The 133699-nt window shown below is 43.3% G+C and overlaps 36 protein-coding genes across 36 annotated transcripts; 18 read left to right on the top strand and 18 right to left on the bottom strand.

Moving 5' to 3' along the window:
- Positions 1-10490: 10490 nt before the first annotated feature.
- BDB00DRAFT_875894 (uncharacterized protein) lies at positions 10491-10967 on the top strand (the record flags this gene model as incomplete). Its single annotated transcript, XM_053127417.1, has 1 exon — positions 10491-10967. The coding sequence occupies one exon, from the start codon at positions 10491-10493 to the stop codon at positions 10965-10967; it is 477 nt and encodes a 158-aa protein (XP_052976190.1).
- A 1138-nt stretch (positions 10968-12105) lies between these two features.
- On the top strand, positions 12106-12830 carry BDB00DRAFT_931643 (uncharacterized protein). The gene has a single exon (XM_053129045.1). The coding sequence runs from the start codon at positions 12186-12188 to the stop codon at positions 12813-12815; it is 630 nt and encodes a 209-aa protein (XP_052976189.1). The 5' UTR covers positions 12106-12185; the 3' UTR covers positions 12816-12830.
- Positions 12831-29870: 17040 nt separating this feature from the next.
- BDB00DRAFT_875888 (uncharacterized protein) lies at positions 29871-31336 on the top strand (the record flags this gene model as incomplete). Its single annotated transcript, XM_053127416.1, has 3 exons — positions 29871-29980; positions 30106-30221; positions 30330-31336. 3 exons carry the CDS (start codon positions 29871-29873, stop codon positions 31334-31336), a joined length of 1233 nt encoding a protein of 410 aa, XP_052976188.1.
- Positions 31337-31967: 631 nt separating this feature from the next.
- Positions 31968-32348, top strand: BDB00DRAFT_769753 (AAA domain-containing protein; the record flags this gene model as incomplete). Its single annotated transcript, XM_053119834.1, has 2 exons — positions 31968-32090; positions 32220-32348. The coding sequence occupies 2 exons, from the start codon at positions 31968-31970 to the stop codon at positions 32346-32348; spliced, it is 252 nt and encodes an 83-aa protein (XP_052976187.1).
- A 4578-nt stretch (positions 32349-36926) lies between these two features.
- Positions 36927-38193, top strand: BDB00DRAFT_579892 (P-loop containing nucleoside triphosphate hydrolase protein). The gene is made up of 6 exons (XM_053117928.1): positions 36927-37031; positions 37122-37207; positions 37331-37398; positions 37469-37665; positions 37807-37938; positions 38061-38193. Exons 1-6 carry the CDS (start codon positions 36964-36966, stop codon positions 38101-38103), a joined length of 594 nt encoding a protein of 197 aa, XP_052976186.1. The 5' UTR covers positions 36927-36963; the 3' UTR covers positions 38104-38193.
- A 25-nt stretch (positions 38194-38218) lies between these two features.
- On the top strand, positions 38219-40628 carry BDB00DRAFT_840656 (uncharacterized protein). Its single transcript, XM_053124782.1, has 3 exons — positions 38219-38376; positions 38447-39003; positions 39094-40628. Exons 2-3 carry the CDS (start codon positions 38484-38486, stop codon positions 40230-40232), a joined length of 1659 nt encoding a protein of 552 aa, XP_052976185.1. The 5' UTR covers positions 38219-38376; positions 38447-38483; the 3' UTR covers positions 40233-40628.
- Positions 40301-40857, bottom strand: BDB00DRAFT_580069 (uncharacterized protein). The gene is made up of 2 exons (XM_053117930.1): positions 40485-40857; positions 40301-40424 (listed from the first exon to the last, which is right to left on the bottom strand). Exons 1-2 carry the CDS (start codon positions 40752-40754, stop codon positions 40407-40409), a joined length of 288 nt encoding a protein of 95 aa, XP_052976184.1. The 5' UTR covers positions 40755-40857; the 3' UTR covers positions 40301-40406.
- A 104-nt stretch (positions 40858-40961) lies between these two features.
- BDB00DRAFT_875886 (uncharacterized protein) lies at positions 40962-47039 on the bottom strand (the record flags this gene model as incomplete). The annotated part of the gene is made up of 8 exons (XM_053127415.1): positions 40962-42158; positions 42248-42978; positions 43097-43315; positions 43459-43730; positions 43812-44365; positions 44462-45325; positions 45450-45645; positions 45718-47039. 8 exons carry the CDS (start codon positions 47037-47039, stop codon positions 40962-40964), a joined length of 5355 nt encoding a protein of 1784 aa, XP_052976183.1.
- A 69-nt stretch (positions 47040-47108) lies between these two features.
- On the bottom strand, positions 47109-49724 carry BDB00DRAFT_580019 (uncharacterized protein). Its single transcript, XM_053117929.1, has 8 exons — positions 49533-49724; positions 49029-49441; positions 48817-48888; positions 48516-48737; positions 48364-48459; positions 48199-48296; positions 47724-48059; positions 47109-47614 (listed from the first exon to the last, which is right to left on the bottom strand). The coding sequence occupies exons 1-8, from the start codon at positions 49619-49621 to the stop codon at positions 47492-47494; spliced, it is 1449 nt and encodes a 482-aa protein (XP_052976182.1). The 5' UTR covers positions 49622-49724; the 3' UTR covers positions 47109-47491.
- A 1385-nt stretch (positions 49725-51109) lies between these two features.
- Positions 51110-54143, bottom strand: BDB00DRAFT_840643 (MBOAT, membrane-bound O-acyltransferase family-domain-containing protein). The gene is made up of 10 exons (XM_053124781.1): positions 53900-54143; positions 53747-53821; positions 53611-53678; positions 53129-53512; positions 52900-53019; positions 52664-52822; positions 52231-52580; positions 51910-52084; positions 51695-51842; positions 51110-51622 (listed from the first exon to the last, which is right to left on the bottom strand). The coding sequence occupies exons 1-10, from the start codon at positions 54030-54032 to the stop codon at positions 51513-51515; spliced, it is 1722 nt and encodes a 573-aa protein (XP_052976181.1). The 5' UTR covers positions 54033-54143; the 3' UTR covers positions 51110-51512.
- A 1213-nt stretch (positions 54144-55356) lies between these two features.
- BDB00DRAFT_840636 (DUF1479 domain protein) lies at positions 55357-57618 on the bottom strand. The gene is made up of 5 exons (XM_053124780.1): positions 56535-57618; positions 56163-56436; positions 55964-56080; positions 55723-55863; positions 55357-55636 (listed from the first exon to the last, which is right to left on the bottom strand). The coding sequence occupies exons 1-5, from the start codon at positions 57160-57162 to the stop codon at positions 55456-55458; spliced, it is 1341 nt and encodes a 446-aa protein (XP_052976180.1). The 5' UTR covers positions 57163-57618; the 3' UTR covers positions 55357-55455.
- Positions 57619-57625: 7 nt separating this feature from the next.
- BDB00DRAFT_840634 (developmentally-regulated GTP-binding protein 1) lies at positions 57626-59742 on the bottom strand. Its single transcript, XM_053124779.1, has 11 exons — positions 59647-59742; positions 59558-59566; positions 59341-59467; positions 59177-59224; positions 58961-59091; positions 58826-58895; positions 58442-58742; positions 58226-58373; positions 58001-58143; positions 57839-57934; positions 57626-57763 (listed from the first exon to the last, which is right to left on the bottom strand). Exons 1-11 carry the CDS (start codon positions 59668-59670, stop codon positions 57757-57759), a joined length of 1104 nt encoding a protein of 367 aa, XP_052976179.1. The 5' UTR covers positions 59671-59742; the 3' UTR covers positions 57626-57756.
- A 1575-nt stretch (positions 59743-61317) lies between these two features.
- On the top strand, positions 61318-63420 carry BDB00DRAFT_579555 (heterokaryon incompatibility protein-domain-containing protein). Its single transcript, XM_053117927.1, has 2 exons — positions 61318-61467; positions 61563-63420. Exon 2 carries the CDS (start codon positions 61606-61608, stop codon positions 63244-63246), a length of 1641 nt encoding a protein of 546 aa, XP_052976178.1. The 5' UTR covers positions 61318-61467; positions 61563-61605; the 3' UTR covers positions 63247-63420.
- An 806-nt stretch (positions 63421-64226) lies between these two features.
- On the bottom strand, positions 64227-64987 carry BDB00DRAFT_579378 (uncharacterized protein). Its single transcript, XM_053117926.1, has 4 exons — positions 64776-64987; positions 64657-64707; positions 64520-64589; positions 64227-64427 (listed from the first exon to the last, which is right to left on the bottom strand). Exons 1-4 carry the CDS (start codon positions 64808-64810, stop codon positions 64263-64265), a joined length of 321 nt encoding a protein of 106 aa, XP_052976177.1. The 5' UTR covers positions 64811-64987; the 3' UTR covers positions 64227-64262.
- Positions 64976-65801, top strand: BDB00DRAFT_840629 (ribosomal protein S25). Its single transcript, XM_053124778.1, has 4 exons — positions 64976-65114; positions 65193-65246; positions 65357-65585; positions 65673-65801. Exons 3-4 carry the CDS (start codon positions 65396-65398, stop codon positions 65729-65731), a joined length of 249 nt encoding a protein of 82 aa, XP_052976176.1. The 5' UTR covers positions 64976-65114; positions 65193-65246; positions 65357-65395; the 3' UTR covers positions 65732-65801.
- Positions 65802-67030: 1229 nt separating this feature from the next.
- On the top strand, positions 67031-72948 carry BDB00DRAFT_875878 (uncharacterized protein; the record flags this gene model as incomplete). The annotated part of the gene is made up of 23 exons (XM_053127414.1): positions 67031-67308; positions 67485-67700; positions 67781-67898; positions 68013-68134; positions 68248-68297; positions 68422-68541; positions 68608-68688; positions 68789-68927; positions 69008-69048; positions 69154-69270; positions 69365-69468; positions 69572-69697; positions 69826-69849; positions 69934-69970; positions 70139-70426; positions 70583-70662; positions 70762-70935; positions 71028-71599; positions 71688-71802; positions 71880-71950; positions 72020-72070; positions 72158-72228; positions 72347-72948. 23 exons carry the CDS (start codon positions 67031-67033, stop codon positions 72946-72948), a joined length of 3597 nt encoding a protein of 1198 aa, XP_052976175.1.
- A 252-nt stretch (positions 72949-73200) lies between these two features.
- BDB00DRAFT_769735 (nucleoside phosphatase GDA1/CD39) lies at positions 73201-74503 on the bottom strand (the record flags this gene model as incomplete). The annotated part of the gene is made up of 2 exons (XM_053119833.1): positions 73201-74039; positions 74131-74503. The coding sequence occupies 2 exons, from the start codon at positions 74501-74503 to the stop codon at positions 73201-73203; spliced, it is 1212 nt and encodes a 403-aa protein (XP_052976174.1).
- Positions 74504-75429: 926 nt separating this feature from the next.
- Positions 75430-76328, top strand: BDB00DRAFT_840595 (uncharacterized protein). The gene has a single exon (XM_053124777.1). The coding sequence runs from the start codon at positions 75466-75468 to the stop codon at positions 76279-76281; it is 816 nt and encodes a 271-aa protein (XP_052976173.1). The 5' UTR covers positions 75430-75465; the 3' UTR covers positions 76282-76328.
- A 333-nt stretch (positions 76329-76661) lies between these two features.
- BDB00DRAFT_578984 (uncharacterized protein) lies at positions 76662-77119 on the top strand. Its single transcript, XM_053117924.1, has one exon. The coding sequence runs from the start codon at positions 76709-76711 to the stop codon at positions 76949-76951; it is 243 nt and encodes an 80-aa protein (XP_052976172.1). The 5' UTR covers positions 76662-76708; the 3' UTR covers positions 76952-77119.
- On the bottom strand, positions 76998-77656 carry BDB00DRAFT_578987 (uncharacterized protein). Its single transcript, XM_053117925.1, has 2 exons — positions 77214-77656; positions 76998-77130 (listed from the first exon to the last, which is right to left on the bottom strand). The coding sequence occupies exons 1-2, from the start codon at positions 77550-77552 to the stop codon at positions 77044-77046; spliced, it is 426 nt and encodes a 141-aa protein (XP_052976171.1). The 5' UTR covers positions 77553-77656; the 3' UTR covers positions 76998-77043.
- A 2643-nt stretch (positions 77657-80299) lies between these two features.
- BDB00DRAFT_840590 (uncharacterized protein) lies at positions 80300-81248 on the bottom strand. The gene has a single exon (XM_053124776.1). The coding sequence runs from the start codon at positions 81221-81223 to the stop codon at positions 80762-80764; it is 462 nt and encodes a 153-aa protein (XP_052976170.1). The 5' UTR covers positions 81224-81248; the 3' UTR covers positions 80300-80761.
- A 1085-nt stretch (positions 81249-82333) lies between these two features.
- Positions 82334-85078, top strand: BDB00DRAFT_875873 (Piwi domain-containing protein; the record flags this gene model as incomplete). The annotated part of the gene is made up of 4 exons (XM_053127413.1): positions 82334-82639; positions 82698-82857; positions 82932-84683; positions 84756-85078. The coding sequence occupies 4 exons, from the start codon at positions 82334-82336 to the stop codon at positions 85076-85078; spliced, it is 2541 nt and encodes an 846-aa protein (XP_052976169.1).
- Positions 85079-89701: 4623 nt separating this feature from the next.
- Positions 89702-92510, top strand: BDB00DRAFT_744765 (chromatin remodelling complex Rsc7/Swp82 subunit-domain-containing protein; the record flags this gene model as incomplete). Its single annotated transcript, XM_053118518.1, has 8 exons — positions 89702-90498; positions 90590-90899; positions 91004-91142; positions 91194-91222; positions 91331-91623; positions 91723-91754; positions 91870-92321; positions 92424-92510. Coding segments are annotated over 8 exons (2139 nt in total), but the record flags the coding sequence as incomplete, so codon positions are not given.
- Positions 92511-92606: 96 nt separating this feature from the next.
- Positions 92607-93864, top strand: BDB00DRAFT_578864 (uncharacterized protein). The gene has a single exon (XM_053117923.1). The coding sequence runs from the start codon at positions 92859-92861 to the stop codon at positions 93564-93566; it is 708 nt and encodes a 235-aa protein (XP_052976167.1). The 5' UTR covers positions 92607-92858; the 3' UTR covers positions 93567-93864.
- Positions 93865-94132: 268 nt separating this feature from the next.
- BDB00DRAFT_875869 (uncharacterized protein) lies at positions 94133-101983 on the bottom strand (the record flags this gene model as incomplete). Its single annotated transcript, XM_053127412.1, has 2 exons — positions 94133-99315; positions 99388-101983. 2 exons carry the CDS (start codon positions 101981-101983, stop codon positions 94133-94135), a joined length of 7779 nt encoding a protein of 2592 aa, XP_052976166.1.
- Positions 101984-104286: 2303 nt separating this feature from the next.
- Positions 104287-106863, top strand: BDB00DRAFT_941323 (Bromodomain associated-domain-containing protein). The gene is made up of 2 exons (XM_053129366.1): positions 104287-104694; positions 104817-106863. Exons 1-2 carry the CDS (start codon positions 104376-104378, stop codon positions 106640-106642), a joined length of 2145 nt encoding a protein of 714 aa, XP_052976165.1. The 5' UTR covers positions 104287-104375; the 3' UTR covers positions 106643-106863.
- A 1048-nt stretch (positions 106864-107911) lies between these two features.
- BDB00DRAFT_980427 (uncharacterized protein) lies at positions 107912-110719 on the top strand. Its single transcript, XM_053129973.1, has 7 exons — positions 107912-108407; positions 108493-108911; positions 109004-109214; positions 109311-109607; positions 109774-110389; positions 110477-110550; positions 110642-110719. Exons 1-7 carry the CDS (start codon positions 108028-108030, stop codon positions 110661-110663), a joined length of 2019 nt encoding a protein of 672 aa, XP_052976164.1. The 5' UTR covers positions 107912-108027; the 3' UTR covers positions 110664-110719.
- A 607-nt stretch (positions 110720-111326) lies between these two features.
- BDB00DRAFT_578538 (FUN14 family-domain-containing protein) lies at positions 111327-112542 on the bottom strand. The gene is made up of 5 exons (XM_053117922.1): positions 112483-112542; positions 112221-112375; positions 111929-112122; positions 111634-111789; positions 111327-111519 (listed from the first exon to the last, which is right to left on the bottom strand). Exons 2-5 carry the CDS (start codon positions 112324-112326, stop codon positions 111469-111471), a joined length of 507 nt encoding a protein of 168 aa, XP_052976163.1. The 5' UTR covers positions 112327-112375; positions 112483-112542; the 3' UTR covers positions 111327-111468.
- A 439-nt stretch (positions 112543-112981) lies between these two features.
- Positions 112982-114761, top strand: BDB00DRAFT_840550 (uncharacterized protein). Its single transcript, XM_053124775.1, has 5 exons — positions 112982-113244; positions 113357-113464; positions 113537-113648; positions 113730-113827; positions 113892-114761. The coding sequence occupies exons 1-5, from the start codon at positions 113129-113131 to the stop codon at positions 114664-114666; spliced, it is 1209 nt and encodes a 402-aa protein (XP_052976162.1). The 5' UTR covers positions 112982-113128; the 3' UTR covers positions 114667-114761.
- Positions 114762-115096: 335 nt separating this feature from the next.
- Positions 115097-116460, bottom strand: BDB00DRAFT_875864 (uncharacterized protein; the record flags this gene model as incomplete). Its single annotated transcript, XM_053127411.1, has 5 exons — positions 115097-115174; positions 115288-115588; positions 115686-115815; positions 115892-116162; positions 116353-116460. The coding sequence occupies 5 exons, from the start codon at positions 116458-116460 to the stop codon at positions 115097-115099; spliced, it is 888 nt and encodes a 295-aa protein (XP_052976161.1).
- Positions 116461-117743: 1283 nt separating this feature from the next.
- Positions 117744-118972, bottom strand: BDB00DRAFT_840515 (uncharacterized protein). The gene is made up of 5 exons (XM_053124774.1): positions 118648-118972; positions 118312-118546; positions 118086-118223; positions 117923-118006; positions 117744-117838 (listed from the first exon to the last, which is right to left on the bottom strand). The coding sequence occupies exons 2-5, from the start codon at positions 118496-118498 to the stop codon at positions 117765-117767; spliced, it is 483 nt and encodes a 160-aa protein (XP_052976160.1). The 5' UTR covers positions 118499-118546; positions 118648-118972; the 3' UTR covers positions 117744-117764.
- Positions 118973-119066: 94 nt separating this feature from the next.
- On the bottom strand, positions 119067-121188 carry BDB00DRAFT_947171 (mitochondrial carrier domain-containing protein). Its single transcript, XM_053129530.1, has 6 exons — positions 120867-121188; positions 120607-120774; positions 120441-120523; positions 120195-120297; positions 119824-120103; positions 119067-119644 (listed from the first exon to the last, which is right to left on the bottom strand). The coding sequence occupies exons 1-6, from the start codon at positions 120952-120954 to the stop codon at positions 119455-119457; spliced, it is 912 nt and encodes a 303-aa protein (XP_052976159.1). The 5' UTR covers positions 120955-121188; the 3' UTR covers positions 119067-119454.
- A 333-nt stretch (positions 121189-121521) lies between these two features.
- Positions 121522-122160, bottom strand: BDB00DRAFT_875860 (uncharacterized protein; the record flags this gene model as incomplete). The annotated part of the gene is made up of 3 exons (XM_053127410.1): positions 121522-121629; positions 121753-121949; positions 122073-122160. 3 exons carry the CDS (start codon positions 122158-122160, stop codon positions 121522-121524), a joined length of 393 nt encoding a protein of 130 aa, XP_052976158.1.
- A 1252-nt stretch (positions 122161-123412) lies between these two features.
- Positions 123413-126350, bottom strand: BDB00DRAFT_769758 (Piwi domain-containing protein; the record flags this gene model as incomplete). Its single annotated transcript, XM_053119835.1, has 4 exons — positions 123413-123798; positions 123880-125640; positions 125759-125862; positions 126016-126350. The coding sequence occupies 4 exons, from the start codon at positions 126348-126350 to the stop codon at positions 123413-123415; spliced, it is 2586 nt and encodes an 861-aa protein (XP_052976157.1).
- Positions 126351-128669: 2319 nt separating this feature from the next.
- BDB00DRAFT_840509 (uncharacterized protein) lies at positions 128670-128913 on the bottom strand. The gene has a single exon (XM_053124773.1). It carries the CDS (start codon positions 128893-128895, stop codon positions 128677-128679), a length of 219 nt encoding a protein of 72 aa, XP_052976156.1. The 5' UTR covers positions 128896-128913; the 3' UTR covers positions 128670-128676.
- A 45-nt stretch (positions 128914-128958) lies between these two features.
- BDB00DRAFT_840508 (uncharacterized protein) lies at positions 128959-129753 on the top strand (the record flags this gene model as incomplete). The annotated part of the gene is given in 2 exon segments (XM_053124772.1): positions 128959-129246; positions 129264-129753. Coding segments are annotated over 2 exon segments (321 nt in total), but the record flags the coding sequence as incomplete, so codon positions are not given.
- Between the last annotated feature and the right edge of the window lie 3946 nt (positions 129754-133699).

Below are 133699 nucleotides of genomic sequence, written 5' to 3'. Positions count from 1 at the left end.
TGCGGCTATTGTAACTGAGTACCAGCGAGGGCAGGTACGCGCTCCAGTCTGCTTTTTCTTCGTTAGATAATCGCTTCAATCCTTGTGCTAGGCTGCGGTTCCATCGTTCAATTTTTCCGTTTACGCTAGGTGAGAAAGCGCTCGCCATGCAGTGTTCGATATTGAAGTTGTTACAGATTTCGTCGATGATTTTGTTGTTGACTGGCAATCCTCTGTCGGTGAGTAGTACTTTGATGTGTGAGTGCGTGCAGATGATGTTTTGATATATGAATAGAGCGACCTCTGTGGCATTTGCGAGGCGGACCGGCTTTGCGTTGACGTAGTTCGTCAGATAGTCGATACTTGCAATGACGTATGAGTGACCAGCACGAGATGGTCTGAGGTGTTTGATATCTAGTGCGACCATCGTGAATGGTTCTGGTTCAACGGGTATCGGGTGTAGTAGTTCGATTTTCTCGGGTTTTCCATGTCGTTGACATCGGGAGCATTGTGCTATTGTGAGCTGTATGTCGCGTCGCATTCCTTCCCAGTAATAGCGTTGTGCTATGCGTTGGTATGTTGTGTGTAGCGCATAATGAGCACCGCCGGTAGGATAGAAGTGGTATGTCCAGATAGCATTGTCGGCTTCTTGCTTGTTGAGTACAAGGCGGATACCGGCACCTTGTCGTCGGTAAACGCGGTCGTTGTATACGAGATAATTTTTGCTTTGTGATGCTAGGTATCGTTCCTGTTGCTTTGTGATACCCGGAGGGTATTCTAGCGTGTTGAGATAATGATGTAATAAAGCTAATTTCTTTGTGTCCATTGTGTGTATTGTCAGAGTTGTCAGCATTTGTGAAGTTGTCAGTTGTCAGATGATGGTGTGGTTTGTGTTATAATTAAAAAGGGTAAGTTGTGTTTGGGTAAATGAGAATGTTGTGTTGATCAGCGCGGCAGTTGAATGCGCGAAAATGCATGTAGATAAGAGTAAGAAAATGTGAATAGCGAAAATAAAAGATTATAAGCGAAAGTGTGGATATGTAGAAAGGAGTTGTTTTTTTTTGTGGGGTTATATTGTTTTCTTGTGTTTTGTGTGGGTTTATTGTGTTTTGTTTGTTTAAGTGTAGCAAAAAGTTGTAAATAGGGGGTGCCGGGTTGCGCCGGTAAAAAGAAAAGCGTGTCCTCATGCTTTTAACGACTTCCCGGGTACTGGTCGAAAATAGTAATGACGTTAATATCCTAAGCGACTGAGAAAGTCGGCATTCTTGTTCTCTTTGCCAGGTCGATATTTGACTTCAAAGGAGTACTCGGAGAGTGTGAGCACCCATCGGGCTAAAATGCCGGTTAGGTTTGTTGCGTTTAGTAGTCCCTTTAGACTGGCGTGATCGGTCAGGATGAGAAATTTCTCTTTGGAGCCAAGAAGGTAAGGTCTTAGACGTGTTACGGCGAAAATGACACTGCCGCATTCGAGTTTGCTGGCGGACCATGAGCGTTCATTTGGCTGCAGGCCTTTGCGGAGGTACAGAATGACATGTTCCTTGCCGTCGTCGCCGTATTGGCTAAGGACACAACCATATCCGTGGGAGCTTCCGTCACAGCATAGGACGAATCGTTTGTTATAGTCCGGATAGGCAAGTATGGGGCTTGTACAGAGTGCTTCCTTCAGCGCTTCGAACGCGGTAACCGCGTCCGGGGTCCACTGGAGCTTGATGGTGCCATCTTTTGTCATCTCGTGTAATGGTCGTGCAATTTTGGCAAAGCCTTTTACGAATGACCGGTAATAGGAGGCGCAACCGATGAAACTTTTAAGCATTTTGACGGTTTGAGGCCGTTCGAAGTTAGCGATTTTTTCGACTTTGGCAGGGTCAGTTTGGATTCCTTCTGCTGATACAATGTAGCCGAGGAATTTGAGTTCTTTCTGGAAAAAACTGCACTTTTGAGGGTTGAGGATCAAGCCAGCGCGGCGTAAACAGGAGAATACGTGATGCAGGTTACGGATATGTGATCGCTGATCTTTTTCGTAGCAAATCAAGTCATCGCAGTAAATAAGACAAGTGCGGTTAAGTAGGGCGCGTAAGCAACTACTCATTACGCGACCGAGCGTCTGTACCGAGTTAGCAAGGCCCATAGGCATGCGTAAGTACTCATACAGGCCAAAGCGGGTGGTGAACGCAGTCTTAGGGATAGCGTCTTCGCTGAGTGGCACGTTATAGAATCCCTTAGAAAGGTCAAGGCTGCTAAAGGCGGTGGATGAGGTAACGGTGAGGTTGTGCAGGAGCTCGTCAATTCGTGGCACGCCTGCATAGGCATCAAAGCGTGTTACTGCGTTCAATTTCCTATAGTCAACAACGAGACGATACCGTGGCTCGGTGTCGCCTGGTAGACTTTTCTTGCGAATCATGATAATGGGTGCGGCCCAAGGGCTGTTGGATGGCCGGATGATACCCATTTTACAATACTTGTCGAGCTCAATTTTGAGATGTTTGAGTTCCAAAGGGCTCATGCGGTATGGTCGGTGACGGATGGGAGCCGTGTCTTTTTCAGTGATGATGTCGTGTTTGATAAAATCTGTTCTCCCAATAGTCTCTCCGTCCCAGTCAAATATGTCTTGGAATTGAGTAATCAAATGGTAGAATTCTGCTCGTAGCTCTGGATCTAGTTCTCCTAGATTGAAGAGTTCTCGTTGTGCCGTAGTAAGTGGTTTAAGTTCGGTAGGCATGGAGATTATTTGTCGCGGCGTCTTAGGCTCAATGACCAGCTCGTAGCCTTGGTCATGGGTGGTGACAGCGTATAATTCCCCAAGTATTTCATCAGCTCCGAAGGTAAAGCTCTGCGTGTCTGACATGTTGATGATTGAAATTCTGAAAGTTTTATCGGTTGGGTAGAGGATTCCGCAGTGGATTCCAATGTGATCAGGTAAAGCTTGCGTGGTATCGAAGATATAGGTGTTGGAAGATTTCAATATTGTTGGGATATCTATCTCATATGTCTGGTAGGATGCAGCTTCGATGTCGATAGAATCGTTGGTTATCAGATGCAGCGTGTCGTGTTCTTTTATCAATTCTAGTGGCTGAGCGGTTTCGACAATGGCGAACAACTCATCCTCAAGCCAATATTCGTTGGTCAGCATCTCATCAGCTAGGGACGAGGACTCTTGGTCTGACGATTCGTTTCCAGTAGTCGATGCGGTCGAATCTTCTGTCGTGGCGGATGCCGCTTCGTCGTCATCTGTAGTGGGTTCTTCTTCCCATGGTTGTTCTAGACTCAACTTTGGTCGTTCATAAGTGACGGGAATTGACCGAGTTTCGCCGTGATGTATCCATAAGAGCTTGGTCTTATAGTCGATCGTAGCTTGGGCTTGCTTGAGCCAGTTATTTCCGATAATAAGGTCGTTAGGACAGGAGGGTAGTACTTCTACTGCAGCAGGGACAGAATCCGTCCCGTGTGGTTGCAACTCTACGTTGTTTATGATGCCCAACGAAGCGTGGCGGGCTCCATTGCCTAGTTTGAAGACAGCTGTCGATGGTTCATCGATCTCAAGACCGAGTTTTTGTGCTAGACGTTGGGACATACAGGTGCGGCTGGCGCCTGAATCTACCAAGGTCTTTACGGGCGTGTCGTACAATAAGAAGGTCGTGTAAAGCGCTGTTGTCGCGGGCGACGGTACAGACTCTTCATCTAATACGGCCAAGGTACGTGTGTCTCGACACGCTTTAGTAACTTGTCGTCGTAGAGATGGAGCGACGCCTAGTAGTTGACCGAAACTGATATCGGCTGTTCTGCTTAGCAAGTCTGCAGAGACATCGTATGGGGTACGTTTGATGTTGGTCTGGGTTGTGTTTACGGGTTTTCTGTTTCTATTTTGGGTTGGCGATTTTTGGGTTCTCTTGGGTGTATTTTTATTTTTCTGAGGGGTCGATTTTTCTTGCGCGGCTCTTCCCGCTACACTTCTGTTTTTTGCTGGGGTAGGTGGTGTAGGTGCGAATGGCGAGGTATTTTGTTTCGTTTTGACCTCAGCTCCCTCCGATGGTGAGTCAATGTCCATGTTATCTGTAGGGGTTCTGAGCTGAGTCCATTGTTTCGCGGCCGGCATCGTGTTGTTCTTGGACAGGGCCGTCTGTCCGAAGGCTGATTGTAGACCTGTGGTAGGTGCGGCAAGGGTTGGCTGTGTTGGTCTGGTTTGTGTGTTGACTTGGTTGCTAATGGGCGTTGTCATGGGGACCTGTCTCGTTAGGGGCTCATCACGAGGTACCGTGGGACCGGTCGTGGCTTGTTTCTTTCGTCGTCGAACAGGAGGGTCTCGAAATTCTACTCTCTTTTGCGAATTGTTCTTTTGTACCTTACCTGCTTCGTTGCGAGGGCGTAATTGTCGTGTGGTCGATCTTACTGCTGGTTGTTGGGCCGCGTACAGCTCGTCATCTTGAACATGCAGTTCTTCGTCGTCCTCATAGTCCGTTTCGTACTCTGACCCACAATCTTCGAAATACCCGTCGTCTTCATACAGGTCTCTTTCCACCGGTGTATAGTCATATTCCTCCATAAAGGCGAACGTTCCTGAAGGCGAGTTAGGTCGAGCGGGTGGCTCCCTATTGCTATCGTTGCGTTGGTGGTTACGGTCCCTATTTCCGTCTTCTCGTGGGGAGTAACGCGTTTCGTTTTCCCGTCTGTTCGAGTTGTAGGGCCGTTGGTAGCTATCACGACGGTTATAGTCATTGGAGCGGTACGAGTTGTTCCTCCCGTTACCGTTATGCTGGTAATTATCACTGCGGTTTTGGTTTCGGTTATATCGCGAGCGATAATCGTTGTTTCTAAAGGTACTTTCAGCTACTCTCTTCGTTTCTTCCTGGATTAGGCGGCGCAGCATGCCTTCCAAGCTTTGCGGAGCGGTGTTATCGACATCGGCCGACTCATGTTGGAATAATTCCAGGTTTTGCATTTGTTTGGTGAGTGCGTCGATCGCAGGAGTCGTGCTACCGCTGGCGTTATTCAGATTAGGTGGGCGGAAGGCTTTGGTACGGGCCTTCTTTATGGTTTCTTTAGGGGTTTGATTTCTGCTTATCCATGAGGTAGGGATTCTGTCCTCCTCTGCTTGTGGCAGGAAAGGGTTATCCTGAGGATACAGGGTGGTTCCATGTCGACCTCGCCAATAACCGTATGCGAATTTCTTATATTGTTCGAAGGTGTTTGCTCCCATCATGTAGCAATGCTGCTTAACACGAGGCAACAATCCTGACTTAAATTTTGCCGCTATCAATGCATCAGCTTCACCAGAAGACAAGGCAGCCAGATCCGCAGCTTGCTGAATGCGACCCAGGAACATTCGTGGGGGTTCATCCTCTCCTTGCGTGATTTGGTCAAATGCGTCCTTGTAATATTCGATAACGTCTGGCGTTACATATTCTCGTTCCAACTGCTTGATCAATTCGTGATAGTCGCTTCCAAGTTTATTGTCAGCACGGATCAATCCTTGCAGGAAAATGCGTGCATATTTTTTGACTTGTGCATTCAAGATGCTGGCTTGTCGTTTGGTATCGGTAATGTTTGCAATCGCAAAGTACGACTCAAGGGTCTCCCTGAAATAGCGGAAATCTTCGCCCTCATAGCCGCAAAAGTCGACGAGTCTCGGCTTGTAGCTCAATGTATCGGTGCCATGTGCCAACAGAGGTATGTCGGATGAGGATCCAACATAGTCGTCGGTTTCGCGAGAGGTTCGAGGTGCGTACTTGGATTGACTGCTCATTTTGCTGTTTGCTTGGTTTCTTATTGTTGGTTGGATTTAAGGTAATGTTTATGGGTTGTATATGTGTGGTTTTCTTATTATTGTTATTTTGTGGAGAGTATGTTTGAAGGGTTAATAAATGTTTGTTTTGTGATTTATTGAGTTGTTATATGGGCCGTTTCTTGTTAAACGATCCCTCTAGTGAGCACCAAATGTAGTATCGCAGAGCGTCGGCTATACTCTGGATACAATGGAAATGAAGTGAGAATAAAGGAAAAAGGCAATTTATGGGCCTTAAATGAGCTATCAAAGCTGATCTGATGAGAAGTAGAAAGAAGAAGTGGGAGTTCAAGATTCGGGGATGTTTACGTCCGAAAGCCACTTAAGAGATTCTTTATTAAGAAGAAGAGTTAAGAAAAAGAGATAAGAGATGAACTGAACTGAAATCGAATGGAAAGAAAGGGGCCATTTATACTAATTGATGTGTCGGTTTCTAGCTATGTGATTCGTGGTTTGCTAATGCTAATGCGACAAAAGCTAATGCTAATGTGATAAAAGCTAATGCTAATGTGATAAGAGCTAATGCTAATGTGATAAAAGCAAATACCAAGTTGACATTAGCAAGGAACCAATAAGAGTGCGCGAATTTATGTGGACGAAATCGAGTATGGTGGCAAGAAAGAAATCTTTATTGTAAGCGGGGAATTGTCACTACAATATAAAATAACACCTCAAAATACCAAGCGAAATTTATCTGCTATATTTACAACACTTTCACAACAATCAACACAACATGGATCAGATTAACTTACTAACATTTCTTGCTATAATGACTGAATTTATTCCTATTTTAGGAATAACCTTGATGCTCCTGATTAAAAGAGCTAAACATCTTACTGAACATCACCAATATATTAATGATGTTAACATTATCATTGACCAACTAAAGGATGAACTAGAAAAAGACTTAAAAAATACAAAAATTGACAAAAAAACAAAGGACCAAAGCCGATCAAAGATCATTGGTAGAATTAGGGCATATGTGAGATTCCTCAAATCCTCAAATCCTCAATTTTCCGATGCAATGTTAAATGATAACACTTCCAGTGCGGCTACCTCACAGGGTGAGAAAGAATTCTGCTTTCAAAACACTAAGGGCTTATTCACATATATTTGTAAAAATTTCCATTTAACAAAGGAACAGATATTAGAATGGTTTACTAAACATGACCGTATTGGTTATAAAATTGAAAAGGCAATTGCATGTGATGAAATTGCACCTGAAACAGGCAAAAAACATGTGCATATATGGATACAATTAGATGAACGATTTGATACTAAAACCGCACGTACGTTTTTCACTATTGATGGTATCACTCCAAATATTAAACCAGGCGGTAATCCACAAAAATCTATCAGTTACTGCATTAAAGGAAATAATTATATTGCTTATAATATGGACCCAAACTACGAAATCAAAACTAAAAAAATGCATCAACAATTACTTAGCTATCAATTAATTAACAAGCAGCTTACTATGAGAAAGGCAACAGAAATATATCCAGAATTACTATGGAAATATGATACAGTAAAGTCTAATCTTAATAGCTATTTTCATGATGCTGACATGGAAAATACTCCTAGAAATGATTTGTATATGTGGTCTATGTTTGGTATTGAAACTATGTTTAGCGGTAAAAACAAAATACCACAATACTGGATTATTGGTCCATCAAATGTTGGAAAAACATATAACATTGATATGTTAGAACAAGGTGGACACAGGGCATATCTAATGAGTAAAGACAATGATTGGTCAGATTATAAAGATGATGATTATGACTTTATGTATAATGAGGAAACTGGTTCTGATTTCAAACTAACATTTTTAAACCAAATGTTAGAAGGAACACGACTAAAACTTAATGGCAAATTTACCAAATCAATCATAAAAAAAAAGAATATACCAATACTATTAAATAGTAATTATATGCCCCATATGCTTTATAAAAATAAATCAGTATATGAGTTAAAGCCAACACTTAGCCGTTTATATATAATCTATGTTGATAAGAATCGCAAAGGTCATATCATATGGAATCCATATACAATGAATGTTAAAGATTATGAAGATAAGTTCATGTATTATGAAAATATGGATATATATGAGGACTTATATAAAAATGAGTATAGAAATGAATACCAAGACCAGCATACATTTATCCGATATGCAATTAATAGTGGCCAAGATGGTGTTAAAAAGTATAAACCTATGGATAAAACAGTAGAAGATTTATAAGAATTGGCTGATTCAGATAAATATATGAAAACACAAGAGGAAAAATATAATAATAATAATATACAAAATAACAATCAATATGAACCACCTCAACAAACAAACAGAGGATGGTCAACTGTAAAGGTACTACCATCAGCAGATTGTAGGCATTGGGAAGATGTGTTTAATGATATAAAATGTGATGATGTTATAAATGATACTACTGATTGGGAAAACCCACCAGAAGATATAGAGAAACATAAATACATAGATGTAAGTACATCTGAATCAGAGAAAAGCAGTGACTGCAACATACCAAATAATATACCAAAACGTAAAAAGAAAAAAAGACACAATAAAAATAAACGGAGAAACAAGCAAATAGTAGAAGAAATACAGCCAAAAGAATATTTTAAAAAGCATAAGGATATAAAACAGGCTATAATAGATGATATAAATATAACAAAAGAAACTGACGTCAAAAATAAATCAACAGATACTAATATAAGTACAAGTATAACTAATGAATGCATAAAACATAAATATAATTGGGCAAGTAAACGAAAGGTTGATACAGCCAGTTTCAATATGAGATTTTTTAATAAGCAAATAAGTAAGAAATTAATTTAGAGCTGAATACCATGTGTGGCCATATATTCATGTAGCATTTCCCGGGAATTAAACTTATCAACTGTTAACCAACTATTATCCTTTACACTATATCCAACCCACTTAACCTCAAATATGTACTTATTATTAGTATACACATGTCCTACAATCTTCTCAATTTCATATGAATTACTATGTTCTATATTTCTCTGTTCTCTTTGATTTTTTCTCTTACGTTTAGATGTATTATTTTCAGTTTCGTCCTCACTATCTATAGCCATATCTATTGATTGATTAATGTCAAGCTGTAGAAATTTCTGCTGCATGTCAACCATTTCGTTATATTCAGTATTTACTTTTTGCTCATTTGAAAATACTAAGTCAAGTTTGTTTTTCTTACTTGGGAATTCAAAATCTTTCCCATACCATAATTTATGATGTGGTTGTACCTCTATATTATACTTATTTACAAATCGCCATATATTAGTAAGAATACAAGCAACACGAAACTGAATATTATAATATCTTATATCGGTTATTTGCAATGCTGCACGATTATTATTAAATCGTTCAAATTTAGAGCCTAACATAGAGAACTGTGCTTCTATTGCTGAACGAAATGATCCAAACTTGTTATTAAAGTATGTCTCATTGATTGTTAACTTTTGTCCTGGTTCTTTTCTTATAGGTTGTAAAAAATTACGATCATAAAACCTATATCCAGCATCTGTCGCATTATCTTTAAACTTTTGATAAATAAGTTATATCCACCATCCATTCCTAAACAATCTGCCTCACTTATTTTTTTATATAGTTTCATATTAATAAACATAGTACCATCATTTCCGATAGCACATTTTTCAGATACTGAAACATGTGTAATTATTTCATTCATATCCTGTATAACTTATGTACGTACAGCTGGCCCTTTTAATTTATATGAATATAACTGTGAATGTGACTCATTTGGTTTATAATACTTTATTTTACTATCATGTCCATCAATAAATAGTGTAACATTCTTAAAACCATCTGGATTGTTTATTATTGCTGATAGAATGCGAATACGTGGTGATGAGAACATACCATCTAGATCTTGTTTTACCTTTTTATTCAATTCATTATAGTTAGTAATCCAGAACCGCTTATATAAATCATAAATGTTGCATATGGCATAACAGTATGCATATCCTTTCCTGATACACCTGATACCATATGATATAATAATGCAAGTCCTTTTTCAATCTCGCGGTATGGCCCTGGATATTCAATATTTCCATATAAAATGTAAGAAAATAAAATACAGGTATAAATCCAAATCTATTAAGTAATACATCTTTATATCATTTATTGTATTATTCTTCATATCTTTAATAGCTGTTCTATGATTAAATCTATGTTGCATTTCAGGCCAAGATTTATCAAGAAAAGTCCATTTATAATCAATTAAATTTTTAATTTCAATATCGAGTTGTTCAGTGTGTTGTGTTGTGTTCATTTTTATTTATTGTTATGTACTTTAAACAATCGCTTTTTTTTTCTCGTGGGAGGCTACCAATATAAATAAAAAAATTCAATTTTTATTATTTTTATTGTAAATCAATAATTATTTCGGCCACTGATGGTTATACCGACTATAGCAATTTTATTATCTATATTACAGCTAGTAGGTTATAATTGGTTAGACAACTAATAGCAGGACGCCACCCCTTCAACGCCCTTATCACCGCAAGCAAGCGAATTGACAGCGTTACGCATCATCTGGAGTGCGGGCTAAACACAGTAAACTTTGTGGTACCTCCACGGTCAACATATAAATTATACCTGGACTCGCAATCATGGTCCGATTCTTTGGCACTTGACAATAATGACAATTCAAATTCCATTTATACCCACTCCCGGCACATGCAGCTGCGACAGCTCAAAACAAAATTTCATGATATACAAACGTACTATTTATCACGATCTTTACTATTCCATGGACACCTTCAGCAGCCGATCACGGTGTTCACATACGGCAAAACGACCACATCGCTCAATTCCGGAGTCTTGGCATCGAAGTTATTGGCTGCCTTGTCAACCGCGGTCATGAGGGAAGGTGAAAATGCCCATTTGAGCAAGAACGACGTGGAAAAGCTTACAGCCCTATTCACCAAGGATACCAAGACCAAGGACGTTTTTCTACGTATACTCAGCTTGTTCGAAACTGATGCCTCCATTCCTATCATCGGAAACTCAGTGCTGAATTCTTTTGCCGAGGAGTTGGCCAACTCGTTGTCGCCGTATATCTCTACTGCAAACAAAAAATATGTCATCCCTTCCCTAACCGACCATCTAAAATCCTACCAATCGTCACACTTCAAATCTCTAAGCACAGTATAAAACCAAAACAACTATATCCATTATTTTTTTCCATGTATATCAATTCCATCCCCTTCTTTTTCCACCTCCATTTTCTATCCATTATAAATACACATTATATACTTTCTGGTGACAAACAACTCGTATAAGCTTACAAAATGAGAAAGAACTTAGTATATAACCACATCTGTGAACTGTATATTAGTGGACTATCTGATTGGAATACACATGCTTTTATGGCCTATAGGTTACCTGTATTTGTCTGACAAAGTGTTCAAAAGAAGTGACTAAATGCCGGTTTTGATACGATACAAAGGGGATAAATGGAGAAGAAATACAACAAGCAAAAATAGCTACAATAAAGCTTCGGCAGCGATGGCTATAGGTATAAAGGGGCTATGAATCGATATGAAGGCCCAGTGGGCAGACCATATTGCTTGTAGGATGGCAATGTAGAGAAGAGTTGATTGAGTTTGTGCGGTGACCCTGCCAGTAATTGAAACTGTGTAGAGACGCTGGTAGAGAATAAAGCCCGTTGTGGATTAAGCACTGTGCCGTTGCACGGAGTAAAGCCCGTTATGAACTAAGCACTGTGCCGTTGTGAAAAACTCAAGTCCCATTGTGGATTAAGCACTGTGCCGTTGTAAAGAAATTAAGCCCCGTTGTGAATTATGGCCTCATCCCAGTTTTTTAACGCTTCTCGAGCTGCTCAAAAAACTCATCCTGTTTGACTGAACGTTTTGACATATCAAAGAGTATAATGTTTTCTTCCGTGCCTCGTCGAAGTAAGCGGGATGATATCGGTTGACCGTCAGCTGCCATGCTGCCAAGTGTCATTCTTGAATCTTCAGAGACGTGTTTGCTAAGTTGGGTAATCAGTCGGCCTCGTTTAATTTCCGGACATGGTTGGGTTACTGCTTGAGCATATATCTGGTTTTGAATGGCTTGGGTGGATTTTCTATGGATTTGTTAAAGTCACCACTAGAAGTGGCCCCACGCGTTTTTTGAGAGAGCCATGGAATATGAGAAGCCTTTCATGCAAACGAATCCATATTTGAACATCCGCCGAGATGGTCTCGGCCAATGAACAGGTGCCATACGTTTTACAAACGGCATATTTGCAACGTGCCTTACTGCTTTCTTTCTTGTGGGTGAGTTTCCACTTTTTTATTTCATGTCTGCTTTCCTATCAACCATGGCGAAACAACTGCGAGTGATCGCTCCAAAAAACGCGCGTCGATGTTTGCAGACTTCTATGACGTTGTACCTGTTGCTTTAACCGATGAGGATGGTAGCGAAGTGGATTTGATCTTGTCACCAAGCCACATCGAACAACTACAAACTATGCTTGCAAGACCACAACAGATAACCTTGACGCGTCCAACTCAAGAGCTGTCCCCGGTCAATATGTTTCCTACACGTGATACTGTTCACAGCCTTGGTGAAAAGGGTGCAATCTCGAATTACCTGTCAAAGCGTCACTATATCGAATTGAATAAAGAAATTACTGAAACACTGAATCAAGACTGGGAAATCAAGCCCAACCAGTGTTACATGGTTGCAAGAGCACTCAGTAGATCAGTCATGCTGGACTCTGAAAACCATCGTGGTCTCCTCATTCTGTCATTGGAGGTGTATGGCCGCGATCCTGAAATTGAAAGCCACGCTGAGCAACGAAGCACTGTCGACTCCACCCACTTATCAACATTAGTCCCGTCGATAGACTGCAACGATTTCGCGATAGGCACGCTGCACCAAACGGAAGGAAAGAATGTCTCTGTCAAGCTTATACTTGGTGCCTACCAGGGACCAGCTATGGTTATGATGATTTTAATGCAATCTAGTAGCCCTAGCTGGCTTATTAGCTAAGATATATCAGGATAGCCAAATTAATTTTTATTGAAATAATTCATGCACGAATGTCTTAGCATGCATACATTTAAATTTTTGAAAAAAATAAAAATTGAATTTTTTTTTATTATATAAAATAACACCTCAAAATACTAAGCGAAATTTATCTGCTATATTTACAACACTTTCACAACAATCAACACAACATAGATCAGATTAACTTACTAACATTTCTTGCTATAATGACTGAATTCATTCCTATTTTAGGAATAACCTTGATGCTCCTGATTAAAAGAGCTAAACATCTTACTGAACATCACCAACATATTAATAATGTTAAACATTATCATTGACCAACTAAAGGATGAACTAGAAAAAGACTTAAAAAATACAAAAATTGATAAAAAACAAAGGACCAAAGCCGATCAAAGATCATTGGTAGAATTAGGGCATATGTGAGATTCCTCAAATCCTCAAATCCTCAATTTTCCGATGCAATGTTAAATGATAACACTTCCAGTGCAGCTACCTCACAGGGTGAGAAAGAATTCTGCTTTCAAAACACTAAGGGCTTATTCACATATATTTGTAAAAATTTCCATTTAACAAAGGAACAGATATTAGAATGGTTTACTAAACATAACTGTATTGGTTATAAAATTTAAAAGGCAATTGCATGTGATAAAATTGCACCTGAAACAGGCAAAAAACATGTGCATATATAGATATAATTAGATGAACGATTTGATACTAAAACTGCACGTAAGTTTTTCACTATTGATGGTATCACTCCAAATATTAAACCAGGCGGTAATCCACAAAAATCTATCAGTTACTGCATTAAAGGAAATAATTATATTGCTTATAATATGGACCCAAACTACGAAATCAAAACTAAAAAAATGCATCAACAATTACTTAGCTATCAATTAATTAACAAGCAGCTTACTATAAGAAAGGCAACAGAAATATATCCAGAATTACTATGGAAATATGATACAGTAAAGTCTAATCTTAATAGCTATTTTCATGATGCTGACATGGAAAATACTCCTAGAAATGATTTGTATATGTGGTCTATGTTTGGTATTGAAACTATGTTTAGCGGTAAAAACAAAATACCACAATACTGGATTATTGGTCCATCAAATGTTGGAAAAACATATAACATTGATATGTTAGAACAAGGTGGACACAGGGCATATCTAATGAGTAAAGACAATGATTGGTCAGATTATAAAGATGATGATTATGACTTTATGTATAATGAGGAAACTGGTTCTGATTTCAAACTAACATTTTTAAACCAAATGTTAGAAGGAACACGACTAAAACTTAATGGCAAATTTACCAAATCAATCATAAAAAAAAAGAATATACCAATACTATTAAATAGTAATTATATGCCCCATATGCTTTATAAAAATAAATCAGTATATGAGTTAAAGCCAACACTTAGCCGTTTATATATAATCTATGTTGATAAGAATCGCAAAGGTCATATCATATGGAATCCATATACAATGAATGTTAAAGATTATGAAGATAAGTTCATGTATTATGAAAATATGGATATATATGAGGACTTATATAAAAATGAGTATAGAAATGAATACCAAGACCAGCATACATTTATCCGATATGCAATTAATAGTGGCCAAGATGGTGTTAAAAAGTATAAACCTATGGATAAAACAGTAGAAGATTTATAAGAATTGGCTGATTCAGATAAATATATGAAAACACAAGAGGAAAAATATAATAATAATAATATACAAAATAACAATCAAGATGAACCACCTCAACAAACAAACAGAGGATGGTCAACTGTAAAGGTACTACCATCAGCAGATTGTAGGCATTGGGAAGATGTGTTTAATGATATAAAATGTGATGATGTTATAAATGATACTACTGATTGGGAAAACCTACCAGAAGATATATAGTGTATTTCATCTATAACCGCCAATGTTTTAATTTTGAGATTTCAAATGCCGCTTCTTTATTTGGTAATATTCAAATAATAGTAGGGAAATCGTCACGACGGTGTGAGCTGTAAGTTTGGGAAGTATATCTTTCCACAAGAGTGATAGCTTCAGGAGTTGGTAGTTCTTGGGAATAAGCGTCTATAAAACGCCACACCCTTCCATAAAATCGTCTAATTAGTGTAGGTACTTCGTCTGGGGGCGAAACAGTATCTAGGAACTTTGGTAAGTTTTCTTTCAAAGCTTTAAAACTGTAATCACAATTGATTCGTGCATGGTACTTTGCTTGGCCCCAATATCGTTCGATCCAATTGCACTCGTAATGGAATTTTGGATATAGCTCAAAAATGTGACCCGCGTTCTCCACAGCTTCACAAAGGGCTGTCTTTTGATCTCGAAAGTCGGGCTGAGCACCAAGAAAATGTCTAGCACAACACTTGCTATCGTCCGCTTCTTCTTTTTTGCAATCCATTCGCCAAACTTTTCCAGGTCTATACAGGTCTTCCTCAAACCAAAGTCCACGCTCATTCAAAATGATTTTTATCCCCTTGAAATGGCATACTTGCTGTTTGTCGGCCGTGACTATCGTGACACCTCGCTTGCGTTTCTTAATGTTTTCTTCGATATTCATGTACATCCTTTGTGTTTTCTTTTCTTTGGTTGCTTCATCGATAAAGTAGCTGTCCCGATACACGTGCATGCTGCAGTCATGCTCTGCGTTATCCACTCCACACCGCTTTGGATCCTTGCACATAGTTCTCGCCAGTAATGCATCACTTGGGTAAGCGTTATGATTACTACTTTGATCGAATATAAATAATGCTTGACAACCAGGGTGCAAAAGGTCAAATAGTGGGATCGCATCTTCTTCTAACTGCTTAACCATGTCTTTGCTGGTCCAATACTGTTCTCGGTTAGCCCCTGCATAGAAGTATGTACGCGAGGTCCATATTCCAGATCGCATTGTGCCATGACACGCGCATTGGAACTCGGATATCATAATGGATTGTCCAGGGCTTTTGTTGCGTAGGATACTCTCGCCGTCTGCCAGCCATAGCTTTTGTTTACCGTCGTTTGCATAGAAGGTTGACTCATCATGGGTAACCATAACAATTTTCTTTTGATCAGGCGCTAAAGATGGCTCAATGATGATTTCTGCACGTTGTCCTTCGTACGAGTCCATCCGCTTCTTGTACTCCACCATTCGTTTAGCCCATTTTAATCGGTATGCTACCACGTCATCTCGTTCGTGCCCGTCGTAATATATATCCTTGCTGTTTTTGCGGTATCGATAACCCCACTCAGACATATATCGCCATAATGTCGTCTGTGATACTGAGCCTGGAACACCAAGTATCTCAGGGATGATACTTTCATTGATAACTTTAACAAAAGCAGGGAGGTTACGCAGTTCGATTTTTTGACCGCCTATCAATAGACGGATTCGTTCTTCCACGGACTCGTCACTGAGGAGTGATTCTCTTTTTACATGCTTCCCTTGTTGATGTGTTGAGATGGAACCAGAATCACGGAATTCGCGCGCCCAGTAGCGGATGGCCTTTGCCCTGTACTCTTTTGATGGGGTGGCCAGATATCGACAGCAGCTCTTTGAGAACTATCAATCCCTGTGACCGATAGTGATAGTACCGGTATACAGCTTGTGTTTTTGCCATTTGAAAAGCACCCATAGTATTGAGCGTGCTTCCTTTGTTCGCTACCGGCTTTATAAGTGCTTTTAAAGATGCTAAAAGCTGTGAGAGTTGCTCTCACCATCAATATTGGCGACGCTGTGGTTTTTGTGGAGAGCTTTAGAAGAGTTCTCTGAATGTATACACGGCGTTTGCGTCACCTTCGTGAAATAACTATCGACCTTTTTGCAACCTTCTGCAGCAGCTCTTGCTTCTGTTCGTCTTCGCCAGTTGGTCGTACGGGAGTCTTTGTTATATACTACACGCATGGATTTATCTGCATCGTCTTTCCAAGCCAGCGATAGTTTTGCAGCCTGTTGTAATATATTGTGCGTCAGGTCAAGGAGTTCCCAATCGTTGATATTATCGTCGTCGTTGTTGTCACTTAGTTCAGATCCTGCATCGACATGTGTAATAGTCGCTGGACTTTCCGAAGCTATGAATCTTCCATATTCATCGTGTTGTTTTCTCTTTGCGTTCTCTCTAGCGCTCTTCTGGCGCTTCCTAAGTGGTGGCATCTGGTAGAAGGAACAGGGTGTGGCCACATCTCAGCTCTTGCGAATAACAGTGTAAGGCATTAGATACTAACCAAATTAGGAACTTTCACGTGAGTATTATTTACCCAATATGCATGAGTGCGTTTCAATTTTCCCCTTCGCCTGCAAAATTTTCCTAAACCGGCAGACTTTGACGACTATCCTCTCCTTCCCAAAACATTTTTTAAGAAGTTAGCCAAATAGAAATAGACTAAAGATGCTTAAGAAACAATTTATTTGGTTGCTTTTGTGGTAAACTTGTTTTTGGGGGTGCTGATAGCTTTCAATTTTGGGGAAAATTTTGGCGGTTATAGATGAAATACACCATACGGTATGCCATTGTTGTCAAATTTCTTCCATTGTTGTAGTAGCAACTCATCAAGAAATATAAATATCAATTTGTTTATTTTTTTGACATCATTGTTTGAGATCAGCTTGTCAGAAAAAACTATGCCGATAGAGCCAAAATTAGGTAAGTATTTTTCATCAGTTTAGGTTTAAAGTTTTATGTCTCAATATAGAGGATAATTGGACCGATGCCTATGAGCATGCGGTCACTTGTTCGAGATACAGTTGTGTTAAAGAGATATTTGTATATGAGATTGGAATGCAACAGCTAAAAGAACCCGTGTAGCGGAATATTACATGCTAGCGTAGAATATCATAGTGCTCTAAGTGTGGATGGCGTAGACTACTTTAACGGAGTGCATATGCAAGGTACAGTAATATAGATGGAAGGAAAAAAATAATGTCAATAATGCTGTAGTGTTTTCATTAGATTAAACAGCAGTTAGATGAATGGGTTGCTCTACAACGGCGACTGCATACTGTACATGCGCGAAAAATGGCATAGAATTTCGGTCACTGTTATTAAACCTCTGTCTCTCTCTTCCTTTCTCTGTTTGTGTGTGTGTGGATATCCTTGCAGAGGGCGCTGTTTGTATGGAATGTTTGGGTTGACAGATCCAATTGCTTGCTAAAATGGCGACATAACACCTCAGTGACTGATTCTTACTTTCGCATCCACTTCTAGTAGGTAACGTACATGGCCACGCCAGTGTTTTCAAGCTGGTTTCCTCCGTTGACTTTGCTTTGCGCTGAGCTTCTTAGCTGCACTTCTCGAGGATCTACTGTACGCATGTTCCCAGGGATCGTAATACATATTATTAAGTAGGAGGAGTAGAGTATATTATATTATATGTTACAATTACAGAGATAACGACTGATTATGTGAGCAGCGTCATCATAAAAGCGGATCCACCGCAAGGATTGGGGGAAGGTTTTTGTTTACTTGAGAAGGATCCCATTTCTCTTCATCGACCATGCTCGCCAGATTACGATTATCGCCAATCAGCTGACCACCGAGTTCGTTGCGAGGCTAAAATAGACTAGTAGTCAACCTCCCAGGATATGGAAAACTCTATCAAGCGTATTCAGCAGCGTCGTGTACCAGTGATGTCCCCAAGCTCGGGATCCCCTCCGATGTCCTCCCTCCACCCACTCCCTACACCCCCAATTTATTTTTCACGGCCAGCACGAACGGTCTGTGCATATGGAGGCCGAGTATGATAGCAAAGTACAATGGAGACCCTGCACGAAAAGCATCGTAACTTAGCCACAGAGCCGCAGAAAGACAAGGGCCTGGTATGTACGTGTTGCCAGGAGTCTTTACATTGTGCTGGTTGCAATTGTGTGAAAAAGCTTTGCGAATCTCTTCGCGAGAACAGCCGCCATTCCGCTCGGAATTGGCCAAAACGGGTGACGCGACGAACACAATAAAATTAATTTTTGACATGCTTGACATGGCAACAAGCAGCTTTCAGGAACAAGAAATGTCACAACCCCTGAATGCCATGGCAACAAAAAGGTCTTTTCCTGCAGTATAGCTCATCGAAAACAAGCTTCCAGTTGTCTGCTTCAAAGGTCTCATAAGTCATAAAGAAGGATCTTTAATGTGAGTGGTAAGAGATCATGGGGGCAAGGCAACCCAAAAAAGGAAATTCTTTGTGCATATCAAATTAAATCATATCAGAGCAAGTATAGATAAGGAAGCAGGATACAAAAAAACGCGTTTTCCTTTTTTTTTCTTCTTTACCAGTTTTTCTATTCTTCCGTACTTTTACGATGAGCACTCACGCTGAAAACACCTACGACCCAGCCACAGGCTACTACAACTTCGACCACGACGATGCGTCCACCATCCCCTACGACCCTGACGCGGCATCACAACTTTCATACCATTCCCGTTCCACCATCTCCTCCGCGCCACCCCAATTCTCGCCCGTCCTTACACCCACCTTCAGCTTCGATAACGCCAGCACGGCCTCACACCACTCCTTCGTCACCGTCTTCTCTTCCGACTCCTCCCTCATCATTGACCTCGGCAACAATGATGATGCGTCCAGTGCTCTGTCGCGTGCGGGTTCGTCCCCACCGCCATCACCGCAGTTCAGTCCTTTGCGTTCTCCCGTCTTGCCGCCGTCCCCTCTTCCTCACCATTCTGCTCCCGCTTCCCCTGTCCTCTTCCCCGCTCTCGCTCCTCCGATGGTTGAGGTTGCCGATGACGAAGAGGCTGAGGAGGCGCCTGCTCCCGCTTTCCCTGTCCTCTTCCCCGCTCTCGCTCCTCCGATGGTTGAGGTTGCCGATGACGAAGAGGCTGAGGAGGCGCCTGTGCCAGAAGAGGACGAAGAGATCCCATATGCTGGTGATCTCATGGACATTGACAGCGATGACATGGATATTGACGACGATCAGAGCAATCTGATGCACGTTGACTGGGTACCGCCCTCGTACCCCTGGTGGTACTGAAAAAACCTATAAAGTAAGCTACTCCACATTGACCTTTTTATTGAGCACGTTCACTGACTTGGACACGTCTATTCTTTCTGTTATGATAGATCCCAACAAAAAAAGCAAAAAACACCACAAAAGGTAAGTAATGTTTCTGCTGGTCTTGTGCTTCTGCTTCTTTGCTATCATAGACGCGATCTTTGATACCGCCTTCTTCTTTTTCGTACAAATTTTTATAGCACTTAAAAAAAATTCAAAAGTCAAAACCCTCAAAAAAACATTCAGTATTCCGCATTCAGTATTCAGTATTCCGTATAACTATTGGTAACAAGTTAATCCTCGTTTTACTAAGCCTGCTTCAAACACATTGCTGCCTGATAAAAATGAGAACTAACATTGCTGGCTGGTCGATTTAATAGGCCCTCCTTTTCCTGCTTCCGTTCTTCTTTACCTGCTCCTGCTTTATCCTCTTCTTCCCGCTTGTTGGCGTTGGTTTGTGTTGGCGCGTCGGCGTCGGCGTCGTGGTGATGTGTCGGTTCCTCGGTGGTGCCTTCTCGGCATGGCTTCTTGGGGTGGTTCGTTTGGGCCCTCTTTGGTCGGCTTATTTGCGTGGGCTGTTTTGGTATGTAGTTTAAAGAAGGCTGTCTCATATTCAAGGAATATATTTACTGATTGGATCCATGTTCTTTAGGTCTTTGCGTGGTCGGTTCGGCTGCGATGCTTCTGGTGTTTTGTCTGGCGGCTTCCGCCTTCGTCAGGCGATGGGGTGCAGTGGAGGGTACCCGGAGTAAGGTAAGGGCTGAGATGGAAGGCTGTGGCAAGGCACTGTGCTATCGCCTGTATAGGGAGATATAGGGGGCCTCTGCGCATGTTTCACGATGACTTTGGACTAGATGGCTGTGGCACCACCGGTGTGCTGTATGGTGGTGCTAGGAACATTGCATTGTCGTTTGTCGGTTTTGGAGGACGTGGGTGACACCTTGCATAGCAGGAATGTACAATGGAGCGGCCCGGTAGACCATGGCTCTGTTTGCAGGCACGTATTGATCATCTTTACTTTTACGTAATAAAGAAAAACAAAGTGAGTATGATTTACTAACTAATTTAAAGTATTTTTGCTAGTCGTCCATCCCCCTTTCTTGTAGCAGTCAATCGTTTTGACGATTGCTAATACAAGGGAGGGGAGCAGCTCTATGTAGGACCTGGAGACCGTCTTTGCATTGTAGCATTTTCTTAGTCGTGGTTGCTCCATTGGTTCACACTGGCTCAAAAGACACCCCGTGGTACTCCTGCGTCGACAATACCACAAAGCATTGTTCCACAAGCATTACCACCTCACCGACCCCACAGCACGGTTCTCGGTCGTCCTCTGGAATGTGTTTACGCCTAAACCGCGTCTGATCCCTCAGGGGGCCTGGGTAGCAGTTAGCTGTCCCTCTGCTATGGAAGTGAGTATCCTTCTGTCTCATAACCCTTGCCCTCTGCTTCGGGTGCCTGAAGCTGGGGTTGTCCTGGCGAGAGCGGTGCGGTGGTAGTACGCTGCCATGTTGGGAGAGCGCCAGCTTTCCAGGCTAGCCGAGTAAAAAAAAACTTGGCGCTGATCGTGGATTAGCAGAATCCCGTCTTTGGCTTGATTACATCGTCGTTGCGTGTGGTTAGTATGCATGTGCCTGACATGCCGTCATGGTGGGGTGGCGCCAAATTTCAGGCTAGCCGAGTACAAAAGCACCCTTGTGTCGAATCGAGGATTCGGAGAATCCCGTCTTTGGCTTGATTTTCTCTTGTCAAAATGCATGCCCATCACGAAAAAGCGTGCAACGGTGAATCACATGTTTCAGCGCAGCAATTTTATCATCACATCAAGAAGTAGCGCAACTCAGTGATACGGATAACAAGCAAGAAGTTGTAGCAACGAAGAGGCATCAGCATGGCTGACGGTTCAACTCGAGTATCTCAACAAGTTACATTAAGGCGCCAAGGACATATAAGGAGCAACACATAAAAGAGAGCGGTATTAGCACGTTGTAGACATAAAACCGAAAAGCACAAGAGCGGAACGAATTGACAACATTGCAAATGACAATTGCTAAAGGTCGGATCGAGATGATGAGTCACCTCTGCTTATGACAACAAACAGCAAGATTTATTCATGCGACAACATCGACGCAACAAAATAGTCGTCATCGGCGTTGATGACATCCAACTTGGTGGCAACAACTCAGGCAAACAGCATTTCCGGTAACAATTGACAACAGCGGGAACAGAACAAGCTTTCGAGCGGATCTTCATCATGGCACAACAGCAGATCAAGAGCTCCGGACGACAACATCAACCAAGGCAGGAAGGTGGCAACTAAACCCTGGAATCTGGCACTTATCGAACAATCAAGCGGCAACATTTCAATTACATGACAAGTTTCGTCCGTTTCTGATTGTTTATCGTTGAAGAGAACAAGAAGCCATGGGAACGCTTTTTTGTCAAACCTACATAATCTGGCGATACTATAGTATGCAGCGTAATGACAACCACACATCAGAGGCAACAAGAGCGACAAGAAACGACGTAGGCAGCACAATTAGTCATTTTACTTGCTACTTTATGAATTGAAAGTAAGTGCGCATGATTATCTGATGACACCGATATCAAGTCAAAAACAATGGTATGCTCATATCTATTATCTCTTCTTAGGAATCGTAAAGGCGATTCAAAATCTTGGCGATGACCTCCATACAACTAAGCATCACGGGTTTGGACGACAGGAAAGGTCAAGGACACCAATGCGAACAAGTAAGTGAACAAACTAGCATCACATCATATGTGGCGGTTTCATTCTTGCTATGGTTGTGAGGCAGTTAACGCGTGGTGAATGAAAACGCAGCTGTAGTAACCGCAAATCAAACACAGGACACAGCTATTTCAAACAATACAAGGTCTCGCTCATAAGGCGCATCAAACACGACATTGGCTTTGAAGGCGTCATCATCAAGTGGCCCATCATATTCAGATCCACACGACGGCACTGTATACCAACAAAGCGGAAATCAAGAAGAGCCTACCATCAGTATACAGTCTACGATACATTGGTGATAGAGACGATCCTACAAACCTGATCGGTGGCAAGCGGAAGCAGTCAATACATCTTTCAAAGTCAAGATGGAAGATACATATGCACATACACACTCAAGGCACATCAATGAAACGCACGTGATTGTCGACCAGCATCCATATTGCTCGCTCAATTATCATGCGACGACAATAAGATCATTTGTGGATAAAACGAAAAAGGGTAAATGTGCAGTGCTCTAAAAGGATTACAACAAACGTCATTGGGACATACCACATATATTCATCAAAACTTCAAACCATCCTTTAGCAAAAGTGGCGGCCGAACGATATTGCTATTTAATGCATCCTCAAGAGATGCAGACACATGCTTCAAGAAAATCAGCTACAGACAGCAAGATATACCAGGGGCAATAGGCATTTAGAAAAGCATCACGGTAAGAATTAGTGGCAAAAAGCAATTGATCCACCTTTTAATGTTACGCAATTGTGCTCACATTGCTTTGTCGTAGAGCCCTGCATGTTCCTATATACCAGTCAACGAGATCTCTCACGAATATATTCCCACTACAGATGTTTGGTAAGTTAATTTCCAGGTAATGATAGACCCCGTAAATAAGGAAAAGAAAAAAGAAAAGAAAAAGAAACACAAAAAAATCAGAAAAGAAACAGAAAGGGAAAAAGAAAAAAAAGTTATATACTGTACAAGACATAAGATACAAGGCAAATGGTGCAAGAAAAGACAACTCGAGGCACGACAAAAAGCAGCACTTAGAGCAAGCTTATGGAGAATTATGATACAAGGTCAATACGTTTCGTAAGATACGAACGCACTTGTATCAATTCCGGGCTGAAGACAAACAATTGAATTCAAAAAAATAAGGATCAGCATCACATATACGAGTGGATTAAGCTTGAAAAGGAAAATTAATAGTAAGTACAAACAATAATCAAAACACATGCTAATATTTCGCCATCAATTTCATCGGTAGCTAACGTCACAAAATCCACGTTATGTTTTCAATATTTCAAACAACAGTAACGAAATCAAGATTCTCGAGTTTTGTAATCGCAAACAACTTATCCATACCTCTAATCAAAAATGACGTCCGTGATCCACAAGAAGAGATAACGAGATCATCATACAACGGATGTAGCTGATGAGTGATACAACAACAATACCGTTATACAAAAGCAAAAAAATTACGAAGGATAATCATAAAGTACAACGAGTCAGTGCAACAGCAACTGCAGCACAGCCTTGGCATTAAAGCAGAAACTTAGACTAGAAGCAAAAGAATAAGGGGCTATCATTACCACGGACGTAAACTTATTAACATTTGGTAGAATAAACATATCTTTCTTATCAGTTCAGAATAACGCTTACTTTTGCTAGAGGAAATTGGTCGAGACAAGGGATTGTTGCATATAGCCATTCTCGTAGAATATATAATAACTTCTTTTTATACATAGCATTTCATGGTATCAACCCCTCGGGAATATCACGCCTTTTATCAAGCCACCTGTACGCTCAAATTTAGACAACCTAAATTTGAATATGGTCTCGCGATAACGTCATTGACTTAAGACACAATTGAAAGCACCCGGCATAGCCCAAAACCAATGCCTCCGTATAAGTTTATGCCACATAAGGAGGGATACTGTCGGAGGTTTGAGTATCATACTGGAATGAAGATCTGCGAGATTAACGAGTGACGATTGTGGATGCGTGTAGCTCTCAGGGTAGCAATTTGGGTGCTAGTGTCTACAGACGGTGCTTTTGGTAATATGTTTAAAAAGTATGGAGTTGAACCTTTAATGTTAGATGATATATACAGAACGACCGCTTTGGCGTGTGTATCCTGGCAGTTTGTGCGTACATCTCTAACCTTACGACGACAAAAACAATCGTGGTGCATGATATAATGCATAATCTGAACCACCTAAATTAACATTTTGATTTAATACTGTTCTTGGGCTTTGTGGTCTGCATGTTTGAAATACCTACATAGTTGCCATGTCATTATATAGTATCCAACAGAAAGGCACAAGTTAAGTTAACATCCGATTAAATAACGGGGAGGCTTGCAGGTACACTATGCACCCAACAAGCCTTTTAAGGCCTTGCTGAAGGGCTTTCATGAACATGTTATCACCAAAATGGTTGTCCAGCTTCATCGGAAAGCTCTTGAGCAAGAGAGCGTGTATAATAAAATACACGGTAGAGCTTCATGATTTATTTGGTAAAGATCTACTCGAATTCATTTACTTTGTAATGAGGAGCACTTGTAAAGCACCATGTGCAAAGTCAGGAAACCGTAGATATAGATACTTTCGCAGAATGTAACAATCTCATTAACTGCAGAAGCAGCGTTTATCTAAGATCTATGCTTGCAAATACATCTCGTGCGTACTATGTACACGCTTTTGCAAGAACAATCAATGTTCGTAATTGTGTAACTCGATTGAAATGCCTATTGAAACAACTGCAGTGTCATTGTAGTCAACGCTGCTAAAATGACAAGCGAGTGTATGTTTCAGTGCGAAACGATCTGTGCTTCACGGAGGACTCCCTTTTTTTTATATACAGTGGAGCTGACATTCAGGAAGACAAAGTCCAACGACAAGGGTAACGGCTTTGATAGTCAGACGGCAGCCTTGAAGGTGCTGCCATTACTGTAGCCTACGAATCTCTCTTTCAAAATTATACGTAGTCATGGAACCATAACCAAACATATCTTTGCAACTTCAACAACACTTTTTGTGTTTATTTATTTTTATCATTTTCTTATTTATTTTTGTAGTGGTGCACCTTATTATCAAGGAGACACGCACAATCAGATAGTTTAGACTTCAACAACACTTTTTGTGTTATTGATTTTGTCTTTTGGTGGTGCACACCAATGTGCTTTTTGTCATTTTCCTATGGGGCCCCGTAGGGAAAAGTATACACCGATGCCCCCAAACATCTGTTGGTGCTACTGCATAAAGAAATCCTTGCTCTGAAAAATAGACCTGTATTTATACTTTTTCAAAAACCAAAAAAAGTCACACGCTAGTGGATCAGCAGGTCAAGACTGGTTTTCAAGCGCAGTCGCCCCATCACGTGATTGGCTTTGCAAAGCCCTTCTGCTTCTCCTTTGTTTTTGCTGTGCCAAAGCAAAAGTAAAAGAAGTATCGTTGGATTGACACTATGGAAACACACACGGTCGCTGTCATGCCGCTGTAGTATATAGTGTCGATCCGTGTTTCACCTTGTGCACCATCTCCGCTTCTTATATGGGAACCCCGAGTCCGGATCTCAGGTACCAATCCTGTACTTGATTGAAAAGGCATGGTAACTGCTATACACTCAAGCAGTGTAGCGATGGTAATAAGCAGACACCAAAATACAGAGACTCACCGTTGTCGACTCGTAATCAAACGACAACAAGTTGCAAAAAATAAACAATCCAACGTCCATTTCATCATTGGGAAAGATTCGGCGGTTGCAGTAAAAGCAGGGCACGAAAACCAGTGTCTTTTTATTGCGTTCCTCGCTACTCTACGCACTCAACTAGAACAAACTGATTGTAAGGTACCAAACTCACCGATTAGCTTTTAACGTGTTCTCCAACATGAAGGACGGATTTACGAGATGGATCGACGGCGACAAAAAGCACACGATTGCCCTGCTTTCCAAAGCAGACGGAACATGAGAACGGCCCACCGACATTGGCTGGCAACTTTACCAACAGAATCAGAAGAAAGTTGACGGTGGAGTCAGCATTATGATACCAAGATCTCCCTTGGTGCTATACATTGCGTAAAGGATTGTTGTAAGCAAAAGACCATCAGGTCAAACCTGCTAGCACTAAGTTACTCCTTTAAAAGCAAAAGTGTGTTAAATGCAAAGGAAATATGCAACACATTGCCTGCGACGTCCAGGACAACTTCAAGTTCATCCGTTGGGTGGGCACTGCCCGGCATTATGACACGCAATCACATGGTCAATCTGAAGCAGCTCATATAAGCAAGCAATCAGTCGCCAAACTTACCGAAAGGGTGGCCCTTGTTGTCGGTAGCAGCTCTCAGAGAGCAATGAACCCACCACAACAACCTGTGCGCGAGATCGACGTCGATTTACAGCACGCTCGTAAAATGGCGTATCGCCGTCGTAACATACTTGCTTTGAACGGGTCCAACGCTAAGGCGCACCCAACATTGAAACGGCAGCTGCTCCAATTCGACAGCTTAATATCGATTTTCCCGGTTTTGTACGGTCACCGCTGGATATCCATTCCGATACGTTCTGCATTCCTTTTGCTTCTCCTTTCATCCAACAGCATATCAAATGCACCCTAAGAACCAACTTTTACAGGTGTCACATACTCTTGTTTTGGTGACGGTTACTACCTGTGCAATTCTGTCATTTCCCACGAAAAATTGCAAAGATATGCCCCAGTTTTCCTAGCAATTTTTGGTGCTTTGAGTGCAGAACATTGTGTTTGTACTTTAATACAATGCTCAAGGTGCTGGATACTAAGAAGATTGACGCTGGTGAATCATCCATGTGTAGAATAATGATGGACTTTCCGCAGACCCAGAGAGCTGGATTTTTTCTATCGCTTCTAACAACACTTTCTCCTGGTGTCAAAAGTGGCGAGGCATATACATATATATATATAGGGTTGCTACTTTCATCATTGGAAACAATTGATTGAACGTCTCCAGGGTGAAGCTATTTCGATGGAACGTTGAGATGTACTCTTGGCATATACCAGAGTCATGTACGAAACCACTACGGAACGAATTGGATAAATGGTGGCTACGTCCCAGCGTTGGGAGTCCGATTTTCCGATCCAAGACGACGAAACATGAAGAATTTGTATGAAATGCTACAAGAACGACAAAGGGCGTAGAATACTTCTATCGCAGCACTTTTCGCTTTGTCCAGCAATCCGAACCAGTTTTTTCCACGTTACCACAACCGTTAACTACTCGCGCAACGAAGCGCTGGCAAGAACCTACGTTATAAGATCTCCCTGTCGTCGTAAGTTTCATTTTAGGAAAGGGTGCGTTGAACTGACCTTTGGTGATCGTCCGGCTTAAATCACATTTTGAATCTACCTGCAGTTCATCACGCAAAACAGCAAAAATGAAGCTTAAATGATGGTTGTCCTCTAGAGAAACCCAAGCATTTGCCTAGTAAAAAGTTCATTTCTAAAACCAACAAGCGCAGTTCAGAGAATCCTTCGACCGAAAAAAAAATCAAACAAAAGAGCAATAAAAGGAACTATCAATACTTGACTAGGCAAAAAAGAGCTACATACTTATTCGGATGATCGCTTCAATAAGAGCGGATGAATTATTACTGTAGCAGTGCATAATAGCATGCTACGATTGATCTACGTACGTACTGAATATGCATGTCTTATAGATATGCGACGACGAATCGTATGATATCAATTATGTTTTGCTCCTCTTTCTGCAGATCTTATTGATAATACTACATGTATATAACAAGGTTTTTCAAACATTCGTGTCTACTGAATTCCTTGCATGTAGGTAGTTGCTGCTTGTTTGATTGAAAGTCACCCATCGTAGGATCGTGGAGGACCAAATAACCACCTTGAATCAATACATTTAAAATAAAATCCCTGACACCTTTTTGTTACACGTCTATTGGTAGTAACCGAGCAAATTAAAAAAAATAACGGAAAGAGAATTATAGGAAGGACGGGGATCTGCTATGTAGCTTATTAAAGTTACCATAAGATGTTGAGGCTGCAGAACATAAAACCATAGCATTCGATTGCTTAGCAACGCAGTATATTTTCGCCATAAGATAAAACAATACTGACCTTTAGCTTTTGTATTGAAAACAAAGCACTGTTTATGATGCGCTGAGCCGTGTTACCAATGATTGGTGCTTTGATGTTTTCAGGTAAATCTGGCACAAAGAAAACCCCCATTTTGTTAGCTGCTTACGGGGTGTTTTTATAAAGGCTGAGTATTGTACATACTCGTCAAAAGATCGCTGGATCGATGTATAAATCTAAGCGCGCACGCGTAGCAACAAAGTATTTATTGGAAGACTAGGTGACATGCGCCATTGGGACAATAGTCACTTCTTTTGCTGCACGCTATTATGATAAAGAAGGTAAAAACAGATAATGTGATGTCGCTCAAATAGGATAAAAGTTTAGAGGGAAGGAATAGCAAGGGGCGCGGGTTCTTATATATTTAGTCTAAAGTATCCTCTGCCGCTGGCTCTTATCAAGTACATAAGAAAAGATACGACTGGACAGACTATAGTCTTCTATAGGCATACTTGATATTGATAGTGAACAAGACATATCATATAAATAGTGATTAGAAGATTTAAAATTTATAGCGAATAATAAACCAACGAAGATTCACCACTGAGCTGTGGATGGTGGTGATGCTTTCCTGCTCGTTCTGCGTCTCACAGCTACAACGACGGTAGCTACAGTAGTAAATCATCTGTTGCCGTATGTACAGCACATGAGTACACACATACACAGAGTCTCTCTCCTTTCTCCAGTTATTCAACGTACTCTCTACTCTGTTAGAAACTCAAAGATCGTCCAACTGTAGTTGTACTTATATGTGAGTAAAAAGTCTTAGACAAAGGAGCGGATTGCTATGATAATCGGTAAGTTTGTGAATTTTTAAATCCTTCTCGTCGACATTATCGTCTGCAGGCGTATCAAATAAAGATTCTTGTAAATAAGAAGGCAGCTGATAGATATGTACCGAAAAAAGTATAGAGTTTATGAACGGAAAGAATAGGCGATACGACGCGTCGGATTATTGTCTGGTAACTTAATGATACTTGAAGTGTGGAATAAGCGTAGAACGTGCTTGCCAATAGAAATAAGTGCTGCAAATTATTCCACCTGCCGCAGCCCATAAACTCTTCGACACCTTCCCTTCTCCAACGAAATTTCGTTGGCATCAGCCCAAACCGAAATTGCACAAATCACTGTGAATTCTAGCATTACCGAAATGGAACGACTCAACGACGATCGATCTGTAAACTTCGTCAACGAATTACCATACGACGTCTTGATTACGATTTTGAGCAGCCTGACCACGGAGGACCTGGTGGACTTTACGTATGCAAATCATGGCGTAGACGTGTCGTAGATTGTTCTGAGGTGTGGAAATATGTAGTGCTCTCGTTGGACCATGTCAATGCAAACTTGAAATCGCCAAAATTGCTTTTTGATCGGCCTATCAGTCCACACGTGCAGCAGCTAAGACTACAGCTACCTTCATTATCCAACTGGTATAACACGCCACTCACACGAATAGCTCAAGGATTATTTCCTCGCCTGGAAGTCCTTCAATTAAATGGTAAGCAAGAAACCGCAGTTGCACAGCTATACTGGATGCTTGTATGATGCAAAGGAATTGATACATTTCCATTTTATGCATAATCTATACTCCTTTTCTCTACCACAGCCTTACATTTACAAAACACGGATACATTAATGCTAGCCTTGGGTGAAGTGGCCAATACTCTAAAAGAGCTACTCCTGACTACAGAACACAACCCCAATGCTGTGTTCATACCATTATGTACCGTGCTTTCAATATGCCACAAACTCAAGCATTTCATCTATACACATGATGCCGAAACCGAAACATCTCTCGCATTCGGACAGATGCCTACACATACACTGCAATTGACCGACTTCAACTTTAGCATATACTATCCAGAAGAACATATAGATTCAACCATGGCTACGCTTCTACAACACTGCACTCATCTTCAACGACTGACGCTCACCTGTAACGATGGAGACGAAGTGCTGCCAGCCATCCAACAACATTGCAAACAGCTAGAATACCTCAGGTTACATGATATCTTAAATTATCAAGCTCGACCCAGTACTATTACTAGCGGTGATTGTGCCCAAAGCGACCCAGATCCGCCGTCGTCTCTTAATCTCCATAGTGTGACCATCCTGAGAACTCGAGGATGTGCAGATATCATGATCCCTTATCTGGCGCGAAGCACCGAGACTCTTACTGAACTCTACATCAACCTACGGCCCATAGCTGTTCCTACGTGGGATCCACTACTGACATGGGGTCTACCGAACTTACGATGCTTAACTTTGAGTTATGGAGAAGTTGACAATAATGGATTTGTTGCGGATTTGATCACTCACTTGCCCTTATTGGAAGAAGTGCATCTGGAAGAATGCGAATATATTGGATTGCACGTATTCAACGCATTGGCACAACTCGACAACCTAAAATCGCTGAGCATTGACGGCGTGATTGGAGCCGAAGAAGACAGTCTAGCGGATATGTTTCTTACTTTCTCACAACGAGGCGTCGATGGCCCATTGAAATCAGTGACATTTGACATGTGCCATGACTTCATTGATACCTACGATGTTTTGCAGTCGTTGGCCGATGTGGAGAGCGTGCAAGAGATCGGATACGCAATTGTGCCTTAATTACGGAAGCAAACATGGCCCACTTTTGCGACAAGTTACAGCACCATCCATCCATTTCAACCATTGAACTCAAGCGACTTGAGTCGGTAACAGATCAAGTGCTATCCTCCCTTATTGCGATCGAGCACTTGTCCAAACTAGAATTGTTTCATTTGGATCACATAACGGATGAAGGTATCTCGGATCTCAAAGTTGCGAAACCAAAGGTGAAATTGGATATACAAGATTGTGGCCTGTTATCATATTCATCATGGTATATAACAACAGTATAACTGTGCTGCTTCTATATCACTTTTTTCTTTCTTCATGATGATTACCCCACAGCATTATCCTTAGGCATCCACTTGTATCACATACCTGCTGTTAAATATACTCTGTAGTATCTTTTCCTGCTTGTAACATATCTCATAGCTCATGCACCACACATCATTGAAGTTGGATTTGTCCAACAATACTTATACGCAATTTATGTATCTGTCATATGTGTGTCCGCTTTAATTCATGAGGCAGTTTGCCAGATATGCAGCACACTGCATTTGAAACAATGAAAGGCAAGGCGAGTTTTCGCTGACCAGATTTACCGCCGCAGCTTTACTTTAACCCAACTCGCGCTTTGAACCACGACAACACAATGTCCTGGATCGATAAATTAGGCATTCTCGGCATTCGATCGTTCAGCCCCGATGATCCTGTCTACATTCAGTTCAGTTCACCGTGTACAGTGATTTATGGACCTAATGGCACGGGTAAAACAGTACGTCGTCCTCTTTGTTTTATTGAAACTCTCTTTGAGGTTGCATAACTTTTATTGAGCGTGATGTCAAAAACGAAGACTGCGTACGGTGGAAATGATCGCGATCCACGTTCTAATGTAATACTCTAGACCATTATTGAGGCTCTCAAATATGCATGCACTGGCGACCTACCTCCAAACAGTAAACAAGGTGCCTTTATTCACGATGTCAAGGTACGAAATCTACTGCTACTTTGTCATTCGCATATTATCGTATAAATAAACCTTTTTTATATGTAAAATTATGATAAACAACCATAGGTTGCAGGCGTGTCAGAAGTCAGGGCACAAATCCGTCTGCAGTTCTACAGTTGCAACAAAATGAAAGTGATATGTACGCGAACCTTATCACTGACACAGAAAAAGACTACTGTCAGTCAAAAAACGCTCGATACGTCGCTTAAGCTGATTGATTCCGATACTGGCGAGGTAACCTCTTTCTTCTTCCCTCTTTTTACTATTATAACTTGAGGTTAACACTTGAATTACTGGGTATTATGTAGGTTACCAGTGTTAGCACTCGGTGCTCTGACATGGATGCACAATTGCCACAACATCTGGGCGTGTCAAAGGCTATACTCGACAATGTTGTGTTCTGCCATCAAGAAGAAAGTAACTGGTACGTGGATGATCTGTTAGCTTAGATTGGGAATGCGTAATGACAAATGTGGGTCTGATTGACTCATCACTATGGATATTAATGCTTAATAGGCCTCTGAGTGAGCCAGCTACTCTGAAGAAAAAGCTGGATGAAATCTTTGCTTCTACAAGGTAAGAACTTCAAATCGATACAACAGTTAAAGTTTATGTATCTGGAATATTTATAATCTTTTTTGTAGATATACCAAAGCACTTGCCACGATTAAAGATAATCGCAAGGAATTGATTCAGGAAAACAAGGTCGAAACAGTAGCACTATCAGCACTCAAAAGCGACACGGAAAAAGCACGCAAAATTGCACGCTCATTATCTGACCTAAAGACACGCGTTATTGCGAAACGACAAGAAGCAAATCGCATTGATCAAGAATTAGACGACACCACGCACCAAATCAACACGCTCCTTGAAAAATATCGTGAAGCCGAAGCCATCGAGAACCAGATCCGACAACTAGCACACGAAGAAAAAGTGACCCGTGAAAACATTGCCGAAGTCAGCAAAGAACTGGCAGAGCGAACCGAGTCGGATGAAGAGTTGCGTGAAATGCTGGCTACCATCAGTGTACAAGCGCGTTCGGATGAAGAAGCGAAGCAGGACTTGGAGTTTGAAGCTAAGCGAATGGACCGAATTTTGAACACGGCGCGTGAGGGAATTGCGTCCAAATTGACAACGATGGGACGATTAGAAGCGGCAGCAGAAGCGAACGAAAAGTTGGAACGAGAACGAGTCACGCTTTTGCAACAGGCGAATCAGGAATTGGGCATCTCATCTGCTTCTGCCAATGAAGATGATCCTAGTCGCGCTATCCAAGCTATCAAAGACTTGGTCCGTGCACGTGAAGCCAACTTGCAAAAAATTAAGGTAACGTAGTACAAGAAAAAGCGGAAAAGCGATTATGTTCTTTCGTTCTGGTTCCAGTAACATCATAGCAAGATCGTTGTCATTAACGCACAACTGGACACTGACCTCTTTTATCTTCTTCGCTAATGATTATAGGACGATGCCCGTACAAGCCAATCCAATCTTTCCTCTAGCCTTCAAACTTTGAGATCTGAACGTGCTGGACTTGAGGAATTGAAAAAGAACCTCAAGCGCCAAGTAGTATGTATAGCGTCCCTTTGTTTACATTTGCCTGTGAGCCATCTCTGACAATTGTTTCCCATAAATCAGCTACAAGCAAGAAGTAGTGGACGAGAATTAAACGATCAATTATCAGATGTTCGCACGACCCAAGCTGATTTGGAGCTGGCAAACGAAAAACTGGCACGAGAGGTAGTAAACATGGTCTGAAGGATAAAGAAAGTGTACTCTTACGCACAATGTGCTATTCTGTATATTTAATTGTAGGAAAAAGCTTTGGAACATGTACAAAAGATGCTGGATAGTGGTAGCGTGGCTACTCAATTAGCAGACAAGGAAAAGGAATTACGCGACGTGGACGATCAAATTGCAATCGTAAACGAAGAAATGTCTCGACTAAGTCGACAGGGAGATAGCAGAACAAAGCTGTCATTGAAACGCACAGATCTAGAAGCGAAACTTGGTGCTGCTCGATCCCTGTATGTGTCTTCGATCGCTTATTATTGCTGATCCTCAATTTTTAAATGTTTTTACTAACACATCATGCCTTGTGTATTGTTTATAGTTTCAATGAAAACAGCACTGAACTTCGTACTCGGCTCGGACGCGATCCAGTAATCGATTCGTTGGAAAAGGATCTTGTAGAACTGCTAAGGTGAAAGAAAATTATAGATATGGTGAAGATAGCGAGATGGTGATAGAGAAAGCTAACGCTTGGCTGTTGCCTTATTTATTTTTTTAGCGAGAAAGCATCACAACTTCAAAAATTGCGAGAATCGAAGGAGCATGCCAACCGTGAACTGTCTGCTGTCGATGCTAAGCTATCCATTGCAAAAGAATCCCTCTCAAAGAAAAAACAGCTGGCTTCTGGTATAAATCGTCTAACCTGTAAAATTGCTCTATTTTGCCTTTTAGTAATCTATAACTTGGCTGCTTATATCTACTATAGAGTACGAGCAACAGATACGAGAAGAGTGTGGTGACAAGAACTTGCCGGATGAAATTGAAGCAATCGACAAATCCCTTCGGCAGACTCGAGAGTACGCTTTAATTCCGATCACCTACTATCTCACAGTAAATTCTTACTAACCTACTGGGGAATTTCTATGCTATGTACAGGCAATTAGGATCTCTTGACGGCGCAAAGGCGATGTATTCTCGTTTCCGGAAGCGGTCGGTAGAGTTTCACTGCTGTGCATTATGCAAAAGAAGCTATGGCTCCGACGAAGAAGAAGATTTCAAAAAGTTTGTCAACTTGGTAGGATCTCACATAATTATGCAAACCTTATTTAGTGTTTTTCTGTGCTGACACGTTCTGTTCTTAGATTGAGGAAGCTGTGAAAACCATTCCGAAGAAAGAGGAGAGCTTTAGACGTAACATTCATGCAAATGAGAGTCGGCGGCAAAAGCTCAAGAGTCTAGAAAAAACCTGGAACCAGCTTCAGACACTGCGTGAAAAGGAAATTGCAGAATTGGAAAAGACGGTTGGCGAATATACGTCTCAACGGGACGAGTTTGTGTCGCAGGTCGATACGGTAAATATTCACTCTTCTTTATTTAGTCAAAGGTCCGGGATTCGCTCACTGACTTGCAAAACTATGAATGTAGGAAAACATGTACATTATGGATATGGAAGAAGAAAAGCAACGACTGGAGTGGCTATGCAAGCGAGGTGAAGAAATCTCACGTCACAGTACCGAAGCCAAGCAATTAGAGCAAGAAGTTGCTCGTTTGGAAAGCGAGCTTGGGCGCACGGGATCTACTCGTACCGTGACCGATTGCCAACGCGAACTCGAAGATTTATCGGACAAAAGGTAAAAATCCATCTAATTATGTGCTGGAAAGAGAGAGAGCTGGTTTTTCTAAATATGATACATGCCTAACCAATGTTTGTTCAGTAAATCTGTTCGCCGTGACATCAAGCGTCTCCATGATGATCGTGCGGTTGCTATGCGTGAAGTCCAAGTCGCTGATAGTGCTGTACGAGATGCTCGTGAAGTTGTTCGTGACATCACGCATAAACTTGAAACCCGCGACCGTATCGAACGTCAAATTGATCAAGTCCAAGTAGAGCTTAAAGACTATACAAAGCAGTTTCAGGTAGGAACAAAAAACGTTCCTTTCTAGGTCCTGATCACCCGCAGCAAATGATCCGTTTTGTTGCACAAGAAAGTGGAAAATCTCTAACGATGCATGTTGGTAGGACGCTGAAAACCGGGTAGCACCGCTTGAGGCAGACATTGAGCGCGCATCTTCTCAACTTTTGAGGGCACAAAGCTCATGGTCTTCTAAACAGGATGAGGCACAAGCTTCGGCTAATCAGGCGCGACATAGTTTAGAGCGATTGGAGTCTTTAAACCGACAGATCGAAGAGTGAGTCTTTCTCTAACTATTGATTAAAACAGAAAAACTCACCAAAGATGTATTATGTGTGTGTAATTTGTTTTAGGTATACGAAGGGTGCAGGATCACAAAATCTCGATCGTCTGTTTGAGGAAAAGCGACAGCTTGAACTCAAGGTCGAAGACTTGCAACGGAAACGAAGCAACACTGATAAAAAGATGCGCATCATTGAAAAGCAGATATTGGATCGAAAAGGCACTGAAAGAGAGCTTAGCGATCATATCCGCCACCGAACGTTAAAAAAGCAGCTAGCAGAATGCACGCAAAAGCTGAATGATTTAAGAGGACAACGATCACGGTTTGAACAATCCTCATATGAGCGACAGATGGAAACTCACAAGGCCAGACAAGAGGAATTGATCGACGAGGTACAAGCCAAGTATTTCTGTGCCACCATTATAGTTTGCTGACAACACCGTTAAAAATATCATTATCTTTGTTCTTATCCTACAGCGGGGTGGTATCCACGGTGAAATACGACAGATGGAGGTTCAAGTCGAGCGGTATCAAAGCGACTTGAACGTCGACTATGAGGATGTTGAAACACGGTACCACGATCAATTTGTGCAGCTCAAGGTTTGACAGATCTCCCTATATTGGGACCGAGAAAAAGTGATTGGAAGTGATAAAAGAAAGCTTTGAATAAGTAACTAACGGGATAGAATGACGTGGATACCTTGTCCACGCGGAAATGTTTAATTTAAAGATGAACGAGTTTGCTCTGACCGATCTTGAAAAGTACACAAAAGCGCTTGAACAGTAAGTGCTGCCTAGTGATGCTATTCCGGCAAGGATTGCGTAACTCTTGTATTTCGTCAAAATACTAAAAATGGACTGTGTGTACGACAGGGCAATCATGCGGTATCATACAATAAAAATGGAAGACCTGAACAAGCTGATTCGGGAAATGTGGATAAGCACCTACCGAGGCGGAGGTAATGGAAGGCATTTTTTCATATGGGGTGAATGCTTGCGATTGATAGGCAGCTTCAAGTAACACCTAAATTGACTTATCTATCGCCCGGGTTGTTGTGTGTCATAATCAACAACAACAATAGACATCGACTACATTGAGATTCGCTCGGATAATGAAGGTTCAGCTGCCAACCGATCCTATAACTACCGGGTATGCTTCCCTGTTGTAAGGAGAGAATGTCCTCAATCGTTATATGTGCTAACGAGAAACGGGTTATTAGGTCGTCATGATCAAAAACGAAAAAGAAGTCAATATGCGTGGCCGGTGCAGTGCAGGACAAAAGGTGCTCACATCGATCATTGTACGACTGGCATTGGCGGAAGCATTCTGTGTCAACTGCGGAATATTGACTCTGGATGAACCAACGACGAACTTGGACCGGGAAAACATCGAAAGCTTGGCAAGCAACTTATCAAGGTAGTGTCACAGAGTGATGTGTGCCTCAAGTAGATACAAGGAATATTGGGGTGGACAAAAAAAAAGGGTAGTGTCCCACGTAAACCATCGACCCTAATTTGTCCACCAAAAAAAATCTCATTCTGCTGTCGTTGCGGATAGACTGGTCGAGACTCGGCGAGCAAGCCATACACACTTCCAGCTCATCATCATCACCCACGATACTGAGTTTGTCGAGCAGCTGCGTCGTTCCAATGTTGCCGAGTACTTTAACCATGTTCACAAAGATGACAAGTGAGTTACTTCTTATCAGGTGGAACCAAGTGGTTCCAAGTGGTGGATTCGGGAAAGAAGGATGCGCTTTTATAGTGGGTCTCTATTTGTTTTTACTCACCGAGCTGTTATGTAATCGCAAGCCAATACTCCAAGGTCGATCGGGTGAGGAATGCAGCTTCCTAATTCGTAACGTAGCAATACGCAAGCCGTTACCATATTTGGAATATTCGCCAGCCTCTTACCGACTAGCATTAAAGTAGACGGAGCAAATGCATACCCGAAACTCCTCCTCTTCCCTTCCTCCCCTTCATACTCCTCCTTCTTTTTCCTCTTAACGACTATCTCTTTTCATTCATACACACGTCAAAAGCACATACCAAGATTAAATGGATTTTTCAAACATTTTTCAGGCTTCTATTCAAGCCAATCTCGATGAGAATGCAATGTTGAATGGTGGTAATGACAATAACAGTATGGGAGCAACCAACAACGACCCTAATATCATGTTGCCAACCACTGCTGCCAGCAACAGCCATTCTGATGACGATATTGCCAGGTTTCTGATGGAGGCCGAAGCGTTCCTGTTGAACGAGAATGCACCAGGCACAAGAGCAGGCGGAACAGTACAGAATACCGCTACCACGCAGACCATGTCAACACCACCAATGTCCGCGTTTGAAATACGGCACTTTAGTGCAGCTCCACCTGTGCCGATTCCAATAGAGAGCAACAACAAGGATCAGCAAACCATGCCAATAAACTCGACGATATCCGTTTTCCAAGCCAACGAAAACCATATTTCAATGGTACCAACAGCATTATCGACGCCAAGCTCCGCTTCCAGCGGCAGCAGTGGATCCAGAACCACAGCCGCACAACGAAGGCAGGCCAACCGCATGCGAGAGCCAATCTTTGTTACGGAAGCACCACAGAACGCATACAAGAAAAAGAAATCTCGGTCAGCGTCGTCTGACGATGACGACTCGGATGAAGACGCAGCACAGCTCAAGAAACTCACATCCAAGCAGCGTCGACAGATGCGTAACAAGATCTCTGCACGCAACTTCCGTGTTCGCCGAAAAGGTTTGCAGTTGTTTCATATGCGAGCGAATGAAAACTGTCAGCAAAGCGGAGACTGACTTAATGTCTCGCATCTTCTTTCGGTATAACTAGAATACATTGAGCAACTGGAGGCGCAGGTTGAGCGTCAAGACAAGGAACTTTTAGAGCTACGAACCACCAATAGCAAACTGGAGAAAGCCAATCAAGAACTGTTCCAAGAATTGCAATACTGGCGCACGATGATCCCCACACCTCCGGGCACCACTTCATCATCGAACAACAGCACCTCAGACAATGCGACCTCGTCGCCCGAAGTGTTTCCCATCCTGGACCTGGAACAGTTTAGCTTGTTCGATTTCAGTGGCAATACCCATCTGGCTCACGCTGCCATTCCAGACTTTGACTTTACACAGATCTTGCAAGACAAGAAGTTGATTGAAGATGGCAGTGGCGATGTGCCAGAAGACCACGAGCGGGACGGTGAAGGCAACATTGTTCTGAAACCTTCGGAGTTGATTAAGGTTTATCCGTTGTTTGTGCCTGCGCTGATGTCCATGATTGTTCGCCACACATTCACGCTTCACTATGCCGCATACTTCAACAGCATCTTGGACTTGCCGGTTCCTGTTGGTGGTGGTGCCAACAAGATGCTCGATCTGCTCGGTCAGCAGGAATGGATGCAGGCGTTCACGGCAGCTTCAGCATCGGCTGTGATCACTGCCTCGGGCAACCGTCGCCGTGGTAGCGACAGTGAAGGTGAAAGCGACAAGATTTCGCTCAAGACCATCAAGATTGATGGCGGACAAGAAGAAGGGGCAGAGTTGACTGAAGAAGAGGAGCGCGGTAAGGTCGAGGCATTTATGCGACAACACTACATCCATTATACGTTCTGGCGCATGTGCGGCTTATCACACGAACAAGTGTATCAACGGTTCTTGGGTTGCTACCGTTCTCATCATTCTTGTGCTCAAAAGTTCGAAAAGAAGACCAGCAAGAACAGCTTGCAGCGTCAAGCCTCAACACTGTCCGCTTTTCTGTCCGTTAGCAACACGGTCTTGCACCATCCTGAACGATTGCCCTTGATTGCCTCTGTTTTGAAGCACAACAGCCTCACAAAGATTAACATGACACAGCAGAGGGCTGTCTTGGGTCTTCCGTCACCATCCTCATCTCCAACTGGCTCCTCTTCTCGCAAGAGGACTGGTTTCCCCATGCTTAGAACTATTAAGCTCGGTGGCCGCAAAGACTAAGCGTTTCCTCTTCCTTTACTCGCACATGTACAACCCTTCAATGCTAAAACTCATATCCTCATTACTACATCTTCAAGCCCGCTATCCAAAAGGCGCCATGCATCCCTCATACGTACACAACAGCCACCTCCTCTTTTTTCTTATCGATATTCTTGTTTGATTCATCTTTTTCCTTTATGTAAATACGTTTGTCTTGTTCTTTGTCAGAGTCTTTTTCGTTGAAATCTTTTTATTCAAAATAAACATTTTTACCTGCAGTCCTTCTAAAGATAGAAGAGCTCTGGATATACGGACTTGGTGATTACAATTTATGACTTGGCTTAATGATAAGGACTGTTGTCGTCTGAAGGTCGACTCTTCCTGCCCTGAATTATGCTTGGCAGGATCGATTTGACACTTGCATACAACAAACAAGCATACGAAGTCTGCGTGAGAAAGGGAAATTGTATATTCATATAGGCAAATAATAGATAACGTTATATACAAACAAAAGAAAGTGGAGAGAGGTAGAAAGCAAAACATGAAAGGAAAAAGTGTGGTTTTTTACATAAAAAATACGAGAGAGAGAGAGAGGGGGGGGGAATCGGTGGTGTGGGGCGAGAATATATGGATGGAAAGATATTCATAGGTTGTGGAAGAAAATATATAAAAAGAAAATTGGATAAGCATATAGGAAAGAAAAGATGTGGGGGCATATATATATAGAGTATAGAGTATATATAAATGAGATCATAATGTTCGTTCTGAAGCGAGTTGTAAAAGTTGATCCGCTCTCTCGGTGTTTTTCACTGTTTTCCATCCATGTCGATGAAATTCTGCAAGTCGAAGCAAGGCATGCGTGACATCTTGATCTAGCTCTTCGTCCGTATCCTCGTGGTTGCTTGCAAATGCTTCGAGCTGGCTGTACCAGCGGAATGCCTCGGACAGATCGCGCTGGACGCCCAGTCCAGTTTCGTAGCAACGCGCGATTTGGTAGTACACACGAGCATGGCCCGCGCGCGCATAGGCTAACAGAGTAGCCACAGCCGGTTCTTCTTGAACAATCGCATTACCCCACCCGTGAAGGTGATACAATGCAATCATGATATCCGGCGTCATACGCTGCTCGGGAGTAAACGCATGGACAGCTGCGGCACGGAACAAAAGATAGGCTTCGCCTTGGTCCTCTGCACGGTGTAGCAATAGTGCCAATGCCAGTTCCGCAGCCCAGCCGTGACCCGCTTGGATCGCCAGCTCGTACCAATACCGTGCTTGATCCAGATCCGCAGCCATCGTAATACCGTGCTCGTAAAACTTGCCTACTAGCATGGCAGCGTCGGCATCGTCTAACTGTGCTGCGCGCAAAAACAGATCGAATGCGCGTTCAAAGTCTTGGTCTACGATCCGGCCGGCATAGTATAATTTGCCCAATTCCCGCAAAGCGTCCGGTGACCCTAATTGGGCAGCGCGGTCCATCCATTGGACTGCATCAGAAGCGTCAAGATCCAGGAACAGGTTCGCGAGTTGGAACATGGCGTCCCGGTCTTGTTGCAGTGCAGCTTGTTCAAAATGTTGTAATGCAGCATATCGGCTAGGAGCGAGTAAGTATTCTTCGTTGTCGTTGCTGGATTCGTTGCGGATGCCTTGTAGATAATACATGCCAAGCTGATAATGTGCTTTTGAGTGGTTGTCGTATACACAGGCAAGCTTGAACCATTGCATGGCTTCCATGTCGGCGTGTTGTTGTGAGTGTTGAATTGATCGGTTGGCGAACAATCGTCCGATACATACTAGAGCTTCTGCATCACCAGTGGCTTCTGCGGATCGGACATACCATTCAAATGCCTCTTGATAATCCTGTTGGATACCTAGACCGAGTTCGTAACATTGACCGATTGAATGGTAAGCATCGACGCCATTGTCCATTTGTGCACACTCCATCAGTTCCTTTTTCCATAAAAGAATGACAACGATAAGTACACTTTTATAATCAACGATTGAACAGTTGGCAAATTCTTTTATCAGCGAGTAACTACCTGATAACCAGCTTTGGGATCAGCTTCTACACCTCCTAAACCGCCCGCGAGCCTATAACGTGCGCGCATAACGCGTGACAACAAATGGCCTTGGTTTGCAGCGCGGTCATAATATTCGTGCGCAGCTGCGTACTGCTTCTGCTCATGCCATATCTGGCCAGCAAGAAACATAGCCTCCACATGGCCTGTCATTGCAGCCTGCTCAAAGCACTGAGTTGCAGATTCAAGTGCTTCCTGCTGTTGCTGTAGCAACATGGCTGATGTGTCGTCGTTGCTATCGTCGCTGTTGTCATTGCCATTGCTGCTACTGCTCATATTACTATTATCGGCATCTTTTTGTGCTGTTGAAGCGGGAGGTGAGGTAGCGATCAAGGAAGCAAACTGTTGTCCGGCAACCGTTGCTTTGGTATGGTGCACACGGCCAAGAGCAACCAGGGAATCCAAGTCGCCCAACATGACAGCTTGGGTAAGAAGTTCAGTTGCCTGTTCGGCCGATGGCTGTTCGTTATTCAATAAGAGCTGTGCCAAAGAACGGATACAGAGCGGATGTTCTAGTCGCCGTCCGTGTTCCCAATGTTCGCGTGCCAAGTGATGGTCGCCAATTTCAAACGCCATTTGGCCCATGGCCCAGTGACTTTCGCCAAATCCTTGAGCAGCTGAAAGAGTAAACCAGCGTGTTGCCTCAATTTGGTTGACAATCATGCCGTGCAATCCACGCCAATGCGCAAGTCCTGTAGAGTGTTGTTTTTGTTTGGGTTGATGATTTATCATGTTGTTAGTACATAAATAAATAGTCGATAAACAAATAGTCTTTACTCATAAGGATTTATAAATAAATGCAGCTCTTACCGAGATGGTACTGGCCTTCTGCATGGTTGTGTTCCGCAGCTTGTCTATATAGATCAAATGCTCGGCGTTTATTGATCGCTACGCCCGTACCTTGGTCGTACATGCCTGCAAGTTGCACAATTGCATCCACGTCTTGAGCTTCATCCACAGAGCGCTGGAACCACATTAAGGCTTGTGTTAGGTCCATAGGTGTACCGCGACCATGCTGGAAGCAGTCCCCTGTTGTTGTTGTTATTATTATTATGTACATGACCAACAGTGTTGACATTCACATCAAAATGTATGATTAGTATTTCATTATCACTACCATGAAGGACAACATCACCACGAAATGCTGAGAAAATATATAATCAGTCTCTTACCCAACCAGTAGAATGCAGGGACAAACTCTTCGACGGTGGCAAGGCGCTCGAGCATGGTAAAGGCTTGTTCTTTGGTCACGTTTCCAAGCATGCCGTCATTCTCCATATTGACAGGAATATAGCTGAGAATGTATCTAGCGAGCATTAATGTAGCAGACTTTCCAACCATTTCTCCGTTCAAGCGAGTATCTTGTGCGGCAATACGATACTGAGCATAGGCCTCTTGATGCCGGTTCAGCAAATGATACAGCTGACCTGCTGCAAATGGTGCTCTATTAAAAAATAACAACTTAAGAACAACGATGTTCCAGTATATTCCTCTCTTTCTTTCTCATTTCTCTTTGCAAACTTACACTGGCGAACCTAATCGACCTGCTTTCAAGTATAAGCGAAGCGCGTGCTCTGCATCCTTCTCTACCGCCCGGCCTTGTTCGTAATAGCTTCCTAGCAATAATGTTGCTTCGGGATCGTTCTGGGCAGCTGCCTGACCAAACAATCCAAATGCGCGTTCGTAATTGCGTGCGATTCCTTGGCCTGTGCCATGCAGCTTTCCGAGCTCGCGTTGTGCTGTGCGGTTGCCGAGTTCCGCGGCCTTCTTGAACCACTGAATGGCCTGCTTACGACGCTGCTGCTGCAGCCGGATGCGATGGCGATCCAATGACGAGACAGGGGCAGATGACTCTTTGAGGTAAATCGACGCTAAACCTTCCATGGCGGCTGCATTGCCCAGATATGCTGCTTTTTCGAAATATTCTGCAGCTTTAGGCATGTCCTTGATGCTGAGATGCCATAGTCCGAGATTGTATAATGCGGGATGGTAATCTTTGTCGCCGGCCTTCCTGTACCATTCAAAAGCTTCGGAACGGTCACATGATACGCCTGTACCGTTCGATAGCATTAGACCGACCTAAAAATTAATAAATAAAATGTCAGCCATATTCTTTGGTTAGCAGCTTTTTTTTTGCTAACAGCACTATTTGATGAAAACAAGTTCTAGTCGTACCTGGAACTCTGCCTCGACGTAACCCATTTCAGCAGCCATCCGGTAGTGCTTGTACGCAGTGGCATGATCAACCTCACACACATTGGGGATACCCTCCAAGTAACACGTGGCCAACCAGTAATGCGCATAATAATCGCGATCGTTGGCATCAGCGAGCTCGTGAAGCATCAAGTACGCTCGTTGTTGGTCGCGTTGTACATTGCCCCATCCATGTAAATAGTAACGCGCCACCATCAGCTTGGCACGACACTTGGTACATGAACGCAGGACCTCAGTGTCTTGTTGCTGTTGCTCTTGGATACACTCGGCGCTTTTTGACGCACGGACGAACCATCCAAACGCATCAGCTGTTTGTCTGTGTTTGAGCATCAATTCTGCCGTCGCTAACTGTGCTTTTCCTTGATGTATACTGGAGATGGATGCTGCTTTGGTGTAGTACTCTAGAGCAGTAGCATGGTTTGCTTCGACACCGCGTCCATGTTCAAAACATTCGCCAACTAAAACATATGCCATCACATCGCCTTGTGCCGCTGCTCGGAAAAACCATTCAACTGCCAACTTGTTGTTCTTGTTGTGTCTATGCTGGTTGTGCGGACCTCGTTCCAAGTACATTAATCCAAGATGTCGCTGTGCTCTGGAATAACCTGCCTTTGCGCTCATGCGGAGATACCGATCGGCTTCTTGTGCATTCGGTCGCAGTCCAAGGCCGCCGAAATGGTATTTGATTGCCAACTGGAACTGGGCGGCTGCATTGTCACGGTTGGCAGCTGCTTTGAAATAAAAGGCGGCTGTCTCGTTGCTTTGTTCCACGCCAATGCCTTCTTCGTACATGAGACCCAGTCGAAACAGCGCGCGAGGATTATCCTATATATTTAGCAGTAATGCCGGGTAGTACGTAGCATAGATTTTTTTAATAACATAGGCCTTTTCCTTTCCTTGTGCTCGATTGCACTCCAATTGTAAAAAAAGAAAGTTCGTGTAAGCATACAGTTGATGCAGCACGCTCTAGCCAAAGAATGCCTTCTTCGTATTCATGTGCATTCACCAAAAGGATACCGAGCGCAGCCTGTGCATGGGCGAAATCTTGCATGGCGCTTTCAAGCATGTATTCCTTGGCCTTGCTGAGATCTTTGTTCACTTGGATGCCAAACTCATAATGCACGCCTACTATATACTGTGCATGCCTAGCATTACACAGAGCAAGGTTGTTACACTGCTGTTTATCTCCCTGAAAAACGTTATTGTTGCACACTCACATATTACCACGCGTGGCGCTTTTTAAAAACCATTGGAAAGCAGCCTTTGGATCTTCATCAACCAACAATGAGCCCACACGGAACTGGGCAAGAGCAATGATCGGCAATGCTGAGGACGAAGGATCCTTGTTCTTGAGATCCAGCTGGGCTACGGTTGAGAACCATTGGTAGGCGATTTCCTTGTCGACAGGTTGAACAACTTGACCTTGCGCATTCCGCACGCCTTCAAGATAGCACATGGCGAGTGGATAAAATGCCTGCCAACAGCCACGATCGACTAATATCTTGAGCTGAGCAAATCCAGCGACGGGATTCTTGGTTGTGCCGAATCCGTCCATGTAGCACCGGGCAACCCATACCGCCGCAACATCGTTGCTGTTATCGTCGTCATCCAGGGGCTCTCGCTGGCTCCACCTGAGCGCGGCGTGAAATGCCTTGGCCTGGTCATCCGAATCCTGCAATAACCGTGCCTTGGCGAACGAATAATCCAGGATTCTGTACGTGTCCTGGGGCGATCGTTCCAGCATTTGTAATACGCGTTCGGTCGAGACGCCAATCTCATCATGGACATTGTTGCGCTGATTGTTGCTATTGTCATGTTCGTCAACTTCGGGATGCGGATAACAATAATACGGTGGTGGCGATTGGAGTTGCTGTTGCAGTAGCAGGTGATCAGTTGCGCTACCGGGAGAAGTAGAAGTAATGAGCGCAATGGCATTGTTTGTCCTGGCGTCCTGATAGTGCTGCTGCTGCTGCTGCTCTTGCAGTTGAAGTTGCTGTTCTTCTTCTTCCTGCACGCAGATCCAGCTGAGCGTAGAAACGGTGGTGATGCTTGATGAAGTCGTCTGTGGCGCATGTGAGAACAGTGTACTGGACCATCGGCTGCCAGAGTAGCCACTGTCCATTGTGCGCTGGTGCTGCTGGCTGCTGTAATGATGGTTGTGGCAGGGATGGTATTTTTGACGGGCCGAAGAGGATGAGCGTCGAGATCGTGGTGTTGTCGTGTCATTATAATTTGAACTCATCGTCGGATCAGCCGTCCCGTGCCTGGTTGTACAACCTGACAAGGCTGAACTGGGTGGCTCGGTCGTTGGCAGTAGCTGCTTTCCATTGGCACGAATAGCAGTCGCATGAGGCGTTTCTCCTGCTGTTGTAGTTACTACTGCTTGCGGCGTCGGCTGTTCCTGCTGTCCATGAAGCTGATGCGGAGATCGCGAGCGTCTGCCGTGGTTGGTATGTGGTGCGACCGCAGATGGCGAAGTAGCAGTAGTAGACGTTGTGATCCGCTTATGGTGGATTTGCTTGCTCTGATTGCTACCCATATTATTATGAAGAAAAAGAAGAAGGAAACTAAAAGTACAGAATTAAATAGATTGTCGTTGAGGTTGTTATTGTTGGCGGATTGACAGATGGTATTTTATGAGCGGATGACAAGGAAGAGGTAAAAGTACAAAAGGGGAGGATGGCTATTATAAAAGAGAGAGAGAGAGGTAGGATGATTCAAGAGTCTTCTGCTTCTTGAGCGAAAGGAGGAGAGGAGGAAGGGTTTAAAGAAAAGAAGAGAAAAGAAAAGGGTAGGAGGGGTTTTATGGAAAAGAGAAACGTACAAATTGTGCAAAGGGAAAGGGCCTTTTTAAATCAAAATAGTGTGGCACTTGCTCATCACGTCGGATGGAATGAGAGAGAGAGAGAAGGCGGGGGGAGCGATGGGCGAAAAAGAAGGTTTACGGGAAGGATGCCCGAATGAAGCACAATGTATAACAAAACAAACAATCTATTCTCCCTCGTCTTCCTCCTCTGAAGACGACGACTCGTCCTCAAATACCGGCGGCATTTCCTTTGCAGGCATGTACTGGAGACGCGCCTGAGCGAAGAGCGACTGAGTTTGCTGACAGAGCTAATAAATAAGCAGCAAAAAGTCAGTATCTACCAAGTAGCTTGTCCATGTAACATGGCGTGTGTGTGTGTGTGTGTGTGTATGTGCTAGGTGGCAAATGCGTCCTTACCGTCTTGACAAATCCAGAGGCATGCATGGCTTTCATAATGTCTTTTGTGAGACACGACGGCTGTTCAGCATCACTGCTGCTCATTAGCGCTTCGGCTTCGTTGCGAACGTGTTTGTGCATGTGCGACCGAAAATGGACGAGCTTGTGATACACTTTGGCACGCTTGTAACACTCACTGCCTAGCGAAAATGTTTTGTCTCTCGGTTCACCCTCGGTGTCTTCCGGTTCCGCTGCAAGTACCACCTCGAAGCTTGCCGCCCGGTTCTGCCGGCATCCTTCGCATATTGACCCTTTACACAGCACTGGACTCCACACCGGATACCTATCCAACGCCGCCTAGCAACTCGTTCTAGTTAGTTTACCCCTCTTCCAATCAACCTTATCATTGCTATTTACTGCTATCCCACTAGGTAGCAACTACAGCATCAATGCTATAATCAAGCACACACTTTGTTTTTCTATTTTTTTTGTTTACCTTGAATGGCGGAAGCCATGCATCACTTGTTATCAACGAGTCCTTATAGCCTCGGGCTCGCCGTTCCACCCCGTCAACTGCCATCTGGTAATAGCGACCTATGTATTTCATATGGACAAATTAGTACAGAGTGCCCTTCCCATTTTTGCCATGTTTCTTTTATACTTTGTGTAGCCTCGCCAACGACGGTGTGAACGAGGAATTCAACGTAGATTTTAAAGTTTGTCGAAAACTTTTTCGTCTGTGCCGAGCTAAACGCAGCTGTTCTTTTCGTTAAAAGTAGACAACACTAGGACCATCATCTGTCAAATACTAACCTGGAAGCGCCACTTTTTCACTCGGAGAGCCGACCTTAACACCATCAATGATATCATCATCCACGACAAAGTCGTCTGCATCGTCTTCTTCTCCTTCTGAATCATCAGATATAATTGCTGCAGAGTCATGGTCAGCATCACCTTCGTCGTCTTTGCTGCAATCATCTACACGGTATCGGTCCATCGGACCTTCCGATCCGTCAAACGATCGCCGCTTCCGGTCTAATATAGAATGTGAGTGATTTTCTCTCGTCAGCATAGAAGCTTCCTTTTTTCGGCATCTTATTATAATAACCCTTACGTTTTAGTCGCTCCAATGCTAGCGCATATTTCGATTCCTTCTTTCTGCCCCGTGTGCGCTCCTGGTAGATGTCTGGTTGTTTATATATAATACAAGCACAAGCACAAACCGTATCATGGGATCAGTTATACAACTCTTTCAAATGTATTCTATCCATATAATTCTTGCATTCACGCGCTCACACGTGTTACACCCCCCAAAGAAGCCCTTACCATTGTCACCCAAGAAATCCAGGTCATCTAGATCCTCGTCACCTTGTAGGCTATCATTTTTCGTTGAGTGCGTCTCGGTGTTGTCACGTTCCATGTCGTCCTCATCATCATCATCGTCGCTTATCACGACTCTGCGTTGCATCAAACGTCGTTTATATGGATTTGATTGAAGTTCTTCATCATCATCATCAACATCATCATAGTCGCCGTTGTCGTTTGGATCATTGATTGTCTTCTGTGGTGCTTTCAACAAATTACTGCTTTCAATATTGATGGGCACTGCCTCTTCCTCGTCTTGCTCTTCGTCTGTGCGAGCAACTCGTTTTCGTTTTCTTGACCATGGTACTATTTGTTCCGCTTCCTCGTTTCTCTCTTCCGAATGCCGATCGACATTCATCACAGGTGATTTACTCCTTTTTTGTATAATGTATAGTAAATGGACTGGATTGAGCAAACACAGAGAAAATGATACAGGAACGAAACCGAATTTGTCTAAACGTTTACCGTGTAGACGACGAAGCAGGTGAATTTGAATTGGCACTAAAAAAGTAGTTGAGCGATGTTTGCTTTAATGCGTTTCTTCGTGATGCCATGATCTGCTATCTGTTTTTTTTTCTTTGGGGTGGATAGTGTGGTAGTGTGGTCAATCCGTTCGAGATAAAACACGGAAAGCGCGTTCCGGATTTTGATTGTGCGGCTCTGCGCGTGAAGCTGGTTTTAATGCTCGTGTCAAATCACTTGGTTTGAAGCGACTCATTAGGCATTTTCTCGCTTTTACCAATTTTTTGAAGCCAAGGGAGAGACTACATGGAATAACACCACAACAACCGATAATCACTTATATTATGCCAAAGTTTTTATTATCATGTTTGCTTAACAATCACATCTAACAACCTCTGTTAAAATTTATATAAACGAACTTCGCCAACCCTTCAGCATTGCATTTACTGTGATACATATGACGAAAGTAGTGTATACAATATGGCGACATTATGTGCAGTAGCAGCCATTATCTTTCATTCTTGTCTCACTGATAATATATGATCATGGGTATAACCAATAACTTTTGTCTATAGTATAAACTGGGAAGATATGTCATGAGTTAGCAGGCACATTAGTATCTTGTATTATGCTCTATATCTGATTTCATGCATTCTTATAGAATCAATCCACGGTGCTGCTCAGATATCTACGCTAGAGGTAATGATGTCAGTAGCGCCTTCAGTACCTTACTTATAGTAATAACCGAAAGAAAAAGAAGTGAACGTGAAGATGATCTAAACCATTATGTATATCAAGTTGTGATAAACAATACTTTGAAAATATACACACTAAGACTCATATCAGGTAGCTGGCACACAAAAACTTAAAGCAAGACGTGTCGTTAATGCTCAAAATAATTGTTATATGATGTACTGTAGTTATCAGGCAAGGCCATAGCTAAGTGGATACAGTACATCAATATTACGATCCAAAAGCATGGCACTGTCAAAGGGTGTTAATTGAATCTTGCAGGAGAACGTTCATCGATCAATGAACTCGACAAGTCAAATGCCATATCTAAATAAAATAATCTTTTTATAAACACACATTTATATTTTCATATTTGTATGCACATCACCCGTTTTGCATTCTAACCACTTTTTTGTTCATTTCTGTGTAGGCTATAATTATCGCCAGCTTCATTATCGATGATATAAAAAAAGCTGATGCAAAAGCACTTGTCTCCTAGAGATCAATAAAATAAGTATTTTGACAATGACAGCTGAAGCATTCAATGACTTGCAAGTAGAAGTTTAAAAAAAATGGTCAACAACACTATCAAGATTAAGACGAAGAGGGCCGGTTGATGATATACACGAAGGTTGATATTGATGGGATACTACAAGCGATCGAAGCTCAGCAAACCGAATACTGCAAATAAAAGGAGAGATGCACCGAGGAGTATCCCCAAATCTTTCTAAAAAGATCAAACGAATATAAGACTGATACAACATACAGTGCTTTTTATCATAAATGGGTGACTTGTATGTTTATATTTTGGTAAAGATTGAAACATTTGACGTTTGGATAAACTATGTCGATTGCTCAGAATTTATTTAGATTGTTATGTTCCATCCGAGTCATATTTAGTTTTATTTTGGGTAGCTTGAACTTGCTTGACATAGCCCAATAACAAAGTGTATGCTACTATATTAGCTTCATGATTAACTTTCAAAGCTGTGTGATACTTGGTTTTCGTACGTTGTCATCTGTGATACCCCCACGGTCACACAAAAGCTGCTCTGTGCTTGTTTCGTTAGAATATCAAAACTGAACAATTATTGAACCATGATACTTGGATGGCGTATGCTACTTTTTATTCAATCATGGTTGTACGGCTCGTGTGTGCCGGTAGCAGGAAAACACACACACAGATTATAGGAAAGGAAAGAGCGTATATTGTTTAAAAGCGAATAATAATAACGGAATACTAGTGATAATCTACATCTTCCATTTGGGATCGCCGCGTCGTTTTTCGGTTTCTCGTATCTCAAACATGATCTGCACTGCAATGAATAAGCATACGCTTACAGTCACCAAGAACACTAAGCCTATATATCATTCCACGCAGTACTTTAGCATGAAAACTCTCTCTCATTGCTTGATTTTACCCGGCTGCTTACCATTAGCGGTGCCAAAGATATGGTTGAGCATGTCCACCATTCCATCGACACCCACACAGAAGCCGACCAGGTTGGCAATCATCATCATGAGGATGTTGGCAACTGCACCAACGCCGCATACAAAGCGATAATATGGCTTGCTGCCAAACTAGTTTCAAAGAAATGCATTATTCTCCATTTCGGTCCATACAGCACAGTGTTATCCTCCCTCTTACCTTCTTGAAAGAAAACACCCGTGAAGCAATCAATTCAGGCATCAAGAACAAACAAATGAGCCATCCCCATGCCAGCAACTTGAGCTCAATATCGTGCCACAGTGCAACAAACGTGAACACGACCCACATATTGTACGCCATGTACTTTGATCCACCCAGCGGAATGAAAATGTACCTAACCCATTAGGAATGTTAGTTCCACAAACAAAACAAGCTTTTCTTCTTTTCTTTTCGGGGCCTATTCCTTGACCCTACCACACAGGCATCCTCCCCCCCCCCCAAATATATATATATATATATATATATATATATATATCTTACCGAACCGTCCAGCGATTAAAAGTACGATGCCAACTTTTCCAGAACCGTTGGGCCGAAAAATTATTGCTCATACATCGGACCATGTTTTCTTCCGTGAAGATACCGTCAGCTAGGCCCCAAAGTCGGAAAAACCTCCATGGAATCAGCAACTTCATCCAAATAATCACCAAGTTGAAGTATCCAATCATGCTCAGTTCCAGCGGTGTATCACCATCCCAAGCTTTGGCTTTGCTGATAGAAACCACGTAAAGATAGTGTAAGGTCAGCTCCATGACCAAAATTACTACAGCAAGTCGTACTGCATAGGTTATAACGAATCGCCGCGTCACTTTATGCGAAGGGTATCGGACCTATTGATTGTGGGAATACTTAATACGGCATACAGAAACACAATCCCGCCTTATCTTTGTACTTTTGTTATGTTAAAGCTTACCTGTGAAACAAAGTCATTGAAGGTGATTATGGGACCGCAAAGGTAGAGGGGCGGATAAAGAACATAGGCCAAAAAGTTGATATAATTATAATCCGACGCAAAGCAAGGTACTGTTATCCGGTCCTTGTCTGATATAGGACCACCCAGTCGATCATCCTTCTTTAAATTATTGATCAGTCTAGAGAATCTTTAGCCTGTAAAAGATACCCAGGAATTTTTTAGTCGAGAAAATGTACCTCATATTGATCCCGCGGCTTCTTGATTTGCCAGTAATAATCCATATTGAATGACACCAGGCGAAGCATAACAAAGTTGAACAGGATATGCCAGCGTGGTTGAAAACCTTTGTATTCGTCCTGTATAGCACAATGGTTGGTAATTGATTTACTACGCTCCTTTTCCCCCCATTAAGCTCGAGACACAACATCCAATTCAGTTAAAGAAAAAAACAAGTTTTCGAGTTACCATCCATACAAAACCAGGTCCGAGCAGAGCCCCAAATCTATATCCATCATACCACTCGTTCAAAAACAAGATGCCCAAGTTAAACGTCCATGACCCGATTGGATTCCACATGGTTCCTCCGGCCGATTGGCCGATCCAATAACTGGTTGTGATGATTGCCAATATTTTAAGCATGCTGGTTCCATGGAATGCTGTGATAACTGTTAATGCTGCAAAAAAGAAGAAATAGATGCGATGAAGTGGCTGATGTGGTTGCTTGACTGGAAGTTGCTTTGGTGTTGCCCATATCCGATACAAATGACTCAGGCACAGATAGCCTACAACAACTCCAAATAGTCGGGGTATATTATCTCGAAAGGTGGCGTACTGAGCATCACTGTTATCCTGATTTTATAAATGCATGTGTATGTGTGTGCATGTTAAGTATTATATAAACATCATTTTTCCGTAGGTTTTAATCATATCAGGTACAATAACATTACCACTTTCCGGTAAGGGATCCAGCCCTCGGATAACAGGTGCTCATATTCGGTATAATGCGGATTATCCTCTATAAATGAAATATTTTATTGGCGCGTGTCCTTACGTTTTCTCAATAATAATTTGTAGAGAACCTACCTTTGCTGAGATTGTAAGTAACGTAGAACATGTAAGGTACAACAATGGTAAAACATACATAGTAGAAATAAAACTCTGTATACAATTTCACTCAATCGTTAATAGATCCCTTTCAGAATATATAGAGACACTGGCCATCGTTATTGGGCTTACCCCGTGTGTGCCATCGTGAAGGAGAAGTTGTAGTTGATGTAGATGACGAGGAAGGGGAAATTGGTGACTTTTCGTGAATAGCGTCTTCGGCATGAGCTAAAGAACGTGGCTTGTTGCTGCTGTCCAAAGTCATGGTTCATGCAGAATGAGCAGCTTAATAGTAGATTATAATGTCGTGTTAGTCGCTTTAAAAAAGATTGTGAGGTGTGTGGGGGCGAAAAGGCAAAAATAAAGTATAATGGCTGGAACAAAGAATATGCAGATTCTTTTAACTGAATAACCTGATTTAATGCCCGGTGACTGTGGGTTCTCAACTCTCAGCATGGACGGGATTACTCGTTCCAGATGCCTTCATTTGTGTACACCATGTGATATTCTTAAATTATTATGGTGGCAGTAAAAGATGACAGCAGGATGCATGTCACACCATTCACAGTTGTGGTGTAGATACTCAATTATCACACGGTCCAGCTCTTATTTTCTATCGTTGAGTCGTCGGTTTTCCTACATTCTCATTTGCTTCTACGAAATATATCAATGATTAACGCCCCATACGCACTAATTAAATTAGATCCATCATTTTTAGTGAGTTCGTCGCATACATAAAGGAATTGGAAGGTGTTTCATGTCATGCTGTTTCCTTCGATGCCTTCACCGATTACATAGGACTTTGTGTTCAACTCGATGGATCAATCCGATGCAAGAAAAAGTAGATGGAATTGTTGCGAGCACAATATCGAAACAACGCTAATGAGAGGATCTTAACTAAAAGCGACAATTACAACAAAAGAGCTATACATGTTGTTTCAACATGCATCATAAGCTATTGAAGAATTACGCTGTTCTACGAATTATGTATAACGAACCTTTGTCGCCTTCGCATCTTGGTTTTGAGGCCCACCGTTTCGCTATGTGCTACATTAGCATCTGGAGAAACGAAATTTAGAAGCACTATTACCAGGTGGAAAGGCGAGGGCTCTGGTACGCTTGGGCATTTTTTCGAAAAGACCGCATCGATACAGTGCATATAAGTGTCCGAACCGCTGCGTCCTTTTAAATTAGTTGGTAAGTGTGATAACACATTAAGCAAGGAAATCGAAAAAGTGGGGATGTTTTTAATTCACACCTATGCATGTAAACTTACATGTGGTGATTTTACGAGGAATTATCAGCTACTATCGGATTGTAGCTACTGATAATACTTATACCGTAGGAAAGAGATAACATGAAAATACCTTAGAATCTTTGTATACATACATACTTCTCTCTTTTCCCTAAGAAGGTAGCGATTCTTTTAACTAAAACTTATGAAAGCTTTTCTGTCTTCGATTGAACCTATACGTTCCGGGAAATATTGATTTGATCAGTGGTCAATAAGACCATGATCTTGAGAACTTCGTCCTGTGTAAAGTTAAACTTTGTTTTATGTAGTTCAACCCATCGATCCAACAAGGCTGCTTTCTTATCAACATGAAGGAACGAAGAAAATTACGAATTGTTTACTATTTTTAATTATAATACAGGTTGTTTTTATTATACAGATGGATTAACACCATTTATTGGGAAATGCTACGGTTGTGATCCCGGATAGCTTGGAGTTGGCCTTCGCTCATACCATCCGTTTCAGAAAAGGGTGCAAAGCCCATACCCAACTTTTGCTCCTCGGTCAACATGGCAGGCGTGGCTCTGTCATCAAAGTGTTCTTCACAATCATTTGCAGGGAAATCTGGTGGCGTACTGGAATAAAACAATTATGCAAAGCTCCATTTAGTTTCTTGGCTAGCGACAACACTTCCTTTAACAAATACAAAAGCTATACTTACAGCCCCTGTTCAAAGGCAGCACGCTGGCGTCGCAAATAATCAGAGCTACGAGGACACATTGGGGTTGAGGGAATATACAAGACGGAAGAATCGGTCTTCATGGTCTGCTTAGGCTCGACTGCGTGGATTTGATCGCAATGCCTATATATGAAGAAACGATCGCAGCACCCATTCAATAAGAAACCAGACTCAATTGCTCCACCTCTTTCTTCACCGCCAGTTTCTCGACTTTAAAAATTACCAGAACACGCCGTCACCACAATCGACCTCGGGAACAGAAACCATGGAATCCACAATATGTGGGTGATCTTCAGTTGTGATATCTTGGCAACGCCCAGGCCATGCACCCATAAAATTGCTATGGTGACGACAAGCACATTGATCTGTTAGTAACCCGACATAAAGCAAGAGACGCCCAAAATCCAGATTATTTTTCCTACCTAGTACCCATGCTCTCCTCTAGCAAAGGCTTCATCATGAAATAGGCTGTGGGTTCCTTGACCAATGGGCAAACTCTGAGGGTACCACCGCCAGGAGTGATCTTGGAAATGGCCAGCCAACCTTGGAAGATGCGGAACATGGAGCAGCCACCAGGTGCATCATAAAGGTCCATGTTTGCTTCAATACGATGTGTCACGTCATAAGGATCATACTCTTCCCATTTGCCTTCCAGAATCTTGGTATAACAGCGGCGATATTCCGGATCTTCCCAACCTTGATATGTTTTTCCCATATCCTGTGAGAAAAAAGAAAACTCACTTCTTACATCCCACATCCCACCTTATATATGATAAACAGAGGAAAAAACTTACGTTCCAACGATCCACCATCTATGTGACCCGCAAGCGTAAACTTGCCATCGCCTGGTTGACGAATACGCATTCGATCACAATACACCAAGTTGCTGTCCAGGTTGATGGGTGCTTTCTTGTCGCCATGCCAGAGATGGTTCAGGGCAACAGCTGTTGCGGTGAAATTTGGATGGCTACGAGCTTTCACTTGGGCCTGAGACCAGTAAACCTCCCAAACCTGCGGGTTATCTTCGGGGAAGCCAGCAATTCCGGGATGGCGCTGGATATAATCTTGGATGGATGACTTGTATTCAGCAGCGACGGCACGATCAACGATATTGCGAACCACCACAGCACCACGTTTCTTGACTTCAGGGATCAGCTTGGAAGGCAGGCGGCCGCCATTGGCCTTGATATCTTCCATGGTTACTTCTGGGATAACGGCGGAACCACGCTGACGGATCGTTTGAGATTCAATTTCCATGGCGTTCAGCACTCTATCGAAAGCCTTGCGAAGGACATCTGGGTTTTTGGGAGCAATTTGCTTTTTGAGTTCCAGAAACCGGGGATCTATTTCAGGCGTAGAAGCGCCGAGATGTGCGAAAACGGATGAAATGTTGCCTTTGGCCTTGTTTGCAGAACGGAGCATTGTGTGAATGTGTGTAATTCTTTAGAGCTGTGAGTGTGGGGATGGTTGGTCGTGCAAAACTTGCTTTAAATAACCAGTTTATTCATACTCCACGGAAAAAATTGACTCCACGGCAACGCGGAACACTTGCGGTTAATGTTATCTCCACGGAAACGTTTCACTGAATTTTTTGAAATCAAACGGGAGAAATTTCGTAATCATTTTCCAATGGAAAAGACGGGAAGAAACTGAGTGATCTTAAGTATATTCAGCGGTGCACATAATATCTTGTAAGCGGTACTATCGCGCGGATTGGGACGTTTGGAAGCGAGCTTACTATGACGTCAAGATATGTGAAAGGTGGCAATTTTGATCTTTTCCGCACAGACCCTGGTTTCAGCATTGCTTTGTGATACGTACGGGCAAACGTATGTAAAGACATTGATTAAGGAGTCGTCTTGCTCATATGGATCTAAGTTTACCGAGAACACATACTTTAAATAAGGCAACACTTGATTAAAAAGTTATAGGTTGGATTTAAATATACAAAAGTTAGGCACGCACTGGCCAGGTTTATTTAACTTCTTACAAAAACGACTGTAGCATCCACCGTTTTTAGATCCTAGTTAAGGTAAAAGATTAGTAAACAAGTGCCTCGTGCTTACTCATACAAACGACGTGAAAACAAAGGACTTACTTTTTGACAATCTGCACGACATCTTCATCCTTGAGCACGTGTTCCTTGCCAACCTTTTGTGGGTTATGCTTGACAGACGAGCCCCAGACGTAAGCACTAATAAATTTTGCATTGTCAACGACCACCCCAAGTTTCCTCTTTGTTCAGCAGAAATCAGCTTACCATTTGAACTGATCCAAAATAGCCTTGTGAATTTGATTACAGAAATCTTCCACAGTGTTCTTTTCATTTGTCAAAACCACAGGAGCATCATAATCAGGAAGTCTTCCCTTTGGCTTGGTGTACACACGGACAAGATCCAATTTCTATATATGACAAAAACAAGGAGTCAGTATCTCTTCTTGATTGAAATAAACGCAGTAGTTGTATAATCTCCCAAAAATGTACCTTCCACATAGTGCCTAGTAACTCGTCAAAATTCCACTCATGATGGGCACAGATAGGAACTGCATTTGGAATCTTGTAAATAAGATCGAGTTCTTCGATGGAGATCTGATCGATCTTGTTAAGCACGTAAATGCATGGAATATATATACTGAAAATAAATCAGCTTTTCCGATGCAACTAATCAATTCTTTCTACGTTTTTAAAATAATATCTTACCGGTTGCCTTCGACGACATCGATAAGATCATCCAAAGTGGAATCTTCCTTGAACGAGATATCGGCGTTATGGATACGGTATTCGCTGAGCACAGCCTTCACTTCATCCTGAGTGATGTGCGTCAGGGGGACAGTGTTGGTCATGTTGATACCTCCCTTTTCCTTCTTTTTAAAAATAATGGCTGGTGGCTTCTTGTTCAATCGAATACCAAAGCCTTCCAATTCTCTTTCGATGAGATGTTTGTCTGTCATGGGTTTCATAACATCCAGCACAATGAAGATAAGCGAGCAGGTACGGGCAACTGAAATGTGAAATATTCATTTTCGAGTTATATATCTAACTATGTATACTTTGCTTGTACCAAGAACAGAAACGAAATCTTACCGGCAATAACCTGTCGACCACGACCCTTGCCGTCCTTTGCACCTTCAATAATACCGGGAAGATCAAGTATCTAAGGTGATACATGAGTGAAAACGTCTAGCTTAAACTGTATATTCTTGAATCCCAAGTGCTAACCTGAATCTTTGCACCCTTATATTGCACAACACCAGGAACAGTTGTCAGGGTCGTGAATTCGTAAGCACCAACTTCAGAGTGCGTACCAGTAAGCTTGGACATCAATGTAGACTTGCCCACTGAAGGGAAACCTATAGCAAACCATGATATTTTGCTTCAGCAATCTTATATCCATTTCAAGTCAATGCATGCTGTTTGTGTTAATGGAAAACTTACCAACAAAACCGACTCGAGCAACACCAGTCTTAGCAACGTCGAATCCGACTAATGTCATTAACACCATCACCGTCATACACAACATCAGTCTTTATTTCAATTTTTTTTTCTCCCTTATCCCTATATCGACACATAGGTGCTTTATTTTTGTCACCACTACTTACCGCCACCACCGCCGCCGCCGCCACTTCCAGGAATGAGCAGGTCACGCTTCAATTTGGCAAGCTTGGCTTTGAGTTGACCCAAATGGTATGAAGTGGCCTTGTTCTTTTGGGTCTTGGCCATTTCATTCTAAATCGTTTCGTTAGGTTGTTGCCGCATGCGTCAGATCAACATTATTCTACAAAAAACATAATATGGGACGATTTTGAAGAATCTTACTTCGACTTCCTAAACGTATAAACAGCAGTATCTGATTAGCATTCCCTAGCACTTGTAAAGCTATCAATCAGTATTCTTTTCCTACTTACTTTGATTTTGTCGACGACACTCATGGTGGGATTATATGTTCAGCTGTGGGATAAAAAGAAGGATCAAGAAAATAATCACTGTCCACTGCACAAGCGGAACAAGAAAAAAACTTTGAACTAGTACGGTCCAATATCCCGCTAAGACGTCTACTGAGGCAGAGCAGCAGCCTAGTTGACACTACACTACGTAGTCAAGTGGTAGATTATGCGACAAATTACATTTCGTAAAGCACTTCTAGACCGTTCTGCTGATCGTCGACAAGGCAAAAGTATCTTTTCTATGTGTATCATGTTAAACGTGAATAATCCTTAATACTTTGTCCTTTCATTTTCGGTATGTACTCATCGCTCGAGTCTGTCTCAGGGGAAATCATCATCATTGTCATTTTTATCTTGGTGCCATGTGATTTGGCTCGTTTGCACCCTTTAAAAGAGATACTGAGTATGTTTTCACTTTACATGGTTACGTTGGTGTATACGGTATATGAGAGATTTTATGGTGACTTATTGAGATGGTTAGCAGCATCAGCTTTCATCTAGTAAACATAATTTTCTAACGCCTTTATGTACACCTTTAATGACAATTAAAGCTACATAAAATACATCCTTTCGGTGGAGGATTTTGGTCATAACACAGACAAAAGCGTACTTAAATCGTAAATGATGCGTGCTACTAAGCAATGCATATTATTGCTCGATCGGCTAAACATTTCTTAGAAATGAACATTTTATGACTATATAGTTTTATCATAGAAAACCGGAGTAGACGAATCCCACCTTCTTCACCTTGCTTTGTTTGCAACGTCTTCTTTTCCTTCTACTTTCTTTGAAACACTTTCAAAGAATTTACTGTACATACTGTACCGAATATGATCTTGAACAGTAGTATATTACATTTTTATAGCTCCACCTTTATCAATGGCTGTTATTATTAGAACCAAAAGCATTAAAAACATTGAGAGACGGCAAGACAAAGGCAGCTTGCGTTTCATAATCGAGAGAAACTATCAACGAGATGTACTGAAGAATTTAGAAGGTATTCAAGAGGTAGATTCAGGATGCGACATCTGTACTTCTGCTGTCTGTATTGGGACGTAAGATAGCACATACAGCTTAGACTTAGTCGTTCGTTAAACGTTCTAGTTTAACAGCTCTCGTATCCAGTTATATGCCTCTTCAAATATCCATCAAATTTTACACGATACGATAATAAGGGAGTACATGTATTTACTACTGTACTATTGATGAGTACAGTGCACACGCGCTAGCTTGATGCTTTATCATTTAATCACATTTGCTGGGCGTCGAGAGGTGAGAAGTTTACCGTTTGGGCACTGTATAAGTTAGCGGTGGTAGTTGGGATATTTGATTCCTTGCTGGTGATTCGGATTATTGTTTATTCTATCCCTTCAGGAAACACGCTTTAGAATAAAATGTGAAAATTGTGAGTGTGTGAAGATATCCGAGAATTGAAATCATGCTTCCTTCTTGTATAACTGTAGTGCCTGTCCTCCTACTTTCGTATACCATCTTTGGGCGCCACCACATTTACCAGGTGCTAGTATAAGTATTTTACCCCATATGTCAGCCTCGCGTTATACCTTGTCATACATTGCGCGCCACAATATTTTAAACCGCTTTTTTTCTCTGGTTTGTTTTTTGGGGAAGAAACAACTTTCTTCTCGTACTTTCGTTTTTTCTAAGCATTAACGTATATTATATTTTTAATACGGATTTTCAAAACTGTAAAACCATCACATACTTTACAACGAAAAATTCGGTCCATCTCTGTATATACTGCTTCGTACGTACAGTATCTTTGTAAGTTCCACTTATTGGTAGCGTTAGATTATGATATCCTCTGACTAAAACTCAAATTCCTCGATATACTACGTATACATTCATGTTAATTCTAGTGAACTGGGATAGTAACCGACAAAAACAATATCGAGTGCATAAATGTACATCAAATACTGTCGTGATCAAAGGGAAGCCGACCCAGTGAACACCACGCACTATAGGCTTAATGCGACGGGCGGAAACTATCGGCCTACGTATCTTATTCGAACTGCGGATTGGAAAAGGGTACCGGGCGCAGAAGCAAAAAATGGCTACTGTACACTATCGTATTGCTGGGAGCAATCGGGAAGAATCGTTCGAAAAGCCAATGGCGAATATGAGTGCATCGACAACGGCTTTCATCAAATTGTCCAAACAGTCAGAAAGCACAGCAGTACAGGTTTTTGGTGTCGCAAAAAGAAGGTTATCAAGCAGGTCACATACGAATGCCTCTTGCAGCAGCTGTGCAAAGATTTCCAGATCGACTATCTGTGGTACGACAAAATTTGTATCGACCAATCAAACAAGCAAGCCAAATACAAGGAGCTCAAGCAAATGTACCTTATCTACGGCAACGCGCGCTACACCGTTGCCTTGGTGCCTGAAATGAAGATCCACCATCTGCGTGACTTTAAGAATGATTCCAATGTCGTTGCAGGCACAAATGCCAGGGACTGGGCTCTGGATGACATTTGCTACTCGCTCTGGTTTAAGCGCAGCTGGACTCTAGAAGAAGTCATGATGTCAAGACGGATCCTGGTGGTAGGAACTGACGTGACATTTTGGCAGCACAGTCTCTATAGCAAGATTCCAACCACGTACGACATTTTATCCGGTGATTTGCTCGATTTTAACAATAGAAAGCACAAGAGCGCCAACCAGGCTCTTAGTGAGGCGCATTTTCGAACCAGCACCAGGCAACATGATAAGGTGTTCGTACTAGCCAATATTTTTCCGGACATGTTTGATCGGATGGAGATTAGTTATGACATCGACCCGCAGACCATGTTCCACACGTTTTATCAAAACATTATAGCAAGCGACCTTTCGCTTTTATGTTTTGGCTCGATCCTAGACGTGTCCAAAACACCCACCAACAAGAGTACCATGCTTGACCATAATTTACCCTCCTGGACTGGCATCGGTGGATTACATGTTCCTTACCATATGACCACCGCTACATCATTCCAAGCGCCTTACATGGTCGACGATAATATGCATTTGCATATTGTGTCTACATACTGTACATTGCCTATCGAGCAGTACGACAACTCGTCCGACCCTGATGAAATTGATGCTCAGATGGATGCCGTTCATGACGCTTTATTTAAGGGACAAGCTGTTGATCGAAACAAAGCAGACGAGGACACAATTTTACTCGAAATGCGCTGCGATATGGATGCTTTTGCTAATTGCCAGGCCACTCACTACCATCGAGGAAACCCCTTTGCGAATTCCAGGCCGCTCTCGCTTACCGTAGAGGACTGCAAAGAATGTATCATTTTACCCATACTGTTTACTAACAAATACGCAATTATTCGTGCCCATGATGGAGCGATACGTACGGCTAGAGTGACAGGGTACAAATATTCGTACTTTATGCCGGTTTTTAAAAAATGCTCAGGAAGATCTGGTCACTACAAAGGGATTGGCATTTATTTCTATGGTGAGCGGCCGGATTACGATGATCCCAACGTGATCTTGGAAGCCATTGTTAAAGATATGGTATCCTATGGGTCTGAAGAATTCATCATCGAATAAATTGATTATGTAAACGATTATTGTGCAATCGCCACTTGTTCTTGTGAATTTATAGTGTACATATTCACTTTATTGTAAACTGCCCAATAGATTCCTAAAGGCATTTATCACACAATAAAAGACTTGATGTGTGTGTATGTAGGGCTAATGGTAGGAGTATCACTCTAAGTAGGGTCATTACTGAAAAAAAAAATAAAGTTCCAATTTAATGCCGAGTGATTTATTAACAATGAATGAAAATGAGAAAAAAAACGTACTCAATGAACGCGATATTGTTCCATGAGAAAACAGGGGTGGGAAGGATGAGATGAATGATTTAATTTGTATGCGTGGGCGGGTAGCATCTTGCATACATACCCAGATGGAAAAAAAAAGAAAGCGAGAGAGAGAAAATAAGAGAATGATACAGATAGAAGCACGTTTTTGTAAGTGCATGCGTTGTCGGGTTACAATAGCAGTAGTAATAATTATAGTAACAAGAGCTGTAGAGTTTAACAATACGGTGTGTATGTCTTTGCCGCAGGATGAGGTCCCGTAACACATTCGGCATCCTTCGGTGAGCGTTTAATAAGGTCGTAGTCGTTACTGTTGTTGCTGTTCGTTGGTTGAGCATCCACAGTGATTGTCAATAGCGACAAGTAATACACGGCGATGAACAGGATCAGGATAACTAGAGAGGAGAAGGGATTCATAACGAGAAATGCAGGAAGAAGGGAAGACATGAAAACATATGGCGTGCAGATGGTTTTTGGTGGATGCTGGTTCCTTTTTATATATTGCATTCGATTAATGCATCCAACCCCTTATTTCACCTAAATGTGCCGCCTCCTTGCATCCACTATATACTGCCGTCCGTGTTGGTCGCTATATACACATATTACTTGGGCCTAGACCAAATGGGGAGAAAGATAGAGAGAGAGGAGAAGAGCGATGGTCGATGGTAGGCTTTTTCCATTCTCTTGGGACGGCAGCTGGGTCTTGCTCTCTGGCAGGTGTAGTTGCTATTGCTGTCGTCATTATTGTTGATGCTGCTGTTGTAATCTTGGGATAGCAGGAATAATAAGATTGTCGTATTTTGACGTCTTAGGAATATAAAATCCGTAGGATGTGGTGTTTGCATGGAGCATGGCTGCTTTCATGGCCTGCCGCGTGTTATATTCTTCCGAGTGTTTCCGCATGATCTACATAATCGCGCGTTGTTTGTCTGTAAGTGCATGTTGATTTACTTCTGCACGTAATTCTGTGTCATTTTTAGAAGGGACAAAATTTATACCTCGTCTTGTGGGTTTTGAAAGTTGCTTTCATTGGCTGCAGATGATGACGAAGGGCCATACGATCCTTGTCTAGACGTTATATAGCTAATACTTGGTATTTTATTACTACTATGATCCTTTGTTGCTCTAGACTTACGAAAGGGGGAGTGGTCGAGTACTTGTTGGGCGTTTACCCAAGTTTTTCTTTCTACAGAATAGCAAAGGTAAGTTAAATACCATACAAAAGTAAAGCATCCGGTGACATCTTGTACATACAAAGGTGCCCAAGAATTCTGTCGTTGTGAATTCATTAGACGCGAATGGTTTCGTCGGTCTTGAAAGGGAGGGAAAAGAAAAGCAGCAGCGCTGAGCTACGCACTTGGCTCCAACGTGACAAGCAGATGATTTTGGAGCTCAGACTTATATTGGGTGCGAACGTCGCAAAGGAGTAGTTCTTTCTCTAATCACTATGGTGAGTATCGACACCCAAGGGTGGACTAGTGGATGGGATGATGGAGGATGATACAACACGACAGCATATGACGATGGATCAACGGATGGATCCATAAAACGAATGGATGATGGCTGATCGACCTGGGAGAGAGGGATAACAAAGCACGGATTGTGCCGTTATGAAATGAGCTCAACAGGGAACCTTCTCGCTAATGCAAGACATTTTTTTTAATTCGTTAGGGCAAGAAAGATCAAGTCCCCTCCTCGTCCTCTGGTGGCAAGAAGGCCAAGAAGGCAAGCATTCGATTTCGTATTACAAAACGATTTATAAACGAAATGACAGATTGACAAGCAGATATGAAAAGGAATTTACTAAATAATTATATATTTTGGCACATTAACAGAAGTGGTCCGCCAAGAAGGTTAAGGACAAGGCCAACAACATGGTTGTCCTCGACAAGCCTACCTACGAACGTCTCTTCAAGGAAGTCCCCACCTACAAGCTCATCTCCCAGTCTGTGTTGGTCGATCGTCTTCGCTTGAACGGCTCGCTTGCCCGTGTTGCTATTCGTGAGCTTGAAGCTCAGGGTCTCATCAAGCCCGTCTTGCGCCACAACGCCCAGGTCATCTACAGTATGTGTCGTCTATTTAAAACTTTGCGCACAATGTTGAAAAGAGCATCTTTTTTGCTAACAACCGTTTTCTATCTATCTATCCTAGCCCGTGCTACCGGTGATGAGAAGAAGGCCAAGGCTGGTGTCGAGTCTGATGACGAGTAAATGTTATCTCTCGATGATTCATAACTCACAACAAATAACAATAAAAAAGAGACGTTGTCATCAAAAATTATTATATTGAGGGTTTTTTGCTGTTGTCCATGGAATACATTCATGAGGGCGTTTCAGAACTGTGCTAGTATTAATACCTCCTGTTTTATTGCTATTACTTAAAAACGGGATGGGTGCTGATTTTCACTGATTTTCGCTGATTTTCACATCGTAACATCAGATGTTTTGAGGTTTTTTTTTCATTTTCTTAATTCACGAGATGAAATTATACGTGCAGTTGAATTAGCATCGATGGAATTGAAGATACCATCAACGACTGTTTTTCAAAGCACCAAGACGCCCCGAGAGACGTCTTGTTGTTCCTTCGCGGGGATGAATAGCGCTGAATGGCCCATTGGAAAAGCTTCGCACATTCAACGACTCTAAACTCACGCCCTTGAAAAAAAAATTTTGACATGGAAAAAAAAACGTAAACTTTTGCGCGCAACCTTTATTTATATACTGATTACGAGGAAAAAGTGACTGCTTCAAAGAGCTGTCTCTTTTTCGCTCCCGACACCAGGCGGCTACGGTTGACGGGCGGACAGTTAGTGCGCGCGGGCGCTGATCGGCTAGTGGCAACCAAACTTGGAAGCGAGCCGTCTTACCAACCGCATAATTGATAAAGAGCATTTTCATTTGAGGAAATTATATTTCGCCAGTATCCTTGACGACGGATATCTGGTAATTTGGGGTTGCTAGCCTACTATAGGTTGCATAGCAACAAACATTGAGTTGCTATGTGACTGATTTGGGGAGTTTGAAGAAGCAATTCGGTTCGAGATGCATGCAGGGGAGCATACACACTCTTTCTTTTGACGAGTTTCCGGTCCCTCGTATGTACATGATATGTGTGTCTATCTGTCCTGTCTCGCCCACATATTTTGCAGCCCCTCTGGCTCCAGCCCTTAAGTCAAAAAGTAATGAGCGTTTTTGCCTATCAAATCAGATCCTACACGTGTAGGAGGAAGAGTGAATTTAGCCATGCAAAAAATTACCTCAAAAACTGTTCTTACAATTTAGCAGTGGCGTTTGCAATCTACATTAGTCCTTCCATTATTTTTACGGACACTACAACCATCATCACCATCCCCCAACTTTCTTCCTCTCTTTCTTCCATCTCTCTTTCTCTCTCACCTCTTTTTTTTTTACTTAATCCAGTTGCTTCACATAGACCAACCCCTCTTCTTTTCGCAACGCACCGATATCCAAGGTTTTTCGTTGGCTGTTTATATTTTTTTATCCAATGCGATGCTCTATACAGGACGGACAAAAGTTAGCCAACTTGGAAGCACAAGTTATTTTGATCTCCAGCAACAGCCAGATGAAGACGACGATGAAGAGAGCGCACTGTGCATAAAGGGACGATCACCGTATGGAGCAACAGCAGCAACAGCATCTCCAGCAGCTGCTCCGCCGTCACCTCCTCCTCCTCCAGCCGCGCAGTCTACTGGCCGTCGATCGAGATCGGGCAAGCGGGATAATACATTCATGTTGGATGATTTTGTACTACCAGCATTAGATCCAAAGTAAGAGAGCACAAGCAATCACTGTACCTTTGCATTTATGTTTTGACAAAGGTTTATATACACGATATATATGTATATATTACATTGCTGAAGATAGAGAGAGAAAGAGAGACAGAGATGGAAGTTTCTAAAGCGAAATCTCATATCAATGTGTATATTCTATTATGCTAATTTAGAGCGCAAGAGGTGGCTGCTGCTACTCCTCCCGTTCCCGCTCCTACTTCTGATTGTACTTGCTCTCCGCCATACCGCACAAAAGATTATCACCAGCATCAGCACCACTATCACCTACACAGTTATCATGAACGTCCTTGGTTCATGCGCCGCAAACCTGCTCAAGTCAATCTAAGCACAATTAGAGCCAACTATAGAATCAGTCGCAAACGCGCCCGGTACGTTCCGAAAAAACTTTTCGTTTAATATAATTCGGTTTCCGAACTTATTCTTATTCATCGGATAAACGCACATACAGTGACGATAATCCTAAGGTGTGCGGCTTCATTGACGATTTTAAACATTACTTTCATTACAACGTTTACGCTTCGATGGTCAAGTCTATTCTACTAGCCAATCAAACTATTGTTCTTTTTGTAACTATCACTATTGCATCAATTTATACGTACATGAAAGGGTTCCTACTATTAAGTTTATCAATCCTTTAAAAAAATCTTAACAACGACATGCCTCCTATTTCCTTCTTAAAGGTGAATCTGGATCTCTTAGCCGATTTACTTTTGTGCTGCGCCTACTTGTTAGAGATTAAACAAGGTTATGATGTGGGTCTGTCCCCACACTGGCTTTTCAAGAAACGATCACATGATTTATGGTAAATACAATATACCCACATACACACCGAGATGGCTGTCTAGAACATCACAAATTCGAAAGCATGAGATTATTTGCTGACCAATTGAGCTCACATATGAAATATTGTAATAGGATTTTCTGCCAAGTCCTTTCTCTATGGAACATGTGCTCCTTTGCTATCCGTATGTGTGTAGTGTGCGCACATTAGCCCATATTCCATTTTCCTCTCTTTGTTTATTTTAGCTTGTTATGGAGACAACATCGGGGCTAAATTCTCTTTCAATTGTTTACATGCACATCAAATAGGTTTCCTGATTAGCCGATATCCGGTCTCCGTGCTTCTCAGCTTTCGAGGGCTTGTCGAACTAACCACCTCAATTCCATTTTTGGTATCACGATGTCTACCTTATGGGCAATACATCTATGGTAAATATTAGTTCAATGCCAAACAGTTGATGTCATTTCACTCATTATTCCCTTCTTCAATTTTAGTTCCATATTTTTTGCGGAGTTGGGTATGCTTATTGCGCATCAAGAGTGCGCTTAAGATCAAAGTAACCCTTCGGATGACTGGTACGATTTTGTTTTAGTATATGATTGAAAAACAGTCATCAGACCACAATCCTCTCGGAAGACAGCTCAGGACGGTATCTGATAAGTCTTTCCATATTAGACAAGCCAGTTGATGCAATCAACTACAAGCAGATCTATCTCGTGGGCATGATCGTTGTCTTGCTTTATAATGGCATGGCGGCGTTCCAGTTCACCGAGGCTATCTTTGGTGGCAATCATTACAGTGTGCTCGATTCACTGTATGTTAAAGTTTTTCTTTAGAAAGAGGGCTCTGCATAATATATGTCCTACACCCACTAAATATTTAATGTGGCGATAGGTATTTTGTTGTAGTAACACTATCGACCGTCGGCTATGGAGGTAAAGTATACACTAATACCAGGCTCTTTATCCCTCACACGGACTGATTTCAAATAATCTGGTGATTATGCGTATGTCTCATGGTCTCGGTATTCTCGCTGTTAGATATTACTCCGGCAGCATCGATAAGTCGCGTTGTAATCATGCTGCTAATATTGATTACGGTGGCTGTAATTCCGAGCCTGGTATCCGATTTCATTGAAACTCTGCAAAAACGTGACGGTAAGAGTTTTGTACCCAATAGTAACCTCTTTTTTCATTGAAACTGGTAACAAAAATCACTCTGACTTTGGTATATATGGACTTGACGTATTAGCTGAGGGAAGCGTAGTTGTGAAAGGAGCTGAACCATTCATTCTGATTGTCGGTTCATTTACGGCTGAGCAAGCCAAGGATACACTGGATGGATTTTTAAACATGGTATATTTTTTTCTGCTCTTTACTTCTCTCTGTCTTTGCATAATAACAATTCCTATAACATTCAATGTGATTTAAAAATAGCTAATTTATCTAAAATTTTAAGGATAACATTGATGGGAAACTTTCAGTCGTGTTTTTGGACACAAAACCACTGACCGATGATCTCAAACTGCTCGGACGCAATTCAGTGTGGGGTCACCGCATTCAATTTCTCCACAGCGCTTGCCTTGTAAGGGATAGCCTCTTCTTTGTATATGCTGTCATTGCACTGCTACTGGCATTGCTGATATGGTTATACTTATAAATATCTCACACCTCTACTATATGTTTAACATCTACATGTTCTTATCGCCTTAGAATGACAAAGCGTTACAGCGAGCGGTAAGTTGTGAACTAATTCATGTTTTTCTGTTTTTCTCATTTCATGTATTTACTTATCTATGTTTGTCTTTGCTTTGTTGTTAGAATGCCCGATATGCAAAAGCTATCTTTACGCTATCTGGTACGTGTGCATATATACAAACAAGAGATCATCCCATATTGAACTTTCTTTTTTCGGGGATCCGTTTCGTGCAGAGATTGAAATGTATATGAGTAAACAAATAAGCAAGTATGGTTGCTGTATTTTAACTCTAAATGATATTATCATTATTCTTTTTTTTATTTGCAGATCTGAACGCACCGGATCCGATGAAAGAAGATGAGCATAATACGGTGCGATTATGGTCGTTATATTGCTATACTGCCCGATACGACGTCCCCATCTACAGTTATAATCTGTCACCTAGCACTGCTATTTACCAGAAAGTTGCCAAGGAGGTGATCTGCGTGCGACAGTTCAACCAGTACTTGTTGGCGTTAAATTGTCGTTGCCGTGGTGCATCAACGCTATTAACGAACTTGCTTCATCAAAGAGAACCTTTAAACAATTATGATTTACCCTGGGAAGCTCAATATGGTAAAGTATTGTAACGCGTAACTTGTTTGGGGTGGTGCCTTCTATAAACCCTAATTAATGCATGTGGCACTGCTACAACTGGATATATGACAATTGGACATAAGCGATCAATTTTCATTCTGATTGAAGGGACTTTTTGCGAACACGTATACTTAGATGACGGTTCCTGCAACGAAATTTACACCGCACCAGCAGCTGCATGCATCGTCGGTATTAGCTTTCGCCATGCAGCTTGGGTAAGTTTTATCTAATCATGCTCCACCTACAAGACCATTATAACATTATAATGTTATGAAGGAGGGAAAAAGCTGACGATGAATTGTAATAAATTATAGATCTTGTATAGTGAGCAGCAAGTCATCTTGTTTGCTGTTAAGACTTATATTCCTGAACAAGACGAATATGAAATCATATTAAATCCCTTCCAAAATTCGCATCTCATCAAGCAAACAGATCTTTGCTTTTATATAGCCCAAACCTCGAAAGAAGTCCAAGACATCGAGAACCTGGTAAGAATCTTATTTATACTATAACTACTGGTTATGGCGTTTATGATAGAGCATATTAGCATATGTTGAAGATGATGTAACAAAACGTATAGAGTCCCTTGTATGTATGGCAAATGGTCCGATTACGTACCGCGTACTCGGTGTTTCCCGAAGAAGATAATCGCAGGTCGATACATCAACAAAATGAAGAACAACCAAAACTCCACCACCACTATCAGCAAAATTTGACTTCTACTTTCCCGCCTTCGCCATCCTCCAGTTCTTTTCAATCGCCACCTACACCAAAGCAACGTTATCAGATCACTCGACTACCTTCATCTAGTCGTTCGCTATTGATTGGTATCAGCGGTGCAGGAGCAGCACTAAACATATCAAAACTCTCATCTGGTCGTTTCAATGAAAGCAGCGAATCCCTTGCCAAAGATAGCTATGATAATGAAAATGAAGGCATGGATGACCATGACGATCTTGAAAGCGATGACGACGACGACAATGATGATAGTAGTATATCCCAAAATGAAGGATCATTGAAGTGCTACTTACTCGACAAGCCAGCTGAACGCGTAGACGCAATCATCCAGTCAACCGTGGGGATGCACAATCATGTTCTCGTATGCATGCATGAAGAATTTATCAACCTGTTCAAGTTCATCTATAATCTCAGGTAAAAGAATGACCCCTTTTACCATATCAAACGATCAACAACCACGCACTATTATGTAAAGGATCATATTAATTACATGTATGTTTAGATCACCTCACTTGAGACAAGAAGAGTTGCAGGATATTGTTATCTTATGCACAGAGCTACCGAGTATTAAATCGTTCGATTTGATCAGTGCTTTCCCACGTGTATACATCATGGAGGTAAAATTACCAACTAAACCGGGTGTATTGGCCATTCACTTTTTTCTAAATGTATGATATTGCGATAATTCTGCTAGGGTAATTGTCGTCAGCCAGATGATCTTCTTCGAGCTGGTATTAAGCGCGCAAAACAAGTCGTTGTTATGAGGTAAACAGCATCAACGTGTGGTGATAAAAAGGGGAATTTAAACTAATTTGTTTCGATCTCATTCTGTAGCGAGAAAGAATCCCCCGAGCTGCAAGGCGCAAGCGCTGATAGTGCGGCAATGTAAGATTCTGCAATATTTAGGAATTAGATAAACGTCATAAAATAGATAAATTCTCATTTCCACTTACTTTTGCTTATGCATACTAGCATGACAAGTCATATTATCCATTTACTGCTACACCGGCGTAAGAAGATTCCTTACGTCATTGTGAATTTAGGTAAGGAGAGAACTAGACAATGAAATGTCTGTGTACATTCGAACATCTGTCTAGAGAAATTTACCTTTATCATTCTTTTTAACTCATATTACCAATACTTGTAAATGTTATTATGTAGTGGAGCGGTCCAATATCAAGTTCATGCATTTATTGCAAGGAAAACAAGTCGATGAAGAAGTCGATGTGCTTTATACTCCTGCTTACGCAGCTGGTGACGTTGTAGCCGATAGTCTTATAAGCAATGTGCTATTGAGCCAGTCGTACTATAAGCCGGACATCGTCAAAGTTATCAAAGCACTTAGTGGTATGCCGCCTTCCATCATATCAGACTCTAACAGCAGCAACAGAAGTAGTACCTCGCTCAGACGACGCCAAAAAATCGAAAGCACTTGGCATCATGATGATAATGATATAACTACCAACCATACTACGACAACGACGTGGGATGCCCAGCATGCCTCCTCTATATCATCCTCAAGACTCACGAGCATACCAGTGCCAGGCATGTTTGTCGGTCAGAAATTCTCTCATCTTTTTGAGTCCCTTTTACTAGATCAAGGCGTACTTGCTCTGGGTCTCCTTCGTGCACCTGATACGGCCATGTTTGGCAACCAACTTCCGTTTGTCTACTCCAATCCTGTACCATCCTTAATCCTTAGAGCGTCAGATTCTGTCTATGTTTTAGCACAACCAGGTTGGATTCCCTCATATCAAAACTAATACTTTTGCATTTCTTCTTTCCATCACATTACTTCATATACAGTATACCCCACCTTTCACATAGTCTTTTGTTTTCCCTTCATTTCACTTATAAAAAAAGTTTGATTGTATACATTATTTAACAAGGGTATTCCCTGTCTTTCATATTTTTAACTACTCATTATATACATATTCAAAATATCAAGAGCTTTTTTCATGTTTCTAAGAACATGTTTCTTCAGTATATGTGTATATGTTGAACAGAAATAAACACTATGCGTCCTGTTCCAAACCGGCCTCATCAAGTAAAGCAATTGCGGCACCCAGACACCATCCAGTCTCTACACCGTCTATCTTTTTGGCCATCCTAATCTCTCGATCATCTGGTATCTCGTATCCATGGGATAATAAGCCATAAATAAATGACAAGTCGAGGCACCATTCCGGGCGATCTAACATTTCATCGCGCAAGTCACCATCCGGTAGTTGCTCGAAATACTCGCCCATGCAAACACGTTCTGTTAATCGACCCAACTCTGGCAGCTTGAAACTTGCTGGGAGGCCCAAAGGCACAGTACGATCGTAGAAATAGGAAAATATATAGATAGGTCCTTGGGCAAATGCTTCAGCGATCAATGGCTGGTGTATTCCATCAAAGGAACACGGCGGTGCGAGACACACTGCATTCTTGTTAAGAATATCCTTGACAATATTCGTACAAGCATCATGAAGACCTTGGCCGATAAACGTAGCTTCTGGAGAAGGAGCATTCTTTGGGAAAGAAAATTCGAGGTTGCGAGGCAAACAAGGGTGAGATACATGAAGATCTGGTTTGACCTGATCGGCCAGTTCGAGGATTCGTTGGTGCATTCTTTTGCGTGCTTCCATGAGTCCATAGCCCAAGTATGAATGTTGGTATAAGACGTAATCATGGTTGTCATATGTCAATGTGTATTGGTGATCGCCTTCAACCATGGCCTTTGGATCGATCCTGTCGGGCTCAAATACGATCTGAGTGGACGCGCCGCCGAGATCAAACACGGCAGCCGTCGGGGCACCTTTGGATTTCAGATGGCCCAGCAAGAAGTTGACCGTGATCCATACATAAACACCTGCAAACCAGCAGTAGTTATCAATACTTCCTAGTTAGTTTCACCGTAGCTTTACAATTGAGATAGTAACAAACGATTTCCTTTATGCTACCTTCATCCTTGCCATCCATTATTGTTACACCACTCTCGCGCCCACCAATAATAGGGAACGGATAACGCGCATGGATATGGTCATATACTGCGTCGAGCACTTTTTCGCTTTGCTCGTGACCCAGCAACCGCAATCCTGCTGTTGCCCTGACAGCCATGGGTGTTTTTCGGCGTAAGTTTTTGGGAATTGCTTGAAGCGCTTGTTGAAGTAAAGGATCGAGGGATTGCCCCGCCAAGTCAGGTGTGTATGCGGATAAGCCTGGAATCGTTTGTACAAAAAGTGCTTCGTCTTTGAGCTGTACTGGATCATCAGCAGCACACTGGCGAAACCGATAAACATGAAGTCGAGAGCCGGTCGAGCCAGCATCAATCATGATTGCATATTTCAAGCAAGACGGCGGTTGCCCTATCGCGGACGGGTCAGTTTTTTTTTGGTGCTTTTGAAGTAAAAGCTATCCATCCCATACTTCTTGCTTGCCTGTTACATGACTTCGTAAAGTTTCAACCATGTCGAGCAGCTGCTGTTCAGGGTACCAATATACAAGGAATGCGAGGACAATGCCAATAAAAGCAATCATGATGCGTAATCCTGTCAGACCACCATGGCTAGATTGAGTTATTATCGTGTTTCGAAACATAGAATAAGGGGATCGCCCATACTGTTTTCGTTTTATCCGTCCATTCGGTTCTTGTGCTTTGTTTCCAGTAGTGATCATTGTCAACAAGGAAGCTGCATGTATGATGAAAAGAAAGAAGAATAAGACAGGTAGAAAAAAAAAAGAGTGCTGTCGTAGTTACTCGGGTTACTCCAGGGTTTTTGAAAGCTGTGGCAGATTTTCAATGCTATTTTAGACTTATCTATTGAAATAGGGCATAATGCACGATGCATGCAGAAAGCAAAGCCTCCTTTGGATTTCTTAACCTTACATTACGCAGAATAAGCACTGGTTTCTGAAGCGACTCTTACTGTTCCACAGGGTATTGACAGTTATAGACACATACAGCGCCACTATCTGATACAAGTGATATCTTAAAGGATATCATGCGCAAACTCGTGTAAAGGAAGAAAAAATAATCCGTATGACCGTGTCTATTTGTGCCCGAGTATGCCATTTACTAATACCCGATACAGAAAAACCAGCCGAGACCTGTTCTATGATACATGCTGCGCATGCTATTAAAGCTAAGCGGGTATTCGCTTAGCGTTTCTACACAACAACAACGCCACATGATAACCTGTTTGTGAACGTTATAAAAAAATGCCAAGCTATTGGGCCTTCTCATCTTCTCCTCTCAGTCTCTCCCTCTTTTTGATATACTCTTTTTTATCTGATACATGACAGCTAAAGAACAAAATGAAAAACAGCAAGAAAACAAGATAAAGCGATTGTTGAAAAATGATCAATTTCAAGGCGTCATCATCCTCATACTTATCAATCTGGCCCTGCCCTTGGCTATCTACTACAGCTTTCGAACATTCACATCAGAGATAATCGCACTCATAGTATCCGGTATCCCACCATGTCTCCGAGCAATCTACATTTTCATCAAGCATCGCACGGTTGACATTCTCAGCTGTATCATCGTCCTTTCTTTTGTCTTGTCCGGTGTTCTCACTGCTATTCAAGGAGATGCTCGCGTCGCCCTACTACGAGATTCCTTTGTAACAGCCGTCATCGGGCTCATGTTCTTCCTTACATTGATACCACTCTCAACACGATGGTTTACTATTTTCCCAATGACTCACCTTGTCGGACGACAACTTTTTGCTGCCCTACCGATGCAACAATGGACCGATGAAGAAGGAACCAAACGCGAACTGACAATCCCGAGCTTTATGTGGCAAGAAATGCACGATTATCGCAAATACAGTTACCTATTGACATTTTTGTGGGGCTTTGGACTTTTGGTCGAGTTTGGCTCACGGGCTGCGATGATTTACACTGGCGTGGATGTGGATAAGATCGTTGGTATTGGCACAGCTGTATCAGCCAGTATAAACAGTGTATTGGGCGCCATCAGTGCGGCTAGTTACTTTGTACTCCGTAGAAGATTCAATCAATTTGATAAACGGTGGAGGGAATTAAATGATTTCACCCAGAAACAAGAAGAGCCACAAACCTTAGATCCACAAAGCCATAGTAATATTTAGATGTATATATAATAAAAAGGCACTGCAACTTCAGTCGTGATGGGTCCTTTTCTAAAAGAATCTAGCTATTAGACTACATACATTTAGTTCTTGATGATATTGACATTTTTTACTCTCCCTCGTCGCTGGCTTTGTCTTTAAGTAGACCCAAGCAGCAGCTATGCTATATCAGCTCTGCTGCAGTAAGTCTCATAATAGGGAATACCGTTTCATTTAGATGCCATCAATTCGTCATACACTGTGATTCTGTACACCCGGTGGAATAACTGTAGTCCATCGATATGGAAGGTAGCCAAATCTCCTCTTTTAGCAACAGTAAGTAGCGATATATGCTCTACATATCTGCGTTTCGTAGCTTCGAAGACAATATAAGATAAAATGTTCTTTTTATTATCTTAATGAATGGGTAAAGAATTTTGGGGTAAGGATGGAGAAGAAGTATGCTGTATGTGGCTGTGAAACGAGCGTTGTAGTAAATATATATATATATATATATATATATATATATGCAAATGATTATGGATGTGAGGAGCTTGATGAAGTGATGAAAAAGGGACATTTCTTTTTCTTTGGTGGAGGATACAGTGCAGATTATATGCTTGAAATTGGAATGCTTTCGTCACTTGACAAGCTTGCCGTCCTTGTTGGTACGCACAACACGCCTTTTTAAATCATGTCGAGCGATAAAGCGGTCCATCCAGCCGTTTGAACCCTTAAATTCAAGACCCCTCCGTTCAGCTACGCTGTTTGCCTTTTGCAGAATCATGGTCCATGTAACCGGTAAACGTTTGCTTTCATTAACATCCATCCATTCCAACACAGCTTCCTCCACTTCCTATACATATTTGTCTGCCTGTTTAGAAAAGTGCGTGTGCTTCATCTCATTGATACAAAAAAGAAGCCGTTCATAAGTGAGAGAAAATGTGTATTACCGGAAAGCGACCCTTTTGTATACGAGAAGCACCGCGCTTCCGCTCTGGACCGCCTAACGCTCGTTCTTCATCCATACGCGAAATCATTTTCGAAATGGTTGACTTGTTGGGTCGCTTTTCCAACTTATACCGATCGACCGCCCAGTTGATCAATTCTCCATATGTCATTCCATCCTTCTTTGACACTGGGTCGTTTTGTTTCTGATCTTGTTCTGTGTTTGATTCTTCTAAATTCTTCGTTGAACTTGATTCGAAGGACTTTTTGTAATGTTTGTACATTTCGTAGCGCTGACCATTGTTGAGAAGAACATTCTTCCTCGCACTCACAGCTTTGGTCATAGTGTTGTTGTTTGTAAGAAAGGTTGAATTTATCAGGGGTCCTGTTCAAAAAGGCTCTTGGCTCCTTAAAAAATTCTTTCTGCGACGGCCAGCACTGTCATGCTGCGGAACATTCATGCATCTGGTCGTAAGTTCAAGAGCCCATCATATTGTTCTGTTCCGGGCATGACCAAGTATAGATGAATGGGGTCCTCACTTCTTATACACGATCTGGGCTGATCATGGCTTTTCACGATAAAATACTGGTCTTTGATAAATGGCGCGGGCAATATCATCTGGAGTTATTAGAGTGCGACATTAGATATTATTTGCTCTTGTAGCGAGAAAAGTTGGTTAGAAGTGCATCCCACGCCTCGACGATTACAATGCTTTCAGTGATAGCAACAAGTGATGATGGAACAAAAGGGAAGCAAGCCTTCGAGGGAGTAAGAGCAAGTCGTCGCATCAAAAGCATTATGCAACCTAGGGATGATTGATCTTTGGGAATTGATACGGGCACGACAAGTTATTTCCTTATATGTTCGGAGCACGAAAAGCTCTAATAATAAATATGCTATGTTACACAGAGCAGCATAATAGCTGACACTCTTGTGTTAATTATAGCAGATGGGTGGTGTCGTGCCCGTAAGAAGCACAGCGCGTATGTTCTATGTAAGAAGTCAATTGGATGCCATATGTAGGTGGGACGCGTCGTGCCCGTAAGGAGGGCATTCGAAAGACGTATTAGTAAAAACTTGCCTTGTTTTATTCTTTAGCACGTTTTCGTACAAGAGCGCCTCTACTATACTCTACAGTGATGCTACCTTATCTGTTGCTGTTGGTCGTTCCTACATACAGCGATTGTCGGTGCTTCCGCTCCAGTCAGCAAAGCATGGTTTTGTGGACAATTCGCTGTTTCGCCTAGCATTATTCTACTCGACACGAGTGTAAAACATTACGATTTAAGCGGCGATCATGACACGGCTGCATATCAGCATGTCAAAAAACACATTGAGCATCCATGTGTACATGTATGCTCATAAACTACAGTGCTACCATATGTCATGCTGGCTCTTATAGTTTTAAAGCGACGAGCGGCCAAATGCTTGGGTGTGTTCCACGATCATGTGTGTATAATCGATCGAACGAACGAATGGAAAGGGACAGCTCATCCATCAAGGACGATCAAGAGTGACACGCTTGTTCAAAGCACTTATTATTTCTAATTTCGAACTTTGGAAGGCAATCGAGTGTGATCAACGCCATTCACTTCGAATTGTTGTCATTCGACAACGTTGATTCAGGTTGTGTCTCTTTCCACAAGCACTGACGACACTCACAACGACTGCTCTTTTTTATATCATTTTCTTTGTTTTAAATTGTGTCCCAATGACACTGCGATTCTTTTGAAAAGAAAACACACGTCATTAGGACTTAAAAGTGGTGAAATCTTGCCCCCACGGGCTTATTGGGGAGAAATATGGTTTTTCACACACACGCGTGTCTGCTTGCTCACTCTCACAGGGGGGACCATCCAGGGGCTTTCGGGGTGCCCCAGCTAAGAGTAAAAAAGGAACTGTTAGTAGCCGGGTACTTTCTATCCTAGATACAAAAAGAGTGACAATGAACGATAAAGAAAAATAAAAAGGCGGACAAGACAGGGTGGGGGAAAGGCAACGAGTCGGCGTAGTGGACGTATAGTTTTTATTAGCTGTCCTTCTAGCTATATTCTGGGAGCCGGTATTCCTCGCATATGCAAAAAACGCAACACTGCACTGCCAATAGCCAACCCTACCAACCTGCTCCTTCTCTCCCCAAAGAAGCAGTCGTAGGCGTCCCCTGAAGGATGGGTGAGGGAATCTAGGGGACCGGATGAGAGAGTGAGCAAGCAGTCGTTTGTGTGTGAAAAAAAAGGTTGGAGAGGAAAGGGAAAGGAAAGGAAAGGAAAGGAAAAAAGAATCTGGACCGGTTTTTTATATCTTTGGTTTTTTATTTATTTTTGACGTCCCGCCCTACCGCCGCAGCATGCTCATCACATGGCTTTCTCTTTCATAACGTAGTCATTAAGGGCAGTGACTTGCATGAGATGGTGATGGTTGCTGTTGCCTATGAGCACGGCTCACTGCGATACTGGAAGTGTGTGCACCTTATGCTGCTCATTGTTCTCTCTGGATTCTTTTTTAAGACACCGCCATTGTCGATACGACGCGACCTTTGTGGCCTGTCAGTGACCTGGCAGCATATTCAAATGAGTGTTTACGCTGATGTCGGTTTGTTTGATACAGACTGCTCGTGCTGGGAAATGATATCGACTGTGGTTTTGCGATAGTTCTGTCCAATTAAGAGCCTGATTCTTTCATGTGAAGATATGTACTGTCATGTGTATTTTTTGATCCGCTACTGTCCAAATTGCCACTGGCTGCATTTCCAAGTCAAGAAGCAGTTGTTGATGGGGGAACAGCACGTTGTGTACGTTGACAGGCGGTCGACCTTGTCTCAACATGTAATGGTTAGTTAAAATTACGACGCATTGCTTTTTAAAGCTTCAAGGGAAATTTCGATCAATAGACGCGCCACCCAAACGGATACCTGATATGATTGATGAGTAGCTTACAGAGCATGTACCAGCAAAGAATTTCTTTTCTTAAAGTTGCCAAATGGCTATCAAGTATGCGTGGCTGGGAACGATGTGTGTCGAGTAAAGCGCCTCGCGGATGAAGGCTCGATGGCTTCGATAATGATTGCTGTCGATTTTTCCAAAAGAATGGCTCTGATATGCAGTATCGCATGTGATTGTCACGGGTGTAATTAACCAATGTTTATTGATAGATACTGCTCTGATAAGAAATAGGGGCTGTACTACTGATTGGGGGGGGGGAAGATGGGAGAGATGGAAGGGGGAGCTACGACTATTACATCACAATTGCGGATATCATAGCTAGTCTAGCTTTTACAAAAGAAAGGTCTTGTCTTGCCTTGGGTGCGCGCATCGTGAGATGCAGAAAACCGCTCACTGACCTTTTTGCTCGTTATTTCTGCATGCAAGGTGAACGCGGTCAGCCTTTTTGAAGCTCTATTGAAAGAGAGAAAGAGAGAGAGAAAGCAAGAGAAGGAGAGCCACCACTAGTTCAGCGATACAGTTTCCAACAGCTTCAACATTAGGGTGTATGCTAATTAGCTATATCGTCGTCTTCAAGCTATGTCTCAAGTGATTTACATCGATTTCCCTATCATAGTCCCCAGGTGAACTTGCCGGCAGCCTCCTGTACCTTTGTCGAGATCATATTGTAGATGCGGCTGGCATCAAAAGGTGTATCATCAAATATATATCGCCAATGTGATGCCCAGATGAGGTGGACGGCGATGATGATCGTGTGTGGTGGGATCGTGGCGGTGGTCTTGGACCGAGGTGGATCGAGCGTGTGGCAATAAGCATTGAGCTCTTGAAAATTATAGGAGCAATGATGGTGTCGGAGCATGCGTTGCCAAAGCGGTTGTTTGGAGGGACAAGTAAAGAAAAAATGGTCTACTGCCGTCTCGGTGACATGCTGGCAGAGGCGGCATCGCGCGTCGTCGAACCGGTCAGGCATGTGTCGATGCGCAGAATAAGCAGGCGCCACCACGTCGTCCGTGCATAGTGAGGTAGTTGCATCGCCCAGAAACGCCTCCACGGGACTTAATATTTCACACATTCACAGCGCTACATAGAAAGGTTTCTCTCTTTGTATTTCTCTTTTTTACATTCTAAACCATCATATATATCTTCTCTAATTTTCCTCTACTGTACATAGATTTCCTTTGTCTCTTAATGGTTTTAATTTATACCGAATGCAGCTGTCAGCTTGATAACATACTTCTTCTTGACGTACATATTTATATAGTACAAACGTTTGCTGGGCAAATATCTATGAAACTTTTCATATTCTATTTAGAAATAGTATGGAATATCCTATATCAAGTAATTTTACACTGTACTGCAGAATTCTTTGATTTATCAAAATCTGGCTGTGATCTATGAGCAAATTTGAACAGAAGACTTATAAATAAGCACAAGAAATCAATGCTTCTTACGGGCACGACACCACCCATCTGCTATAATTAACACAAGAGTGTCAGCTATTATGCTGCTCTGTGTAACATAGCATATTTATTATTAGAGCTTGTCGTGCCCCGAACATATAAGGAAAAAACTTGTCGTGCCCGTATCAATTCCCTTGATCTTTACATACATGATATATTGCAAGCATGTCCTAAGCGAACAATCCGTATTGTTTATCTTGGTGATCTTGTCAATGTCGTAAAGAAATACCGACAGCTGCTGCTACTTTGTACATTGCATGTATGTACGGGTGCAAGACATTGACAGCGCATGGCAGTCCGTGATTCTTTGGTAGTATGTAGGTCCACTGAAAGTGGTTGGCTATCGATTATGTTTGCTGCAGTGGAACGTACAGCGAAAGGAACATGTACAGTAATACGCTGGCTTCACATCAACTCTTGAAAACAGGTCGTCGGTGTTACTCAGCCTAGCAAAAGCATGACCCACGTTGTATACGGCGAAGGTGACTATGGTATGGTAATGGAACTTGATTTGTTCCTAAAATCTGTGTATAATAAGGGGGTTCCATTGTCGTTGTAACAGTCTAACGTAGTCACACTTGAATATTTATATCCCTATCTGGAATAACGCTATAATCAATCGGTTTCACTCATGCTTTTACAGTCGTGTAACATTTCCTTTTGTCTCTTTTTCTCATTCCCCTCCTTTGTTTGATACCTTTCACCCTTCACACACACATCCCATGTCGTCAGCCCTCACCAACTTCGTCCTTCGCCCTGAACACGGGAAGATAGGAACACCCATCAAAGTACGAAGCAACTTCTTTGAAATCCAATCATTCAACCAAGGCATCATCCATCACTATGATGTGACCATTGGTGACGGTAAGGTGCCACCAGCAGTCAACCGCAAGGTCTGGCAGAAGTTCGAGATGGTTGAAGGCCAAAGCATGTTACGCAACGTCCGCCCCGTCTTTGATGGAAGAAAGAACGTTTTCTCACCCAAGGCTTTGCACTTTTCTGGTCCTGAGCAAGTGGGCCAGTTCGAGGTATTTCGCCACTTTCAAAAGCGCCAATGTTGACCGAAGAACTAATGTGCTTTTATAGGTTGAGCTGTCGGATGGTGGCGGTGAATCATCCTCGGCCAGCAGGCGTCGTGTCTCGGGCAAATTTGTCATACGCATCAAGAAAGTAGGCGAAGTAAACATGCTCGAGCTGAGCAACTTCTTGCAAAGAAAATCACAGCAGACACCCGGCTGTTTGACAGGTAACTTCACAAGACAGCCTCTTGCATTCTCGTCAAAGTACCAGCTGACACTTCTGTTGTTGATTCTTTTTTAGCAATCCAGGCGCTGGACGTTTTGATCCGGCACGTTCCGAGCATGACATTTGACACCGTGGTCGGCCGCTCCTTTTACACGCCCCAAGACCTTCGCGTTCTTCCGAATGGCGCTGAAGTCTGGTCGGGCGTTTACTCATCTGCGCGACCCGGAGCCGGCAACATGTTCCTCAATGTCGACGTTTGTGCTACCGCGTTCTATGAAAGCGGCCCGTTGCCCGGAATGGTCGCCAAAATCCTGGGTCGCCGCAGCATCGACGAGCTGCGCCGTGGAATCACCGACCGTGACCGTGCCAAGCTTGAACGTTTCTTGAAGAGTGTGCAGATACAAGTAAAGCATCGAGGCGATAAGAAGTTCAAGTATAAGATCACACGTTTGACACCCACGCCTGCGGAGCGTACGTTTTTCAAAAATCAGGACGACGAGGAAAAGAGCGTCTCGCAGTACTTCACCGAGCAGTACAACATGCGTTTGTCGTACGCGTTCCTCCCCTGTATTGTTGTGCGCAAGGACATGTTCTTGCCAATGGAAGTGTGCGAGATTGTTCCTGGCCAGCGGTTTATGAAGAAGCTCGACGAGAAGCAGACTGCGGAAATGATCAAGTTCACCTGCCAAAAGCCTGATATTCGTGCCAACAAAACCAGGCAAGGTCTGACCATGTTGCAGTGCAAGCCAGAGAACCCATACCTCAAGCAATTTGGTGTCAAGGTCAACCCCGATATGGCCATAGTCCAGGCCCGTGTTCTGCCTCCTCCCCAAGTCATGTATAGCCAAGGTTTCACGCCAAACGATGGTGCCTGGAATATGCGTGGAAAAAAGCTGGCAAAGGGCGCTAGCCTAGGATCATGGTCCGTCGTCAATTTTCATGTGGGACTGGCAAGGCCTTCTATTGAAAGATTCATCCGCGAGTTGACCCAAGCTTTTATCAACGTCGGCTTGGACGTGGTCAAGCGCGATCCGCCTATCATGATAAATGCCGATCCCCAAGGCAACATTGATCGTACCATGAAAGAGGCCTGGCTCCAAGCAGGCAATGCAGCCAAGGCCAACCCTCAATTGATCGTGTGTATCTTGCCCGTCAGAAATACCCAACTTTACGGCGAAATCAAAAACATCTCGGACACGGTTCTTGGTACTCCTACACAATGCCTCCAGAGCAAGCACATCAACAGCGCTCGTTTCGACTACTGTGCCAACGTCTGCTTAAAGGTCAACATGAAACTAGGCGGCATGAACAAGTACTTACCGGCCAACCTCACGCCCTTCCTTGCCCAGCGTCCAACGATCGTTTTCGGAGCAGATGTGACCCACCCCGCACCAGGCGACGTGAACCGACCTTCGATAGCCGCTGTCACCGCATCAATGGATGCCCGCGCCACCAACTACTCCAGCGAGATCCGCGTCCAATCCAGCCGTACTGAGATCATCACGGACCTGTCGGACATGGTCAAGGAACAGCTCAAGAAATTCTACAAGAACTGCGGCCAAAAGCCGGATCGTATCTTGTTTTATCGCGATGGTGTTTCAGAAGGACAGTTTCAGGCCGTATTGACTGAAGAGGTTCAGCGCATCCATGCGGCTTGTGCTTCTCTCGATAAGACGTACAAACCCAAGGTGACGTTCGTGGTGGTCAAAAAGCGTCATCATGCACGATTCTTCCCAGTTTCCAAGCAAGATACGGACCGGTCGGGTAACTGTCAACCGGGCACAGTCATTGATACGAAGATTGTACATCCATTCGAATTCGATTTTTGTAAGTTTTATTTATTCGAGTGTAAGATCAAGTGCTGTATATGATGCTAACTAGACTGATTGCACATCATAGACCTGCAATCCCATCAAGGCATCCAAGGCACATCGCGACCAACGCACTATCATGTTCTGTATGACGAAAATAAGTTCACAGCCGATGCTTTGCAAGAGCTCTCATACCGTCTGTGCTACATTTACGGACGTGCCACGCGTGCCGTGTCGATGGTCCCACCCGTCTACTATGCACATCTGCTTGCGTTCCGTGCTCGTTTCCATCGCCATGGTGTGAACTGGTCTGACACAGGAGCAACCTCAGAGACCGTCGAGTCAGAACAGCAACTAGCCAGCTACGCCCGTGTCAAGCCTGAATTACAAAAGGTCATGTACTTTATGTAAAGGGGTAAAGACGAAAGATATCTACTCCAACACTTTTCACTTCATTCTATCTGTTTGCTTAATCATACTTTCCGGAAATATATTCGATTTACTTTCATTACAGCAGAGCATGAATCCCTTACCACACGAACCAACTAGAAAAATGTGAGCGGTGCTCAGTGAGTTAATAGCGCCTTGCCCCTCTACGGCCTATAAAGTCTTCATGCTTAGTGCGTTACATAGCTAGAGCGATACTCATATCAATGTTTGGATTGAACGATAACTGAATTAGATTGACAAATTACTCCAATCCTTGAAGATTCATGCTTTCAACATTATGGCTGCTTAAGCATAGCAGCTCTGTTGCACATGAACTATAGTGCCTGCAATTGAACTCAAGAGCATCACTTGCGATTAAAATTCAAGCGTTCGGATGTAAAATTTACCGACTCTCTTCAAAACTACGCTTCCTAAAGCTGCTGTTATAGTTTTCTTATCACAGGCTTTTCTTTTCAATAAACGTAGTGAGTATTGGCATCAATTTCATACAGCAACAATAAAGGAAATAGCAAGATTAGTAGGAAAGTGAACGTTGATATAACGAGAGAGACATATTGGCCATGGGGTGTCACTAAAAATGGTGCACCGCTAAAATGGTGCACCGAGATTTGTGACTCGGAAAATATGCTTTTTTCTCTTCGGTTCCTGAAAGAACGCTTTGAACTACATTCCAAGCAAAATCTACTGTTCAAAATATAACAATGTCCAAATACATTACCTTTTTTCGAAGAAGATTTGTTAAGGACTCCTATGAAGAGGAGGCTCCCGCCTATTTTGACTCCAAAAGCGAAAAGTACTATTTTCGACAAAGCATCTAGTCCTTCACGACACTCAATCAAACTTGCTCAAAACTTTCGATTTTTGACAGGTACGTAAAACTGAATTTGGACATTGGATGGTCTATGCGCAAGGTTTATTGTCCTCGAAAACAAAAGCACAATATCCATCGCTACAAGAAGAAATGCAATGGTTTCGTCCGCTGCACTAGAGAGGCCTGCAAATTCTATGGCAAACATTTGCGCCCGCGCTGCGATTTTGAAACAATGCCAGCTTGTGTGTATACGCTGCGGAGGCGATTTAGAGCACGTTGACACTTGTAAAACAGAGGCGTTCTACTATTTCGACGGCAGTAAATGCACTGTTAAGCAGATCGGCACACATGACCACGAACAATATACTGCGAAGCATCTATCGGAAGTAGAGAAGGAAACACTGGCAGAGAGAATTCGAAGTGATCCAACAGTGACACCCAAGGCAGCTATTTATGGCAACAATAAGCGAACTGGGGAAATCGTTGAATCGATCATTAAGATCAGCCTAATTCTTGGCACGAGGGATAGAGCCGAGTATGAAATCAACAAAGTACGCGAGGAACGAGATATTCCAAGAAAAGGTGAATTTCTCGGCGACTTGGGCAAGATTATGAATGAGTTCCCTGGGTACTTCCTCCACGCCCACGTTCTACCAGGCTCATTCTTTTTGGCGTATCGGTCACCGACTCTTAAAGAATATGTTCACTTTCAAGATTTTCCGGCTGTTACCGATGTCACTTTCAAGGCATTTGAGAAAGGATACTATCTCTGCTCAACAGTGATCTATGTTCCTGAGCTGAAAAAACACACAGTGATCTTCCGAGCTATCCTGGATGGCCTTTCACAAACCTACTTTGCCCAATACTTTTTTGCATTCTTCACAGAGTACAACGTTAAGTTTGAAGGCAACAATTCCTTTCTCGGTATGATGATGGATTTCTCTTTGGCACAAAGGAATGGATTTCTGCAAGCCTACACACAGTACACCAGAAAGGATGACGGCATGCGGTTCCTAAAAGGGTGCTATATGCACTGGATGCAATCCGTTCAACGTCTCAACAGCAATCACAGCATCGTTCTACCCGAATCCAGCGAACGATTTCGTGAACTGACCTGCATCATTCGGACAACTGAAGATGCTGATGAATTTTGCCGTAGTTGTAAGGAACTGGTGACAAATTTCAAGCATACTTTCAAATGGCTCAAATGGTGGCTACAACGATCTATAAGCAGCATGATTTTTCGACATCGCTCCAGCATGAATGACGCCCTCCGCAGCCACCCTTATCGTACCACAAATGCAGTGGAAGCGTTCTATAGAGATTTATACCGAGATACTGTACACAACTTGCCTATATCTCTAGCGCTTCCACAAACGTTGAATTATATCCGCTCAGATGAATTGACACTGAAAATCTATGAAGAAAATGCGGTGCCTGCTTCATACAACAGAGCACCACGACAAACTCGAAAACGATCAAAGAAAAACTTTGACAATGATGGACGTGCTCCGGATGTTTTCGGTAAACTTGTTAATGATGTTACCACCGATCAACAACCACTGGACCATTTTCTTTATGACGACCAAGCTGAAAGCAAGACACTATCACAAGCAGAAAAAACCTCCAACAAGAGCACCATGCCCTTCGCCAAAAGACTTTCGAAAGAGGATATCAAAGCAGTATCACAGCAAGATATCTTGAATAAGATTGATGAACGCGCCCTGCACCTTTTGGATATGAAAGTTGATCCGTTCACGTTGAAAGAAATTGAGACAATGGCTGAGAACTTGGAGACAGGGTCAGACGAAATGATGCAATATATCATGGGTGGCGAGATGAAGAATGAAAAGAAGAAGCAAGAAGTGAAGGAGAAAATTGCAATGAGCAAGACCAAAGAAAAGATGAAGACGGAGAAGAAAACAGAGAAAACGATGGACAAGAAAACTGAAAACAACCAGAAGAAAAGAAAACAACCGGAAAATCAAGCTGAGGACTTATGGCCGAGTAACAGGAAAAGTCTTCGAAGAGAACCATGGTAATTTTAATAGATTATTGGGAGCGATTGACAGTATAACTGAATTCAATTCAATAGTTTCGTCCATCGAGAGATCCCGCTCGGTTGCTCGTTTGGAATTAAGCAAATCAAAGCTGACGGATGGTGTGGATATCGTGCCCTTGCTCTCCAACTTCATGGTGACCAAGATCAATATATCAAGGTCAAACAAGCAATTCTTGATCAGCTTTTTGCGAATATGATTTCTATCGCGATACTCTATGGAATGGACGTGAGGTCATAATGCAAAATGCGATCCAACGAATGGAATATGGTATCACACCAGAAACAGCACAATACCAGAAGTACACTTGCAGTTCGGATTATTGGTTCAATGCGATAACAGATGCCCAAATTGCTGCAGATGCATATACTGTGCCGATTGCAGTATATGATGATCGCTTGGATTGGAACAGTGTTTTGTACTTGCCTTTTACTATCCCAAAGGGAACCAATCGGCAACCGCAGCCAATAACTCTTTTTCTTAGCTCAAATCACTTCAACGCAATCGACCTCGTTCCATCCAGAGCACGACGACTTAAGGCAGATTACAAGACTACATGGCGGTATCTTCATAGAAGACGCTTGACCGAAAACGAGAAACAATTTTTATAGACATTGGCACAAGTGTCATATAAAAACAGCAGAATAGAATTTATTAAATATTACTAAATATCATAAATTTCGGTTTACACAGTGACAGAGCTAAAGTGAAGTTTGGAAGATAAATTAACGTATGGGATGCATATACGAACGGTAGAAACCGCAGAAGAGAAAGGAATGATAGGTGCACTTTTCTGGCACTTTGTCGGTGCACTTTTTCTGTGCGCCTCGAACCACCGTCACATCGCTGTCACAAGTCTCGGTGCACCATTTCGGCGGTGCACCATTTTTCGTGTCTCTCATTGGCCATGTCTTTAAGATATGGCGGGTTTGCGGTGTGACTGTAAAATTCAAGAGGGGGGACAACCATTAAGAAGGTGCGGCCTATAGCGACGCTTTTTTTATAATATCTTTATTAATATCTAATAATAAGTTATGCCAGCTCGAGGTATTATATATATCGCTTCTGCCTTATTCATCACAATGACTAACAATTCGCTCACTATAAAACTAGACGCTACCGCTGGACGCAGACGTAGAGGCCGCCCCCCACGCAGACATGTTGGAGGCAGGTCTCCGAGCGTTGAAGATGATTCGTCTGCACTTTCCGATCGTGCTCAAGATGAACAAGACGAATCGCAGCCTGATAACAACGCGTCTGAAAATGAACCAGAAGGAGAATTGCCACGCTTGCGACTGCGAAGGCGCGGACGACCCCCTAAACGCAGTGTCACACCTGGCGATGAGCCTATTGATGCAAAACGCCGCAAAGAAGAATCAAAAATACGAAGATCGACTAGAAAACGCGTGGTGGAGGATCAGCAGGAAGAACACGTAGAAGCCGAGGAAGAACAAGAGGATGGACAAGAACAAGAAAAAGAAGAACAATCGGAAGAACCAAAAAGTGATATTGACGAAGCCGGTGAAACCAAAGTAGACAAGCATGGCCATTTATCAGGCGGTAATTTACCTTTCTTTTTACTTGTTGAAAATTGCAGGCATGCACTCTTTTAAATCCGACCTTTCTAACCATTAAAGATTACACTTAGGACGAGAGTACAGAGTTCCGACTTTCACGCTGCCATTGCGCGGCGATCAGTTGTTCATGTTTGCCATGGAACCTGCAAAATTATTGAACTATCGCGACAGTTATCTGTTCTTCCATAAAAATCCGGTTTTAGAAAGAATACGGTTGACGGAAGAGGAACGCAGCTGGCTTGTGGATCAACGATTACTGGTGCATTGGTTCCGCAATCGCGATGTGGCTGTCGTAAGCGCACGATCGTGTTTCAAATGCTTTGGATCGCGCATTATCAAACGCGGCAAAAAAGTCAGGGACGATTATTTTGAAGCACGGGCACGAGAAATGGGATACACGGAAGAAGCAGACGAGGACGTTGAGGATTCAGAAGCAGAAGGCAACAAGACTGGTCGCCGTGCATTGATTTCACGGACGTCACGGTCAGCTGGCTATGATGCGACAACACCTATCAACAACGCAACGTGGATGCATCATGCTGCCTTGGCGGTGAGAGGATTCAATGCGCAACTACACGAACGTCGTGCGGAAAAATCGGTCTTTTACGATGTACACACCAACATTAACCAGATTGCTGCTGCAACGCAGCCCACGCGTGTCAAGTTTGAATGTGTCGACAACAAAAAGGACGAGTTTACACTGGAGGAAATGCAATTTGAAAAATCACCAGCAAATGCATTTCGTGGGGTTGGTCGCGATCTGTTGGATGGGACGTATGATATCGATGCAGCAGTGAGTGTTGTTCCGGAAAAGGCGAGAAAGTCGGCAAAAGCATTGCTTTCTGTCAAGCAGCCATTCTCCGATCCTAACGACGAGGACGAACGGTACCCCATTGCAATCATGGACGGCCAATATCAAGCTGACTTCCCGATGTACGTATTCTTTTTTACTAATATGTGAAAGGAAAATAGCATGTTAAAACGGTGAGTGTGCACTCGTTACTAAACAATATATCGTGTATAGGGATCTCACACGGTTTAATCAGCCCAAGCCAAAGATAGCATCGCCGTTCGCAATTGCAACTAATGCACAATCAGTTTTTGCACAACAACACTACTTTAATCAAATGTACCAAGTCATGAACCACCAAAATATATCCCATGGAGCTGAGCAACAAGGTAATGCCATCTATCGGCCGCAGCCTCCTCCTTCCACAGCACCTGTGATGCATTCACGACACAGCCACGCTTCACCTGCAACAGTCCCACCGCCACTATCAGTACAACAGCATCCATCTCCACCCCATTTACCTAGACCTCCCATGCAACATCAAGTACCAGCAAGCTTTTCACCTGTAAGGATCGCATTGATTTTGGTTTGATCCAGGCCCTTATCTCGTTCTCCTAACGCTCCTTGTTGGTTTTGTAGGGAGGCCAGCATTATCCACCCATGTCTCCGCACCAGAATGTATGCGGCTATCATTCAAGCAAGGGCCAAATTTGCAAACGTGCTGTCATGTTTCCGGGAGAAAAATGCCAGTACCACGTACATTATGCCGCCTCCAGAGCTCCGCCGGGTCCACAGCCACTACAACCAATGATGACCACCATACCACCGCCACAAGCAGCACCTGCACATCCGCCACCATCTCAGCAAGTACAGCAACAGCAGCGGGTATCACAGCCGCAACCTCAACCCCCACAGGTAGCAAAGAATTGTTTGTAACAGCGTCATGATAGTAACTGATTTGGAAACAATTGGCAGGCACCGTCTTTTGATGAAAACAAATGCGCCGAATGCCACTATCTAAGCGCACCATCCGAAGCGTTATCCAAAGACGATCCTTGTGATGCGTTTACTATGATCAATTGCAGCAAATGCACGCGCAAATATCATCCTGTATGTGCACATTTGAAAACACCGAGACAGTTGTCCGCCGCTGAATCGTATCCATGGGCATGTCCAGAATGCAAGGTGTGCTGTGTGTGCAAGAGCGCAGGCGACGAGTCAACGCTGATGATTTGTGATGATTGTGACCGAGGCTGGCACACTGGATGGTATGGAAATAGGAAACCCTGACCTGGAGTTTTTTCCAATTGGCGTAAATCCAGTCAAGATATACTCACGACTGGGTTCTTTCAATTTTACATCTCTAGTTGCAACCCAAAGGTGGAGAAGGTTCCTGAAGGTGCGAGAACACGTGTGAAGTGTTTTGATCTATAATCACTACGATAACTTACCATATAATATGTCATTTCTCTCTCTCTCTCCCTCTCTCTCTCCCGGTATGTCTGTCTTTTTAGGATCATGGCTGTGTCCCCTATGTGCGGACTGCCACGGATGTGATGAACAAGGCGACAAACAAGAGTACTTCCATGCTCTGGCACCACCAACGGGCGATAAGATCAAATACCCAGTTTATCTAGCAACGTACTGTGGCAAATGTTTCAACAACTTCAAGAACGATCGGTTCTGCCCAGTATGTATGAAGACGTTTTCCGAAGAAGACGAGAATGACGACGAAGAAAACGAAATGGTGGCATGCGATTCGTGTGATCATTGGGTCCATACAGGCTGCGACGAAACGCTTACTCCGGAGAAGTATCAAAGTCTGTGCGATGACGAAGAAGCCAAGTACACATGCCCGTTGTGTGCCGACAGTGTCAAGCCAAGCCATCAGACGACCGCTGCCACATTGGCTCTGAAGGGCCAAGCTCAGCCAGGCGGTTGTAGTGTAGGAATTGTGGGTGGAAAGGTAAACAAAGAGAAACCTTATTTGTCATTTTAAGAATGGTCGGGGATAAAAGGGCGCACAGGTCCGTGAGCCAAAGTGAGTGACTAATGGGAAATCATGCAGATCAAGACACGTGGTGTGGTGCGGTACAAGAGCCACAAGGTTGCTGTGCCGGAAATCAAAGGAACGGGAATTGCTGAAATGCCCTCCTCATCGTCCCCGTCGTCGTCGTCTTCTTCTTCTTCTTCGTCGTCATCGTCGTCGTCGTCCAATAAATAAAAATATAATAAAATAAAAAAGAATTATGACAAAACAGTAATGGCTAATCATCCTCACATGCGCCTGAATGCCTTTTTTTCGTAACCTTGAATGATGACGCACACCACACGTACCACCGCATGATGAAGTTACAATTTAACTAACCACTGCAACAACAAACCAGCTGATATACCAATCGCACCAACACATCATCCTCTTTTTTCTCGCCCCCACCCCCTTTTTTAAAAACTTCCGTTTGTTTCTTTTCTTCTTCTTCTTCTTCTTCGAATATCATTGGCGATGCATTACTTGGCCTTTGCTGAAAACATACTTACTTCTGCCGCACACGATGATAATGACAATACGACTGCAACAACACCCGCTTTTGACGACCATAACGAGTTTCCGCCGTTGAGTCTGACTGATGATGCATGGCAACTTGTCGACAGAAACGAGGACGAGCCGTATTGCGTCGTGCAGCATCAGCAAGAAGAGGACTGGCAATGTATCGTCGATGCTTCTTCCGACCGCGACAACCAAAGGAAGCTACCCCTGTATGCCCAAATTGCTGAAGAAGCGGCCATGCTACCTTTGCCAGTTTCTGCATCACAAAAGAAACGGTCCCCACCAGCAAGACGTCCATTGATTCCCAAGTCTGGCACTGTCAGCAGGGACAACGCCAAGCCAAAGGGGATGGATGAAGAAGTCGGGGATGAGTTGTTTTCACAATACAAATCATCAAACTGGTTACGTCGCCGTTATCGACCTCGTTACCTTCATCATCATGCGCATAATCAAAAACACTCTTTTCTCCGCTCGTATCACCATAACCACCACCACCATCATGACCACCAGGATCCTACCACCGCCAATACAAAGACGACACAGCAGAAGAAGAATAAGCATACCATCAAGCGACGTGCACGAGCAAAGAAGCAGCCCACAAGGACATGGATGGAGCGAGAGAATGGATGGGTGCCGATTCATGCAAAGTTTCGCAACAAATAGCATATAATGTCATACATGATAAGAAGAACTATTGCTAAACCTCGTATACTTAAACAAGATCATCTCGTAGAATATAACGTTGTACACATCCAGCAGTATCCCAGCCTCAATAGCTTAACTTTAGTACCATGCATGTCTGTATATCCATACAAGAAAACCAGAAAAAAAAACTACTACAATTGCTTATTGGTGACAATCAAGGATATTCTCATGTACTTTACAATCACATCAGTTCCAGTGCCATGATATATGATCCTGTCTTTGTCTCAATTGTGCCAAAGATGCATTTCTGAGATCAGCATGAGGTGATGTTTAAGCCGATTCGCAATAGATCAAGCAGGTGCGTCAGTGGCGATTGCATCCGAACCGATTCAATAGTTATGGACAGATACACCTGAATTGTTTTTATGTATTATCAAGTTCTAAACTTTGGAATGGATTATATTACGGAAGTAAAAGTTGTATGTATTATTTACACAAAGGAAACAGTAAATGTAAGAAGGAAATAATGAATAGAAAAGAGAGAGGAATAGGAAAAGACAGGCTTTTGATCCTGACGTATTATATTATAAATCCCACACAGTCTCTTTGACGAAGATGGAGGCAGTCTGTCGGATTTGTCCTACAGCGTCAAGATCATCCACTTGTATCCGGATTTGCCCTGGTATGCTGTCTTTGGGGTTGGCGATCCTCACCATCAAAGTCACTGCGCTGTCAGCTTCCACCACTCCTGTTCCATCGGCCGATAAAGGTTTGATTTGGACCATGTCCTGTGCTGGAAACTCGGCCGCTCCTTCGATCGTGACCTTGTATCGCAAAGGTAACTTTGTTGCGTGGTTGAGAATCGTCAGAGGATGAGCTTCGGGTCGACACACCACTTCCAAGTCGTCGCTATTAACTTCATCTAAATCGTCGCCATCCCTGGGTCGTGTTTCTGCCTCTCCTTCTTTGAATGAGACGACAGATGCTTGATCCTGATAGTACGTCACGAGCTCGAAATCCAGACGCCGCTCGCTAAGAGAAAAGATGGGCGTTTCGATCAATGCGCTGCGTATGGGTATCATTTCGCGCAACTTGCGGTTCTCTTCAACGTTGCCCGTTTCCATGGGTCTCGTGGTAACCCAAAGATTCGCCAATATGATGCCATCCGCATCTAGCAGATCTGCCCGATCATGCGGTAAGCGAGAACTTTCATTGGGTGTAGCGCGTACTCGTACTTCCATGCGACCTTGAGGGCTCACAGAAATACCACCGCGAAGCGGCGTATTGGTGTAGCGCGAAAGTACATCTAGCTTGAGGTATTCATCGAGTCCAGGGGCAATATCGGCACCGATTTCGAACCGAATGTCGTCATCAGTAGTGTTGCGGATGACAAACCAGCTGTCGCATGATACATTTGTTGCGGCGATAGGGTGATACAGTGTCGGTAAAACGAGCTCCCCGTTCGTCAGCCGCTCGAAAACCAACTCGAAAATGGTCATCAACGCTTTCAACTTGAGGATCATTGTGTTGTTTTGGTTGTAGTTGTTGGCCAAGCGGATGTCAAAGCGTCGTTGCCCTGACGATTGGTCGCGTATTTGTCGGGGATCAAGCGTGCCTTGCACGATCTGGTTCTTACGTGATGGCACATCAAAGGTGGTAACGTTGCTAACGACTTTAGTGGATCCCACCTTGGGCATAAACGACATGAAATCTGGATGGATAATATCGTAATTGAGCGGAACATCAGCCATATTGCGCACAGTGAAGCTAAACTTGACAGGTTTCCAAGATGCTGCGTGACCAATCGGGCCCAAATCAATCCGATCCACTCCAAGCTCGGCGACAGAGACACAGAACATAGCCTTGAGTTCTAGCGCAAGCAGTTCCACTTGTTGCGTCATGTCGTACAGAATAAACATGCCTGCAAGCACGCCGCTCTTGCCTTGCAATGCTTGTGCACGGTCGTGGTCTGTCAATTTCTCCGGCGAAGGGCACTGTAGTCGAACACGCACACGCTGCCCAGCATCCAATACCAGTTGCCCGCTACGCTGCAGGTACGCTCCTTCCTCAACCGCATATGCAGTCCTGACCTTGTCTTCGTCTGCAACCCATCCAGCAGTAATATCAATATCACTAAGCGCAATAAGCTGCATAGCCTCGTCCGAAACATTGGCCACCTCGATCTCGCGCACGTAGAGTCGTGCTTCGTCCTTGTCAGATAGCATCATGACTTGCAATGCTGGAGGCATAGTCTTGTGCTGATTTGCTGCGGGACAAACATACACGCTCTCCCATTGTACGACTGGGAACGGATCCGCCTCCTTGTGATGATCCTCGTCTTCTCCACTATCTGCGCCTGCAGCCGTATCTCGAAGCAATAACTGCTGTTCTTCTCCCTGAACCGCCCATGCCTCCAGGTTGTGTTGTTTGACGAAAAAGCGCACCTCAATCTCAAAGACCTCTTGGCTGTTGTGCTTGTTTGTGACAATAAGCTTCTCGCTGAGTAGACCATACCGATACGCGTGTATGCGGAACGTGATCTGAGCAACCGACATGGTCGGAATATTCGCGACATCATTTGACTGTTTTTGCTGCTCCTGTTGCTGCTGTTGCTGCCGTCGTTCTTTTTGATCCAGGTAATCCAGCGCTGACTCGTTAGCAGCAACGATACCCCGCCATCCGTTGAGTGTTCCACCTCGTCTATCCAGGACAATGTTTCTGCTCGGACACTCGACCTCGTAATCCAATGGTAGCTGGCCAGATTTGTTCTTGATAGTAAACGAGCCATAAAATTCTGCACCAAGCTTATCAGTGTAGCCCAGATTGATCTTTTGATGAGATACCTCCAGGTGAGATTGACCGATAATTGAAATGAATTTGACTGTCTGCGTCAGCATCAACACCAATCTGTCGTCCTCGCCTTCAGTGGATCCTTCTTTTTCAGCATTCTTTCCTTCCTCTTCCTTGGATGTCGTTACTGGTGTTATTGCTTCTGCTGCCACCGGTGTCTGGTCGTCTTGGGTATATATAGAGAACTTGATACCACCTACAAGTTCACGACACTCATCCGCTGAGGAACTGCCCAGATAACCCGTCAATAAGTTTGGTTGAACCGCTACCCACACTGTCGTCATGCTACCCTGCTTGAAAGGCATCATCTCCACTAGACCGCGCTCTCCTGTCTCATCGACAAAAATTAGAACTTGATGTGACAAATTGCTTTGGCAGGTAATAAACAAGTCTTGTCCGGATACATTTTCCACCAGCAGTGGGGTCACTTGCGAGTACTTGGTGCCTGGGTCGACATACGAAAAGCCAAGATCCAGCTCGCCCTTGTTCTCTTCGGACAATGACGGGAATGCCAGGTACGACTTGTAATGCACAAGACATTGTAGCGTGAAGGTTTGTATAATGTTGGTGCGGCAGTTGCGTATGCAGAATGTATGCTGCTGCTTACCGACACTTGTCGGCAGGATTTCAAACATGAGCTTACGCGTCTCCTTGGGTGCCAGCGATGTGTTTGTCTCCGGGCAAATGAAAAAGTGCTTTTCGTTCGCGTCCAACAAGAATTCATACTCGAGGGGATCATCCGACTCGTTCGATACGCGCACGTAGAATGTTGACTTTTGATCCACCTCGACTCGTCCGCCGTCAAAGAACGATCGCTCCAATTTCAGTGGCTCAGGTTGACCATCCATCAGGTCCGACGACTTCCTCTCTGTGCGCTTCTCTGCTTCTGCACTTTCTATGACAACCGCACTATCTGCTTCCGCTGTTGTTGCTGCTGCCCCTGCCGCAGCAGCCGTTGCCTGGTCGGACGATTCCATAGCAAGGGCCTCCTTGTATGCAGATTGATCCTGGCATAGCGTGGCAGTATACGTTATCATTTTGTTGGTATCCGTGTTCTTGTATTCGTGGGCCATGATTTGCCCTCCGACATGTTGCATACGCTCCATTGGGGTATCATTGTCAAACGTGTTTGACTGCACAGGCCGCGCCACAACCTTGAAATGCACCGAGATAGTCTTGGTTGCGTTCGGATCTAAGGGAAATACTACACTTTCGGGCGTCTTTTTAAAAATGTTGGCGCTCTCCTTGTTTTCTTCAGCTGAGTTGGCCTTCTTGGTCTGATCTTCTGAGCCTCCTGCCGCTGCACCGCTTGAACTGTCGTTGTTTTGCGAGTTTTTGCTGGCATCTCCATCTTCTTCAAGTACGTCGAGCTTGCGCAGCTTGGCCAGTTTCTTTAGGTATTTCTTCTCCTTGTCTGGTTGGCCCTTGCGTCGAGCAATTTTGAGCTTTTGCTCCAAATTTTCAATTTCCTCTTCGGCTTCTTTAGACAACTGGCTCGACTCGTCATCTTCAACAACAAAGTCAAATTCGCCATAGTACCGTCCAAAGTTTGCCTCGTTGGGATCCACACGGATCTCGAACAACCGCGTTTGTTTGTTGGTATTTGTCAACACAATTGTCTCGACGCGCTGGCATGATTGGTCGATGAGACATGGGCCAAAAGCAAGTTCGAGCGACTTGATAAAGAACGTAGACGGCTTGCGCACCATGGCCTTGAGTAGTAGCACCCTATCGTTGGTCCGGTCACGGATATTCTCAACAACCAGGCGTTCCATGAAATGCCCTGCAAGTGTCGGCTCAAAGACAAAGTCGATCTCACGTTTACCAAAGGCACGTACAACACCATACCGACCAGCGCCCAAAATGATATCGCCCGATGCGATCGAACCCGATTTGCGGATCGCGTACAGCAATGGTGTTTCGCTGCGATTGTGCAGGACGATCGATTTGGCATGCCGCTCGTTTCGTTCGACCAAACCGAAATTAATATTCTTCTGACCGAGATCCATAATGGAGCGACTTAGCTGGGCACGGACAATCACTTCACGGACAGGGATGGTCGACTGGTCACCATACAGCAGACTGGCAAACTCCTCTTGCTCAATGTTGCGGTCAAAGTCGACCAGACGCAAAAATATCCGTGCGTCTTGCTTTTTTGGCGCACTTTGGACATGCGGCTTTGTGTCACTATTCGGCGTAAACACAATGACGACTTCCTCTTCGCCTTGCGGATCGACATTGATTATGGATGATCGCACAAGATCGCCTTTCTCAATCAGACGGTCCAGTTCGCGGCGCCATGCAAGCTGCTGTCGAACGAATCGCTCCTCGGCTGATTGTTTGGGAAACAATGGTGTTGCTGCTTTCGACCCGTGCTCCAGCACCGAAATCAAGTCTTCAAACGGCACGCGCGACTTGCCAGCGATATCTGCCCAATCAAGGTTCTTACGTGATTTGTACCGAGCAGCAGTGATTCCCAGAGACCGTTTCGATTTAACGCCTTCTGTCTCGTACGAATCACCCCTCTGTGAACGCTTCTTTATCCCATTTGATTTAGCGCCATTGGTCGTGCTGCTGGATTGGTCCGAGGATCCTCTGCTCTGGTGTTTAGTCAATTTCCGTTCGGCCAAATCTGAAACACGATGGTGCTTTATTACACGGCTGATATGTGATGCTTGCGACTGACTTGGCTTGTTTGTGCTATTCAAAACGACGTGCTTTCTGCGTGATAGCGCAGAGTGTCGTAACGGCGTCGTTGCAAGATCCAAGTATGCAGTCGAATAACTGTCTGCCGCTGTGGGTGTCGCAGCCGCTTGTCCTCGAAGGACTGCTTGCGGTAAGCCATTCTTCTTAGTTGCTGGTAACGGACGTGGCATGGAAACACCGGTTGCTATGTTGCGGTCCAGGTTTGCGAGAACTTGGGAAGCAGAAGCAAAAATAAGGTTAGCATAAACGTAAACAGTACATCAGTCTGTTTTGTGTAACTTACTCGACTTGTCCATTGGCTTGACTTGACCAAATTTCTTGCCAGGAGTTACGATGGACGGCTGCTGATCGGACCTCTTTTTCTTGACAAACACGGCAATATCATCTAGTAACGACGTGGTGATTTCCAACGTCAGTGGCGCGCTACGGATGTTTTCAACCGTGAATGTGCGGATGGATGGTGAGTTGAGCACAATTGAGCCAAAGTCCAGAAAATTGGCGCCTGTGGTGGTGAGAATACGATAGAACAACGAGTGGAATGTCACGCGGTTCTTGTCAATGTTGGTGCTCTGGACTTCGACAATCTGGTCATTGTCACGGTTCAAATAGTTGACGAGTGTAATTTGCTTGCGATACTCTGGATTGACTTTGCGGGGGTATAAATCCAGTTTGAGCTCGACGTAGCTGCGCGGCTGAATGACGATTTCACCACGCAAGCAGTTCAGCACTTTGGAGGAGAATTGCAACTCGACACGAGCGATAATGTCGGATCGATTGAAGATGTTGATCGGAAGCGATTTGAGTGTGCCGACGTCAGTGTCGCCGAAATTAATGCTTTTCGGGATGACTTCGACAAACGACGTGCATGTTCGCGCCTTGCACTGGATCGCTTTGCGTTCTTTAGGCTCGGCGCTGCGATAGGTGCCATACTCGAGGGCGATACGGAAATTGCGCCGGATAAGTTGTCCTGCATTAAAGTCGTTGACAGAGATATCCTTTCGTGGCCGATACGATACTTGAATAACGCGCTCTTTTCCCGGACGCAAGACCAGATCCTCGATACGCGTGTAGCTACCCGCTGAATTCAATGTTGGTGTGGACGACCGGTCGTTTGACAGTTCAAGCAGCCGACTTGTGGACTCGTCCTTTGACACATCATACGTGCTGTCGGGCTTGTCAGTGGGTGGCGTTTGCATTCGTGTGCCTCCTGTGCTACTACTACCATTGCCGTACGATTCTTGTGAAGTTGGAGAAGGCGAAACGTCATATTCTGAGATACGTGCGACATTCCTGGATGATGCTGGTGACGATGCTCTTGAGCTCACTTCACTGTTGGGCCCGGAGATCTCGCTGATGCTAGCAGCATTTGGCGTCGTTGTCAATGCATTCGTTGATCCCTTCTCAGACCCCTGTTGCCTGCTACCTGTACTTAGTCGCCCAGGCAAATCTTGTTCAGATAGTTGTTGATGCTGATGATTATGCAGTTGCTGGTCCCTTCTTTTTCCTTTGTGTTCTGCTTCTAGTACCGCTTCTCCAGGCTCCAATGCGGCTTTTATATCAAACACAACGTCAGCTGCTTCAGGTATAAAGCGCACCTCGACTGATGACTCGCCGACATTGTTGAGAACGATTTGTCGCATGGTCCATGTACCAGATACACAGTCACCAAAATCGATTACATTGCCGCTACTGACGATCAACGACTCTTCACGCAAGATCGATCGTACAGACGCATGGACTTTGGTTTGTACGACGTTGCGTGCTTCATTAGCATTTTCAATTTGCAGATCGTAGTTGAATTCGCCGACCTCCTTTGGCATAAACGTCAATCGTACCAACCGATGAGAATGGCCTGGGATCGGCTCATAGTCCAGGACCTTGCCCGTCTCGGCGTCCGAGAACTGCAACCATCCTTCACGATTCAAGTTGGAAAGGTCAACTGTGTTCACCAACCAATGCAACTCGATCTCCGAGTTGTTTTGAATTGTAAAGTCCTTGTAACACTCCTCGCCCAGCATACAGTCGTCAAAATTGACGCCCGTCTCTGCGACATCCGTCCACATTACCGATTGACAGACGCTCGCTCGAAATTTGACCGACATTTGATACGCAGCTGGCGTTGACGACGATTGCTGCAGTTCTTGCAGTTGTTGTTGCTGTTGATTTGGCGCAGCTGTCTCATCGTCGTTGACATAGTATCCGAAAAAGAATAAGCTTCCGGTAACATTGAAGCTTTCGTACATGTTACCCTCTTCGGCAGCTGGATCATGGTGCACGTTAAAACGTCCTTCTGACGCCTCGTTTCCTTCCTCCTCGTCTGCTCGCACCATATTGTCGGTCATTTGCCTGCTAGTTTCCGGCAAAAACGCCAAAATGAAGGGGCGCGATTCTCGTGGTCCAAGTTCCAGGTGATCGATATGATTGACGTAGTTGAACAGCTGGTTGAAATGAAACTCGCCTGCAGCATCGTTTCTGGACCAATCGACCGTATTGGTTGCAATTGTGTCAAATGCTCCTGCCGGCAAATCGCGCAGGTTCTCGTTGTCAAGCTGAAACGCAACCTGGTTACGCAAATTGGAACGCATTTTGACCAAGATCCACTGGTCGGTCAAGTTGCGTATCTCAAGTCGTTTAAGTGCATGCAAACCGTTCTGGTACACATTATCTAGCGTAATGCGGTTGTGGACGTTGACCAATTCGAACAAGGGTTGTTTGCTGCTGTTGTTGCTATTGCTGCCAATTCCATTATTTGCGGCTGTTGTAATGGCGCTGGTATTGTTACCGTTGGTTGTGCTGGTGTTGGTGTTGGTGCGCAATTGATCTTCTGGATATGGAACGGAAGACGACGACGACGACGAGCGCTCATTGCGACTGGTCATGTCCGGCAGGTCCAGATGTGCTTTGTGTCTGTTATGGAGCTAACGATCGAGCGTTTACGGCAAACCGTGCGTGTGTGCGCTGAAGAAAAAGAAGAGAGTAAAATAGAGAGGGAGCAAGCGAGGGCCTGCGTGCGAAGGAAAAGCCCGACCCTGAGCGAGATGAGTGAACCACTTGCATTTTTTGCGCACACCTTCTTTTTGCACTTGCAGTTTTCGAAGCGACAGAAAAGCTAAAAGCGTTGCATCTCTGAGAAGAAGACTAGTATGTGGAAAGGCTCAGTAAACTCGTTGTTTGTTTTTGCTGGCCATGAACTGAACTAAGCGCTTGTTTTCTGCCTCTCCCTCCCAAAAAAAACTACTAGTACCTTGGCCATACAGAATCGCCTGTTTGTACACGTTTCGCAGGTTTGGTGGCTGGACCTCCCAACATCGATGCTATTGTTTTGACCTAGCGCTCTCTTTCAAGCTTATTCTCTACCCTCCAGACAAGTTTTAAAAAAACATTGCGTATAGCGCAAAATTCTGAACCTTTGCATACATCTTGTTCATTCAAATTGATAGGGACATATCGTTCATTATTGCCGCTTTGAGCAATTATCAGAAGGGAGAGGCGATCTTTTATCCTCATGATGAGAATATCGCCTTTTCCACAGGCGCAAAACCATGTGATGAAAGCACATTTACACGTATCACTTTGCTGTTCCGTTATAATGCTTAGATCGATCTGGTTTGTAATATAAAATCATTTATGGCAGGTCGTATACAGTATGCGGGGTAAAGAGCTGTATAATACCACCGCCCCTGCATTGTCGCCAAAGTGTTGTAGACCGCCGTCGCGTTCTTGAGCTATTCTTACCCAAAGTCAATTTTCATTTCTTCTGTTCATCCCCTATATAACTTAAGAGTGAACGTATGAACAAGTATTCTCTTTATATTAATACTGTATTTCTGTATCTTTGCGTGGATGTTCACGTGTCATAATAAACCTTTCCCACATAGAATCATCCTCTGTAGCAGATCGCCGCCATACGTAAATTGTGGTCGCAGCTTTAGAAAATGAAGTGTCTAGCTCAGCAATGCTTTTAACGAAAGGAGGTTTGATTATAGAAGCTCATGAAAACAATATTTTTCATAGTCAATCGCCACAAGGGTAGCAGACTTCTAACTTGTAGACGCATTTTCATGCAGCAGCGTCTAACTTATCAAATGTCATAGTACATATAAGAATAACATCGATGGTAATAGAGCACAGTACAGTATTTGTTTGTTGTAAGCCAAGTGTACATTGTTATAGACATTATGCTTTCTATCAAAGCTTACATAATCATTTGGCATTTTTAATATTCAAGAATGCAGTATTATGTTGTCGGTCGCTTGACAACAGCTCTATACGTTGGTCCGCTTTAAATTCGTGAAAAGTACAGAAATAGGCAGGTCGAACACTTAGTACAATGGTTCCCCCCTCTGGAAGCAATGCTTCAGGTTTAAAGCTATCAACTAGGTATGTATTACGAATAGAGTCAAGTTGACTCAAATCGACAGTATGATAACTTGTACTTGCAATATAGGTACATAACAGTATAGTCTAGGAAACTGAGTTGCATTAAGTGCTTAGTGAATCATACCACAGAATCCTCGATACAGTTGGTATTGGTATGACAAGCTAGGCTTAGCTAGCAATATATAACACCTGTATACTTACACATAAGCCTCCATATACCCGTACTAACCAGGTCGATCCAAAGTCACGAGTAATCAGTACGAAAGTGTTTCTATCTAAGGGATAGAGTGTGGTTCTCCTATACACCCAATTATGCTTAATACCTTCAGACATTGTTGTATCTTTTTTTTTTGGGCTGGATATATCAGTTCCCTTTCAACAAGTATCAGCGTAGACAACGACGAGAAGAGATAGCACCATATAATATCTAGAAGGCACGATAGATTGTGTTCTTCAATACATATTATACTCTTATAGTGATAGATGAGCTAATAATGACATTTTCTAGGGTAGCGAATGCCAGTTTGATATCATCACAAAAGAATAGAAGCATAGGCGCAAACCTTTCCTGTTCTTGATACTATTTCATCACTATAGTTACCCTGCAAGCTCGTTAACATGATGGTTAATTTATAATGAGCATTACATAATTGCTGTAATTAACAATAAGTCAACTGCTGATTAGGTACGAGCATGTTATATGCAAGATCTTGAATGACTTTTAAGTCTCATGGTAGTGATTTTAGATTCAGGTGCTCTCAGAAACAAAGACACGGCGAGAAATAAGGGAAACCTGGGCGTCGGACTTGCTATTTTGCCGTTGCCTCTTCAAAGTTCGGATATGATTAAAAGTCGACTGCTCTTTTGCTCATACCCCATTTTCTGAACATAATGACCGACCAATTCTGTTTCGCGTTGTTACGGACAACAGCGTTACAGATCTTACAATCTGCAGGATTTGATTCTGCTCATTCCGACCCGACCAACAGTTTAACTGATATTTTGAGCCAATACATTCAGCTGTTAGCCAGCACGACATCATCGTACGCTCAACTCGCAGGTCGATCTACTGGCAATATTCGGGATGTGGTAGACGGCCTCGACGAACTCGGAATTACACCTGAATCCTTGAAAGAATGGCTTGAGTTAGAAGGCAAGGCATTAATGCCAAGCTGGACTCCACAGTCTGATCCAGGTCGTACGCTGGAAGGTAAGATAAATTTGGCACCGTTGCAAATTCCTTTTCCTTTCGACTTAGCCTCCATAAAACATATATTATTGAAAAAAAAGAAAAAAGAAAATAAAAGAGGCTAATTGAATTACTAATGGTAGACGTCGTAAGGAATGGTCGAAGTAACCACGATGACGCACTAGTATACGAATATAAGGATATACCATCAGACAGCAACGACGACGACGACGAAAACGAATACGACGAAGAACTGTACTTTTTAGACGGCGAAGTAGAAAAAGAGGAGGGAGCAAAAGATGAAGCGAAGGAACTTATACCCAAGGGTGAGAAGAAGGACAAGGGCCCGGAGGAGAACAATGGACTGCCGGATTATATACCACCATACCTGCCGCGTTTCCCATCGTCTGTCAAAGAAGACGCGACTCCGCCACCACGCGCGTTACCACAAGTGATGCCGTCCATAACTCGACAATCCTCACCCGGAAGCCCAGCTGTACCAGCACCCATCATTGTCCGTCATAGAAAGAAACCCGTTGAAAATCCATTCACACACGTCGTGCCGTTCGAAGAATCTGCGTTGGCAGCAGACAAAGGAGCAACATTGCTATCGCTTCGCGAAAACGAAGAAAACAGCAGACAGCAACATGATCAACAAGAGCTGCAACAGTCACCAGCATCAAAACGACGGCGAGTGGCATTAAGCAGCTTACCAATGAAGAAGGCTATGTATTCACTTGCGGATAAGGAACAACAAGAAAGACGTAAACAACAGCGGGAAGCATTGGCTGGCAACCATGCAATGTTCAGGAAATTTACACAAGACGAAGCGGCACCGGGAAACACCATGTTTGGAAACAGTGCGGGTATTTTGGAAGAGCTGTTACGACGTGTTGCTCCACCGGCCATGATATCGAAATTGTCATCACCGAATTTGCTGGTGGATGTAGCAATGACATCAGCGCCTGCTCCCGCTGCCAATCCGACAAGCAACGGTACAACACCAGCGCAGCAAGAGTCAACCGCCATACGACCGTCGTCGTCCAGTGCCCATGGCAACAACAACAATAACAACAACAACAGTGGTGCAGGCGCCAGCAACATCAATAATACGTCCATGTTAGCGACTTTGGCTGGTGGACAATACAACCGTAAGCATCCTTCTGAAGAAATCATCACCGCATCAACATCCAGACCAACTACATCTACTCCAACCCTTCCATCCTCTTCATCAGCATCATCATTAGCAGCAACAGCAGCCGTCGCCCTGCCAACAAGCGCAACGACTACAACTACACCAGCAGCTGCTGTCAGTAAACCGACATCCACAACTTCACCTACTCAACGACCCATATCGCTTGCGTCGCTCTCTTCCGGAGGTGGCGCTGATGGCGGTAAACCAACCGGAAAATCAAAGTCGGGCGAAAAGAAGTCAAGTGAAAGGAATTCAGGCGAAAGAAAATCGGGTGAAAGAAAGACGACCGAGAAAGGGTCAGAAAAGAAAAAGGTGCCCAAGCTGACGCTAAATCTGTCAAACGGAAACAACGGAGGGGCAGGGGCAGGAGGAAGTGGTGGTTTGGATGGCACAGCGCCTTCAACCGCAGAAAATACGCCCTCTTCAGCCAGTTCGGTGAATACGCCCAAAATCCGCTTTAAGATCAAACGGCCAGAACCTGCAAATGAAAAAATTGACATCACTTCTACAGACGATTTGCCACCACCACCATCATCTACACCACCCGCTCCGCCAGCGCCAGCACCTGCACCAGCACCAATACCACCAGTGGTGCATACCAACGGAGAAGAAGTGCAGGATGAAGTTGTGCGATGCATATGCGACCATCCAACGATCGACTACGGCACATTTATGATATCATGCGACAAATGTCACGTATGGTACCACGGTGAATGTGTTGGTATAGCAGAAAGCGACAAGGTCGAAACTTGGTATTGCAGGAATTGCAAGTGATGGAGCTGACGAATAATTATATAACCAACAGTAATACAAAACAGATAATAATAATAATAAAAAAGTGCTGTCTGTCTGCAGCCATGTTTGATCCACCTTGTAAGATAATTTACAAGATCCTATCGTATATGCTACTTTGTAGCCAACTCTTCTAAAAGTTCCATACGCTCAGTTATCAGAGCTCAAAGAGGATCACAACATGCAATCTCACTAGCACTTATCACCATTACACCAGTTTGGCCTGATATAGACCATTGCATATGGTTTTTGGTATATATGACTGACAGAACTGCTACATACACTCGAACAGGTTGGTTCATGGTACGCCGTTCTTTATTTTATATCACCATATTACCATCTTGCTATTTATAAAAGGAAACAACGACCATCAGATACAAATAAAGCGACCACATGATGCTGTAATAGAGACGTTTAGGGTTGCGTACCGAACTTAAGTACAAAATCTTTGAAGTGATCCACCGCGTGAAAAAGAGGAAGTCTCGACACGACCGTCCAAACGTGAATTTTTAGCTACGACGTGTTTCGTACCTAAGGAGATTATGAAAAAGTTGTTTCTCTCTCTCGCTCTGCTCTCACTCTCAGCTTCCTTTTTATTCGCCATGTCAACAATGCCTTTGTCTTCGCCGTGCTAAGTCTGAACCATTGGAAACGTAAAAAATGTCTATTTCTTTGTGGTCTAGCTACGATTCACCTAAGATAAAAGTCTTCGTGCTGTTTCTAATAAAGTTAGCAGGAATATCATATGCTGGTTCTTTTACTATGGCGCTACCCATATTTCACAGTTAACTTATCATGGTCCTATAGCAAGTAAAACGGAGGTACGCAACCCTAAACGTCTCTAATGTAACGATTGAGAGCTGTTTTGACAGCTCATATACTGGTCCTCTCAAAGAGTGAGCACCTGTAACACAACTTCCGGTAGCTCTTTTTCAATGGTCATGAAAGGACTTGGCCCAGCATGTATTACCCGATGGTGATTGCTATGGATAATGGTGAACTCAAACCAACTTCAGTCAAAACTACTCCCCGGGCGATGTCTTTTTCTTTTTCCCTGCAGCAAAAGTTGGGTTGTGAAAAGAAAAAACCTTTTTACATGAGCAAAAGTCTGTACTGTTTCCACGAGCATATACTGCAAAACACTTTATTCGAGGGCAAATCTGGCATATTACGAAACACAAATTTTCATATGTCAATGGCGGTTAAATGAAGCCCGATTTTTCCCATTGAAACCAAATCTCCCTTTTTGGTCACGACCAAAACGCGTTCCCGCCCCTCTTCTTTCTCGGTTGAAAACTCGTATTCTTTTTCACATACACGACGTCAACAGCAGTAACAACAACAACAACATTGTTTGACTACAAAGCATGCAACGAGAATTCTCTATTGAAGTAACGCATGAGCCTGTAGCTGGAGAAACACCCATTCGACGCTCCATCTTGGCACCGTTTGAACTCATGACATCACCAGCAACTGGTGTCGACACACTTTACGATGTCCTCCAATACGCGGCTTCGTCGTACAAGCATCGACATGCATTCGGCTACCGCAAATTGGAACAGACGTTTGTTGAAGAAAAGGAGGTGCCTGGCAGCGAAAAGCCTAAGCAGTGGAAATATCACCAGTTCAGCAACTATCATTATTACTCGTATATTGAAGCTGTGAACCTGACTCGAATGCTCGGCGCCGGTCTGCGTAAACTCGGCATGAAAAAAGGTGATAAGCTCCACATCTTTGCATCAACGAGGTTCGTATACTCTTTTTCATCATCATTATCTACGTCTGCCTGGATAGCATATAATAATCGCGTGCCTGTAAATATATTATTGTAGTGTCGAATGGATGCTAATGACACACGGTGCATTCACGCAATCAATTTCGATCGTCACAGCATACGATACCCTTGGCCCCGAGGGCCTCATGCATTCGATCAACGAGACTGGCTCCGCAGTATGCTTCATCAACGGTGATCAACTTGAGGTCTTGGAAAAAATCATCGGTGATTGCCCAAGTATCACTCACATTATTTACCGCGACGTCGAAGTCAACAAAGATGCCGTTGAGCGTTTACGAAACATCCCACAAATCCATCACGTTATTCCTTTTGAAGAAGTACGCATCATTGGCGAAGCCAATCCTGTCGAACCTGTGAAGCCAACCAGCCAAGACATATCCTGCATCATGTACACCAGTGGCACGACCGGGAATCCCAAGGGCGTCGTTCTCACCCATGGAAATATTGTCGCTGCTAGTAAGTGGTCATAACAGTACGCATTGTTAGATATGGACATGTCCTAAAGTAAGATGAACGGTAACGAGCTAAAAGGTGATGCTGTTATATAGTCGCCGGTTGTTGCAAAATGCTACAGCATTTAGTGGAAGCCAATGATACCATGATGGCCTATTTGCCGCTTGCTCATGTGCTCGAGTTTCTTGTGGAGAACTTGTGCATTTTCTTGGGTCTCACACTGGGATATGGTGGAGTGAAAACATTGACGGATGTCAGTGTACGAAATTGCAGAGGTGATTTATTCACCTTTGCCCCCACTATCATGTAAGTTTTCTCATGCCTTGCAAGCCAATTTATTTTTCTTGTTTTTGTGCTGCTGTGTTGCCCGAGAATTATTAACTCGAATTTCTTAAATCATAGGTGTGGTGTGCCGCAAGTGTGGGAAACTATTCGTAAAACGGTGCTTGCCAAAATTGCAGAACGAGGACCTCGCATTGAGAAAATATTCATGGGTGCATTGACGATGAAGGATTATTTAAAGAGCTATGGATTGCCTACAGGCGTGTTGGACAAGATAGTGTTCAAGAAGGTCAAGGAGCAATTAGGCGGCAAGCTGCGGTATGGTCTCTCTGGTGGCGCTCCCTTGTCAGTGGAGACCCAACGATTTTTGTCGCTAAGTTTGGCCCCAATTATTTGTGGGTATGGCATGACGGAAAGGTAAACTTTTGACATGTATAAGTCTACTTGATCGGCCCCGTACAAATGTAATAAGGATCTAACCGTTCACTTTGATTTTGAATTTCTTCTAGTTGTGGGTAAGGAAATATCATTCTAGTACCGTATAGCGAAAAAAAAGGAGGATTTGGATATTAAACAACGATATGTGTAGTATGTGCGCTGTGATGGCTCCAGAGCAGTTTGCGCTAGGTGAAGCTGGTGCTCCTGTCCCATGCACCGAAGTAAAGCTCGTGGATGTACCTGAACTCAATTACTTTGCATCCAACAACCAAGGCGAGATCTTAATTCGCGGACCATCTGTTACATCCGGCTATTACAAACAAGAAGAGCTGACACGCGAAGCCCTTACCCCAGACGGCTGGTTGATGACGGGTGATATTGGTCAGTGGAATGCAGCAGGCACACTCAGCATCATTGACCGCAAAAAGAACCTTGTCAAGTTGAGCCATGGCGAATATATCGCTCTGGAAAAGGTGGAGAGTGTGTACAAGTCATGCCCCCTCATCGAAAATTTATGCGTGCATGCCGACCCTTTATACCCCCGACCGGTTGCACTGGTTGTCCCTCTTGAACACAAATTACGTGAATTTGCGGCTGCAAATGGAATCGAGAATGATGATTACTCTGCATTATGTGCGGATACTCGGTTGCGAAAACTGGTGCTAGGATTATTACAGGAGCAAGCCAAAAACAATAATCTCAAAGGCGCAGAGGTGGTACAGAATGTATGGATTTGCAAGGATCTATGGACATCCGACATGGTAAATCGTACTTTTGTATAAATCTTCAACTGTTGGTTCGTTTGGATGAGCTGTCGTTGATTAATTCTTGTCTTGTTGCAAATATAGGGTCTTTTGACGGCTGCGCAGAAACTCAAGCGGAAAGAAATCACGGAAGCATACTCAGAAAAGCTCAAGCAAATGTACGTATATGTTCAATTCACGTGTGTGCTAGTAAATTGAGTGGGGGATGGACTTGGAACAATAGATTTATCTTTAACACTTTCAGTATAGGGTCTCCTCCCTAGTAAAGTAATGTGGTTACTGCTACATAGTCTTTTAATAAGAACCAATAATCAACAATTACTTTCGTTCACTTTTCTAAACCCTTGAGACTGTGATGGATTTGCAGCTTCGGACCACTGCTAACTTTTAGTATTGTCTATACGAGCAAGCATGGAGGAGCTGCTCCATGACTGAGCCTTTCTCGCTAGTATGGGTCGTATCACATACTGTTTATTGACGTGTATCACTTATCCTAGGTCCAATCCCATCCCATCTCTGCCAAATGTAGGTAATGCTTAAAAAGGTATGATAGTCCAATTGACGCTGCCATGAAAAACGACTTGTCCAGCACGCGGCTACAAATTTAAACATGTTATTATACACACCATGGCCTGTAAAATACGAATGTGCTGGGTCGGACAAGTACAATAATAACGTGCAGAGTGGGCGATCATTTACAACAAAGCAAATCAATTGTCGATGAAAAGCGAGCAAAAAGAAAAAACGACTCACATTACTGACAGCCATCATTGCAGCGTGAGAATACACCATATTTTTTCATGTGTGGTTTATGCAGGATAACAATGATATGTAATTATGCAGGACAATTTGGAATATGAAATGCGGCAATCCGTATATACTATGATCTTGGCCAAGTACATACTGTAGCAAAGAACACATTGTTTTGATCAGCCCTCATATCACAGTAGTCCTCCGATAAAATCCACCTCAAGAGAGGATCTTCAAAAGGTCACGTAAAGCTTATGAGGGTGTTTTATATAGAATTTACATGCTTTCTTGTTTCAAAGGGTTACAGCTATTAGAGCAGTAACACTCTACCCGAAGCGAATACCAGCATAAAGACCCGCCAAAAACGTCGATTTGAACTAATCAGATAAATTAACATATATCTTTAAGCTGGCATTCATTACACCCAACTTCCTTCGCTTTAAGCATTGAGCCACTCGCTTTAACAAAAAATAAAAATTTGGTAGTAATACCTGAATATTCTTGGTCAAAAGATTGATCAGTTTTCGCCACTTGCTTTGTACATCTCGAACAGTAACACGACCATCTTGATCCACATCCATCTGCTTATTGTATCCCGCTTGCATGCGGTCCCAATGCACAGTTACATAGCCTTTGGCTGACATGATCTGTATATATATAAACCGTATATATGTATTGTAGAAAGTATGTAAGAGGAACCATACCACCACGTAATCATGAAATAAATTTACATAGAAGTAAGACGTAAGGTCTTTCCAATCAAAGATTACTAGACTTGTCAGTTACCTGAAGACAAACAAAGCCCATGCCAATCATTAATGCAAATAGTCGACCCATCTTTTTTATAAAGTAACCGGTGCATAAACCGAGCAAAGTGCCAAACGAAAGCTCGCCTTTATGAATTAACGAGCGGTGCTGGTGGGCAATTTGTTGTGCTTGCTCGTCTTCTAGGACGACTGCTGTTGTTGTTGTTGGCACTGCTGTGTATTCGATGATACATGGTGCGTCCGCGTCATTGTTGAGTGCTCCTTTTATCTACGTACAAAGTACCAGTGTGCTTCAAACGGTGATGATTTACCTTGACAAGCGACTGGGTGTTTCTGCATAATTAAGGGCTTTGCAAAGATGCCACCAGTGGCCATGGTGACCATGGCGGCGGTTTGACCGATTCTGCGCGCGCCCATGAGATTAGCAGCTGGTTTTGCAGCATTATGAAACGATGATGTAGTAGTGCTATAGGAGCATTGAGCTAGGAGGAAGGCTAGATTTTAGGCGAAACAAAAGACATTCCACCGGGAAACAAGCGGAAAAACACGCGCGCAGTCTTTTACTTCACGTACCTGGCTTTAAGAAACAGCGAGATGGTAGTGACGGTGTAGATGCAAGACGAGTCCAGTTACTGCGAAAAGTGGACAAAGACAACACGCGTGCGCTCATAGTATTACTATTGGGTGGGGGGAGCGGTGATATATTGTTAAGAAGGGAAAAAGTAGGGGGAGTGGGAACGACGATGTTTGTGGAAGCCGGCGTTATTACATATTCGGAACGATTCAAGCCGAAACGAAGTACAAGCATTGATGGCGCGTGCAAATGCACAAAGAGGCAAGGGGTGGGTTTCTTTTTTGCCCTGCTCAGGGGGAGGGCGACTATTTTATTATTATGTATATATACAGTACACGCTATACAGTCCAATAGGCTTGTAGTAATGAGCACATATGATTGCATCTCTCTTTCTTGGATTGCAGCAGGAGCAAGAGATAGCGGCATTCTGTATATACTAGCTCTTAGTGCAGTGTTACAGACGAACTGCATATATCATCATGGTGCTGCCGATCACTTTCTTCCTTTCTTTCTTACCTACTTTCTCTTGCTTCGCTCGCTCACACCCGCCTTTCTTCTTGCTTTTGTTCCCCAAACCATCCTTCTATCCACTCATAACAGCTCCACAATTTGACGCTACTTGAACCCTGTAGTACGTAGTAACAAATGAAGTGGACATCATTGTCGTTCCTGCTGTTCTTGCTCTCGCTGCTGGTACTGCTTCCAGCAGGCACGATGGCATTGATATACGGTGAGCAATGTGATGCGACACCGCTCTACTCGTAACTATTTTTATTTTTTGATTTACCCTCAGCAAAAAAATTAGCTTGATTTGGTTTGATGAGCTGATCCTTTACTTCCTTGTATGCACACATGTACACGCATCAAACACAGCGCGACTTGGCAGTACGACGATTCATGTCGAAACGTTTATCTGTACTGCAACCCAGCGACAAATACGTGCGACTACAAAGGATGCAGCAACAGCGACTATATCAAAGGGTACGCTCAACAGAGCCCATGAGAAGCTGCAGTAATAAGACACGAGGCTGAAACAAATGATGGGCTTATTAGATGGGACGCACGAGTACATGCTTTTCCTAAACGATGCCAAAGTGGAAGTTATTGCCCTGACGATAGCTCAAAGTGTACGCCATTGGTTACTCCTGGCGGTCACTGTGAATTGGTACGTGCTTTATCTATTCTAATGCACAACCTAAAGATATGACCAAGCCAAACTGATTTTGCTTTTGTTGGATGAGAACAGCAACGTGATGATGAATGTGCAGGTCAGGTCCCGATTTGTCTCAATTCAACCTGTTATGTAAAAGCCATTCCGCTTGGCGGCAACTGCGTTGAGGATACGTACGTCCTTTTCTATTGACATACACAAACACATCCTTTCCAATGCTAATCACTGAGCTGATAGAACCGACTATGTCTCCTACGATGCACAAGGCTATGCGCTCCGCCAACGCATTGTCCGAGACAACTGCATCCAAGGCACCTTTTGCAGCGAGAATAACAGATGCAGTGCCTCCAGTTTGAACGGTGCTGCATGCTCCCAAGACCGTGAATGTATATCAGAAACATGCAGTGTTGACGGTGTCTGTGTGAACGGCCCCGATGTCTTCCGCACGATTGCAACATGGCTTTGGGCCGTTTTGGGTCTGGCTGTGATTTTGTTTATCTTGCTGATCCTTGGCATTCTGTGGGTCCTGCATCGCTACCAGTCTAAAAAGGAACGTGCCAAGATCATCAAGTTTTTCGGCGACAATGAGGAGTTTGCTAAATACGCCATGCTCGAAGAAGATGACGGCGAAGGTAGCAACCATCATCACCACCACCACAGCATCCATAATAACAATGATAGCAGTAGTAATAATGTATCAGCGACCTCTACCGCCAAAGATAGCAGTAATCGCACCAGTATGGTGTTTTTAGCGCATCCAGACTATCATGTCTCGTCTGCATTAGGAACCACCCGACCTTTATCGTTGTTGCCGGGCAGCAATAATTCCGTTTCGAGACTCCGTAACAGCACTCCACCTCCACCGAGAATGTCGACAGGGAGTCTCACGCCTCCGATGAGCTGTGGATCACGTAGCTCGATGCCTCGTGCGTCAACATCTGACTTCAACCAGCCCATACCAACCGGAGCACCCCCTCCTCCATTGGATAGCAACAGCAGCAGCAACAACTAAACCCTTAATAGCAACAATGAGCCACAACAACGCCTTAGCGAAATATGTTGTAGCATATTAGTCATTACCACAAACAACGCTTTCTTGATTGTTTTTGTCCAGTCTTTATAGAGTATGCAAAGAGGAAGAAGATGTTTAGACGTGAGAGATAGGGTACATGTAAAGTTCTTATGGGAATCAATGAGAGAATACCAGGAGGAGCGAGGAGGAGGTGTGGTAGGAGAAGTTCGAAAGAGAGAGAGAGAGACAGAGGGAGCCAGAGAGACGAAGGGATGTTTGCTAACTGTAATATGTGCGCGTGCGTATGTTTAAAAAGAAGCAGGGAAAGTTAAGAACATTTGCAGAAAAGTATGATAGTAGTAATAATAATAGTAATAAGAGCACAAGGGGTTGCTGAAAAGGGATGATGGAGAAGGGATGATGCTTGAATTTATGCACTCAGAAGTGGGGTTCTTTCAGTAGACGATTCAGGCGCTTTACGACAGATATCGTGCTTGCAAATGGGACACTGTGTGCACATGATAGAAAGTCGATCAGTATCTATCCCATTACTACCAATAACGGAGGGCCCTCCCCTTTTTTGCTCTATGAGATAGACAGCCCGCCAAGAAACAAACTTACAAACTTCTTGTGAGTGGTCAACCATGCATCCACACATGTGGTATGAAACTCGTGCCGACATGGCAGAGTGCGCAGCGTGTCGTCATCCACATAGTCTTCCAGACAGATTGCACACTCGGCATGGTCATTGTCCTTTTGTTTCTCACGGCGATATTTACGTACGGGCAACTTTGTGACGAAATCAGTAGGAGCCAGCTCGTTCCTCCGTCGCTGGCGCTGCCGCAGGCGCCATGTCAGGTAAATGAACAGCATCATGACGGCAGGCGATAGCACGACTACAAGTAGCATATCTAGTAACGGCCTATACAGCACGCAGATGTACAACACGGACAAGGCAGCAGAAAACAAGGAAAAAAATTAACATACCATTAAACAGAATGACAGACAACGAGACATACCATGTAAGCATATCATCCTTCACGAGACGGACCAACATGGGTTCCCGGAAAGACCGTGACAGCTGGAGTAGAGCTTGGTATTGATGCTGGGCGACAAACACGCTCGGTATACGCACGTCAGACGTGTCTCCTTTTAAATGATTACATCGTTCCCTCGTTAGCAGCCTTCCCCGTCTGTGTTATACATGTAAGCACAGTGTATTTACCTGGTGCATACATGGTGATCCAGCCGTTGTAGTGTTTATCTCCGACAACAGCAGCCAAGGCTCCGCTTTCCTGCATGGCTCTGACCTTGTCCACAAACGAACACTCGCCCCGTTCGATCAAGGCGACCCAGTTTTCTGTCGGTGGCGTGACAGGATCGCATCCGTATCGTTCGCTCTCGTTTGCTGGCGGTAGTAGCCGTCCAACCAGTCCTTCTTCTGTTAGCCGTGGTCCGAACGCTGCTACACGGTCGATGTATGTCTCGTTCGTTGCCTGTTATTTTTTTTTTTTGGGTGCGTGTTGGGGCCAACCAGTATATCAGTCAATATTTTTTCCTTTTTTTGCCAAGCACTTTTGCCGACTCCTTTACAATGACCTCACTCACTCACACACTCGCTCAATTACATTAAAAAAAAGGAAGAAGCTAATATCATGAGAGAGAAAGAAGAAAAGCAAAACTTACAACCACAATAACAGCAGCATGGGACTTGTGTGTCAGAGTGACCAAGACGAGCAATGCTATTATGCAAACCCGCCAAGCGGAAGCGGCAGAAGCAGCGGCAATACTCATTGAAGTATGTATGTAAGGTGTAAGCTCAGAGGTGCGTCAATGGTCGAAATGGCGTATTATTTGGAAAAGAAAAGGGAGTGTGTATAGAGTAGCCCTTTCTTTTTGGTTGTTGTTGTTGTTGTTGTTAACTTATTAAAAGAAAGAGAGAGGGAAAAAGAAAGAGGTGTTGAAAAAAACAGAGTGAGGGAAAAAAAAAAGAAAAGAAAAAAGGTAAAAAATTGGGTTGGAAGGCGTGTGATGTGTTGTGTGTGTGTATGCATACAGCACACCTGATTTTAGACTACTCGCTTCTTTTACCCTCATGCCCTCTCTTTTCTACTTCTTTTCGGCTTCTGCGAACACAGCTACTACTATCTACCGCTACTATTGCAATTCAAGCGCCTGCGTGCTGACGGATAGCTCATCCACGAACTCCCATCTATTGCCGTTCTCGTCGCTGTCGTCCTGCTTGACCATTCGCGGCACCTGCTGTGTGTTCTAAATGTGAAAGTTTCCAGGTAGGTTTGATCAGCTTTCTGCCGCTGGCTGCAAGATGTCGGGGAAGGTAGGGTGTCGTGGAGGGGGGGGAGGGGGTGGGCTTTATGCTATCTAAAGGATGATACGGGATGAAGCGGGACAACGACTCAACACGAAAACCCATGCGATTATGACACGCGTGCTTACATACGAGACAGTAGATCGGATGGGCCTGCAGCTGCAATAGGTGGTTGGATGGGTCGTGTTGCCACCGCTGGTGCATCGACGACGTCGATTCATGCGGTTGTCTTCGAGACTGGATCAGACTTTGATTCTCAACTGCCTTGTCTGAGGACTTGGTGCTCATCACTTGATGTTTTGTAGATTACGCTTGTTTTGTCATTAAATACAAGATAAAATCACCAGATTTAATGTTTTTTACCATCCCCCCCCCGAACTTACTACTACCGATATGGTCTTACCACAGCCGGATTGTTTGTTCACCAAGAAACCCTGGTCAAAGCACCACAGCTGGTTCCTCTTATTCCCTTCCGCCAACGGCCGCAGTTCAATTCTTGCTCCTGGCTACTTGTATTACGTTTAGTCCTTCTAAAATTTGGCTGTTGTTGTCTTTGTGCATTCAACTCTAACAAGATCCAAACCTGCCATGCTGCATTCGTTACGGTCAACACATGGTGCGGATGTGTGGCTGATTGTATGTAGAACCAACTTGCTGGTGTGTCGGCCATTGAGGGTATATTAGTTTGATTATTGAATTTGAGAATGGAAGGGAACAAGCAAGAAAAAAAAAATTGACAGAAGGAGGGAGACGCGGGAAACGAGATATTTTAGGCAAACGCTTGGATGGCTTTAATTTCTTTTTCTGACTTTGCAAGGTTCTCAACAAAACTAAATGCTTGTCCTATTTGAAGTTGGTGAATACCTCTTCTTCTTCTTCTTCTTCTTTGTCCCAAATGGATATACCCGTATCCGTCATATGCCTTACCTGTCTTTTGTGCTTCCTTTTGTAGCTGCAGGTAGATGTCTCGATCACGGATGATGGCTTGTTTCTGTACGCCAATGATTGTACCTGTGTATTACACAACGACAGTCAGCCCACCCATTATTTTCACGGCAAAGTTGCTTTCTCATTGGGTTGATGGCCTTACCAGACACATGAAGTGTGCGAAAACTATAGGGTTGGTCACGGACCTTTTTTATGAAAAACAACGACGCCAGCATCATGTCTGTATAATCACGCGGTACTCGTGCTATCCCAATATGTGTAGCCGGATTAAACCATTTCACTACAAATATGTATCATACTTGTCAGCCCTTCAAAAGCTGCTCCTCCTTCTCCCTTGACGCATGTGTAACAGCTATTCTATGCGTTACCATAAACGCTACGTGCCATGCCGTTGCCGAAATCACCATAATCGATGGTTAACGCAGAATGGATGCACTGATTCAAATCATCGTCGCATAGTTTTGCAGGTGTTCGTGGAAAGATCACCTTGCCATTTTCAATAAGTGGATCCTGGACTAATTCAAACAAGATCCACCGAACCTTAAATCGGACCATTGATCAAGTAAAAAAAAACTGGGGTTTGGTGAATAGGAAAAAAAGGTGCTGGTTCATATAGCGGAGTCGGCTGCTTGTCACCTGCACTGTGCAGCACTGAGAAGGTTGGTTGTATCTCAACACCATCTCTTTTCTTGATTTTATAGTGCCCAGACAATATAGTTACCAACGCAGTATACCAAGTGTAACAAGACAATGAGTGGCTCTGCCATCCATCAGTACCACACGACTCTGCCTACGACGAAACTGTGATCATTGAAGTGTTTCATCATCCAACTTAAAAGTGGACGTTCAGAATTTAATATAATGCGAGACGAGAGTACTAGTAGCACAATGGCACTTTTGTATAGGATGAATGCTTACAAGGAGTAAGACTAAATCGAGAATGGTATTGTGACGATGCTGACGATCAGCTGACCCATACCTGTACTCCTGCTGTAATTTTACAACTTTTTAATATATGCACAGTCTGCGGTGCTGCCAAACGATACATAGTGCGTACATGGTGATTGTATCTGTATAGACACAGTATCAACGGAAAAGACTCCCGTACTTTGTCTTGTCACCCGTCGGTCCGAAAAGGTTCCGCCATCCCGCTCAGACACTTAATATTGCATGACATTGCAGCATTTGTTTAGCAACGCTGCATATCATGCACAGATCTATTTTTCAATATGCACATTGCAATTATTAAGACTGTGCTTATCATTATTTTGGGACCTCATATCTAGCACTCCTCTAGCGAGCCCAGTAATATGCTTTTAATCAATTGTGGTACGTAATAATCTTCCATGAGTTTAAAATATACACGCGTAGCATGGTTCAATAATGGTTCTCTTTTTTCATTTGACAATGTTTGTGAATGGAATATCTATGAAAAGATGCTGGTATTTTAACCGTGCAGAAAAATATATGGCAGAGGAGAATGAAAGAAAGCTCTATTATTGCCATATCGTCTAGTTTGTGCCAAAGTATTCACGAAGACTGTCACCGATCGTGACCATGCAGACCGTTTGCCACATGCCAAGGCCAATACGCGGTACAACACCCTTATAGAAGCCCTTTGCGCCACTGTTCTTGTAGATCCACTTGGCTGCCGAGGCAATGTCCATCTTTTCAGGGCGGCCGGGTGTTTTGATTTGACTCTAAAAGTTTCAAAAGAGCATACATTAGTCGGTAGGCTAACTTTACCTTTGTGCTTCTGTATCTGTTTATCTTCTTCTTTACCCTATTAAAGAAAGACGATGGATTATCTATCAGTGTATCTCGCAAGAGTACAATCTAGGAACAGAAAAGGGCGCTTATTCCAATGAAGCAGAACTTACTGTAATTCGACACGAATGACCTCAATCGGTTGATTCCAGCATGAGAGAGCACCACCAACCATAGACGAAAGCACACGATCCACAGCAGTGGGCTTCATCTTGGAATCTTCACCATAGCGAACGCGCACAATGGTATCCTGAGCCCAGCGTGCAAAACCAAAACGTGAAGCCCAGTTTGTGCATTGACGCACAGCAACTGCATTCACGCCCTTGTTGATTCCACGGAAGCCTTCACGCTTAAAGATATCCGAAGCAACCTTGAATGTAGATTCCTTGGCAGCTATACACCCACAACATATTATATTAGAACGTTGCACAAGAAAATAAGTCTCTTATCTTTTGACGTATGTCCCATGTCTTGTCTATCTTACCTGACTTGTGGCGCGTCACTTCAACAGTCTTCATGAATGTACAGAAACCCATTGTCGAATAGGCTTGAGCGATACCACCCGTCATGCCTCCAACAAGACCAGCCTAATAGCGTCATCATAACGTGTAGGACCCATCAGTCGTCTGGGTTTTCTCTTCTTGTTACCCCGCACACAGTGGAGACACACACGCCTGGTAATTCCCGGTTTGTTCCCCACCAAATTTCCCCGCAAAAAATATACACATACCACAAATGGAGATGCACCAGCTTCGCGTGATCGATATTCGAATTCAGAGGCCGTAAACAAAAGTACGGCACCCTTTGTCGATGCTAGAACAAAACAACACGCGTAAGGTATATTTGTGTAAAGGAAGCTGATTCGAGAGAGGAAGAGAGGTATGCGCCTTGATTACCTTCAATCCAGGCCCATGGGATCAAGCCCTGGAAAAAGCCCAATGGACCGCCACGCTGCCAAACAGCCTTAGCAGCAGTAGCCATAGATTGGCCACGGTTGGCTGCCATCTGTGTCTTTAACACTTCAAAGGGTTGGCCGAGCGTAGATACTTCAAACAGGTTGAGGGCTGGTTTGATTATTGGAAAGATGATGTAGGATAGGCACACGTCAGAAAATGTTATCCGTGATAGGCTGTTGTAAAATGTAGTATATACTTGCTGGCTCCAAGAAGTAAGTTGTTCCATGATACGGATTTGCGTTGAACGGGCGCGTTAGGATCGATAGGTCCACTAGGAAGAGGTGCCATTTTTATTTATAATATATCAGGAGAAGACTATAAAAGAGAGGAAAAAGAGAGAGAGAAAGAGAAAAGCGAGTAATGGCCTATACCGGGATCTTCTTTAGCACTTTTCATGTGAATCTTCACTCAATCTGTTAGGCGGCTAAACGTCAAAAAATCACGGAAACGGATTTCGGACCGGTTAATCATGTAACCGAACCAAAATCCGTTGCTCTGATTGATAAATAACTATGAAATTACTACTACTATGTCCGCACGCACATTATATATAAAATAGCACGCTATGTATTGTAGCCTTTTCTGTTACAATTCCTCAACTTCTCTACCTGCACCATTTATAGAATGTTTTTTTTTTTCATGGAGCCTTCCATCCCTGGACGGTTAGCATTATTCTCTTGCAGTGTCCATGCTGATATCTTGTCTGTATCTGTCTAATTTCGTAACATGACATGTGCAACTACTGATATAAACACTCATTTTAAAATACTTACTTTGATATTGTGGCCAAGGTAGAAAAGTTTGGTCAGATATATAAATATGCAGAAATAGATGGATAAATAATAAAAGAGAAATCTAAGGTCGAGATAAATGGAAACTATAATGGAAATTAGAGATAGCGAATGAATGGGTGGTCGTCACGCCACGTTCTTTGTCTTGTTCGTCTGGCTCGATACCGGCCGACTACTGTCAAGTATTCGTTTAGTCTAGCAGTACGAGTGCGGTTGCGGTCGACTGCCTCGCGCTGTCGTCTTCCAAGGATTGTACAATAATTATCGATTCTTGCATTTAACTCATGAAGAGTACAGTATCGACAATCCCTTGCTCCGCATCGCGCTGCCTCGCCCAATCATCGTCATCTTCCTCAGGCAGGGGTGGTTGTAGTTGTAGTTGTAGTTGTCGTTGTCGTTGTTGCTGCTGTCGATGTCGACGCTGATCTTGGGGTGGCTGTTCTTCTTCCTCATCGGAAGTAAGAACGATTGCAGAGTCAGAAGATGCTGCTGCTAACTACAGCTGATCAACTAGTGGAACATGTGATCCAGAGCCAGAAACACTTAAGCGTGGGCGAAAAGTCTCAGGAGAAAGAGACGTATGTTCGGAAGAGAAAGAAGATAATGAAGAAGGACGAGGAGGAGGAGGACTAAGCGGTGATGATGACGGATTCAGAGTGGCATTCCGTTGTTTATTGGTTTGACGTTTGCGGTGCTTGCCCATGTTGTATAAAGAAGTAAGGGAAGAAGAATAATGAGTTGTGCGTACTTTCTCAGCACGTCAAAGTCAGGTTGCAAAACCACGTGGTTGCCAAGTTTAGTATGACTTCCATTTGACACTCAAGATATGTGTAGCATAAATATAAGTGATTCTTAGTTCATCTTATCCTTGCCTTAGTGATGCGCTATTAGTAGAAAAATAATGTAGTATAATTGAATCAGAAGCACAATCAATTTCAAACTATGATAGTAGTAGTTAATAAACGTAATAGCGACTTTTTCTTGCGCCGATCCACATGTCTTTAGTAATCAGTTCTTCGACTTTTAAATGAAGGCGTAACTATGTAGGCGTGATTATAACATACAAGTCTCCACACCTCCAATTTGTATCCCAACGTATCTTCAATCCCTAAGTTCTTTGCGGCCGCCACTACCGTACCTTCTTTTGAACATGAATTGGTATAAATAACTTTTTCTTCGGAGGTAACACTCCAATACAGTACACAAAAAAAAATGGAGTGGAAGCAATTTAGAACACCAGCTTTTCAGTACCGTAATTTTCTGATCTTTCCTTATTCACTGATACGTAATGTCCTCTCGGGCAGTTTAATAAGCTTCGGTCGTTGGGATATGTAGCAACAACAGCAAAGGTTCCGGATTTTCCAATGCTATCGTCATCGTTATCTGAAACCATCTTGCTCTTATGATGCAGGGTCCAGTTTTTTGTGTTGCATTATATTCGCCCTGCTTAATAATGAAAATGGCCTTCTGACCGACAGTTTTATAAAACCGTGTCATTTGTCATTTCCGTAGACGTGCACAACCAGAATGAATATATAAAAAGCATAATATATTGACGTCGGCTCCAATCACACGTGTAAGAACGAAAAGCCACATCTCTCCTTTGACTACCTTTAGTGAAATCCATTGCTTCGTCAAAGAGAGAATGGGCTCAAAAACACCCATTGGTTTTCCTTTTAAGATATACTTATTTCTGTGTGTCTCTGGAACCACCCCTCACGTATATCATACTCCTCAATCATCAAATCACGCGTTATAAGCTTTTGTAGTTTTTTCTTCTGGGGAGACAAGCAAGCAACTAGGAAGTATTGATAATGGAATTTATCAAAATTTGTAAGCAAAGAAGTATGTGGATGAGTCAACGGAAAAAAAGTTAAGCAAAGATATACGCAGGAGCTCAAAAACCGCAAACGAAGGACATGTTACTGTGGTAGTCATCTACAGGAAGTACATGACTACATTAACAAAATAAAGTCGATTAGTACCGATGATAAACATGAAAAGTTATCAAAATAAGAACATGTGCTGCTCTTACCTTTTTGCAAATCCGGCTTGACGGCGCCGTAGCTGGTTATTTGCTGCTCCGGGTCGAAGGTCTCGGGTGTTCCAGTGGTGTCAGACCAGTTGGCATCTCGGCGGTGGAGACGAGCGCGGCTTGCGAGCAGGTCTGCATAGTAAAGCGGCGGGATTAATGATACCGCGCGTGTTGCTCGAGCATAGATGTAGCAAAGCCGGTACGTGAGTTCTTGGAGAGAGTCCGATGTGAATTTGTTGTCATCGTAAAGAACATGGTAATGTGTGGAACGGGACGTTCCTTGGATTCCAGCGTGAGACTGAAGATCTTTTTAGCAGCGAAAAAAAAAAACATGTCAAGACTGGCTAATCGTTCCTCGCTATAACAGGATAGGCTGATCACGCTTACAAAAATCAAACTCGAATGGATGCACAATGTCGGTATCGATGACAGTGCCTGGGCTGCAGTTGCCACTCCTATCTGCGCCATCCCTTTTTATCGGGAAGAATCGAGCATGGTGGCGCTTTTGAGCAACCACAAAGGTGATCTTAGGCTTGTAATCATTGTCAAGCGTCAAGCAAGCGCTGCGAATGGCCGCCACCTCGGATTTTAGGACTTCGCCAAACTGCCCTTCCGAGACACCATCACGGTAGAATAGGATTCGTTCTGGCTTTTGGCCGCACGCCTTGTAAAATTGCTTGAGCAGCTCTATGACCATGTTTGCCAAGTCAGCAATGATTTCTGTTCGGCTTGATTGAATGCGGATGACGCTTGAGTATCGTGCGGCCCGAGCATCCATGGAGCCCACCACAGCAGCAATAGAGGGACAGTTTATGTTTCCAGGCTCTGGATGCATCACATCCGCCCCGAAAATAATAGTAGGTCTTTGCGAAACGAAGGGGATCTGCGTGGGCCCCAGGTATACGTTCGCGCCGCCGAGCTTTACGTTGACTTTAAGGCAAACGTTGGCGCAGTATTGGGGGCTTGCCTTGTAGGCCTGAGCGCTCTGGACGCATTGGCTGGGAATGCCGATGACGGTATCAGTGACATACTTGATCTTTGCATAAAGCGAGACACCCTTGTTGGGCAGGATGCATACGATCAATTGCGGTGCTGCCTTGGCATGATTACCGGCCTTAAGCCACGCTTCCTTCAATGTGCGGTCAATGTTGCCTTGCGGATCGGCATGTATGATGGGTGGATTGCGGTTGATAACGTTCAAGCCAGTGTTGATAAACGATTGGCACAGTTCACGGATAAATCTGGCGATGGAGTTTTGAGGAAAGTCCAAGTGAAAGTTGACGACAGACCACGAACCCAGTGTTGCGCCTTGCACCACCTTGCGGTTTCGCATGTTCCACGCACCACCCGTTGGCACAAATGCACCTTGTGATGGTGGCGTGCTTGAGTATGAGATCTGCGGCGGCGGAAGAACACGTGCCTTGACGATGGACATTTCCGGTTCGACCTTGAAGCCAAATTGCTGCATATACGGGTTGTTCGTTTCGAGCAACGTGAATCCCTGCTTGATCTTGTTGGCTCGAACATCCGGCTTTTGACATGTAAAAGTGATCATTTCAGCCGTCTGCTGCTCGTCGAGCTTTTTGTTGTATCGCTGGCCAGGGACAATGTCACAGACTTCCATAGGCAAGAATATAGTTTTGCGCACGATGATACACGGCAGAAACGGGAAGCGGAGGCCCATGTTGTAGTGAGCCGTAAAGTACTGTGCTACGCTCATTTCATTGTTGTCTTGGTCCTTGAAGAACGTACGATCAGCTGGCGCAGGCGTCAAGCCGGTAATCTTGTATTTGAACTTCTTTTCACCTCGATGTCTGACTTGTATCTGGACATTCTTCAGTGCCTTCTCAAGCTTGGCTCGGTCTTTGTTTGGAAGGCCACGTCGAAGTTCATCAATCGATCGGCGGCCAATGATCTTAGCAACCACTTCCAGCAGGGGACCACCCTCCCGAAATACTGCTGCACTGACATCAGCATTGATGTACATGCTCCCGACCCCAGGCCGGGACGTCTGGAAGTAACCTTGCCAGACTTCAAGACCACCGTGAAGTGATTGACTTCCAACAGGTGTATAAAAAGAGCGGCCTACCACGGTGTTGTACTTCATGCTTGGCAAATACCGGATGAGGACATCAAGCGCCATAACGGCTATATAGTAACCAGTGTGTTGTTGTTGTGACTTTTAGTAACGATTATATGATGGTCCACTCATGTACACACACACAAAGACAGAGAGAGAATGCTTTAGATATTGAATAATACACACCTGTCAGGCAGTTTGTCGTCAGACTTGAAGTGCCCTGCAGGAATCGATGCAGCTCTTCCATTTTAATTTCACCAGCTTGCTTAATTTTGACTTTGAATATACCACTAGAAGGCCGGGTGGACGATGTACGGGGTCCAGTAGCAGCAGCACCTTCTTGCGGCAGCTCCACCTACAGTGATTAGCAGACATGACACAAGCCAATAATTATGTGTTTTTTAGTAAAGATATAGGGTCAGTGACATTCTTTTCACACAAACAGTAGTGCATTTACCTCAAACTGACTCGCCTCATGAGCTGTCAGAGTTCTCAAAGGCATAGCTGTAAAGACGTTCTTGCGTCCGTCATAGATGGCACGAGAACCATTCAAGATACCTTGGCCGCCGGTACTTTCAAAGGCCTTCCAGACTCGACGATTGAGAGCTGGAGGTATGTTCGATGACTTGTTTGCCATGTCCGCGATTTCAATGTGGTAATGATAGACATTGCCACGCAGGAACGATTGTACTCGGAAAAAGTTGGAGCGGACAGACACAAGTGCGCCTGCTATGCCCGGGTTTGGACGCATCACAAAGTCTGTGAGATTCAACGCCATGCTTGATTTGTTGGAAGAGGTATTACTGGAAGAGGAATAGGAGAAGATGTAACAGAGAAAAATATACCGAAAAGTGAAACTGTGGTCTTTTTGACCATTGCAGTGAGTGATGGCAGAGAAGTACTGATAATCTCATACAAGACTCACAGCACATGACAGGTTTATGCATGTGCATCAGAGACAGTTCCAATGTATACAATTAACTTGATAATTGTTAGTACCATACTTCTAGTTGCGCTATGATAATAAAATTATGTAAATAAGAGTACATAAATGTGAGTGATGTATGAAACAAAAAAATACGTCACCATTTATAGACGGTCTCCTGTGAGAAATTTAGTGCTGCAGAAGGTGTTCCAGATTTATACGTGACATGAATGGAAATAACAAGGCGTTCTACATATACTGTAGTGTTAATCCTTCTTGATCTTACAGCACAGCACTGCCAACATTAGCAAGTTAAGAATATAACATGGAATACAAAATAAAATGCACCTCTACGCGGTTGGAGTATCTCAGCGTACAGTATGTGATAGATGCTATTTATTTTTAAGAATCGTTCATACAGAAGCTGTAGCGTAATAACAATAAAAAGCGTTCTCTGACATTGAAGGAAATAGTAGAGGTAGTCATGCATATGGCAGCTGTTTCATATGTCGGTATATGACATTGTGTTTATTCAGATTCTCTAATGTAAACGAGTAAAGGAGCATGTGAATGCAGAAAGCTCCTAGAGGACGCTGGATGGTAGACTTTGATTGCTATCATACATAATTTTTCCCGACGTGGGTTTTTTTCATCATTGCATCACGTCTCCATTTACCAATATCACCCCTCCACACGGTCTCTCATGTAAGTGGACCGCATGCCCCGTCCACTTAGTCTTCCATAAAACGTAAATTCTAAGCTAATGCTGCACAAAGCGGTACAGAGTGTGGCGCATGATGACAGATATCGTGATTTTGTGCGACAACAACTTGTGTAGCGTTTGCACAATGCATTGTGATATAGAAGCTCTTTGACAGCCTGCATTTCATGCAATTAAAAAATCGCATTCCGTATATCGAATGCCTCGTGCACTGAATCCGGTTTTTTCAAAGAGCTTTTTGTTTGCGCTATGCTTCTATGCAGCAAATTTTCGCTCTTGCCGATTTCTCTTAAAAAAACCATGATGCTGGTTTTGGACTATAATTGCTTAAGGTTGCTTCTCCATATGTAATATAGCTTTTTCGACTTCATCAACAGCTACATTACCGTATGATACAGTAGTGTAGTAAGAAAGAGCCTCCATCTAATAAAGATACATTAGACGTATAATGGTGTATATATATACAGTATTATACGGCTTAAAATCTTCTACATGCTGCCAAGGCTACTATACATCATCTTTAATTCTACAGTACTACAACAACTTAGCATGGTATCATGGATATAGTATGTCTTCTTCTTTCTGCCAATCTTCGAGAAGACAATTAGATGTCAAGCTCGGATACCTTATATGGCTGCCAAACGATAACAAGGTGAGACTTAAAGCAGCTACATATTTCTGTTGTACATATATAGTAAATTGTACAATAAACGCCATAGAGGATGCTAAATGAAACCCATATAGTTTTTTTTATATGTTTGTAACAATAAGATATGCAAAAAAAAAGTTAAAAATGACTTATATTACAGTAGTAAGAAAGCGACTGCTTTATGGCGCCGGTCAATCCAATCTTTCTTAATAGTATGAAATACAATACGAAAAAATCAGTGAGGCTGTGTCTACAGCTGCCATATAAACTGGCTACTATGTACTCTAGCCATGAAGATTTATAATACAAACTTAGGTAATAATGATAATATAATACATCATGCGTTTGCCGAGCGTTGTAGCCCAGGATGAGAGAGATAACAGGTCTCTTTGATGGGATAAAACAGTTTTTCATCGCTACTCCTAGCGCACGTATGTTTACAACTAAGCTTTGAATACTGGAAGTATACATCTAAGGAAGCTACAAAAGTCAAACTGAAAAGAATGAACAATATCTGTATCAAAAATTTATTGCCTGGCTTGCAGCTTCCAATCGAGCGATCCGCACCTTCTGGTTGAATAGAAAAGAAACGGACATGATGTCGCTTTTGAGCCACCACAAATGTCACTGTGGTTTTGTACCCGTTGTCAAGCTCCTCACATACACTGTGGATTACCCGAATCTCTTCAATTCGAACAGTCTCAACCTGACTGTCGGCGACTCTGTCATGAGAAAATAACACCCGTAGCGGCTTCTGACCGCATGATTGATGAAGCGTCTTTTGAAGCATTTTGACCATACCCTTCGAATCACTTGTAATTCCCGTGTTTTATAGCTTGCATTCTGATGGCACTCGAGTATCGCGTGGCTCGCATATCCATGCAAGCCGTCAAGGCGGCAATAGAGGCTTGGTTCATGTTACCAGGTGATGGATGTGTCACATCGGCGCCAAATACGATTGTCGGTCGCTGGGAGACGAAAGGGGTTTGCTCTGCTGGCAAACAAGCATTCAAACCACCAAGCTCCATGTTGAATTTTAAGCAAACGTTTGCACAGTATTGAGCTTTGGACCGACCACGGTCATTAATGAGGGGCCTCTTATCTCCCTAATTCCATTGGTCAACAATCATTCACTAAACAACCTCACAACTTCTATCCTCCGCAAAACCGTCTATACACACCATCATTGCTCCTATAATTTTCAAGAGCTCAATGCTTATTGCCACACGCTCGATCCACCTCGGTCCAAGACCACCGCCACGATCCCACCACACACGATCATCATCGCCGTCCACCTCATCTGGGCATCACATTGGCGATATATATTTGATGACACACCTTTCGATGCCAGCCGCATCTACAATATGATCTCGACAAAGGTACAGGATTTCCGGAGGAGGCTGCCGGCAAGTTCACCTGGGGACTATGATAGGGAAATCGATGTAAATCACTTGAGACATAGCTTGAAGACGACGATATAGCTAATTAGCATACACCCTAATGTTGAAGCTGTTGGGAACTGTATCGCTGAACTAGTGGTGGCTCTCCTTCTCTTGCTTTCTCTCTCTCTTTCTCTCTTTCAGTAGAGCTTCAAAAAGGCTGACCGCGTTCACCTTGCATACAGAAATAACGAGCAAAAAGGTCAGTGAGCGGTTTTCTGCATCTCACGATGCGCGTATCCAAGGCAAGACAAGACCTTTCTTTTGTAAAAGCTAGACTAGCTATGATATCCGCAATTGTGATGTAATAGTCGTAGCTCCCCCTTCCATCTCTCCCATCTCCCCCCAATCAGTAGTACAGCCCCTATTTCTTATCAGAGCAGTATCTATCAATAAACATTGGTTAATTACACCCGTGACAATCACATGCGATACTGCATATCAGAGCCATTCTTTTGGAAAAATCGACAGCAATCATTATCGAAGCCATCGAGCCTTCATCCGCGAGGCGCTTTACTCGACACACATCGTTCCCAGCCACGCATACTTGATAGCCATTTGGCAACTTTAAGAAAAGAAATTCTTTGCTGGTACATGCTCTGTAAGCTACTCATCAATCATATCAGGTATCCGTTTGGGTGGCGCGTCTATTGATCGAAATTTCCCTTGAAGCTTTAAAAAGCAATGCGACGTAATTTAACTATCCATTACATGTTGAGACAAGGTCGACCGCCTGTCAACGTACGCAATGTGCTGTTCCCCCATCAACAACTGCTTCTTGACTTGGAAATGCAGCCAGTGGCAATTTGGACAGTAGCGGATCAAAAGATACACATGACAGTACATATCTTCACATGAAAGAATCAGGCTCTTTATTGGACAGAACTATCGCAACAGCGGAGAACAAGTAGGGCAAAACCACAGTCGATATCATTTCCCAGTACGGGCAGTCTGTATCAAACAAACCGACATCAGCGTAAACACTCATTTGAATATGCTGCCAGGTCACTGACAGGCCACAAAGGTCGCGTCGTATTGACATGGCGGTGTCTTAAAAAAGAATCCAGAGAGAACAATGAGCAGCATAAGGTGCACACACTTCCAGTATCGCAGTGAGCCTTGCTCATAGGCAACACCAACCATCACCATCTCATGCAAGTCACTGCCCTTAATGACTACGTTATGAAAGAGAAAGCCATAGTGATGAGCATGCTGCGGCGGTGGGGCGGGACGTCAAAAAAAAGAAACCAAAGATAAAAAGAACCGGTCCAGATTCTTTTTTCCTTTCCTTTCCTTTCCCTTTCCTCTCCTACCTTTTTTTTCACACACAAACGACTACTTGCTCACTCTCTCATCCGGTCCCCTAGATTCCCTCACCCATCCTTCAGGGGACGCCTACGACTGCTTCTTTGGGGAGAGAAGGAGCAGGTTGGTAGGGTTGGCTATTGGCAGTGCAGTGTTGCGTTTTTTGCATATGCGAGGAATACCGGCTCCCAGAATATAGCTAGAAGGACAGCTAATAAAAACTATACGTCCACTACGCCGACTCGTTGCCTTTCCCCCACCCTGTCTTGTCCGCCTTTTTATTTTTCTTTATCGTTCATTGTCACTCTTTTTGTATCTAGGATAGAAAGTACCCGGCTACTAACAGTTCCTTTTTTACTCTTAGCTGGGGCACCCCGAAAGCCCCTGGATGGTCCCCCCTGTGAGAGTGAGCAAGCAGACACGCGTGTGTGTGAAAAACCATATTTCTCCCCAATAAGCCCGTGGGGGCAAGATTTCACCACTTTTAAGTCCTAATGACGTGTGTTTTCTTTTCAAAAGAATCGCAGTGTCATTGGGACACAATTTAAAACAAAGAAAATGATATAAAAAAGAGCAGTCGTTGTGAGTGTCGTCAGTGCTTGTGGAAAGAGACACAACCTGAATCAACGTTGTCGAATGACAACAATTCGAAGTGAATGGCGTTGATCACACTCGATTGCCTTCCAAAGTTCGAAATTAGAAATAATAAGTGCTTTGAACAAGCGTGTCACTCTTGATCGTCCTTGATGGATGAGCTGTCCCTTTCCATTCGTTCGTTCGATCGATTATACACACATGATCGTGGAACACACCCAAGCATTTGGCCGCTCGTCGCTTAAAACTATAAGAGCCAGCATGACATATGGTAGCACTGTAGTTTATGAGCATACATATACACATGGATGCTCAATGTGTTTTTTGACATGCTGATATGCAGCCGTGTCATGATCGCCGCTTAAATCGTAATGCTTTACACTCGTGTCGAGTAGAATAATGCTAGGCGAAACAGCGAATTGTCCACAAAACCATACTTTGCTGACTGGAACGGAAGCACCGACAATCGCTGTATGTAGGAACGACCAACAGCAACAGATAAGGTAGCATCACTGTAGAGTATAGTTTGGTGTGGAGTCTATTGATTTTTTCTCTTACTCAGCTTGTTACAATTCGATTGTGCCAAATGAAAGGGGCACTGCTAGTAAACAGCAGAATCATTCATATCACATCAAGATATTGAAACAAGAAGAGAATCAGTGCGATTACATATACTGCTGTGTACTATACATACAAGCAGCTGTCAAGTATCTGGTCTATGTACACGCTGCCGCCTAATTAATGCTTAGTCTAATCCGATCTATTTGGTACGGCGGGTCAATGTACGTCGTGTCAAAGGAACTATGTATCCAGGAGAACAGTATGTCGTACGCAGTATAAATCTCTTTTGGTGCATACATTGTATTTTATGTGAAGTCCACTTGGGCATCAAGAGTATATATACAAAGACTGGTAGACATGTCGTTTTCACAAAAAGTAACACAGACTTATAATCAAGGGCTCATTGTTGCATATAATGTAAAGTATCTATACCTTAGAAATCACTTCTATATGAGGGTGCTCTCTCAAGCAAATTGTCACCACCAGCTTCTTCTCAAGACAGCCATTAAAATTCTCGATGCAGTATGTTAGCACCCGTTACCTCATCATATAACTTCTTCCTCTGCCACTCTAAACCTACCTTTATGTCATATAACACCACCACTTCTCTTCTCCGGCCACACTTTTTCCCCCCTTGGGGATTATCAGTGATGGCACCACATTCAGCGTTTTTCTACGCTTGAACAACTAGTATCGAAAGGAAGCGACCGCATGCCCATGGCACAGGTCAACTAGAATTTCACATGATTTTTTAACTATCAACAGCAGGGATCTGGTGCACAATATATAAGCTCTTCACATACAGTGGTCGGTCCATCAGTGGGCTAGGGGTCGGGTGAAAAAGTACCCACCTCATGGGTCTACTCAATCCGTAACCCAGCCCACAGTTTACACCGGACCTCCGGGTTGATTGTAAGCTACATACGTGCAAAAACAGTCAACGATAATATGTCGTATCAGAAGAAATGCAGAGCTACATGGTTTTCCCACTTTATCTTTTTGTTTATGAGAACTGAACTGCAAAAAGATGTAGCTAAACAGTAATAGGCTTATAGTATAACGTTTATATTGGAATGAGTTATTACTTCTATTAATTTAACCAGCCTTTTCTTTCTTTGACTGCAAACATCAAGTAGAAAGCTTTAGTATCTTACCAAAGATATGTAAAAGGTATGAGAATATACATCATTGGAATGTTGTAGCCTTCGGGCCGCATTGCTAACAAAATGGTAAATGCGTAGAACAACAGAAACTAAACCTTCTTTTCGACCGCCGAGCCGTAGTGGGGCGGCAGTGAATACATTCTTACGGCCATCGTAAATTGGACGTGTTTGTTCAGGAAACATTAGTCCCCCAATGTCCACAAATGTTTTCGAACCTTTACGGTTTATGGCTGGTGGAATGCTGCTTGTAAACATGTATGATGCTTTATCCACTGGGCCAACCGTAATATCATAATGGTATATGTATGTTGTCAGAGAGAAACGAGAGCATTGTACAGTAAACGAATATGTGTGTAGGTGTCTAGATGTTCCGTGGCTGCCAGCATCAGCTGTACGCATTGCCAAGATCAGTCAAGGCCAGTGACATTCTCGAGAAACTTTTTGATTGTCGTCGATTCAAAATAAAGATAATGAGAACGGGATAAAGAAGAGCGTTTTCCAGCAAGAGATGAAGTCAAGATTTGAAACGACCCGCTTGATCTATTAGTATCAACTGGTACACAGCATCATCAATTTTATCCCGGGTATCCTTCAGGTTTTCCCAACTTGCATATCCTTTATTTAAGAATATTTAGAGTTCAATTATGTCTCCTGAAAGCGTTACTGCATGTTCTACACTTGACACTTTAATTGCTATGATGAAGAACAGCACGTATTCGGGAATGGCTACAATGTTTGCTAAGCAAATTTTGCATATTGGCTATCGCTGT

The sequence above is a fragment of the Zychaea mexicana genome, assembly GCF_025766255.1.
Source record: "Zychaea mexicana strain RSA 1403 chromosome Unknown BDB00scaffold_79, whole genome shotgun sequence".
NCBI classification, from domain to species: Eukaryota; Fungi; Mucoromycota; class Mucoromycetes; order Mucorales; family Lichtheimiaceae; genus Zychaea; species Zychaea mexicana.
The sequence above is the reverse complement of the archived record's forward strand: the minus strand, read 5'-3'. Positions and strand labels throughout refer to the sequence as shown.

Coding starts and splice junctions, on each gene's coding strand:
- BDB00DRAFT_931643 (XM_053129045.1), top strand. CDS start 12,186: ATGTTTGCAGACTTCTATGACGTTGTACCTGTTGCTTTAACCGATGAG.
- BDB00DRAFT_579892 (XM_053117928.1), top strand. CDS start 36,964: ATGTTTAATTTAAAGATGAACGAGTTTGCTCTGACCGATCTTGAAAAG. Junction 37,032..37,121: donor TACACAAAAGCGCTTGAACA/GTAAGTGCTGCC, acceptor TGTGTACGACAG/GGCAATCATGCGGTATCATA. Junction 37,399..37,468: donor ACCGATCCTATAACTACCGG/GTATGCTTCCCT, acceptor ACGGGTTATTAG/GTCGTCATGATCAAAAACGA.
- BDB00DRAFT_840656 (XM_053124782.1), top strand. CDS start 38,484: ATGGAGGCCGAAGCGTTCCTGTTGAACGAGAATGCACCAGGCACAAGA. Junction 39,004..39,093: donor CTTCCGTGTTCGCCGAAAAG/GTTTGCAGTTGT, acceptor CGGTATAACTAG/AATACATTGAGCAACTGGAG.
- BDB00DRAFT_580069 (XM_053117930.1), bottom strand. CDS start 40,754: ATGTTTTGCTTTCTACCTCTCTCCACTTTCTTTTGTTTGTATATAACG.
- BDB00DRAFT_580019 (XM_053117929.1), bottom strand. CDS start 49,621: ATGGCATCACGAAGAAACGCATTAAAGCAAACATCGCTCAACTACTTT. Junction 48,738..48,816: donor AGCATTGGAGCGACTAAAAC/GTAAGGGTTATT, acceptor ATTCTATATTAG/ACCGGAAGCGGCGATCGTTT. Junction 48,297..48,363: donor CGTTGGCGAGGCTACACAAA/GTATAAAAGAAA, acceptor TGAAATACATAG/GTCGCTATTACCAGATGGCA.
- BDB00DRAFT_840643 (XM_053124781.1), bottom strand. CDS start 54,032: ATGACTTTGGACAGCAGCAACAAGCCACGTTCTTTAGCTCATGCCGAA. Junction 53,679..53,746: donor TACTTACAATCTCAGCAAAG/GTAGGTTCTCTA, acceptor TTTCATTTATAG/AGGATAATCCGCATTATACC. Junction 53,513..53,610: donor GGATCCCTTACCGGAAAGTG/GTAATGTTATTG, acceptor TTATAAAATCAG/GATAACAGTGATGCTCAGTA.
- BDB00DRAFT_840636 (XM_053124780.1), bottom strand. CDS start 57,162: ATGCTCCGTTCTGCAAACAAGGCCAAAGGCAACATTTCATCCGTTTTC. Junction 56,437..56,534: donor AGATGGTGGATCGTTGGAAC/GTAAGTTTTTTC, acceptor AAACATATCAAG/GTTGGGAAGATCCGGAATAT. Junction 55,637..55,722: donor GCTGCCTTTGAACAGGGGCT/GTAAGTATAGCT, acceptor GTTTTATTCCAG/TACGCCACCAGATTTCCCTG.
- BDB00DRAFT_840634 (XM_053124779.1), bottom strand. CDS start 59,670: ATGAGTGTCGTCGACAAAATCAAA. Junction 58,743..58,825: donor TGGTCGACAGGTTATTGCCG/GTAAGATTTCGT, acceptor TTCACATTTCAG/TTGCCCGTACCTGCTCGCTT. Junction 58,144..58,225: donor TACTAGGCACTATGTGGAAG/GTACATTTTTGG, acceptor TGTCATATATAG/AAATTGGATCTTGTCCGTGT.
- BDB00DRAFT_579555 (XM_053117927.1), top strand. CDS start 61,606: ATGTACATCAAATACTGTCGTGATCAAAGGGAAGCCGACCCAGTGAAC.
- BDB00DRAFT_579378 (XM_053117926.1), bottom strand. CDS start 64,810: ATGAATTCACAACGACAGAATTCTTGGGCACCTTT. Junction 64,708..64,775: donor CAGAATTCTTGGGCACCTTT/GTATGTACAAGA, acceptor GCTATTCTGTAG/AAAGAAAAACTTGGGTAAAC. Junction 64,428..64,519: donor TTCAAAACCCACAAGACGAG/GTATAAATTTTG, acceptor GCGATTATGTAG/ATCATGCGGAAACACTCGGA.
- BDB00DRAFT_840629 (XM_053124778.1), top strand. CDS start 65,396: ATGGTTGTCCTCGACAAGCCTACCTACGAACGTCTCTTCAAGGAAGTC. Junction 65,586..65,672: donor CAACGCCCAGGTCATCTACA/GTATGTGTCGTC, acceptor TATCTATCCTAG/CCCGTGCTACCGGTGATGAG.
- BDB00DRAFT_840595 (XM_053124777.1), top strand. CDS start 75,466: ATGACAGCTAAAGAACAAAATGAAAAACAGCAAGAAAACAAGATAAAG.
- BDB00DRAFT_578984 (XM_053117924.1), top strand. CDS start 76,709: ATGGAGAAGAAGTATGCTGTATGTGGCTGTGAAACGAGCGTTGTAGTA.
- BDB00DRAFT_578987 (XM_053117925.1), bottom strand. CDS start 77,552: ATGACCAAAGCTGTGAGTGCGAGGAAGAATGTTCTTCTCAACAATGGT. Junction 77,131..77,213: donor TACAAAAGGGTCGCTTTCCG/GTAATACACATT, acceptor CTAAACAGGCAG/ACAAATATGTATAGGAAGTG.
- BDB00DRAFT_840590 (XM_053124776.1), bottom strand. CDS start 81,223: ATGTGTGAAATATTAAGTCCCGTGGAGGCGTTTCTGGGCGATGCAACT.
- BDB00DRAFT_578864 (XM_053117923.1), top strand. CDS start 92,859: ATGCATTACTTGGCCTTTGCTGAAAACATACTTACTTCTGCCGCACAC.
- BDB00DRAFT_941323 (XM_053129366.1), top strand. CDS start 104,376: ATGACCGACCAATTCTGTTTCGCGTTGTTACGGACAACAGCGTTACAG. Junction 104,695..104,816: donor TCCAGGTCGTACGCTGGAAG/GTAAGATAAATT, acceptor TACTAATGGTAG/ACGTCGTAAGGAATGGTCGA.
- BDB00DRAFT_980427 (XM_053129973.1), top strand. CDS start 108,028: ATGCAACGAGAATTCTCTATTGAAGTAACGCATGAGCCTGTAGCTGGA. Junction 108,408..108,492: donor CACATCTTTGCATCAACGAG/GTTCGTATACTC, acceptor ATATTATTGTAG/TGTCGAATGGATGCTAATGA. Junction 109,608..109,773: donor GGGTATGGCATGACGGAAAG/GTAAACTTTTGA, acceptor AAACAACGATAT/GTGTAGTATGTGCGCTGTGA.
- BDB00DRAFT_578538 (XM_053117922.1), bottom strand. CDS start 112,326: ATGGGCGCGCGCAGAATCGGTCAAACCGCCGCCATGGTCACCATGGCC. Junction 112,123..112,220: donor ACACCCAGTCGCTTGTCAAG/GTAAATCATCAC, acceptor TCGAATACACAG/CAGTGCCAACAACAACAACA. Junction 111,520..111,633: donor TTTTGACCAAGAATATTCAG/GTATTACTACCA, acceptor TTATCTGATTAG/TTCAAATCGACGTTTTTGGC.
- BDB00DRAFT_840550 (XM_053124775.1), top strand. CDS start 113,129: ATGAAGTGGACATCATTGTCGTTCCTGCTGTTCTTGCTCTCGCTGCTG. Junction 113,245..113,356: donor GATGCGACACCGCTCTACTC/GTAACTATTTTT, acceptor CATCAAACACAG/CGCGACTTGGCAGTACGACG. Junction 113,828..113,891: donor GGCAACTGCGTTGAGGATAC/GTACGTCCTTTT, acceptor CTGAGCTGATAG/AACCGACTATGTCTCCTACG.
- BDB00DRAFT_840515 (XM_053124774.1), bottom strand. CDS start 118,498: ATGGTCCGATTTAAGGTTCGGTGGATCTTGTTTGAATTAGTCCAGGAT. Junction 118,224..118,311: donor CATGGCACGTAGCGTTTATG/GTAACGCATAGA, acceptor ACATATTTGTAG/TGAAATGGTTTAATCCGGCT. Junction 118,007..118,085: donor TCGCACACTTCATGTGTCTG/GTAAGGCCATCA, acceptor TGTAATACACAG/GTACAATCATTGGCGTACAG.
- BDB00DRAFT_947171 (XM_053129530.1), bottom strand. CDS start 120,954: ATGGCACCTCTTCCTAGTGGACCTATCGATCCTAACGCGCCCGTTCAA. Junction 120,775..120,866: donor CAACTTACTTCTTGGAGCCA/GCAAGTATATAC, acceptor TAATCAAACCAG/CCCTCAACCTGTTTGAAGTA. Junction 120,524..120,606: donor CCCATGGGCCTGGATTGAAG/GTAATCAAGGCG, acceptor GTTTTGTTCTAG/CATCGACAAAGGGTGCCGTA.
- BDB00DRAFT_840509 (XM_053124773.1), bottom strand. CDS start 128,895: ATGGAGCTTGGTGGTTTGAATGCTTGTTTGCCAGCAGAGCAAACCCCT.